Below are 144,179 nucleotides of genomic sequence, written 5' to 3' on the forward strand. Positions count from 1 at the left end.
CTGCTCCCACACAAAGTATGATCATTGCAGTCCAACCCACATGGAAACAGACAAGGGTAAGCTAGTGAAAAGGAATCAACATATAGTTATATTATAAGCTGCTTTCAACTTAACAGCAACATCATCATTCTCAACAGATTTAACATACAACACATGACCACATACAACTCAACACAACTTCACAACACATTGCACACATACAACTCACATCAACATCAAATCAACATAACACAGCTTATGCGTCGTCACGCATTTCAACTCGGAGATCTCCTACAACATAGGTGAGCAGTTTAAGTGGCTAGGTCCTACCGAACCGACAACAAAGAAGCTTTTTGGGCTTGCTAGGTAAATAGAAAATTTTGGATGCTAATCCACAGCATGATAACGATTTCTCAGACTTTGCCACTTAAACAAGGAAGTATAGTACTATGTCAAGATAGAACAGCTAGGTTTTAGGCCTACCACAATATTAGCTAGCTTAACTAAGCCACCTATGGAATTAGTCTACCGAATATCTCCAAATACTACAACCCTCTGATACTCAGTTAGGAACTAAGTTCCCGACTTCGTACTTTACTCAATTGGCTGCTTGTAATCGGTATAGCTCGACCTGGCCCCTATACCATGGTCGCTTTGTACACCTGTGCCTTGACCTTACCCACACAGGGGACCAACTAAGTCCTAGAGGAGAACAACACAATGTCCACTCCAAGGGACAACTTCCTAAGGAGGGTTTTTAGCAAATTGGGCTCTCGGAGCACCACAGCTTTCTCAATCCACACAATGGGATGAGCAACTTCGAAAACATCTCCTCTAGTCCTAGTGATCAACAGTTCATCATCATAGCATAATCAACATACAACATAGCTCAACTTAACATCTTTAATAGCATAATCAATATACAACACAATTCAACTTAACATCCTTAACGGCATAATCAACATTTAACATTTTATGAGTCATAGAGTAAAACACTTCCACGCCCGACTCAATCAAACTCGCGCTCGGCATGAACCCAACCCGAGAGCTCTAAAGTTTTTACATGTTTGGCGTATCATCATTATGCCTAGTGCAATAAGAGGCAGAGACTTCCAGGAGTCTCCCAAGCCCGACATACCAAACTCGCGCTCGGCGCAAATAAGGTAGAGACCTCAACAAGGTCTCACGCCCGACGCGCTCATTCTGTGCTTGGCGCCACCCCAGGCAGAGACCCCCACGAAGTCTCGACGCCAAGCGAGATAAAATCTCGCTTGGCGCCCATAGCTGTAACTCAAATTTTTGAGCCACTATCTGATATCACTCCCAGCGCAGTTTTCCCCACGCCCGACGTGATTCATCCAGGGACTTCTATTCCCATCCTTGCCCGACGCAATCAACCTAGCGCCCGGCTTGCTTGGACAATGGAGTTTCCTAATGGACACACGCCTGACACCAAGAACTGTAACGACCCGGCTGGTCACTACACACGGTATAGCACACTAAAACACCAGACAGATAGAACAAGTATATAAATATAGGATCTAGAATATATAAATATACAAGATTCCAGTCTGACTAGAGTTAAGGTGTACCAAGGAAAATTACAACCAAATGCTACTATCCCAAGTAGCTACAAGCAAAATATCCACACAAGCAAATTAACTCCAAAGTCCGCCGGAGACTCATCCCAAGAAGCCCACCTATTCCTGCTCTGCTCCCATACATAGTATGATCATCGCAGTTCCAACCACATGGAAAACATGCAAGGGTAAGCTAGTATTCTTTAAAAAAAATCAAAACATACTAGCAAAGGATTAGCAATGTAAATAAATTCATCGTTATAATTATCAACACATCTGCACAGCTTATATTGCTCAACAACATCAGCACCGTAATGCGGTTATATCAACACTGCTTAGTAGCAGCAACAGCACCACTCTAGTGGCTATAACAGCACCGACTTAGCGGCAACAACAGCACCACTCTAGTGGCTATAACAACACCGACTTAGCGGCAACAACAGCACCACTCTAGTGGCTATAACAACACCGACTTAGCGGCAACAACAGCACCACTCTAGTGGCTAACAGCACCGACATAGCGGCTATAACAGCACCACAATAGTGGCTAACAGCACCGACATAGCGGCTATAACAGCAGCAACAACACCACCTCAAGTGGGTATAATCAGCATACAGCTCAGCATTATATAGTACAGCAAATCAGCATACAACACAGCTAAGTAGTATTCAACACAACTTACTACTCATAACTCAGTTCAACATCCTTATAGTACAATACTGTTAAAAATCAACATATAATTCAGCTCGACTCAACAACAAAATTTGACACAGTTCAAAAATATTCATTTATTATTAATCATCAAACAATTAATAATTTCAAAAACTAACTTCCCTTACTTGGATAATCCTGAACCAAAACTCGGGCAGAACCTCCTCCTCTCTCTTCCTTAGATAGGAACCGAAATTTGAGCAGAACCTCTTCCTCTTTCTCCTCTTTTCTTTATTCTGACAGAATCACCTCTACCGGATTCCTCTTCCTCTTTCTCCTCCTTTCCTTTCCTCCCTCTTTCTCTAAGGATTTTCTCTTCTCAAGGTATGAATTTTCGTAACTCCCCAAGCCCCTATTTATAGCAATTCTGGCTCACCTACCCGGTACGGCCGTTCCAAAAAGCGGAACGCCCGTTCTGGGCTCGAAAAAGCTACGCAAATTTTTGAACTGGAACGGCCCGTTCCAAATCCGGAACAGCCCGTTCCCAATTTCCAGCAGAACGGCCCGTACTCCTTTTGAAACGGCCTGTTCTCCCTTTAGAACGGCCCGTTTCACAATCAGAACGGCCCATTCTCCTTGTCGGAACGGCCGTTCTGAGCCCGTTCTCACTCAAGATTTTTAGTTAAATTTTAAAGCTTGGAACGGCCCGTTTTGCTTTTGGAACGGGCCGTTCCAAGTTACCAAAACACCCTTCAAACTTTTTGAAAATTGCGAAAATGCCATCAATAATTACAATAATACCCCTATACTTTTATAAAATTCACGAAAATGTCATTTTAACTACTTAACTTTTAATTACAATGTTTATTTATGTTATTATTATATTTATTCAGTGAGGTGTTCCTAACCTCATCTAACTACTTAACTTTTAATTATTATGTTTATTTATTTACGTTATTATTTAGTGGGGTGTTTCTAACCTCATATATTTGTTTAACCTTTAATTACTATTACTTATTCTATAATTATTCTTATCTATAATAATTATTAATATATTCACATTTTATATTGTTTAATTATTTTATAATAATTGTCATTGTCATTTAATTAATTAGTGCTCTTAATATATTTTATTTAAATTTGTGTTATTTAATTAAAGCTTAAATAATGATAAATTGTTAAATCTATTTTGAGTAATTTTTTATGATTAATATAATTTGTTAAAATGTCTTTTACTCATTTTAAAGATAATTAATACTCTATGGTCATAGATGATAAAGTTTGAATTATTTGTAGCTGGAGGTTTAACCTTGGGGATTTAAATGAGTAAGAAATGGAGGTGGAATATCTTTTGGTTGGTGTTATAATGATGCTCATTTATCCTGACTAGTCACTACAAGTATAATTCAAATTTTATTGTATCAAGAAAATCTAATATTTAATTTGTATATATATTTATATATATATATATGTTAAATTTTTGTTTATAAATAATTCTGTTCATTCTTTTGAATTATTGTATTTATTGGATATTGTTCTTACTCCTTCCTTTCTTTGTTTTTAAATTAAATATATTATAAATAGACGGACCAACTTGAGGTTCCAGATCATTTTGCTGTCCTACATGGAAGGAAATTGGAATATGGAGGCTATTTGATGGATTTATTATAACTTTACTTGTCAATCATATTATTTTAATTGTAATTTTCTTTCTGTTATGAATATATATATTGTATTAAAAGAGTAAGGAAAAAGGAATAATGTGTAAAAGAATACGTTATTCTAAATATTTTAGAACGATATATTATATATTAAATTCACAAGATATTCTTTTCTTTACTTTTATTAAATAAATATATAGATATTATTAGTGATATAATTGCGAAAACATTATAAAAAAAAAATTTATAATTTTTATTGTATAAATTGGGTATTAGAATTTGGGCGTTACATTAATGGTATCAGAGCGGTCGATCCAATCGGCCGTGAGTTATGAGTTTACTATGCTTGTTTGGTAGATGAAGTCTATAGTTACAGTAATTAAATCCAAAGAGGATGTATGTTGCGAATTGGAGTTTTAAATATTTTTGATAAAAACCAAAGTGTGAATCTTTGTTATTTTTATTATATGATTTAGAATTTATAAATTATTCCTAACTAGGAGGCACTGCCACCTTTACTGGAATTAATTTATATTTCTTTTATTATTTTTAAACCTTATTAAATAATTTATTAAATTTGATATTTACATATTGATTTTTTTATGGGTTAAATTGTAAGAGGATTTTATTTTAGTTTCTAAGTTCTTTGTGCTAAATATGAAAGTTATTTTGGTTCAAGATTGTAGGAAGAAATTTAAATAATGATTTGGAAGTATCTTAAGGTATTTTTGGGGCTTTAGACTTTGGTGCACTCTTTTGCTGATCAATGCAGGGAATGTTTTAGCTGCAGTTTTGTGATGCCAGTACAAGTATTATATTGACAGAGTTGGATTTTATGAATTTCATAAAAGTTGTAAGTTGGATGTTTACTTGTCAAGGGCACCAAAATCAGGTACAATGGAGATCTAGAACTTTCGTTATGAATATTTTAGTGATCAAAAGTCTAGCTGTTAAGCGCTGATTTAATCTACTACAATTTTTGAAATTTTTAGTTAAGTATATGATCATTTTAGAATTTCAAGTCTTTATAAGAATGATAACTTATCCTGTTAGCTTTCTTTTGGTGATAAGTTTGGGATTATTTGGTGATTGGTTTGAGATTATTTGGTGATAGCCTATATAATTTTCTATGTATCATTTTCTTTGATAGTTGTTAAAGAGATATATATGTTGTCATGATATTTGTGAGTTATTAGGAAATCGATTTTATTCTAATATATTGAGGTGTTATCTTGTGGATCAAAAGTTTCTTTAAGGTTGTATGATGTTATGTGGTAAAGGTTGTTCATGTACAGGCTATACGGAGTAAACAGTAATTGATTCATACATGCTTAAGAATGGTATATATGAAGATTTATAGTAGGTATTCTAATATGATTTGATATGCATGTATGCTGATATGAGGATGGACGACCTTAGGAGTGAATTAATGAAGGTTGTGAGATTGACTTTAGGATGTGATATCATCGTATTATAATTGAGGATGAAAATATATTCAAGACAGCTTATGCCAAGTTATCTAAGTATGAATTTTTATGAGGTGAATTTTCTAGGTTGTGTAATTTCTAGTGGAGATATAACGTAGATCTATTTATGATAGAAGTTGTGGGAGATACCTAGGTCAATTAGTTAGGTTAAGAGCTTTGTTGCATTAATTAATATAGGAGATTTATTGAGATAATTTCTAAGATAGTATTACCTGTGTCTGGATTAACCAAGGAGAGAGAGTTGCCTTTATGGAATAGTAAGTGTGATAGTAGTTTTGAAACTCTTAAGGAAAGATTGACTAGTGTTAAGATTATCAAACTTTACTAAGTGTTATGTGGTATATAGTAATGCTTTGAAGACAGGTTTGGGTGGATTATTTCCATGACCTTGAATTAGAAGTCGTAATAGTTACGCTTGAAATTTTGGAAACATTATTGGTATGATTCTAAGTTTGAGATATTTAGTGATCATAAGAATTTTACATAATTGTTTGATCCAAAGGAGTTGAATATGAGACAAAAGAGATAATTGGAAACTGTGAAGGATTAAGATTTTAATCTCAGTTGTTATTCAGAAAGAGTCAATGTGGTGGTCGATACTTTGAGTAAAAAAAAAAAAAAAAAAAACTCTATATATCTCTTCTTATGGTTAAGGGATATCTTTTAGCTCACATTAAGAATTTAAGTTTGATTTGTGAAATTACTTCTAGTAGTGTGAAACTAGGTATGACTCGAGTAAAGAATGGACTATTGAAGGAAATTAGAGAAACATAATTAGTTGATTCATTTTGATGGCAAGACATGAAAGTATAAGACAAGATAGTAGATATGAGGTTATGGTGGTAAGACTTAGAGATTGATTATACGTATCTAGTAAACTTACGTTTAAGTACTTTATCCTTGGAGAGGGTCTTAAAAATTTAAGTAATATGGTGACAAATGCCTTAAATAGGATGATCATTGATCTATCATTTTGATGATTTAAGGGTTGGATTTGATTGAAGAATTTAGAGACTTAAGCTTGGTAAGTGAGCTTACCTTAGGAGCATTAAATTGAGTATGTTGAAAGGACTAATAGATTAATAGATGTGATTAGAGGACCTAAGAGTTAAATCTTTTCTTAATAAGCCAAGTAGAAAAGATTGGTAGAGGTATAAATAACCCTTATGCTTGGAAGTGGATGGTGTTTTAAGATAGAATCTATGTGCCTAATAATCTCGAATTAAGGAAGATGATCTTAGATAAATGACATAAGAGTACTCTTAACATTCAGTTAGGAGTTACTAAAATGTATCAGAGTAGCGCAGCGAAAACATGGCTTAGGAAGCAAACTGCGAGGAGCTATTCCTATTTTCAAGAAAATTTCGGGGACGAAATTTTTAAAAGGAGAGGAGAATTGTAACATCCCAAATTTTATACAATATTAATAAAAGGGTTATTTTTATGTATTTTAAATATTTATGAAATTATTAAAGGGTTTAAAAATGTAATATCCCAAATTTTAATAAATAAAACAAGTTATTTTGATTTTAAATATTTATTGAGATTATTAGAAGGTTTGTCATATTTTTATTTAAGTATTTTACTATTTACGTATTTTACTATTCATGTATTTTACTATTCACGTATACATTTTTCACTATTCATAAATACGTATTTACGTATTTGTAAATAGTATTTTACTGTGCATGTGCACAGTAACTGGCGGCTACAGAGGGGGCTGCGGATCTGAAGTTTATAAATTTTAATAAATTTTATTATTTTAATGAATAGTGCATAGTGCATAGTAATTTATAATATTATTTTAATGAATAGTGCATAGTGCATAGTAATTTCAAAATTTCTATAAATAGGGGCCTAAGGTTTTGAAAATTTAGAATTCTAGAGAGAAGAAAATTCTGGAGAAATAGAGAGAGGAAAGAGAGAGGGAATCCAAAAGAGGAGGTTCTGCTCAAGTGGTAGCTCTTGTTTATCTAGGTAAGGGGGAGGAGAACCTTATCTCTTTAAAATCTTATATACTATTATGTATATTTATTTATGTCACTATATTTATTTATTTATTTATTTAGTGGGGTATCCCTAACCTCATCTATTTGCTTATATTTATTTAGTGAGGTGCCCCTAACCTCATTATTGTTATATTTATTCAGTGAGGTGTTACTAACCTCATCTAACTCCTTAACTTTTAATTACTATATTTATATATTTATTCAGTGAGGTGTTCCTAACCTCATCTAACTACTTAACTTTTAATTACTATGTTATTGTTATAATTATTCAGTGAGGTGTTCTTAACCTCATTTAACTACTTAACTTTTAATTACAATGTTTATTTATGTTATTATTATATTTATTCAGTGAGGTGTTCCTAACCTCATCTAACTACTTAACTTTTAATTATTATGTTTATTTATTTACGTTATTATTTAGTGGGGTGTTTCTAACCTCATATATTTGTTTAACCTTTAATTACTATTACTTATTCTATAATTATTCTTATCTATAATAATTATTAATATATTCACATTTTATATTGTTTAATTATTTTATAATAATTGTCATTGTCATTTAATTAATTAGTGCTCTTAATATATTTTATTTAAATTTGTGTTATTTAATTAAAGCTTAAATAATGATAAATTGTTAAATCTATTTTGAGTAATTTTTTATGATTAATATAATTTGTTAAAATGTCTTTTACTCTTTTTAAAGATAATTAATACTCTATGACCATAGATGATAAAGTTTGAATTATTTGTAGCTGGAGGTTTAACCTTGGGGATTTAAATGAGTAAGAAATGGAGGTGGAATATCTTTTGGTTGGTGTTATAATGATGCTCATTTATCCTGACTAGTCACTACAAGTATAATTCAAATTTTATTGTATCAAGAAAATCTAATATTTAATTTGTATATATATTTATATATATATATATGTTAAATTTTTGTTTATAAATAATTCTGTTCATTCTTTTGAATTATTGTATTTATTGGATATTGTTCTTACTCCTTCCTTTCTTTGTTTTTAAATTAAATATATTATAAATAGACGGACCAACTTGAGGTTCCAGATCATTTTGCTGTCCTACATGGAAGGAAATTGGAATATGGAGGCTATTTGATGGATTTATTATAACTTTACTTGTCAATCATATTATTTTAATTGTAATTTTCTTTCTGTTATGAATATATATATTGTATTAAAAGAGTAAGGAAAAAGGAATAATGTGTAAAAGAATACGTTATTCTAAATATTTTAGAACGATATATTATATATTAAATTCACAAGATATTCTTTTCTTTACTTTTATTAAATAAATATATAGATATTATTAGTGATATAATTGCGAAAACATTATAAAAAAAAAATTTATAATTTTTATTGTATAAATTGGGTATTAGAATTTGGGCGTTACAGAAACCCCGAAAATGAACAACTCTCCGATCTAACCATTAATCTTCTGAATTCACGCATCACTTAAGTTCCTAAACGCAATTATACAACCAATCTGCACGCAATCTAACTTCCCTTACCTCAGAGAAGAAGAATCCGAGCTCCCGAAGAAGAAAAGGAGAAGAAGAAAAATGGAATTGCTTCTAGGAGGAAGACTAGCCTTACAACTTTCCTTGGTTCTCAACAGCTTCACCTTCTAGAATCAAGCACCAACACCTAGGTTTCAGTCAAGGAAAGGAATGGGATTGAGTAAAGTGAAGGAAGAGATGACAATGAGAAAGAAAGGATTTTGACTCCTGGAAATATGAAAAATATTTTATAAAATTTAATAAATTGATTATCATATTAAGGGTTGATTTAATCCAAATATAATTGTAGTATTATTATTAATTATTTTATGAATTAAAAATTTAAGTACAAAATTCAACGACATTTTTTGGACAGAAAAATAATCATATCCTCTTTGTTCTCTCTTCATTAAAATCTAGATGTTTATTTTCCTCACAGTGGAGAGGTTTGTCATCAGTAAAAACCCACACACTCGTGGGATCTTTTCACATTTATAATATTCACCATGCATATAATAATACAATAATGTTCATTTATAATGTTGATCATGCATGGAATTGTGGGCATGCAGAACCTTTGGTCATTTACAATGATAATCATGCCATTCCACGCTCCTATCTTTCTTCGTGGTTGAAAATGTATAAATAATTTGCATTATCTAGCACTCATCACTCGCATAGTATTCAAAGCAATGTGGACAAAGAAGTCACTCTCCATGTCCATCATCATTTTCTACATTATGATTGTGTTCTCAACAACAGCGATGGCAGGGAGCAACCACAACCCTCGCAGACTTCTTCAAGTTTCCAATGCAGAGGCACCAGGAAATCAGGATTGGTTTTTTGATACTCAAATGAAAGAAATTACATTAGAATTTTTATAGATTAACTTTTATCAAAATAATATTTTTGTCATAAATTATTCAATAAGAGTTTTATTACTCATTTGAAAAGTTACTATGAGCAAAATGATGTTACATCTGCTATGAACTCAAATGAAAGAAATTACATTAGAATTTTTATAGATTCTTTTATCAAAATAATATTTTTGTCATAAATTATTCAATAAGAGTTTTATTACTCATTTGAAAAGTTACTATGAGCAAAATGATGTTACATCTGCTATGAACTCAAATGAAAGAAATTACGTTAGAATTTTTATAGATTAACTTTTATCAAAATAATATTTTTCAGAAAAATTACTTTGACGAGAATATATACTAATGATGAGAACACATATTCAATTGAATTAATATTAATTCTCTTGACTTTTTGTAAAAAAAAAAAAAAGAACAAATATATTTCGTTGCTTTGAATATTGTGTATACGCATATTAGAAGTTTAGAACAATTTCTCTTTTAAGTATAAAAGCACATTTAAAAGTATCATTTCATCCTTAAAATAGAAATAATTAATTATTTATTTTCTTCATAACTTATTAGAGAAAAATTAAAATATGAAATCAATTTCTATTTTAAAATCAGTTGCCGAAAATTTTAAAAGTGCTTGAACGAAAAAAAAAACAAAAAAATAAGAGAGAGAGTATATTACTCATAAAATATTTAAGTTTTAATTTGATATCAGTAGTTTTGACCTATAATTTTCCCTAAATTAAAGATACGAAAATAAATACTTAAAAAACCTATATATATAAATAAAATAATGATAATAAGTGCTTTATTTTATATGTTTACATTATAAATAAATAAAAATAATTGGTACCAAAAAAAAAATCCTTACAATATATTACCATGCAACATCCGAAAAATAACGTAACAAAAATCAAGTAATAGAAAAAGTGCTTCATTTGATGATTGAGGAAACATGTATTTTTTTTAAGGGGGAAACATGTATGTTTTAAAACCTTCAAATAAATTAATTTTATCATTGTCAAATTAATTAAGAGAAAAAATCACCACTTCTTTTAAGGCATGCTCATCACATAAATTTTTTTCAGACCCCTCAATCTTGATGGACTTTGACTCATTTTGAATGAGAATTGAACATTTTATTTGCAAGCATGTCGGACCACACAACTTAATTGTTTTGAACTTATTAATCTTGGGAAAAGAAGCAGCCTTCAAACAGCCACAGCGGAAGCACACACACAAAATTAGAGAAACAAAAACAAACTCATTTTATTTCTCTCTACTTACAATTTTTACAAGGACAAAATTGTAAACCCTCTCATCACAAGTTTTCTGGCATAACTTGGAAACCTTCATACACAAGTTTTCTGGCATAACTTGAAAATCCTCTCATGACACACAACTACCCAAGTCCCCAATACACCCATTGGAACCTATGTTGTTGTGGTGAGTAGACACTAACTATCACCTCTTATTTATAGTAGTAGTCTACCACTCCCTTCTTCAAACTACATGATGTGGGACTTTGGAGGATACCCACACACTTTGGGCACAACATTCCTCCCTTCAAAACTACTCAATGTGGGACTTTGGAGGATACCCACACACTTTGGGCACAACAATTAAAACAAAATGAAGCTTAAAAATGTTAAAATACATGCTTTCAGGAAGGGAGAAATTTATTTTGATATGAATAGCAATAAAATTAAGAAGAAAAAAATCATCTTTGATTTCAGTTTTTTTTTTTCCTCATTCGCATATATTTTAGAATTTTTTTTCAAAGTTATTCATTCATAAAACTAAATTGCTTTAAGTAAAATATATTTAACTTTAAAATTTTTAAATAAAGAGTTATTGAAAAGTATATACAACTTGTTAATATAAATAGTCTTAATTAAATTTTTTAATCTATCTCTAACTATACAATCTATATTTGTATATTTTTTTGCGCCTTTTTTATTTGATGTGCTTGATAAGAATGACAAAATGAACCAACTTTACCTGTTTTGACTTATTCCTACATCCACTCTCCAAAAACAAGGTAGGGTGCGCAGACCTATATGATGAAAGCATACTAGAAATCTTGGTCCGTCCCACTTAGAGACGAGCTAGCCTGCTAAATAATTTTTTTTATTTATTTTTATCATTAACTCAAATTTTATTTTATTTTTTTATAATAATTGACAAATTTAATGATATTAATTTGTCTTTCAACTACAAAATTATAAACGAAAAATTACTAAAAGTCTTTTTTTATATATCAAAATTACTACTAATAATGTTTTAACAACAAAAAATTATAACAGTCCTTGATAATTACTATACAAGTATTAATAATTTTTCAATAATTAGACTATATCACAATGGAAAGTGACACATTAATTATATTTGAATTATAAAATAAATAAAAATAATATTTAATTAAACAAACGGATGGGTTGATGAGACGGTCCAATTAACTAAAATGTCTAATCTAACCACTAATTTTTAACAAGTTAACAAGTCGTGATCTTTATCACTCTTGTGTTTGAAATGTTATAAAGAATGGAATGAAAACAAAGAATAAGAATGAAACATTTTTTATAATATATGTAAAAATAATTATTTAAATTTAAAAATTAGTATCAAATATACATTAAAAAGTATTAAAAACTCATTAATACATTTTATTTAACATATTTAAAAGCACATGTGCACATACATACATATTTATATTTGAATTTAAAAATCAAATTTAAATTATACCAAATAATAAAAATAGTAATTTTTAAAATCATTATTACTTATTACTTAAATTATTTAATAAATAAATAATATTCATTAATATCTAATTAAAAATAAAGATAAAAATATTAAAATTGACTTAATGATAAGGAATTAGGATAGTATAAAAAGTAAGTTCAAATTATTATTATTCTGAAATATCAATCATCAGTTTTTCATTTCTCTTTGCAAATACAAATGACACATAATACAATAAAAGATTTCTTTTTTCTATGTAGGTGTTTGGTAGACTACAGTTGACACGTTGTTGGCTTTACTATGAAAGAGAAGGAAATTGCAATTTTGTCATGTCGTGGACAAATCCTTTAAGATGGTTTAAATGACATTAACATAAATCATATACTAATTAAAAAAATGAAATTAACTAAAACCACGAGATAATAAAAAAAAAAAAAAAGATATCGTAGATACTTAAGTAACGGTGAAACTCAAATGGATCCTAATATTACCAAATCTTCCAACTTTAATTTCTTTCACATATTTAAAGAATGTGATTTGGAATGCTGTGAACTTGATATGTAATATTCTAATATATTCAACTGAAATCTGTTCTCTTTGATTAATTATATGGCTTAACTGAAACAAATATAACAACAAAAAATAAGAAATTATTTTAGATTTCATAGAGTATAGATCAAAACTCTTTTAACAATATATTCTTACAGAAATAAAATAAACCACGCAATCCAAACCCATTAGATCATAAGCTATAATTTCTTTGGTGGTATAATGCATGTGACTGTCACTGATCTGAAAAGCTTTTGCATACTAAAATAATTTATCTTATATAAAATTTGTTGCTAAATAATCGTCCCTTCAATGTATAAGGGTAAAGTATTTATCTATTATGCCAACCCATTAAATTTTTTGTTATTCTATTAGTTATAGTTAATTACCTTTATAAAAATTAAATTCTTAAGTGAAGTAATGAATAAATGTTAAAATTCAAGTAGACATTAAATGGAAACATTATGGATTATATGACAAATTACAATACATATAAGATTATTTGATAACCTTTGGTGGTATCTTCTTTAATCAAGTTTTTTTTTTTCCATAACTATCGAATTGAGACATTGTTTAAAGGTTTTCAAGAGTTTTTACATAAAGAAGTACTTTGTACAATAGATAACGAGTAAATCATATAAGTTTGACAACATAACATAAAACTTTAAGATATTAGGTAGATAATTTTTTTTTTACTTATATATTATTTAACATGTTCAACTCTAATCAATGTGAGACTTCACTTTACACCTAAGTCTATCTACTAGCAATTATATTGGTCAATACTCGTCTAAGTCAGTCGAACCATTGGCTCTAATATCACTTTTGGAGAGTTTTTACACTAAGAAGCACTCCATACAATGGATAATGAGTAAGTTACATAAGAGAGTTTAACACCACAACTTAACCTAAAACCTTAAGGCATTAAGTAGGTGAGTCTTTTTCACTTATATACTACTTAACATGTCCAATTCTAACTAATATGAAACTTTAATTCACACTTTAATTCAAACAAAACGATCTAGGTATCCCAACTCAACTTAGACCAATAATAATTAACTTGTTGGTATAAATGATAATATATTGATATAATTAATACTTTATCATGTTTTCATATATTATAAAACATAATTGAAAAGAAAATTGTAGTCCTTTTTTACTAACTTGTTTATAATTTTTATATAATATTAATTTTATTTTTCTTCCTTTGTTCTAAAGATTGTGAAGATATATATGTCATTCTTATTATTGTATAATGAGAATAAAATTTGATAAATAAATATATTTTTCTCATTTTTAAAAAATTTTCAATTGTCATTTACTAATTTTATTGATATTAATGCATAACTTTTGATATTTTGATATGAAATAATATTTTTATTTTGTAAAAATTTAATGATAAATAAGAAGGATATAATTTGTACATCCTGATTTTTTTATAAATTCAATAAAATTAACTAATATAATTATTTATATTAGTTTGTATGATTTGATTAAAAATATTTTATAATAAGAAATGGAAGGAGTAGTAATTGATTAATTAAGAATTAAAAATGATATTTATAAAAAATGTAACATTATTAATATACTCTAACCATAATAATTTCTAACATATTTTTATCTCAACTTAAAGAAAAAAGTTAAAAACATGAACTATTGTATCTCAATTGGAAATTTTTATATGAATTACCTCATGTTCTCTCTGTGAATAAAGGATTTGATTGAATAATTTCCAAACTTACTAAACATGTGTACATGGTATGTATTTATAACCTACACCATAAAGCTAAATTATAGGGATTGTTACAACAATAGTAAATGACAAATAAATGAATATTTTGAATTTGAAATTAAGGAGCAATTTTAGGAAAGGGAATATTATGACTTAATGACTCCAATACTCTCTTTTATTAAAAATATTCTCATGAACTATTTTTTATGAATTACTCGTATATATAAAGCATCCTATACATATTTTTTCTTGGCTTTAAAGCATTACACGAGGGGTTTGAACCAAGGTTGGGCCCTAGAAAGTCGTCATTCTGGTATGAAGACCGGTTTGGTATAAAAAATATGGGATTGATTCTTTGCTGAGAACGTGGATATATATAAAATTTAATTAAAATATGATACAGGACTGCCTTAGTGCAGTGAAGGCCGTTTTAGAAGAAACGCCTGTTTGGCACTCATCAATAAATTTTAGTTCATAATTTAAGTTTCCTTTATTAAATATTTATTCATTCATCATTAAAATTATAATCTTATATACGATTTGACATTCACTATATAACATCACAATTGATATTTAAATTAAATATCACTATTAATTTTTAATTTTATCTTATAAAAATAGTAAGATATAATAAAAATAAATAATAAAAATATAAATTAATTTAAATATTAATTATTGTGTTATCTTTTAATATTATATCATAATTAATATTATATTTTTAATAATCAATGGATGAATATTTACTAAAAAACTTTAAAATTATAAATTTTTATAAAATTAAGAGATTAAAATTATAGAATTAAAAATAGAGCGATGAAAATTGTAGATTTAATATTATAATAGAATAAGCATATTTTATCCTAATTAATATTTATCATGCATACAATAATGTTCATTTATAATTTTCTATAATGCATGCAATTGCTTCATTTACAATGATCATGCATGCAATGACTGAGATGCGTTGTTCCTTCTCTCTCACAAGCGATAAAAAAATACATAAATTAGGCACTTTGAACTATCTAATAATTGTTCTCTACCAATTAACACAATGTCGACAAAGCCACTCTTGATGTCCATAATCGCATGCATTCTGATTTTGTTCTCAACAGCAGCACTGGTCGCGACCAACCGCAACCCTTCAATTCATAGACATAGTAATGTTGATGGCCAGCATCATCAACTGTTTTTGCACCATTCTCGCCAACTTTTTCAGGTTTCCAATGCAGAGTTAGACGAAGATCACAGTAGTTTTATTCATAGTCAAGCTTTTACATTGCCACTAATAGGCCTCGGAATTTTCTTCGGGTCACTGTTGCTGGGGATTTTGTTCTATTGGTGCGTATACTTCAAGCTACTAAAAACTATGAGACAACTATGTCAACCTATCGTCCTTTAGTCAATTATTAATTTTTATATTTTAAAGATTAATTTGATATTTTAATATGTGTAATATATGTTAAATATTATATAACGTAAATTTATAATAAATTATAAATAAATACTATATTTAAATATATAAATTATATTTACAATTTATTTAAATATATATTTTTAAAAATATATTATTATATTATAGATTTATGATAAATATTTTTATATTGTTACATGAGATTATTTTTAATTATTAATAATATATTTAAAAAATATTAAAATTTAAATATGATAAAAAAAATTAAATTAGATGAAAAGTTAAAAGAACTCTTAAAAATCTCATCATTGACAAAAAAATGCTTAAAAATGCTGTTATAAAATATATTCTAAAATTCTTTCTGACGAGAGGTTGTCGAAGCCTCTATCAAACACAAAATAAAATGAGTTTAAACTTGTAGCACAGTAGTGCCCTAAAGTCGTCTCTCGAGGATCAAAGGAAATTCTTTTTATTATATTAGCAATATTAACAAAATTTTGGAAAAGGGGGGGTTTGGAGTTTGATATAATTTTTAGAACAAGAAGTTGAATAATAAACTTAGATGATAAAAACTTCAACTTGTGGATTTTCGTTCTTTGGATTTATCCTTGGTTCAAAATCTCAATCTCAAATAATAATTAATTTCTTACATTTAAGTTCAATTAGTTAAGCACCAACAAAACTTAAATAGATTCTTTCCAAAGTTCAAGCGAACATCATTTGAGTCCATTAGGTTAGGATCAAGCGTCCAAATTTAATCCCTATTTGGTCTCTAAGTCCAAGAATCCAACAAGCCATCCATTGGAGAATTTAATTAATCAATTCTTGCTTGTCCCAAAGTTAATCAATCAAGCGTCAATTAATTTAGGAGATTCTTCAAATGTTTAAGCAAACATGATTTGAGTTAACAAGGTTAGAATTATTCATTCACATTTAATCCCTAGTTAAACTCTAAGTCCTTGAATCGGCAAACAATTAATGAGTCAATCAATTAAGTCCATGAATGTTCCTTTGTCTTTCTCAAAATTAATGTAAACAAGTGTCACATAATTCTTGGTCTTGCATTCCTTCTTAAGTCCAATGTAAGTAAGCATCACATAGGTCTTAGTTCAAGGAGTTAATGAGAACATCTTATGTAATGAATTTAAGTGATCAATTCAAATTCAATTATATAAGCATAAACAAGATAGAAAGATAAAGGTAAATTCAATTATTAAGAGTTGAGGATACACAAAATTTTCTTCAAACCTCAAAATCCATTAGAACTTATTACCACAAGCTGAATTAGAAACTTAGCTATCCATAAAATTAAAAGACATTATAACATTAAATAACAAGAAAGACTAAGAAGAAATTGAGAAGAAGAAGAAGAAAGGGAGGTAGAAGAACACCCAAGAGTAACTTATTTGAAAGTGTTTTGGGACATCTTGCAATGGAGAAGTGAAGGCCTATTTATAGCCTTCATACAACACAAAAAAATTGTAAAATAATGGGGAAAAGAGTAGACAAAACGAAATGGGAGAGTTGGTGGGATGAGTTGGTGTTGTTGGTGGGATGAGTTGGATTCCATTTCCGCACCGATTTTTGACCACCGAATTGGACCTTCTAGATGGACGAATTTGCCAACGGCTCCTTCTGTAAATATTTAGGTCTTTGTATTAGCTTTCCATGGCCACCGAGTTTGCTCCATTTGGATCACCACAGCCCAAGTTATGGCCTGAAAACCGAGACATGTTCATCAGCCCAAAAACAGCGAAAATTTTGAATAATAATTCCCAACTATCCAATTAGGCCTAACAACACACATATCTATCTAAATCCTATAATTAGCCATGACTGGAATGTAAAATAGCTAAATTAAAGGAAAAGATACATATCAAATTATGATTTATCAAATACCCCCACACTTAGCTTTTTGCACTCCTGGGCAAAATCATGAAAGCAAAGCAAAGAACAATATCAAAGAAAATGACGAAACAGGAAGAAACAGAGAAAACAATACACACAAGAAAACAAATAGATTTGCACAATCCTAAATGAATCCTAGAAAAAAAAAAAAGGAGTAGACAACGTTCAACACAAAAAGAGTCAGAGAAACTAGACACTTATGGAAATTATCCAAGCATTTCAAGGCATGGCAAGATAATTAATCAGCTCAAGAGGTGAATCAAAAGTAACAGAACCTCACAAGATGCACTGTATCACTGTATCTCTCAAGTGTCTAGGCAACTGTATACTCTCAAAGCACTCATGAAAAAACAAGCAACAGATAGACTTGGCAAGCCTCTAAAATCAATGCCCAATAAACATGCACAAAAGGATCATAAGGTCTTTTCAGGGTTGTAATGTGGTCAAGGACAAGGTGGGATAAAATTTAGGATAAGTAGCTATAAATCAGAGGAACTATAAGAGCAATGGGGAATAAGTATGAAATAAGCATAAGAGCAAACCCAAAAATTGCTAATACACCTCCAACACCAATTATTTTCCTTTTCCTCAAAACAACTAAATTTTTTTTTTGTGTGTTTTGTTTTTTTTGTTTTTTTTTTTGTTTTTTTTGTTTTTTTTTGTTTTTGTTTTTTTGTTTTTTTTTTGTCACACATCATGAAACACTAAGACATATACAACAGGAAGAATTAACTAGCCAAAATTTAATAACCAATGATACATCCCTTACTTATTCAAGAATTTATTCCCAAAACTATTCCAAAGCTCCAAAATTCCCTAAGGTTAAGGTGATCTTGGTTTTTCACTTAAGGCTTGTAATGAGCTTCAAATAAAGAAGGGTAAATAGGCTTAGCAGGGGTTATCAAAGGAGTTAATTCAAGGTAGGCTTATTTGGCTAGAGGCTTATAGGAACAAAAATGCCTTAATCATATCCAAACATGCATGTGAATCAAGAAGTATCAAATAGAGTCAAGACAAGGCAACTGTGCAAGCAATCAAGAGGCATATCACACAAGAAAGAATAGAGAATAGCTTAATTCCTCACACAGGGTATATCTGTCACCTTCAATTCAACCTCTCAAACCTCATAATCAACTTTACAAGCAGAGAAAGACAGGGATTTCAATCCATGTAACATCAAGTAACTCATATCTTAGAGTGAAGCAAGTGCCTAAAAACTATCAAAACCCATAAATCAAAGAGAAACATGCAAAATTTTACATAACAACCAAACATAAAACCCAAAATAACAAAAACATCTAACGAATAATCCCCCCCACACTTAAATCTCACATTGTCCTCAATGTTATGCAATGTAAATTACGACAAGTGAAATAAAAGGAGAGGATAAAGAAACTCCCTCATTTATGGAGGTTGGAATGGATCATGCAAGCTGAGTTCCTTAATAGTTTGCTCTTGGTATCCTTCACTTGCATGAAAAATTTTTAGTCTGTGGCCATTGACCTTAAATTTATTTTGTGATGATTCACTCTTGATCTCTACTGCTCCATGAGGGAACACATCAGTAACTACAAAAGGTCCTATCCATCTGGAACGAAGCTTTCCGGGCATGAGCTTGAGGCGAGAATTGTAAAGAAGAACTTTTTGTCCAACAGAGAATTCCTTTCTTGATATCATTTTGTCATGGATAATTTTGGTCTTCTCTTTGTACATTTTTGAGTTCTCATAAGCCTCTAAGCGAATCTCTTCAAGTTCTTGTAATTGCAACTTTCTTTCCATGCCAGCTTTGTCATAAGCTAAGTTGCATTGTTTTACTGCCCAATATGACTTATGCTCAATTTCCACTGGAAGGTGACATGCTTTACCAAAGACCAATCGAAAAGGTGACATCCCAATTGGTGTTTTGTATGCAGTTCTATAAGCCCACAGAGCATCTTCAAGTCTCTTACTCCAATCCTTTCTGTTTGGTTGGACTGTTTTCTCCAAAATTTGTTTTATCTCTCGATTTGACACCTCAGCTTGTCCATTTGATTGAGGATGATACGGTGTAGCAGTTTTATGTACAACACCATATTTTCTCAAGAGGCTTTCCAAATTGCGGTTGCAAAAATGCGTCCCTTGATCACTGATGATGGCTCTTGGAATGCCAAATCTGCAGAAAATGTTAGACCTAACAAAATCCACAACAACTTTTGAATCATCAGTTCGAGTGGCTTTAGCTTCCACCCACTTGGATACATAATCAACAGCAAGTAAAATGTAAACAAAACCAAAGGATGTGGGAAATGGACCCATGAAATCTATACCCCAAACATAAAAAATTTCACAAAATAACATAGGTTGTTGGGGCATCTCATTCCTTCGAGTTATATTACCAGTCCTTTGACATTGTTCACAAGTTTTACAAAATTGATATGCATCATGGAAAATAGTAGGCCAATAAAATCCTGATTCCAAAATTTTCCTAGCTGTTCGTTGGGGACCAAAATGACCACCACATGCATGATTATGACAAAAGCTAAGAATAGAGTGAATTTCATGATCAGGTATGCATCTCCTAATTATTTGGTCACTACCATATTTCCAAAGATAAGGATCATCCCATACAAAATATTTTTCATCACTCTTTAATTTAGCAATGTAAGATTTAGATGCTTTTTTAGGCAGAACATTAGCAACAAGAAAGTTTACCAAATCGGCGAACCATGGAATGACTGTCTGAACTTTCAACAATTGCTCATCAGGAAAAGTATCATGTATGGGTATCGGATCAAGTGGTTGTTCAATTCTGCTCAAGTGATCAGCAACCAAGTTTTTAGCTCCACTTTTATCCCTTATTTCCAAATCAAATTCTTGGAGTAAAAGCATCCACCGTAGTAACCTAGGTTTTGCATCTGGTTTTTTTAGTAGGAACTTCAAAGCAGCATGATCAGAGAACACTATCACCTTGGAACCTAGCAAATAAGATCGAAATTTGTCTAATGCAAAAACAATAGCCAAGAGTTCCTTTTCTGTGGTAGTGTAATTGGCTTGTGCAGCATCCAAAGTTCTAGAAGCATAATATATGACATGAGGTGCCTTGCCCATTCTTTGGGCCAAAACTGCTCCCAGAGCATAGTTGGATGCATCACACATCAGTTCAAAAGGGAGTGTCCAGTATGGTGGTTGTATTACAGGCGTGCTTGTCAAAGCTTTCTTCAGTGTATGGAATGCCTCCTTGCACTTTTGGTCAAAATTGAATTCAACATCCTTTTGTAGCAAGCGAGACAGTGGCAATGCTATCTTGCTGAAGCCTTTGATAAAACGGCTATAAAATCCTGCATGACCAAGAAAGGAACGCACTTCCCGCACACATGCAGGGTAAGATAAACCAGAAATGACGTCTACTTTAGCAGGATCTACCTCAATACCTCTTTCAGAAATGACATGACCTAAGACTATGCCTTGTTTTACCATGAAATGACATTTTTCAAAATTCAAGACAAGATTAGAGTCAATGCATTTGTGTAGCACCTTGGATAAATTATCTAGACATGTTTTAAAACAAGACCCATAGACAGTAAAATCATCCATAAAAACTTCCATACAATCTTCTAGAAATTCAGAGAAAATACTTACCATACATCTCTGAAATGTACCAGGAGCATTGCATAGGCCGAATGGCATCCTTCTGTATGCAAAAGTTCCAAAAGGACAAGTGAATGTGGTCTTATGTTGGTCTTCAGGTGCTATGTGGATTTGGAAGTATCCTGAGTATCCATCCAAAAAGCAGTAATGGGACTTGCCAGCCAATCGTTCAAGCATTTGATCAATGAATGGCAGTGGAAAGTGATCTTTTCTTGTGGCTTGGTTCAATTTTCTATAGTCAATGCAAACTCTCCAACTATTTTGTACTCTAGTTGGAATTAGTTCATTGTCCTTGTTTGCCACTACAGTCACTCCAGATTTTTTTGGAACAACTTGAACAGGGCTTACCCATTTGCTATCAGAGATATGATATATGATACCTGCTTGGAGCAACTTAGATATCTCTTTCTTTACTACTTCCAAAATTTGAGGATTGAGTCTCCTTTGAGGTTGCCTTACTGGTTTAGCATCTTCTTCAAGGAGAATTCGATGCATACAGGTGGAAGGACTGATTCCAGGGAGATCTGCAAGTGTCCACCCTATTGCCTTTTTGTTGTCCTTCAAAACTTGTAACAACATCCTTTCTTGTTCAGCATCTAAGTCTTTTGCAACAATGACCGGAAGTTTACAACCTTCTTCAAGGTAAGCATACTTCAAATGATCCGGAAGCGGTTTTAGCTCTAATGCTGGTGGTTGCACAATGGAGGGCAACATTCTGTTTGTTGTTATCAATTCTGCAGCTAAAATTTCTGCATATTTTTCTTTTTCATATTCCTCAGCAAAATTGTTAGTGCTTAAAAATTTTCTATTTCAGTACAAGCAGCACATTCTGATTTATTGTTTATGCATGAATGACAATTTATGGTATCATCAAGATCATGTATGTCAGGAAATTCAATGCATAAATGGTCATGTGCATAACAATCAACCAAGTCATCCAACAAATCAATGTGAAATACAGAGTGTTCTTCCCTAGGGTGTTTCATGGCATCTAGAATGTTGAACTTGACTATATTATCACCAAACTCTAAGGAAAGAGTTCCAGCATGCACATCTATTTTTGTTTTTGCAGTTTTAAGAAAAGGTCTACCTAAAATGATTGGTACCTTAGTTGTAGTTTCACCCTCCATCTCTAGGATATAAAAGTCAGCAGGAAAAATTAGTTCTCCTACTCTAACTAAGACATCTTCAATTAATCCTGAAGGGTAAGTACTACTTCTATTTGCAAGTTGAATCACCACACCAGTTGGAATTAAAGGACCAAGCCCCAAAGATTTAAAGATAGACATAGGCATGACATTGATAGATGCACCTAAGTCTAACATGGCATTTTCAAATATGCAATTACCTATTGTACAAGGGATAGTGAACATACCTGGATCCTTGCATTTCTGAGGCATTGGTTGAATGATAGCAGAAACATTCTCTCCCAGACTTATTTTTTCATTCCCTTTCAGCCTTCTTTTATGGGTGCACATTTCCTTCAAGAATTTGGCATATCTAGGGATTTGTTTGATTGCATCTAGCAGAGGAATGTTTACTTCTACCTTTCTGAAAGTCTCAAGCAATTCTTTATCTTTTTCAGCTTCAGCTTTCCTAGTTTGTAAAACTCTTTGTGGAAAGGGTAGTGGAATGCTTGGATTTTCATCCTTTGACTGGAAAGATTGCTTCTCCTTGTTTTCAGATTTCTCAGATGTAGTGGCAGGTTTCACATCATTTTTAACTTCCACAATCTTTCCAGATCTAAGCGTGATGGCACTAACATTTCCTGTAGGATTAGGAATAGTTTGAGAAGGCAACTTACTTGATCCTTGTGCTTGAAGTTGGCTTATGGAAGATGCCATTTGTCCCACTTGATTTTCCAAGTTTTGAATGCTAGCATCAGTTCTTTGTTGGAATTGCAGGTTTTGCATTGCCATTTGTTTTACAAGGTCCTCCAAGGAAGGGTTATTTTGTTGTTGTTGTGGTTGTTGCATTGACTGCCTTGGAGCTTGTTGGAAAGGTTGCCTATTTGGAAATGGTTGTTGTTGTGATGTGTTGTTGTTGCTCCATCTGAAACCAGGATGATCATTGTATCTGGGATTGAAGTTATTTCTGGCTTGGTCATTTCTTGGTTGTGAGGAATTTGGGAAGTTATTTACAGCAGCTACTTCTTCGGGATTATCTTCTTGTAGCTGAGGGCATGCATCAGTTGGATGAGAGGGACAAGCACAAATGCCACAGAGTTTAGCAGGCGCTTGTTTCATCATGGCCAATCCTCGCACCAAAGAGGTCAATTCATCTAATCTATTCTCTAGTCTTTGATGTTCAGTACTAGATAATTGTACCTCATTTACTGACCTTGAACTAGTTCCTCTTGTTGCACCAAATTGTTGTGTGTTGGCTGCCATATTTGCAATCAAGTCTTTGGCAGCAGCAGGAGTTTTATCCATTAGAGCACCACCACTAGCAGCATCGATCATGCTTCTATCCATTGGTAAGAGACCTTCATAGAAGTATTGAATTAGAAGTTGCTCACTGATTTGATGTTGTGGACAGCTTGCACACAGCCTCTTGAATCTCTCCCAATAGTCATGCAGTGTTTCATCATTCATTTGCTTGATGCCACATATGTTCTTTCTTATGGCTGCAGTTCTAGAAGCAGGAAAGTATTTTTCTAGAAACAGCCTCTTCATTTCATCCCATGTGACTCTTTTAGGAGGGAGATAATACAACCACTCCTTGGCTGCATCAACTAGTGAAAACTGGAATGCTTTCAACTTTATGCTTTCTTCATTGCTACCAGCAGGTTTCATGGTTGAACATACAACATGAAACTCTTTCAAGTGCTTGTGGGGATCTTCACCTGAAAGTCCATGAAATTTGGGTAACAAATGAACTAAACTTGATTTTAGTTCACAGTCATCCTCGTTAGCAGAAAATTGAATGCATAAAGGTGGATTTGAAACATCGGGTGCAACCAATTGTTTTAGTGTTCTATTATCAGCCATGTTATTGTTTTGATTACTCAAAGTGTTTCTAAAAAGTCTTCTTCTAGTTATCCTTAGTGTTCTTTCAATTTCAGGATCCAAATCAAGTAAAGGACTAGTAGAAGATCTTGTCATACACTACACAAAAATACAAAGAGAAAATGAAAATAAAATAAAATGAAAGATATCTAATATAACAAAATGACACCTTTAATCCCCGGCTACGGCGCCAATTTGACGAGAGGTTGTCGAAGCCTCTATCAAACACAAAATAAAATGAGTTTAAACTTGTAGCACAGTAGTGCCCTAAAGTCGTCTCTCGAGGATCAAAGGAAATTCTTTTTATTATATTAGCAATATTAACAAAATTTTGGAAAAGGGGGGGTTTGGAGTTTGATATAATTTTTAGAACAAGAAGTTGAATAATAAACTTAGATGATAAAAACTTCAACTTGTGGATTTTCGTTCTTTGGATTTATCCTTGGTTCAAAATCTCAATCTCAAATAATAATTAATTTCTTGCATTTAAGTTCAATTAGTTAAGCACCAACAAAACTTAAATAGATTCTTTCCAAAGTTCAAGCGAACATCATTTGAGTCCATTAGGTTAGGATCAAGCGTCCAAATTTAATCCCTATTTGGTCTCTAAGTCCAAGAATCCAACAAGCCATCCATTGGAGAATTTAATTAATCAATTCTTGCTTGTCCCAAAGTTAATCAATCAAGCGTCAATTAATTTAGGAGATTCTTCAAATGTTTAAGCAAACATGATTTGAGTTAACAAGGTTATAATTATTCATTCACATTTAATCCCTAGTTAAACTCTAAGTCCTTGAATCGGCAAACAATTAATGAGTCAATCAATTAAGTCCATGAATGTTCCTTTGTCTTTCTCAAAATTAATGTAAACAAGTGTCACATAATTCTTGGTCTTGCATTCCTTCTTAAGTCCAATGTAAGTAAGCATCACATAGGTCTTAGTTCAAGGAGTTAATGAGAACATCTTATGTAATGAATTTAAGTGATCAATTCAAATTCAATTATATAAGCATAAACAAGATAGAAAGATAAAGGTAAATTCAATTATTAAGAGTTGAGGATACACAAAATTTTCTTCAAACCTCAAAATCCATTAGAACTTATTACCACAAGCTGAATTAGAAACTTAGCTATCCATAAAATTAAAAGACATTATAACATTAAATAACAAGAAAGACTAAGAAGAAATTGAGAAGAAGAAGAAGAAAGGGAGGTAGAAGAACACCCAAGAGTAACTTATTTGAAGGTGTTTTGGGACATCTTGCAATGGAGAAGTGAAGGCCTATTTATAGCCTTCATACAACACAAAAAAATTGTAAAATAATGGGGAAAAGAGTAGACAAAACGAAATGGGAGAGTTGGTGGGATGAGTTGGTGTTGTTGGTGGGATGAGTTGGATTCCATTTCCGCACCGATTTTTGACCACCGAATTGGACCTTCTAGATGGACGAATTTGCCAACCGCTCCTTCTGCAAATATTTAGGTCTTTGTCGTAGCTTTCCAGGGCCACCGAGTTTGCTCGATTTGGATCACCACAGCCCAAGTTATGGCCTGAAAACAGAGACATGTTCATCAGCCCAAAAACAGCGAAAATTTTGAATAATAATTCCCAACTATCCAATTAGGCCCAACAACACACATATCTATCTAAATCCTATAATTAGCCATGAATTGAATGTAAAATAGCTAAATTAAAGGAAAAGATACATATCAAATTATGATTTATCACTTTCATTAAAGAGAATTTCCTCTCTATATATAGTCATATTATTAGTAAAATTATGCGATCTAAAAATACGAATAAGCAATGGGAGATCCATTTTCAACGGGTAGTGAAATATTTGGAGAAGGTAGATTTTGGAGTTTAGAAATAAATCCATATGGTGGTGAAATCTTGAAATCCATGCATGTTGAATGGGGGTAGTGATCTAAGATAATATGTGCAGTTTAGAGATAAATAGTCAATTCTTAGGAGAGTTGAAGAGAATAAATAATATTTGAAGCTTGGAGATAAAATATATATTTGAAGAGATCGTTCGTTATGACATTCTATCAGGAATAGGTACGAAGGTTTCATTGCCATCTGGGATGGTATGCACTCGCGCGTTAGCCATTAATAAAGAACTTGGTTGAGTGGAAGTGGCAGTAGCCATGGTAGTCGCCGTGGCGGTAGCCATAGTCGTGGACAAAACTGGAGATGAAGCGGCCCCAGTAGTAGTGGCAGGAGATACTATTGAAGCAACAGGAGCAGGAGTTGAAGCAACAGAAGAGGCCATGATAGCGGAGGAAAAGCAGTAAGGAGCAAAGGAGAAATATCACCGGAGAAGAAGAAGAAAACTTGAATGTGAAGGAAGGAAGTAAAACGGTAAAGGTGATTTTAACCCTAAGGTAACAAGTTAATGGGCCTCAAGTAAAATGGGCTTTTTGAGTAAATTCAAATTTAATGATTATAACGGCCGCCAAAATACTTTGGTAACAGTAAAAAAACAGAAACATGCGCCGTATATGCCATCAACACAACCTCAACGGTCAGGTGCATTAAATGAGTTGAGAAGCTAATTTTCAGGTGAGGGAAGCTAGATTGTAGATTTGTTGGTTGTATATGAGTTGAGAACTCATTTGGTGCATGAATGTTGACAAATCAGTGGTTGGATTGATCAACATCTCACTTTTTCGGAGTTTTGGAAAAAATGGGGTTTTTGATGATTTTGATGCCTTGAGAAGTTGCATGTTGAATCTGAAGTTGTTTTTGAGTTGTATGAAGTCTATACATTTCATTTCATGGATTGCATGTGGTTGAAGTTGTTGATTTTCAAGTTTTGAAGGAATTTTTGAGGTTTTTGGAGGTTTCTGGTTGAAAATGTGCCAGGCCCAGTTCTTGCATCGAGCGTGCATTCATTTGAGGCCACCATTATCAAATCATGTCGGGCATGAAGCTGGTCGCGCTGGGTGTGGAGACTCTTGTGAGTCTCTATTTAAGTTTGCGTCGGGCGTGATTTGAATGCGCCGGGTGTAAGTATGTTTGGTCTTTAAGTCTTCATGAAAGTTGTAGCCTTGGATGTTAGCTTTCCAATGGTGCTGGAAACACCCAAAAAGAAGGTCTAGAACTCCAGATATAGTTGTTTTAGTGAACAAGGGTCAAGTTGCCAACATTGTTTATAGCTGTTGCAGTTTTTAGAATTTTTAACAAGGTAAATGATGGAATTAGGAATTGGTGTCTTCATGAAAGTTGTAGGAAATCTTCTTATCCTTCATATCAGATAAGAATGAGCTTGATAGGAGTAGTATACCTTCATATATGATGTTTTATGTGAAGGTTTCCATTTCACAATAAGTGATTTGGTTAAGTTGAAAGTTGTTTTGGGTGCTTAGGTTGATTGATGTTGTTTGGGTGTGTAAGTTGGCATGATAGATGGGTTGTAAACATGTAGTATGAGTTGTATTATGTGATATGTTGTTAAAGTTGCTATATGTTGCATATTTGGTGAAACTAAGTTGTTTTCATGTTGTTTATTGTTGAATTATTAATAAGTTGAGATGTATAATTTGATGTGGTTTATTGTTGTAAAGTTGTTTAAAGTTGTTAAGTTGCATTGAGTTGATTTAAAGTTATCGGATGACTATTGTTATAAAGATGAATGAAAGGTGTCTACAGTTGTGAAGTTGTAAAGTTGATCTCGTGTTGACTATAGTTGCTCAAGTTGTTTATTTAAGTAGTATAAAGATGCCTATTGTTGTAAAGTTGAAAGTTGCCTTAAAGTTGTTGAAGTTGAGACTTGATGACTATAACTGCTTATTGTTGTAAAGATGGTTATTGCTGTAAAGTTGTTATGATGCCTATAGTTGTAAAGTTGTAAAGTTGGGGACATATGGTAAAGATATATGTCCTATGTTGAGATACATAGTACTAATGTGATAAGTTGAAAGTTGTTTTAAAGTTGAATCCCTTAGTACTGTGTGGGCGATATGGAAGTAGTTGATCTATGTCATGGTTGAATGACTAATTTGAGTAAGGTATATAGTTAGAGATGTAGTCTTTAATTAGGTATTAGAGGGTGCGTGGTACTTGGAGGGCAGTGGGTGGGCTAATTCCATACGTGGATTGGTTATGCAAGCCAAGGCCGTGGTAGGCCCATACCCAAATCCTTCTACCCTAACAATAGTACTGGACCTCCGAGTCTAAAAGACGCACTTGAGAAATTGCCTATTTTTGTCTATACCTGGTTCTCTTCAGAGTTCCTAATCATGTCTTATACTTGACCTGGTTGACATAGATCAAACGTTGGATTCGGTAGGATTTATGCCACTTAGACTGCTCAACCTCAGTTGTTGAAGATCTCCTAGTTGTATATGCGTGACGACGCATTAGTTGATGTTGCATTCAAGTTGTATATAATGTATATGAATGAGTTGATAGTCGTTGAATTATTGTGTTAAAAACTATGTGATTGTGTTGTGATGATGAATTGTTGATCACTAGGACTAGAGGAGAAGTTTTTGAAGTTGCTCATCTCATTGTGTGGATTGAGATAGTTGTGGTGTTTTGATAATTTGTTGAAAAACCCTCCTAGGAAGTTGTCCCTTGGAGTGGTGGATGATGTGTTGTTCTCCTCTATGACTTAGTCGGTCCCGTGTGTGGGCAAGGTCGAGGCACACGTGTATGAAGCGACCACGGTATAGGGGCTAGGCCGAACTATATCGATTACAAGTGGCCAGTGTGAGTAAAGTATGATGTGTTGAAAATATTGTTACTATTAGATGATCATATTGTATATCTATTGTGAAGGTGTTGTTGAGATATGTGTTGTTAAAGTGTTGAGTGTTGTATGTTGAACAAGTTAATGATAATGCTAGCGTCGCTAGATTACCTGTGTTATAAATTACTTTTAAACATGTGTTGTTGAGAGGTGTGTAATACATGTGTTGGTTGTTGTTATGATGAATATGGTAACTATTCCAATAGTTTGTATAATAGTTGTGTTGAAGTGTTGATACTGTGTTGATCAGTGTCGATATATTGAATCAAGTTGAAATGATGTTAAGATGTATAGTATATGTGTTGTTTGTCTTCTGTGTTGGATGTGAAGATGATTATATAGTTGTTGTGTTGCATATTTAACTATTATGAGTTTTTTATTGTCTCTAGCTTACCCTTGCATGTTTCCATGTGGTTTGGACTACGATGATCATCTGATGTATGGGATCAAGGTAGGGATAGACTGGGAGATAGCTGCTAGAGGCTATAGGAGGTGCCTAGAGTTGGATTTTTTTTTGTAGGCTACCTTATAGTAACATATTTTGTTGTATATAGCTAGTTGTTGTTGATTGCTTGATTAACAACTTGTGCTGTAAATGTTTGATTATACTATTTTAATATTATATTCCAGTAGTGTGTAGTGTTATTCTGTAGTGTAACGACCATGGTGGGTCATTACATGAATTATTGAAAAGTAAATATATCTTGTTATCATAGATAGTACAAATTAATTATTTTAAATCATGGTCAATTTCATAGTCTCATACCTATACAAATCTCTGAATCCCTCTCATTTAGTCATTTTGGTGTTCAGGTTTTTACAAGCTCATCATCTTCCAGTTGGTTCGTCCTTGAAGCACACCATACTAGGAGAGAGGATTTGCATTTGTAACGATCTGTCGTGGCCGTCACACTATGCAACAACACAACACAGTACTGGAAAATATATACTAAAATAGTATAATAAAATATTTACTACACAAGTTGCTAATCAAGCAACCAACAACAACCAGTTATATACAACAAATATGCTACTATAAGGTAGCCTACAAAAAAAATATCCATCTCCAGGAACCTCCTGTGACCTCTAGTAGCTATCTCCCCAGCCTATCCCTACCCTGCTCCCATACCAACGTATGATCATCGCAGTCCAAACCACATGGAAACACACAAGGATAAGCTAGAGACAATAAACAACTCATAAATATCAAATATGAAACACAACTACATAATCATCTTCACATCCAACACAAAAGATAAACAACACATATATTATATAGCTTAACATCATTTCAACTTGATTCCACATATGAACGCTGTATCAACACCTTTAACAACACATGTTTAAAATAACTTATAACACAGGTAATCTAGCGACACTAGCATCATCATTAACTTGTATACAATTAAGCAACTTACAACATAACAACACTATCATCATCCTGAACAAGAACAATATACAACACAATCACAACTTAACAACATAACAACATAGATACAACTTTTATCAAAAACAAATCAACTCATCAACAACTTATGCGTCATCACGCATTTCAACTCGGAGATCTCCAATAACTGAGGTTGAGCAGTCTAGGTGGCATAAACCCTACCGAATCCAGCGTTTGACCTATCTCCACCAGGTTAGGTATAGAACAACGTTAGGAACTCCGAAGAGAACCAGGTATAGATAGCAATAGGCGATCGCTCAGGTGTGCCACTTAGACTCGGAGGTCCAATACTACTGTCAGGATAAAAAGGTTTGGATATGAGCCTACCATGGCCTTGGCTAGCATCATGATGAGAGGTTGTCGAAGCCTCTATCAAACACAAATGTAAAATGAGTTTAAACTTGTAGCACAGTAGTGCCCCAAAGTCGTCTCTCGAGGATCAAAGGAAATTCTTTTTATTATATTAGCAGTTTTTGGAAAAAAAGGGGGGGGGGGTTTGGAGTTTGATATAATTTTTAGAACAAGAAGTTGAATGATAAACTTAGATGATAAAAACTTCAACTTGTGGATTTTCGTTCTTTGGATTTATCCTTGGTTCAAAATCTCAATCTCAAATAATAATTAAATTCTTGCATTTAAGTTCAATTAGTTAAGCACCAACAAAACTTAAATAGATTCTTTCCAAAGTTCAAGCGAACATTATTTGAGTCCATTAGGTTAGGATCAAGCGTCCAATTTTAATCCCTATTTGGTCTCTAAGTCCAAGAATCCAACAAGCCATCCATTGGAGAACTTAATTAATCAATTCTTGCTTGTCCCAAAGTTAACCAATCAAGCGTCAATTAATTTAGGAGATTCTTCAAATGTTTAAGCAAACATGATTCGAGTTAACAAGGTTAGAATTATTCATTCACATTTAATCCCTAGTTAAACTCTAAGTCCTTGAATCGGCAAACAATTAATGAGTCAATCAATTAAGTCCATGAATATTCCTTTGTCTTTCTCAAAATTAATGTAAACAAGCGTCACATAATTCTTGGTCTTGCATTCCTTCTTAAGTCCAATGTAAGTAAGCATCACATAGGTCTTAGTTCAAGGAGTTAATGAGAACGTCTTATGTAATGAATTTAAGTGATCAATTCAAATTCAATTATATAAGCATAAACAAGATAGAAAGATAAAGATAAATTCAATTATTAAGAGTTGAGGATACACAAAATTTTCTTCAAACCTCAAAATCCATTAGAACTTATTACCACAAGCTGAATTAGAAACTTAGCTATCCATAAAATTAAAAGACATTATAACATTAAATAACAAGAAAGACTTAGAAGAAATTGAGAAGAAGAAGAAGAAAGGGAGGTAGAAGAACACCCAAGAGTAACTTATTTGAAGGTGTTTGGGACATCTTGCAATGGAGAAATGAAGACCTATTTATAGCCTTCATACAACACATAAAAACTGTAAAATAATGGGAAAAAGTGTAGACAAAACGAAATGGGATGAGTTGTGTAGGTGGTGGGATGATTTGGTGTTGTTGGTGGGATGAGTTGGATTCCATATTCTTTTCCGCACCGATTATTGATCACCGACGTTGGCCTTCTAGATGATCGAAGTTGCCAACGGCGCCTTCTGCAAAGTTTTAGGTCTTTGTCTCAGCTTTCCAGGGCCACCAAGTTTGCTCCATTTGGATCACCACAGCCCAAGTTATGGCCTGAAAACCGAGACATGTTCATCAGCCCAAAAACAGCAAAATTTAGAATAATAATTCCCAACTATCCAATTAGGCCCAACAACACACATATTTATCTAAATCCTATAATTAGCCATGGATGGAATGTAAAATAGCTAAATTAAAGGAAAAGATACATATCAAATCATGATTTATCAAATACCCCCACACTTAGCTTTTTGCACTCCTGGGCAAAATCATGAAAGCAAAGTAGAGAACAATTCCAAAGATAGAAAGAAATATAGACATCAATACACACAAGAAAACAAACAGATTTACGCAATCCTCAATGAATCCTGGGAAAAGAAAAGGAGTAGACAATATCCAACACAAAAAGAGTCAGAGAAACTAGACACTTATGGAAATTATCCAAGCATTTCAAGGCATGGCAAGATAATTAATCAGCTCAAGAGGTGAATCAAAAGCAATAGAACCTCACAAGATGCACTATATTACTGTATCTCTCAAATGTCCAGGCAACTGTATACTCTCAAAGCACTCATGAAAAACAAGCAACAGATAGATTTGGCAAGCCTCTAAAATCAATGCCCAATAAACATGCACAAAAGGATCATAAGGTCTTTTCAGGGTTGTAATAAGGACAAGGTGGGATAAAATTTAGGATAAGTAGCTATAAACCAGAGGAACTATAGGAGCAATGGGGAATAAGTATGAAATAAGCATAAGAGCAAACCCAAAAATTGCTAATACACCTCCAACACCAATTATTTTCCTTTTCCTAAAACAAATTTTTTTTTTTTGTTTTTTTTTTGTTTTTTGTTTTTTTTTTTTTTCACACATTATGAAACACTAAGACATATACAACAGGAAGAATTAACTAGCCAAAATTTAATAACCAATGATACATCCCTTACTTATTCAAGAATTTATTCCCAAAACTATTCCAAAGCTCCAAAATTCCCTAAGGTTAAGGTGATCTTGGTTTTTCACTTAAGGCTTGTAATGAGCTTCAAACAAAGAAGGGTAAATAGGCTTAGCAGGGGTTATCAAAGGAGTTAATTCAAGGTAGGCTTATTTGGCTAGAGGCTTATAGGAACAAAAATGCCTTAATCATATCCATACATGCATGTGAATCAAGAAGTATCAAATAGAGTCAAGACAAGGCAACTGTGCAAGTAATCAAGAGGCATATCACACAAGAAAGAATAGAGAATGGCTTAATTCCTCACACAGGGTATATCTGTCACCTTCAATTCAACCTCTCAAACCTCATAATCAACTTTACAAGCATAGAAAGACAGGGATTTCAATCCATGTAACATCAAGTAACTCATATCTTAGAGTGAAGCAAGTGCCTAAAAACCCAGAAATCAAAGAGAAACATGCAAAACTTTACATAACAACCAAACATAAAACCCAAAATAACAAAAACATATAACGAATAATCCCCCCCACACTTAAATCTCACATTGTCCTCAATGTTATGCAATGTAAATTATGACAAGTGAAATAAAAGGAGAGGATAAAGAAACTCCCTCATTTTATGGAGGTTGGAATGGATCATGCAAGCTGAGTTCCTCAACAGTTTGCTCTTGGTATCCTTCACTTGTATGAAAAATTTTTAGTCTGTGGCCATTGACCTTAAATTTATTTTGTGATAATTCACTCTTGATCTCTACTGCTCCATGAGGGAACACATCAGTAACTACAAAAGGTCCTATCCATCTGGAACGAAGCTTTCCGGGCATGAGCTTGAGGCGAGAATTGTAAAGAAGAACTTTTTGTCCAACAGAGAATTCCTTTCTTGATATCATTTTGTCATGGATAATTTTGGTCTTCTCTTTGTACATTTTTGAGTTCTCATAAGCCTCTAAGCGAATCTCTTCAAGTTCTTGTAATTGCAACTTTCTTTCCATGCCAGCTTTGTCATAAGCTAAGTTGCATTGTTTTACTGCCCAATATGACTTATGCTCAATTTCCACTGGAAGGTGACATGCTTTACCAAAGACCAATCGAAAAGGTGACATCCCAATTGGTGTTTTGTATGCAGTTCTATAAGCCCACAGAGCATCTTCAAGTCTCTTGCTCCAATCCTTTCTGTTTGGTTGGACTGTTTTCTCCAAAATTTGTTTTATCTCTCGATTTGACACCTCAGCTTGTCCATTTGATTGAGGATGATACGGTGTAGCAGTTTTAAGTACAACACCATATTTTCTCAAGAGGCTTTCCAAATTGCGGTTGCAAAAATGCGTCCCTTGATCACTGATGATGGCTCTTGGAATGCCAAATCTGCAGAAAATGTTAGACCTAACAAAATCCACAACAACTTTTGAATCATCAGTTCGAGTGGCTTTAGCTTCCACCCACTTGGATACATAATCAACAGCAAGTAAAATGTAAACAAAACCAAAGGATGTGGGAAATGGACCCATGAAGTCTATACCCCAAACATCAAAAATTTCACAAAATAACATAGGTTGTTGGGGCATCTCATTCCTTCGAGTTATATTACCAGTCCTTTGACATTGTTCACAAGTTTTACAAAATTGATATGCATCATGGAAAATAGTAGGCCAATAAAATCCTGATTCCAAAATTTTCCTAGCTGTTCGTTGGGGACCAAAATGACCACCACATGCATGATTATGACAAAAGCTAAGAATAGAGTGAATTTCATGATCAGGTATGCATCTCCTAATTATTTGGTCACTACCATATTTCCAAAGATAAGGATCATCCCATACAAAATATTTTGCATCACTCTTTAATTTAGCAATGTAAGATTTAGATGCTTTTTTAGGCAGAACATTAGCAACAAGAAAGTTTACCAAATCGGCGAACCATGGAATGATTGTCTGAACTTTCAACAATTGCTCATCAGGAAAAGTATCATGTATGGGTATCGGATCAAGTGGTTGTTCAATTCTGCTCAAGTGATCAGCAACCAAGTTTTCAGCTCCACTTTTATCTCTTTTTTCCAAATCAAATTCTTGGAGTAAAAGCATCCACCGTAGTAACCTAGGTTTTGCATCTGGTTTTTTTAGTAGGAACTTCAAAGCAGCATGATCAGAGAACACTATCACCTTGGAACCTAGCAAATAAGATCGAAATTTGTCTAATGCAAAAACAATAGCCAAAAGTTCCTTTTCTGTGGTAGTGTAATTGGCTTGTGCAGCATCCAAAGTTCTAGAAGCATAATATATGACATGAGGTGCCTTGCCCATTCTTTGGGCCAAAACTGCTCCTAGAGCATAGTTGGATGCATCACACATCAGTTCAAAAGGGAGTGTCCAGTATGGTGGTTGTATTATAGGCGTGCTTGTCAAAGCTTTCTTCAGTGTATGGAATGCCTCCTTGCATTTTTGGTCAAAATTGAATTCAACATCCTTTTGTAGCAAGCGAGACAGTGGCAATGCTATCTTGCTGAAGTCTTTGATAAAGCGCCTATAAAATCCTGCATGACCAAGAAAGGAACGCACTTCCCGCACGCATGCGGGGTAAGATAAACTAGAAATAACTTCTACTTTAGCAGGATCTACCTCAATACCTCTTTCAGAAATGACATGACCTAGAACTATGCCTTGTTTTACCATGAAATGACATTTTTCAAAATTCAAGACAAGATTAGAGTCAATGCATTTGTGTAGCACCTTGGATAAATTATCTAGACATGTTTTAAAACAAGACCCATAGACAGTGAAATCATCCATAAAAACTTCCATACAATCTTCTAGAAATTCAGAGAAAATACTTACCATACATCTCTGAAAAGTACCAGGAGCATTGCATAGGCCGAATGACATCCTTCTGTATGCAAAAGTTCCAAAAGGACAAGTGAATGTGGTCTTATGTTGGTCGTCAGGTGCTATGTGGATTTGGAAGTATCCTGAGTATCCATCCAAGAAGCAGTAATGGGATTTCCCAGCCAATCGTTCAAGCATTTGATCAATGAATGGCAACGGAAAGTGATCTTTTCTTGTGGCTTGGTTCAATTTTCTATAGTCAATGCAAACTCTCCAACTATTTTGCACTCTCGTTGGAATTAGTTCATTGTCTTTGTTTGCTACTACAGTCACTCCAGATTTTTTTGGAACAACTTGAACAGGACTTACCCATTTGCTATCAGAGATAGGATATATGATACCTGCTTGGAGCAACTTAGATATCTCTTTCTTTACTACTTCCAAAATTTGAGGATTAAGTCTCCTTTGAGGTTGCCTTACTGGTTTAGCATCTTCTTCAAGGAGAATCCGATGCATACAGGTAGAAGGACTGATTCCAGGGAGATCTGCAAGTGTCCACCCTATTGCCTTTTTGTTGTCCTTCAAAACTTGTAACAACATCCTTTCTTGTTCAGCATCTAAGTCTTTTGCAACAATGACCGGAAGTTTACAACCTTCTTCAAGGTAAGCATACTTCAAATGATCAGGAAGCGGTTTTAGCTCTAATGCTGGTGGTTGCACAATGGAGGGCAACATTCTGTTTGTTGTTATCAATTCTGCAGCTAAAATTTCTGCATATTTTTCTTTTTTATATTCCTCAGCAAAATTGTTAGTGCTTAAAAATTCTTCTATTTCAGTACAAGCAGCACATTCTGATTTATTGTTTATGCATGAATGACAATTTATGGTATCATCAAGATCATGTATGTTAGGAAATTCAATGCATAAATGGTCATGTGCATAACAATCAACCAAGTCATCCAACAAATCAATGTGAAATACAGAGTGTTCTTCCCTAGGGTGTTTCATGGCATCTAGAATGTTGAACTTGACTATATTATCACCAAACTCTAAGGAAAGAGTTCCAGCATGCACATCTATTTTTGTTTTTGCAGTTTTAAGAAAAGGTCTACCTAAAATGATTGGTACCTTAGTTGTAGTTTCACCCTCCATCTCTAGGATATAAAAGTCAGCAGGAAAAATTAGTTCTCCTACTCTAACTAAGACATCTTCAATTAATCCTGAAGGGTAAGTACTACTTCTATTTGCAAGTTGAATCACCACACCAGTTGGAATTAAAGGACCAAGCCCCAAAGATTTAAAGATAGACATAGGCATGACATTGATAGATGCACCTAAGTCTAACATGGCATTTTCAAATATGCAATTACCTATTGTACAAGGGATAGTGAACGTACCTGGATCCTTGCATTTCTGAGGCATTGGTTGAATGATAGCAGAAACATTCTCTCCCAGACTTATTTTTTCATTCCCTTTCAGCCTTCTTTTATGGGTGCACATTTCCTTCAAGAATTTGGCATATCTAGGGATTTGTTTGATTGCATCTAGCAGAGGAATGTTTACTTCTACCTTTCTGAAAGTCTCAAGCAATTCTTTATCTTTTTCAGATTCAGCTTTCCTAGTTTGTAAAACTCTTTGTGGAAAGGGTAGTGGAATGCTTGGCTCTTCATCCTTTGACTGGAAAGATTGCTTCTCCTTGTTTTCAGATTTCTCAGATGCAGTGGCAGGTTTCACATCATTTTTAACTTCCACAGTCTTTCCAGATCTAAGTGTGATGGCACTAACATTTCCTGTAGGATTAGGAATAGTTTGAGAAGGCAACTTACTTGATCCTTGTGCTTGAAGTTGGCTTATGGAAGATGCCATTTGTCCTACTTGCTTTTCCAAGTTTTGAATGCTAGCATCAGTTCTTTGTTGGAATTGCAAGTTTTGCATAGCCATTTGTTTTACAAGGTCCTCCAAGGAAGGGTTATTTTGTTGTTGTTGTGGTTGTTGCATTGACTGCCTTGGAGCTTGTTGGAAAGGTTGCCTATTTGGAAATGGTTGTTGTTGTGATGTGTTGTTGTTGCTCCATCTGAAACCAGGATGATCATTGTATCTGGGATTGAAGTTATTTCTGGCTTGGTCATTTCTTGGTTGTGAGGAATTTGGGAAGTTATTTACAGCAGCTACTTCTTCAGGATTATCTTCTTGTAGCTGAGGGCATGCATCAGTTGGATGAGAGGGACAAGCACAAATGCCACAGAGTTTAGCAGGCGCTTGTTTCATCATGGCCAATCCTCGCACCAAAGAGGTCAATTCATCTAATCTATTCTCTAGTCTTTGATGTTCAGTACTAGATAATTGTACCTCATTTACTGACCTTGAACTAGTTCCTCTTGTTGCACCAAATTGTTGTGTGTTGGCTGCCATATTTGCAATCAAGTCTTTGGCAGCAGCAGGAGTTTTATCCATTAGAGCACCACCACTAGCAGCATCGATCATGCTTCTATCCATTGGTAGGAGACCTTCATAAAAGTATTGAATTAGAAGTTGCTCACTGATTTGATGTTGTGGACAACTTGCACATAGCCTCTTGAATCTCTCCCAATAGTCATGTAGTGTTTCATCATTCATTTGCTTGATGCCTCATATGCTCTTTCTTATGGCTGCAGTTCTAGAAGCAGGAAAGTATTTTTCTAGAAACAATCTCTTCATTTCATCCCATGTGACTCTTTTAGGAGGGAGATAATACAACCACTCCTTGGCTGCATCAACTAGTGAAAACTGGAATGCTTTCAACTTTATGCTTTCTTCATTGCTACCAGTGGGTTTCATGGTTGAACATACAACATGAAACTCTTTCAAGTGCTTGTGGGGATCTTCACCTGAAAGTCCATGAAATTTGGGTAACAAATGAACTAAACTTGATTTTAGTTCACAGTCATCCTCATCAGCAGAAAATTGAATGCATAAAGGTGGATTTGAAACATCAGGTGCAGCCAATTGTTTTAGTGTCCTATTATCAGCCATGTTATTGTTTTGATTATTAGAAGTATTTCTAAAAAGTCTTCTTCTAGTTATCCTTAGTGTTCTTTCAATTTCAGGATCCAAATCAAGTAAAGGACTAGTAGAAGATCTTGTCATACACTATACAAAAATACAAAGAGAAAATGAAAATAAAATAAAATGAAAGATATCTAATATAACAAAATGACACCTTTAATCCCCGGCAACGGCGCCAATTTGACGAGAGGTTGTCGAAGCCTCTATCAAACACAAATGTAAAATGAGTTTAAACTTGTAGCACAGTAGTGCCCCAAAGTCGTCTCTCGAGGATCAAAGGAAATTCTTTTTATTATATTAGCAGTTTTTGGAAAAAAAGGGGGGGGGGGGTTTGGAGTTTGATATAATTTTTAGAACAAGAAGTTGAATGATAAACTTAGATGATAAAAACTTCAACTTGTGGATTTTCGTTCTTTGGATTTATCCTTGGTTCAAAATCTCAATCTCAAATAATAATTAAATTCTTGCATTTAAGTTCAATTAGTTAAGCACCAACAAAACTTAAATAGATTCTTTCCAAAGTTCAAGCGAACATTATTTGAGTCCATTAGGTTAGGATCAAGCGTCCAATTTTAATCCCTATTTGGTCTCTAAGTCCAAGAATCCAACAAGCCATCCATTGGAGAACTTAATTAATCAATTCTTACTTGTCCCAAAGTTAACCAATCAAGCGTCAATTAATTTAGGAGATTCTTCAAATGTTTAAGCAAACATGATTCGAGTTAACAAGGTTAGAATTATTCATTCACATTTAATCCCTAGTTAAACTCTAAGTCCTTGAATCGGCAAACAATTAATGAGTCAATCAATTAAGTCCATGAATATTCCTTTGTCTTTCTCAAAATTAATGTAAACAAGCATCACATAATTCTTGGTCTTGCATTCCTTCTTAAGTCCAATGTAAGTAAGCATCACATAGGTCTTAGTTCAAGGAGTTAATGAGAACGTCTTATGTAATGAATTTAAGTGATCAATTCAAATTCAATTATATAAGCATAAACAAGATAGAAAGATAAAGATAAATTCAATTATTAAGAGTTGAGGATACACAAAATTTTCTTCAAACCTCAAAATCCATTAGAACTTATTACCACAAGCTGAATTAGAAACTTAGCTATCCATAAAATTAAAAGACATTATAACATTAAATAACAAGAAAGACTAAGAAGAAATTGAGAAGAAGAAGAAGAAAGGGAGGTAGAAGAACACCCAAGAGTAACTTATTTGAAGGTGTTTGGGACATCTTGCAATAGAGAAATGAAGGCCTATTTATAGCCTTCATACAACACATAAAAACTGTAAAATAATGGGAAAAAGTGTAGACAAAACGAAATGGGATGAGTTGTGTAGGTGGTGGGATGATTTGGTGTTGTTGGTGGGATGAGTTGGATTCCATATTCTTTTCCGCACCGATTATTGATCACCGACTTTGGCCTTCTATATGATCGAAGTTGCCAACGGCACCTTCTGCAAAGTTTTAGGTCTTTGTCTCAGCTTTCCAGGACCACCAAGTGTGCTCCATTTGGATCACCACAGCCCAAGTTATGGCCTGAAAACCGAGACATGTTCATCAGCCCAAAAACAGCAAAATTTAGAATAATAATTCCCAACTATCCAATTAGGCCCAACAACACACATATTTATCTAAATCCTATAATTAGCCATGGATGGAATGTAAAATAGCTAAATTAAAGGAAAAGATACATATCAAATCATGATTTATCACATCACCAATCCACATATGGAGTTAGCCCACCCACTGTCCTCCTAGTACCACGCACCCTCCAATACCTAGTCAAAGACTACATCTCCAATACCTTACTCAAATTGGTCAATCAACCATGACATGGATCGACTACTTCCATGTCGCCCACAAAGTACTAAGGGATTTAACTTTAAAACAACATTCAACTTATCTCCTTAGTACTATGTATCTCAACATAGGACATATATCTTCACCATATGTCCCCAACTTTTCAACTTTACAATAATAGACACCATAACAACTTTACAACAATAAAAATTTGGCCGCTTGTAATCAGTATAGCTCGGCCTGGCCCCTATATCGTGCTCACTTTGTATACGTGTGCCTCGACCTTGTTCACACATGAGATCAACTAAGTCCTAGAGGAGAACAACACAACGTCCACTCCAAGGGACAACTTCCCAAGGAGGGTTTTTCAACAAATTGGGCTCTTAGAGCACCACAACTATCTCAATCCACACAATGGGATGAACAACTTCGAAAACATCTCCCATAGTCTTAGTGATCAACAACTCATCATCACAGTTTTACAACAATAGGCATCTTAACAACTTCACAGCAATAGAAATCTTAACAACTTTACAGCAATAGGCATCTTAACAACTTTACAGCAATAGGCATCTTAACAACTTTATAGCAATAGACATCTTAACAACTTTACAACAATAGGAAAATTATACAACTTTACAACAATAAACAACTATAGTCATCAATCTCAACTTTAACAACTTTAAACAACATAACTTTTCCACATACATCCTAATACAACTTTACAACTTATAAACCACTTCAACTTATACCTATCGACTTATTAATAATTTAACAATAAACAACATGTAAACAACTTCACAACTTAACTACAACATACATCTCATTTACATCTCATCTTCATCACAAAAGCATCACCAAAAAACTCTACAATCTAGCTTCCCTTATCTTAAGATTGGCTTGAAAAGCCAAGAATCTGAGAAGAAGAAGAAGAAGAAGAAGAAATATCCTCCAAAGCTTGACTCTTGAACTTCAACCCTCCAAAAGTAAGTTTTTTAGTCCAAAGTCTTTCTCTCTATAACTTCTTTCTAAAACCTCCATTTCTCCTCAACTGCCCACAAGTCCTATTTATAGAAATATGGAATGGCCAGAATGACTTGTTTCGAATCTGGAACGGCTCGTTCTGGGCTCCTGCATCATGTGTAAAATTCACATGCAGAACGACCCGTTCTGAAACCAAAACGACCCGTTCTGGCACGTTTAGAACGACCCGTTCTAAAATCGGAATGGTCCGTTCTGGAGTTAAATTTAACTCACAATGACCACTTTGGAACAACCCGTGCTAGTCTAAGATTCACAGGCCTATTTAGTAGTTTGGAATAACCTGTTCCAGTTTGGGAACGACCCATTCTAGGCTAATAAAACACTGTTATTTTAGTAGTTTGGAATGGCTCGTTCTAATCTGGGAACGTCCTGTTCCAGTCTACTAACTACATTACAACATTAATATCATTTATAACACCACTTTGATTTGACGTCTCAACAACTCCACTTTATGACACTTCATATAGTGACAATCTTATTTCATTGAAATTTCAAGATCAAATTATTAATCTATACTTCTCTTTCACGAGCTTATTTATAATGCATCACTATTATTAATCCATTTTTTGATGCATGCTGGTATTTGAGAATAACTCAATTTCCAATGACTGTATTGTACATTTAATATTTGTTTTTAACAATTATGTGTTTAATTATCTTTATATTTTACACTTTTAAGATCGAATCTTGTGATCATAAATAATATTTAAATACTTATAAACATATTATTTTTTTACTTCACTTATGAAAAAAAAAAAGAAGTTAAAGTTCAGCTGTCCTTTATTCACACTCATCTATAATCTAGGTATACTTAGAAAATGGATGATTGAATCCTTAAAATTCTTCTAACAGTTCTTAGATGCCCAATAAATATACTGATGATGTTAATGACAATGAGGATTCTAATCACGAAAAGGACTCTTATTAATTTATGAAGATTTCTATCATAAGATGTAACATCCCAGTTTTTATTATTATTATTATTATATGGTATTTGGTCATAATTTTGTGTATCTTTTACTTCAATTGTAGCTAATTCACACTTCATTTATGCTTAATTGTAGGCTTTAGAAATATATGTGTGTTGTTGGGTTTAATTAGATAGTTGTGTATTTTTTCGTTTCTCGCTAGGCTGACTGGCAAGCCTCGGTTTTTGGGGCAGAACCTGGGCTCTAGTTGTCCAAATGATGCAAACTTTGTGGCAATAAAAAGCTAAGAGAAAACCCTACAACTTTCATGAAGAATCCATTTTCAAATTCGGTCGTCTAGAAGGTCAAAATCGGAAATTTATTTGTTAAAATCGTTTTCCACTGGGCTGTTTGACAAGTCTCGGGTTTTGGGGCATAACTTAGGCTGTGATTGTCCACATGATGCAAACTTGGTGGCTATGGAAATATAAGAGAAAACTATAAAACTTTCATGAAGTAGCTATTTGCAAATTCGGCCGTCTAGAAGGTCAAATTCGGTGGTCAAAAATTGGTGCGGAAAAGAATATGGCATCCAACTCATCCCATTTCGTTTTGTCTAAGATTTTTTCATTATTTTCCATTTTTTTAATGTGCTATGGAGGCTATAAATAGCCCTTCACTTCTCCATTGCAAACCATCCCTCAATTCTCATTCTCTCTGCTCTTATACTCTCATCTTTCCCTCTTCTTCTCTTTGAAGACCAAGGGAAATCCAGAGGAGGAGGTTCTGTCCTTGTTTTAGCTCCGGTCCCTGTTTAGATGGAAGGAGCCTTTGGGAGGCAGCTGTGATATAGCCTCAGTTTTTGCTTATCCAGGTACGGGGGAAAAGGGAATTATTTATATGTAGAGTACATGAGGGAATTGGGTAGAGGAAGAATTTCTTAGGATTATGATTTTATAATTATTTTATTTGAAGAATCATTAGTTCTATTGAAATTATGTGTTGAGGTTTATAGATATGCCAAATTGTAGGAATAATGATCTGGGAAGAAAGAAGAAATCATAAATGCTGTGAACTAGAATTTGGAATAATTATGAGTTTAACTGTTATATTAAATTGATTATCTTATTGATTATTATAATTTATGAATATTATTGCTATATTACTCGTTAAGAATGGATGATCTTGATGTGAATTGCTTGAGGGGTGTGTAAACCCTCATTTTGTTGGGCTTATCTATTGTGTATGTGATGTGTGTGTGATGTGGAATTATGTACGTGATGTGAATTTGAGTTATGAAATGAGAAGTGTGGAATGTGATTGAGATGTGAATGAGATGTGATTATGGTACTGATGACCAGGGGTGAGCACGACCCTAAGCTGATGGGTAGCGTGACCTTGGCACAGTATTATGTCAGGGGTGAGCACGGCCCTAGGCTACTAAAAAGGGTAGCGTGACCTTGGCACAGTGTTATGTCAGGGGTGAGCACGGCCCTAGGTTGGAAAAAGGGTAGCGTGACCTTGACATAGTGAAATTTGTGTGGATTATGAATGAATTGTAATGTTCAAGTGGATTGTGATGGATTGATGTAATTGTGAATTGAGATGTGAATATGATGAATGGTTGATAAATTATGACACACACACACACACACACACACACACACACACACATATATATATATATATATAGATAAATGCTTATGAATATTTTATTAAATAATGAGTTATTATGAGATTATATTGTTATGTGTTTGTATGTACTTTGCATATAGATATTTTCTTTTCTCACCGTATAAACTGTGGATATTTTAGGTGAAGAAGATCCAGCTACGATTGGCATCTAGGATGCCAACAGTTAAAATTCTGGGAATGCTCTGATAGTGTGACATCGGGGCAGAGGATTTCTAGGATGAAATATTTATGTGTATTTGGCACTGTAATATTGTTTTGAAAACAATTTGTAAAACTCTTGTGTTTTATGTTTTATATCTCTATTAATGTGATTGTCGAATTTTTTTATGTGAACCCTTTTACTAACTTAGAAAATTTAACCTTCTTAAATGTATTATAATTTTTTAATATATGTGTTGGGGTAGTAAGGGTGTCACATTTAGTGGTATCAGAGCAGGCTGATCCAATCGGCCGTGAGTAATAAGTCTACTATGCTTGTTTGGTAGATTAATAATGTGATGAGTTGATTGATGTGCTAATGAGATGATTAATTATGTTCTTATTTGTTTATTTGTGTGCATTGTATTCTCAAGATTTGTCTGATAGACATGATATAATTTGATGATGCTATTTTTGATTGATCTTTTCATAATTTCTTATTTGTTTGATACTTTTTTACGTAAAAAGACCTTAGATTTGGATGATTTAAGAGTTTACGGTTAATGAAATTTAGGAATCTATAGTAGTAAGCAATTGAATCAAAGGTGGTTGTATTTGAGAATTGGAGTTTTGATATTTTGATGAGAGATTGGAATGTTCCTTGAGTATTGGTGCTTGCATGTTAACTTTATGGTTTAGGTAGTATGTAAATTTTATTCTCTAAGTCCTTTGTGAGCTGTTTTGGTCTAAGATTGTAATGGAAAGCTTGAATATGAGTTTAAGGTGGAAAAAAGTGAGTTTGGAATGGTTAAGGTATTTTGTGAAATGTTAGTACACTAATGCTAGTATGATGATTCCTTATTTCTGTTGTTTATTTGATTGTGTACTATTTTCTTAGATTATGGCTGGTAGGAATGATCGTCCAATTGCTGATGCTCTTCAAGCATTAGCACAAGCTGTAAGTAACAACTATAGGACTGAAATCGCTCCTAATTGGTTAGAGCGATTTCAACGAAATAATCCACCTACTTTCCAAGGAGGATATGACCCAGATGTTGCGATGAACTGGCTAATGGAAATCGAAAAGATTTTCAATGCCATGGAGTGTCCTTTCACTCAGAAAGTGAGGTTGGCTACCTTCATGTTGATTGCTGATACCCATTTTTGGTGGGAAGGAGCACTTCAAAGGATGATTGCTGGAGAAATGCAATTGAATTGGGACAACTTCAAGAGGGTTTTTCTTGAGAAGTATTTCCCGGATGATGTAAGAAGCCAGAAGGAAGTTGAATTTCTTGAACTAAAGCAAGGGAATGACACAGTGGCAGAGTATGCTGCAAAATTTGATGCCTTGGTTCGCTACTGTACTCATTACCATGGTGAGGATGGCGAAAGGGCTAAGTGTATTAAGTTCGTGAATGGCCTTCGCCTCGAGATAAAAACAGCAATCAATTATCAAGAAATTTATCACTACCCGACTCTTGTCAACAAGAGTAGAATTTACGACCGTGACAATCGTGCACATGCTGACTATTACAAGGGAGCTGGAGGTCCTATACGTACCACAAATCCTAGTGCTTTAGGTAAAAGTAAACCTTACACCAAGTCTACTGGGAATTCAAGTTCTAAGGTGAATAATCAAGATTCGATGCAACGAAAGAGTCAATCTCCAATGGTTGGACAAACATCAAAAGGGGGGAGTGAGGGTTCTGTTCCACGCGATAATTGCTTCAACTGTGGGAAGCCAGGTCATAAGGCATATGAGTGTTGGGTACCAAGAGTGATAACATGTTACAACTGTTACGAGAAGGGACACAAAGCTCGGGAGTGCCCCAAGAATAAGAAAGAAACAACAGAGGTTGAAGGGAGCGCTAGCAAGCCTAGAGCCACAGGAAGAGTATTTGCCTTGAGTGGTGTTGAAGCTACTTAATCCAAAGATTTCATCCACGGTATGTGTTTCATCAATGGAACCTCTCTAATCATTTTATATGTCCGGTGCGACTCACTCATTTATATCACGTGTGTGTCTAAATTACCTGTTTCTCCCTTATCTTTTAAACTGCTAGCAGAGACACCCACTAGTGGTTCAGTGATCACTTCTAATATCTGTCCAAAGTGTCCCTTGGCTATTGATGATAGAGAATTCATAGTTGACTAAATTTGTTTGCCTCTAAGTCAGCTAGTGAGATTAGGAGCTTCCTTGGATTGGCTGGATACTGAGAAAGTTCATAGAGGGATTTTCCAAGTTAACATTACCCTTGACAAGTTTGGCTAGGAAAAGAGTTGTGTTTGTATGGGATAGTAAGATAGTTTTTCGGGAAAAGTTGACTAGTACACCTGTTTTAGTATTTCCTGATCTTAGTAAGATTTTTGTGGTCCATTGTGATGCTTCTAAAATAGGTTTGAGTAGAGTGTTGATGCAGGAACGAAAGATAGTGGCTTGAGATTCTAGACAATTAAAAACTCATCATGGAGATTACCTTATGACTTAAGTTTACAGGTGTAAAATTTAGAGACATTGCCTATATAATTCTAAGCTTGAGGTATTTATTGATCGATAGGGCCTTAATTATTTGTTGACTGAAGAAGTTAAAATATGAGACAAAAAGAGATAGCTTAAATTTTTAGAGGATAAATATTTCAAACTTAGTTGTTAATTAAGTAAAGCTATTGTGGTAACCGATGTTTTGAGTAGGAAACCTTTATATTTTTCCTTATGATTAGAGAGATGGATCATTTTAGGGATTTAAGTCTGACTTGTGAGATTACTCCTAGTGGTGAAAAACTAGGTATGACTCAAGTAACAAGTGGATCATTGAGAGAAGTTGGAGAAATACAATTAGTTGATTCATATTGGTGACAAGATATGAGAATAAGGTGATGGATAGGGGTTTGAATTGGCTGTAGAGGGAGTGATTTGATATGTGTTTTAGTTAATATACTTAGGTGCTTGATCTTTATAGATGATTATAGAAGTAATATCAATATTGTGACAGATGCCTTGATTACGATGATCACTAATATATTATTATTTAAGGGTTGGATTTGATTAAAAGAACTTAAAGACTTAAGCATGATGTGTGAGCTCACCCTTAGGAGCATTGAATTTAGTATGTTGAAAGTGACTAATGAATTAATGGACGAGATTAGAGAAGCCTAGGAGTTAGATCCTTGCTTAGTGAACCAAGTGGAGAGGATTGGTATGGGTATAAATAGCCCTTTACGAGTCGAAGTTGATGGTGTTCTGGGGATCCATGATAGGATCTATGGCCAAGTAATATTGAATTTTGGAAGATGATCTTAAAGGGAGGACATAAGAGTACTCTTAGCATCCATTTAGGAGCTACTAAGGTGTATCAGAGTGACACAGTAGAAGCGTGGTAGCATTAAGTGAAGAGAGGAGTAGAGGATGTTGTGTTTAATATAGTATAAGTCTGAGACAGAACATCAAAAGCTTTTTAGGACTTTTGAAGCCTTTAGATCTCCCTGTTTGAAAATGAGATAATGTGTCTATACTTTTGTGGGTTTTCCTAGGAAGTTTAGGAAGAATCTTGAACAAGTCATAGTCAAACCTCTTCGTTTCGGAAATTCGAGGACGAATTTCTTAAAAGGGGGGAAGAATTGTAACATCCCAGTTTTTATTATTATTATTATATGGTATTTGGTCATAATTTTGTGTATCTTTTACTTCAATTGTAGCTAATTCACACTTCATTTATGCTTAATTGTAGGCTTTAGAAATATATGTGTGTTGTTGGGTTTAATTAGATAGTTGTGTATTTTTTCGTTTCTCGCTAGGCTGACTGGCAAGCCTCGGTTTTTGGGACAGAACCTGGGCTCTAGTTTTCCAAATGATGCAAACTTTGTGGCAATGAAAAGCTAAGAGAAAACCCTACAACTTTCATGAAGAATCCATTTTCAAATTCTGTCGTCTAGAAGGTCAAAATCGGAATTTTATTTGTTAAAATCGTTTTCCGCTGGGCTGTTTGACAAGTCTCGGTTTTTGGGGCATAACTTGGGCTGTGATTGTCCAAATGATGTAAACTTGGTGGCTATGGAAAGATAAGAGCAAACTCTAAAACTTTCATGAAGTAGCTATGCGCAAATTCGGCCGTCTAGAAGGTCAACTTCGGTGGTCAAAAATCGGTGCGGAAAAGAATATGGCATCCAACTCATCCCATTTCGTTTTGTCTAAGATTTTTTCATTATTTTCCATTTTTTTAATGTGCTATGGAGGCTATAAATAGCCCTTCACTTCTCCATTGCAAACCATCCCTCAATTCTCATTCTCTCTTCTCTTATACTCTCTTCTTTCCCTCTTCTTCTCTTTGAAGACCAAGGGAAATCCAGAGGAGGAGGTTCTGTCCTTGTTTTAGCTCCGGTCCCTGTTTAGACGGAAGGAGCCTTGGGGAGGTAGCTGTGATATAGCCTCAGTTTTTGCTTATCCAGGTACGGGGGAAAAGGGAATTATTTATATGTAGAGTACATGAGGGAATTGGGTAGAGGAAGAATTTCTTAGGATTATGATTTTATAATTATTTTATTTGAAGAATCATTAGTTCTATTGAAATTATGTGTTGAGGTTTATAGATATGCCAAATTGTAGGAATAATGATCTGGGAAGAAAGAAGAAATCATAAATGCTGTGAACTAGAATTTGGAATAATTATGAGTTTAACTGTTATATTAAATTGATTATCTTATTGATTATTATAATTTATGAATATTATTGCTATATTACTCGTTAAGAATGGATGATCTTGATGTGAATTGCTTGAGGGGTGTGTAAACCCTCATTTTGTTGGGCTTATCTATTGTGTATGTGATGTGTGTGTGATGTGGAATTATGTACGTGATGTGAATTTGAGTTATGAAATGAGAAGTGTGGAATGTGATTGAGATGTGAATGAGATGTGATTATGGTACTGATGACCAGGGGTGAGCACGACCCTAAGCTGATGGGTAGCGTGACCTTGGCACAGTATTATGTCAGGGGTGAGCACGGCCCTAGGCTACTAAAAAGGGTAGCGTGACCTTGGCACAGTGTTATGTCAGGGGTGAGCACGGCCCTAGGTTGGAAAAAGGGTAGCGTGACCTTGACATAGTGAAATTTGTGTGGATTATGAATGAATTGTAATGTTCAAGTGGATTGTGATGGATTGATGTAATTGTGAATTGAGATGTGAATATGATGAATGGTTGATAAATTATGACACACACACACACACACACACACACACACATATATATATATATATAGATAAATGCTTATGAATATTTTATTAAATAATGAGTTATTATGAGATTATATTGTTATGTGTTTGTATGTACTTTGCATATAGATATTTTCTTTTCTCACCGTATAAACTGTGGATATTTTAGGTGAAGAAGATCCAGCTACGATTGGCATCTAGGATGCCAATAGTTAAAATTCTGGGAATGCTCTGATAGTGTGACATCGGGGCAGAGGATTTCTAGGATGAAATATTTATGTGTATTTGGCACTGTAATATTGTTTTGAAAACAATTTGTAAAACTCTTGTGTTTTATGTTTTATATCTCTATTAATGTGATTGTCGAATTTTTTTATGTGAACCCTTTTACTAACTTAGAAAATTTAACCTTCTTAAATGTATTATAATTTTTTAATATATGTGTTGGGGTAGTAAGGGTGTCACATAAGACATCTTTTTGACGAGTTAGAGTGATTTTGGGGCTATTAGTGTAGATATTGTCATGACTTAAACTCTTTCTTTTTTTTTTAAATTTTTTTTTTTTTTACATTTAGAGGGATAGTCAATATCCTTTGGTTTTGTATATATTTCTTTTAATGATGAGGAGTTATTTATAATTATATATATATATATATATTAACAAAATTCTTCATGTTTTAAATTAAGAAAATTTAGTGTAAATAAAATAAATTAATTAAATAAGTTATGTAATTTGGATGACACAATGCATGATGTTGTTATTTTATGTATGTATTGCTCGTGCGGATTTTATTATGTAATGTTTTTAAATACTTTTTTTTTCATTGTAATTTTAGACTCTTCGTTATTCTCTCCACATATTTTTGATGAAATTTTGAGAAAGATGGGACAAAAAATAAAATAAAATGCATGTCTAAAATTAAATGACATTTTTATCTCTTTTCTTTTGAATTATATAACTATGTTACCACTTATCAAGAATAAATATGCTTTTGGATTACATAACTATGTTAACCAGAGATAAATATTTCTTGCATGCTAAATGTGCTGATGCTATGTGCATATTAAAGTTTTGTCGGTTATTTTGTATATATTGATTTTATAAATTTCTGAAATCTGAAATACAATCTGAATTATAATCTGAAATACAATCTGAATTATAATCTTTTATACAATAATTTTTTTTAAATAACCATTAAATTGCATGCATGTAATTTAAATAATATTACTAAAAAATTGTTTATTTATATATCATGTAATAATAATGTACTTATCTTTTTGCTTCTGGTGCAAAACAAAGATTTATGATTTTTTTTTTGTAGTTAAAGTTTTTTTTTTTATCATGTAATAATTAATTGGCATTTTATTTAATTAACCTTGCATTAATTAATTAATTATATATATATATATCCTCTCAAAAAAATTATATATATATATATATATTTATATATATATATATTAAAATATGAAAATTATTTTTATACATATTTAATTTACATTTAACTTAATTTTTCTCCAATATTAATGTTAACTTTTGTTGATTCTTCAACTCCTACACACAAAAAATAGATATTTATAACTTTTTTTTATCAATAAATAAATATTTATAATATGAGATTATATTAAATAATATATTCATATTAAGTCTTTACAATTTGAAACGTAAATTATAATAAATAAATGCTCTTATTATAATTCAGGGGTATATAAGACAAATTAAAAAAGAAAATGCAGTAATTAAAAAAATATGAAAATGACTAAATTATTCTGTTATAACACCTTTATATTCAATGAAGTTTGAATGTATTAAATAATAAATATAAATATTTATAATTTTTGACATCAAAATTATTATTACTGAGAAAATAAAATATTTATAATATTATTTTGTAATATAATTTTATAATTTAATAGTTTTTTCATCAGTTGTATTTAAGTTCTATATTTAGATTGTAATTAATAATTAATTTAATATATTAAATTATATTCTTATTTTAAAATATAATAATATGCTATATATTTATACAATTTTATTTTAACAATATATACATAATATATTTTATATATTATAATATAAATAAAATAAATATAATTATATTTAAAATCTATATATATCCTTCCAACATTGCATTGACCACTATATTAATAAATGTATATTTTACCTTTTACAATTATATACATTGTAACGTCTAATCGTGTTAATAATAATTTTAATAAAATAATAATATATTTTATATAATTAATATCATTATACATAAACCAAAATTTTATTTTTCATACCCTCGCTTACATATAACTTTTTATATTTGTATCTTATCTTAAACCAAAAAAAATTACAATAATGTACATCCTTATAATCTACTTATTTCCTACACTGATGTTTGCATATCAGGTTGATATAAGTTCACTATTGGGTTAACATGATTGGTTGGAGGGAGATAAAAAGTGACTACTATTTGACCATCTATGACAACGGGATGTTGCTGGGTTGGTGAAAAGTAAAAAGATGACAATCTTATTCCTTGAAATGTAACGGTGTTGGCAGATGCGTTCATGGTCCAACTGGTACCCGGAAAGATTGCAGTGATAACGGAAGTGAAAGGACTAGGTAGGATTGGTAGATCCATCTATTTCATGATATGTTAATTTTTTTAAACAAGAATTAAGGAATGAGAACACTTATTAAATACATATAACTAATTAAATAAGGAACAAGATTATCTATATAAAAAATTAAATAATAAAATTTGAATCATCTTAATAGTGACTAGTCAGAATAAATGAGCATTATTGTAATATCAATCAAATATCAACAGAATATTTTTCCATGAATGCTTACTCATTTAATTTCCCAAGGTCAAACCTCCAACTATAAATAATTCAAACTTTATCTTCTATGGCCATAGAACAATATTTATGAAGATAAATACATGAAGAAATAAGTCCAAAATATCACAACTATATTATTATTGATTATAAAATATATTCATAATAAATATATTTATGTAAAAAAAATATATTAAGAGTACCAATAATATAAATAAAAATGACAATCATTATAAAATAATTAAACAATATAAAATATGAACACCTTAATAGTTGATATGGATAAAAATAATCATAAGTTAAGCAAATAAATGAGGTTAGCGACACCTAGCTAGATAAATGTACAAGGAAAATAACACAAATAAATACACATAATTACGTAAGAGAGTACGTAATTTATGGCCTGATGCTGACAATCCATCCTGTGTTTCATTTACGCTTATATGCATCCTTATTTATATTGAGAAAGTTATTATTATTATTTTTTTTCTATGGTAGGATTTGAACCCAAGACCCAGCACATGTTGTACTTAAGCTTAAATAATTAAACCACTAAACCATTTTATTTAATATGTCTATAACATCATGTAAATTTATAATAAGTTATTTTTCGTAAGTAATATTTATAATATAATTAGTTAGCGCGCGCGCGCACACACACACACACACACACACATATATATATATATATATATATATTTATTTATTTATTTTATTGAACATAAAATTTTATAAAATAAAACACTATTTTTTTTATTAACTAAAATGTAAAAATTTGATTTATAATAAAATTATAAATATTAGGTGATTCTGTTTTATCATAATAATTATATAATTAGGAATAAATATTTTTTAATTTTATTTCACTAAAAATGTTATAATAAAATTTATATATATATATATAGTGAAAATATTATACTTATTCTCTTTTATATATATATATATCCATATATATAATTATCATAACTAAAAATTCTAATACACTTAATAATAATGTTGAGAATATTGTTATCTAAAAACATTAGAATATTACATACATTCAATGTTTTAAAAGTCAAGATATTGAGTCAATGGATTAATAGTCAAATTAGTCAATCACTAATTGAATTGTATGACTTGATTTTTATTAATTTTTTTTAAATTATTCATGTAATATATATTACATACTTACAAATTTCAATAAAATTTAGACCATATCTTAAAAAACATTAAAAAAATTATAATTAGTATAATTTTGATAGAGTAAACAAATTATAAATTAATTGAAGTAAAAAATTAATATATAATTAAATATATAATTTTATATTTAAAAATATATTATAAAAATTATTTAAATTAATTGTATAATAATAAATTATGTTAATTTAATAGTTACTGAGATATTAAATAATGGCATTTTTTCAGGTAGGTGTTATGTGACACCCTCTACCCTAACATAATTACAATAGATATAAACCATCTATATATAAATTCTTTCTTATTCTAATATAAAATAATTATCGCAAGTATCATTGGGTAAAAGATGCACATTCATAATTTTCAACTGTAAGTATCAAATTGTCAAGAAATAATAAAATAAAGATTATAGATTAATCCCAATAAAGGTGGCAGGGCCTCCTAGTTAGGAATTAACTTATAATCTTTTAGTAAAATTATAATATGACAAAAATACACACTTTCAACATAAATAACATAAAAATTACAAAAGAAAAATAATAATAATTTAACAATAAGTCTAGCTAATCCCGAGGTCACATCCTATCAGAGCGAAACCCAAACAGAAGCCTAAGCTTCACCACCAACATCCTCAGCCTCATGCTAATTATCTGCATTATAATTTAAATATACACAAAAATGACAAGGGAGTGAGAAACTTCTCACTCAGTTGCAGATATAGAAATAAAAGTTAAATAGCGCACACACACAATATATTACACATATATAATCAATATCACATATATGCTATGTATAATGATTTTCTTGACTTGACTCACTAATGTATGCATGTGGCGCCATACGGAAGTTTCAGAATTCATCACTGGTGACCCGAAGGTACACCTATCATGTTACATCACTGGTGTCCCGAAGGCACACCTATCACTGGTGTTCATACACCTCGTTAGCATATCGTGGGTGACACAAAGGTACACCTTGTTAGTCGTGGGTATGCGGCCTCAGCGGCACACCTGGAGTATATATGCACATGATGCATGTCATACATTCACAGACTCAACCTTTAGCATATTACACATATCATATTCACATTTCATAATTAAGAATTATTTCAATAATCCAATTTAATAGTCCAATAGTCCAACAGTCCAACAATTCAATAGTCCAACAGTCCAACAGTCCAACAGTCCAACAGTCCAGAGGTTGCTTAAGTATCATATTTTTCAATAATAATATATTAAGATCTTTTAAGTAAAGTAGGAAGCTTAAAAGGTAATATAAAATAATAAAGAGGCTCAGCCTTCCATTTAAATAACATATTACAAATTTATAAATACTTAGGAGGCTTAGCCTTCCATTCAAATAACAGATTCTAATATGTAAATAAATAAGATATAAAACAAAACACATCAATAATACATATTCAAAGAAATAAATAACAGGCAAGGGATCGGGAGCCAATCCAACAAACAAACTATTTAACAATTATTCCCACACCCCCAAGCGAGGTTTCCCACTCCCCCCTTACCTGGGTTTACAGAAATTTGGGCAGAATCTCCTCCTCTCTATCTTTAAAAAAAAAAATCGGAATTAGGGAAGAATATCTTCCTCTTTCTCCTTAAACAAGGCTCTAGAGCAGAACCTCCTTTTCTTTCTTCTTCTCTCTCTCTTACTTTCTCTCTCTATTTCTCCAGAATTTTCTTCTCTCTAGAATTCTAAATTTTCAAAACCTTAGGCCCCTATTTATAGAAATTTTGAAGTTACTATGCACTATGCACTATTCATTAAAATAATATTATAAATTACTATGCACTATGCACTATTCATTAAAATAATATTATAAGTTACTATGCACTATTTATTATTATATTCAAAATAATTAAAAATTTGAAACCCGAGGGACTTGTGCAATATTAATTATTATATTCAAAATTATAAATAGTAAAATACGTATACGTAAATAGTAAAATACATAAATAAAATACTTATTCACATAAAAAAAATATTTCTTTTCATTGAATAAAATTTGAGATGTTACATGTTAAGAGAAATATTAATTAAAAGCGTTAACTCAAGCATTTTCCCCTCATATGAATTTTGTAATACCCATTTTATTATTATTAATTATCAATGGCATTTTCGTAAATTTTCAAAGGTATAGGGGTATTTTTGTAATCTTATTATTGATGGCATTTTAGTAATTATCGGTGACATTTTCGTAATTTTATTAAAATTTTTGGGGTATTTTCGGATTTTGGAACGGGCTGTTCCAAAAGCGGAACGGGCCGTTCCAAAAGATAAAAATATGTGTTCTGGGTTTGTGCAGAACAGGACTGGAACGGGCCGTTCTCCAAAGGAGAACGGGCCGTTCTGCTTGGAGAACGGGGCGTTCCCCTTGCAGAACGGGCCGTTCTGCTTGGAGAACGGGGCGTTCTCCTTGCAGAACGGGCCGTTCCGAAAGGAGAACGGGCCGTTCTGCTGGGTTTCGAAACGGGCCGTTCCGGGGCCGTTCCAGTCGAAAATTTTACGTTGTTCTAAAGGGTTTAGAACGGCCGTTCCATTTTCGGAACGGGCCGTTCTGGGTTAGGTGGCAAAAATTTCTATAAATAGGGGCTAGGGGTTGAAGGAAATTCATAACTTGAAGAGTGAAGTTTTAGAGAGAAAGAAGAGAGAGAAAGGGAGAAAAGAGAGAGGAAAGAGGAGAGAGAGAAAGAAGAATCCAGTAGAGGAGATTCTGCCCGAGTTTCGGTTCTTGTTTAAGGAGAGAGGTGGAGGTTCTGCCCGAGTTTCAGTTCAGGTTTATACAAGTAAGGGTAGTGCTTATAAAATTAATCTAGTATATATGAGCATGATAGGAATAGTATAATTTTAATATGCTATTTTATGTGGAGATTTTCATTTCATATAGTATAATTTGGATCAATTGATGGTTGTTTTGGATATTTATATTATTATTATATTGACAAATTGGCATGGTTATGGTTATGTTTAATTATGGAATATGCTATGTATGTGGTTTGGAAAAGTAAATAGGACTTAAAGGAGTAAGGTTATGGTATGGATTAGATCTCTTGGTGAGATCAGGATATAATCTTTGGAAAAATATGAAATTTGGGAATCCCATGGTGAGGATTCCAATGTGGAACTTTTCCAAAGGTTATATGATAAACCACTTCAGATGTTAGGTGGATTCTGAAGTACTCCTCTAAGTATTCTATTTGCTACCGGTATGGGGGCAAGGCCGAGTCATACCGATGGATGAAGTGGCCATGATCACCAGGGTTACGTGACGACGTAATCCAACTGTATATTTTCCATGAGAGGTTAGGTGTGGGACATGGGTTGCTGACATGTTTCACCGTATCAACACTTGGTTTGGATGGTGTTGAGGCCAACATTTGGTTTGGATGTGTTGGTTACATCATGGATTATACAGTGGTGTGACTTTGTTTTGGATATGGAATCTGTATACATATGGTATGGATTGTATACATTGGTTATGGATTATTTTATTATCATAAAATATGTATACATTGGCATGGATGTGTATACAATATATTGGTTTAAATTTAGAATGGAAATGACTTGTTGGTCTGGATAAATACTGTGGATAAATATTTGTTTAATGATATTTTATCATGATGTACTATGATTGGTTTTATATGTGCTAACCCTTGCATGTTTCCATGTGGTTTGGACTGTGATGAACTCACTATGTGGGGGAGCAGATCAGGTATGAGGCTTTGGGTTAGCAAGGAGTCTTTTGGATAGCTACTTTGAGAAGTGGCTAGGTTTAGAGCTTGACCAGCACCTAGGGTGTCTTATTTTAATGTTTTCATGACATTGTAATTATATTATCTTTTGGATTACTGTATAACTTTACTAAGGATGGTGACTCTGCCATAGCAGATTATATTATATATTTTGGAAACAATTTATATGTTATTGTATAATTACACTCTAGCATAGCTGGCTTTTGCTCTATTTTCTTTATTTTATAATATTTTATTTTGGTTGGTTATTGATGTGACGGCCTAGGGTGGGTCGTTACAATTTTGGTATCAGAGCTGGTCGAGCCTCTTTAGGGTTTGTGGGAAATGGTCTTATTATGTTCCTGTTGTGAGGAAATAGATTTTGGAAAGAAATTTCTTATGTGTTTTAGTGTAAACTCATGGGTTCCTTGATCTTTTATCTTTATTAGGATGGTTGGTAGGGGAAACCATTCTCATCCTTCTTCAGGTGTAGATGAGCAGCAGATTGCTCAGGCTATGGAGCTAATTGCTGCTGCTATTGGACAACAGAATACCTTGTTGGCTCAGATGGAGACTAACCGGGCTGCAGCTGAAGCAGCTAGGACTGAAGTACCTGATGAATATAGGGGCTTGTCAGAATTCAGAAAAGGTAATCCTCCTCAATTTACAGGTGTTAATGGACCTGAAGTTGCTGATCAATGGATTGAGGAGATGGAGAAAATTTTCATGGTGATGCAATGCCCCGAGGAGAGGAAGCTAGTTTATGCTGTTTATATGTTGGTGGGTGAGGCTAGTTTCTGGTGGAAAGATGCTCAAACTATGATGGAAGCTAGAGGGGAGGTGATAAATTGGAAAAATTTCAAAAAGGTATTTCTAGAGAAATATTTTCCAGATAGCGCCAGATATGCTAAGGAAGCTGAATTTTTGAGATTGCAACAAGGAAATATGTCAGTACAAGAGTATGTGGTCAAGTTTGAACACTTGGCTAGGTATTATTCTCAAGCTATCACTGAAGCCTGGAGATGCAGGAAGTTTAGTGAGGGTTTAAGATTTGAGCTGAAAAAGACTATTGTCCCTATGGAAATTATGGAGTTCCCAGTTCTAGTTGAAAAGGCAAAAACAGTTGAGAGATTTGAAGGAGGAAATAAAATGGCAAAGGGTTCAGAGGGATCATCTGGATCTGGAAGGGGGAAACAATCTCAAAAGAGACCATCCCAATTTCAGATTGGGAATGCTAATAAGAAACCCATGGGGACTACTACTACAGGAGCTGTTAGATGCTATACGTGTGGAGGCCCACATATGATGAGGGACTGTCCTACAAAGAATTATGCGTGTTTTAAATGTGGCAAGGTGGGTCACATGGCTAAAGATTGCAATATCAGAAATGCTCCAGCTAGAGAGAACCAAAAGGTGGATCGACCTACTGCAGCAGGACGTGTTTTTGCCTTAACAAGTGTTGAAGCTGAAACATCATCTGAGCTAGTAAAAGGGAAAGGGCAAAATTGATGGTAATGATATTTCTATTTTATTTGATTCTGGTGCTTCACATTCTTTTATTTCTTATGAATGCGTGGCAAGGTTAAATTTAGTTGTGAGTTCCTTGTGTGTGGATCTAGTTGTTTCTACCCCAGCTTCAGGGTCTATTTTGACTTCTGAGGTTTGTTTGAGATGTCCAGTGGAGGTGGAAGGGCGTTGTTATAAAGTGAATTTGTTTTGTTTACCTCTATCCGATTTGGATGTGATTTTAGGGATGGATTGGCTTTCTGCCAATAGGATTTTGATAGATTGTTCAGAGAAGAAATTAATCTTTCCTACTGATGAACAGGAGAGATTTATTTCTAATAGACAGGTGGATGGGTTGTTGAAGAATGGAGCTCTTGGGTTTATGATCTTATCTTTTATTAGTATAGAGAATGAAAAGTTGTTGAATAGTATTGATGTTGTTAGAGAATTTCCAGAGGTTTTTCCGGATGATGTTCCGGGATTACCACCAAAGCGAGAGTTAGAGTTTAGTATTGATCTTATACCAGGGGCGGGACCAGTGTCCATTTCTCCTTATAGAATGGCACCAGCGGAGTTGTTTGAATTGAAAAAGCAGGTTGAGGAGCTTTTGGAGAAGCAGATGATCAGACCAAGTGTCTCTCCGTGGGGAGCACCAGTGTTATTGGTAAAGAAGAAGGATGGTGGTGTAAGGTTATGTGTGGATTACAGGCAGTTAAATAAATTGACAATCAAGAATAAGTATCCTTTGCCAAGGATAGATGATTTGATGGACCAATTGAGGGGAGCTTCTGTTTTCTCCAAGATTGATTTGAGATCTGGGTATCACCAGATTCTGGTAAAGGAAGAGGACATACCAAAGACTGCTTTCAGGACTCGATATGGCCATTATGAGTATGTTGTCATGCCTTTTGGAGTGACGAATGCTCCAGCTATTTTCATGGATTATATGAACAGGATTTTCAGACCCTTTCTGGATAAGTTTGTTGTGGTGTTCATTGATGACATTTTGATTTATTCTAGATCTATGGAAGAACATAGAGAACATTTGAGGGTAGTTTTGCAGGTATTGGAGGAGAAACATTTATTTGCAAAGTTGTCAAAATGTGAGTTTTGGTTATCTGAAGTTAAGTTCTTGGGTCATGTGATTTCTGCACAAGGAATTGCAGTTGATCCTACTAAGGTGGAAGCGATTTTGAGGTGGGAGCGTCCAAAATCAGTTACTGAAATTAGAGGTTTTGTGGGATTGGCTGGCTATTATAGAAGATTTATAGAAGGATTTTCTAAAATAGTTATGCCTTTGACACAGCTGACCAGGAAGGATCATCCTTTTATATGGACGGAGGAGTGTGAAAGGAGTTTTCAAGAGTTAAAGGAAAAGCTGACGTCGTCTCCAGTGTTGATTTTGCCAGATCCTAATAAATCTTTTGAGGTTTATTGTGATGCATCTCTGTCGCCACCGGCCCAAACGGGCCTCGGCGGTCGCGAAGACGGTCGAGCTCTCTTTTTATTTTTTGTTTGAAAATGTATTGGATTGTTAGAACGACTTGTTCTCAAACTGAGACCTCGTCGATCTTATCCAATTTATTATTGAAAGAGTCTCACCAATCCAATTTAATCCCAAGCGGGACCCTCCATGGATTAGTGGTTTTTGTAAAAAGGGAGGGTTCGTGGAGTCGCCACCAATGTTTTACTCAAAACATTGGAAAAAGAAGTTAAGGCAATCGATTTCAAAAATCGACTTCGGCCATTATAACCAGAGTCGGGTAAGGGAGTCGGTTACGCGTGAGGAAGGTGTTAGCACCCCACAGCGCCCCTAACGGGTTCCCTATGACGGATTATTTTACAAATAATAGCACAAAATTACTAAATTACCCCTTTTATTTATGAACGATTATTATCTTAAATATCTACATGATGCTTAAATTAAACACACAGAAAGCAGTAAAAGGAGGGAATTAAAGAAAACCTCTTGGAGCGTGCTTTTATAAATCTCAATAAATGCTAGGAGGCTTTGCGGCGCTCCTTCCCTCTACAAGCTCGCTCGACACTCTCCTCGAAGAAAATTTTTGACTAAGGGAATCAAAAAGATTTCCCCTTCGGTTAAATCCGAGACTCAAGCAAAGCGCTCAGAACTCGAGGATTTAACCGGTCCTGACTCCCAGAGAGGTTCCTAAGGCAGAGCACTGCTCAAAAACCCCAGAACACTCAATAAGAGAGTCAAGAAATGGTTGAAAAGTGTGTATTGACGTCAAATGACGCCATATTTATAGGAAATAGGAGCAATACGGGCGCTGGGGTCAATACGGCCCGTATTGAGAATTTGTTCTTCAATACGGCCGTATTGAACTCAATACGGCCGTATTGAAGTTCACAAATCTTCAATACGGCCGTATTGAGTCCAGTACGGCCGTATTGAAGTTCAAAACTTCAATACAGGCCGTACTGGTCCCCAAGCAGCCCGTATTGGTCCCAATTCCTCCTATTTTCTATTTTTAGCTATCCTAAGACCTCTTAGACCTATAGAGAACCCTCCTTGGGCCTTCTGGAAGTCCTTCTGGCTGATCCTTCTTCAGTCTTCGAGAGTCTTCAAGCTTTATTTCCGACCCGGACAATTTTAGGGGTCTACAGCTGCCCCCTCCTTTACTTGGTCAAACGGCCTTTTAGTTTACCGGTTGACAAGTAAAGGAGTTGACCCAATTGTCCGGGTGATGTGCCAACCTTCTGACTTGTAGCGTCTTCCGGTGGAAAATTGGTTGAGTAGCCTCTCCAGGTTAGCCTCGCTAGACGCCCTAGCTGGAAGCTGTGAGTACAACTTCACTCGCTGCCCGAGTCGGAAGTTGCGTACCTCCGTGCTTTCTGAACACTTTGGTACTGAGTTTGCCCTCTCCAGGGTGAGTACCGTCTCTCCAGATACAACTTTACTCGCCGCCCGAGCCGAAAGTTGCATACCTCCGTGCTTTCTGAACACTTCGGTACTGAGTTTGCCCTCTCCAGGGTAGCTTCACTAGACGCCCTAGCCGGAAGCTGTGAGTACTGTCTCTCCAGATACAACTTTACTCGCCGCCCGAGCCGAAAGTTGCATACCTCCGTGCTTTCTGAACACTTTGGTACTGAGTTTGCCCTCTCCAGGGTAGCTTCACTAGACGCCCTAGCCGGAAGCTGTGAGTACTGTCTCTCCAGATACAACTTTACTCGCCGCCCGAGCCGAAAGTTGCATACCTCCGTGCTTTCTGAACACTTCGGTACTGAGTTTGCCCTCTCCAGGGTCTGCCTCCGTGTTTCTGATCACTTTGGCAAAGTGAGTTTGCCCTCTCCAGGGTCTGCCTCCGTGTTTCTGTTCACTTCGGCATGGCGAGTTTGCCCTCTCCAGGGATCTGTGATTGATTTGTCTCCACAGTCCACGATGCTGTTTCGACGGTTTGATTTTGATTTTGATGCCGCTGAGGGCTGGATAACGCAGGGATCCGTCTCGGGGATGTGCAGTTACTCATAGGTTCTTGTGTCCCAACTTTGCATTGTATGGTTGGTGCCCATTGAGGAATTTCTGTTTCCTTGGGGTGTAGACACAAAGATGCTCTTTTTGAAATGAGCGATGCCTTATGTTTGGCTGACGTCCTGTCGACATTGGTGGAGTATCCCGGTTATCCTTATTCGGGTGACTCTTTTTGACTTTTCTGGTTTTGTAGCCTCTGTGTAGGCTGTTATCCGCTAGGGATGTTGACATGTTGATTTTTTGACTGGCCTCTTCTGTTAGGCAGATAGTCTTGATGTTCGATGTTTTGGCGGGATGCCAAATTCCGCTTGGGGAATTTTATTAATCTTTTTGATTTTCTTCCCCTTTTGTGGGGATGCCTCTTGGATAGGCGATCATCCACTGGGGATTGATGTTGATTGGCCTCTTTTGTTAGGCAGATCATCTTGACGTTCATTTGTTAGGCTGAGAGCCAAATTCCACTTGGGGAATAGTTTATTGGTCTTCCTTTTGAAGAGATGCCTCTTTAGTAGGCGATTGGGGATTTGAAGTTTTTATTCATCCCAGAGTATTATTTAGAAAGCCTCTTCAGGCTTAGCTTCACTCATCGCTTTTGAGTTGGAAAGCTATCCTCCATTGGGGAAGTTTAAAGTCCTTAGACATTTTTCTTGGATGATCAGGCCTCCTTTGGGGATTTCGCTGATCGCATTCTGATAGCTTTCACTGGGGAATTTGGCCCGTGAGTGTAAGCTTGAGATATCTCTGGGGAATCGAGCCTTTCTAGGCTCAACTATTCTGAAGGAAGAGTATTGTTTCTGCGAGCCTCTCTAGGCTCAATTATTCTGAGGGAGTATTCTTTCTGCGAGCCTCTCCAGGCTCAGTTATTCTGAAGGGAGTATTCTTTCTACGAGCCTCTCCAGGCTCGATTATTCTGAAGGAGTATTATTTCTGCGAGCCTCTCCAGGCTCAATTATTCTGAAGGGAGTATTCTTTCTGCGAGCCTCTCCAGGCTCAGTTATTCTGAAGGGAGTATTCTTTCTGCGAGCCTCTCCAGGCTCGATTATTCTGAAGGAGTATTATTTCTGCGAGCCTCTCCAGGCTCAATTATTCTGTCTGATCGGGAGAGTATTATTTAGGAAGCCTCTACAGGCTTAGCCTCACTCAATGCCTGAGTCGGAGAGCTACTTTCCACTGAGGAAGTCTGAAGTCCTTTGACTTGGAGATATTACTTGGATGATCGTACTTCCTTTGGGAGATTTTGACGATCTTGCTTTGAAAGCTCTTGTTGGATATTGGCTTCATGAGCTGAGGTTCCCTTTGGGGAGTATTATTTCTGCGAGCCTCTCCAGGCTCGATTATTCTGAAGGAGTATTATTTCTGCGAGCCTCTCCAGGCTCAATTATTCTGAGAGAGTATTATTTCGGCGAGCCTCTCCAGGCTCAATTATTCTGTACGAGTATTTTTTTCGGCAAGCCTCTCCAGGCTCAGTTATTCTGTATGATTTGTTGGATTTTCTGTATTTTGCCCTTTTTTCGATTTTGGCTTTTTCTGTGTTTTTGCCTTTTTTGTTGATTTTGGCTTTTTCTGTGGTTTTGCCTTTTTTGTTGAGTTCGGCTTTTTCTGTATTTTTGTTGATTTCTGTATTTTTACCTTTTTTGTTGGTTTTGGCTTTTTCTGTATAGAAATGTCTCAGTTATTCTGAGAGAGTATTATTTCGGCGAGCCTCTCCAGGCTCAATTATTCTGAGAGAGTATTATTTCGGCGAGCCTCTCCAGGCTCAGTTATTTTAAGAGTATTCTTTCGGCAAGCCTCTCCAGGCTCAGTTATTTTAAGAGTATTCTTTCGGCAAGCCTCTCCAGGCTCAGTTATTTTGTATGACGCTGTTGATTTTCTGAATCTTTGCATTTTGTTTGCTGCTGTCATACACAAGCAATTTTTCCTATTTTTTCTAATTTATGTAGTTGCCTCATGACGAGGTCTTTGAAAATTTCTTTATGGCCAATACGGCTGCATCCATTTCAGTACGCCCATGTTTGAGTTAAAAATTTGTTCATAACCCCAATTTTGGTACGGGTGTACTGAACATGGTACGGGCGCATTGTTTTTTCTGAAGTTTATATATTTTATTTTTTTTGTTTTTTCAATAAACAGAGAATAAGTGATCTTCCAGTACACCTATCATCTGTATGCATGTATGCAGTATGATGCACCTAATTCTATTTGATTCTTTTTTTCAAAAGAATTAACCGATGCGTTTTTCGTTTGGATTTTGCCATTCCTCAAGACGGACTGTGCGCTGCCGACTTTTATGACCGAGGAATGATGCATATTGAGTTTGAATTTGGCGCCATCAACCAAATGATACTTCCCTTCTTTTAGAAGATACGTCAACCCTCCTATTGACTACTATATCTCCATGTTTCCACTAAATTATTCTAAAATCGCGTGGGTCAAGAGAGAAGAGAAGGAAAGAATATATTTTTCCTGTAAGTTTGTGTTTTAGAGGGATTCAATTTTATTTTTGAAAAATTGATTTTGAAAGAATGGCTGGCCAATGGTAGGCTTAAGTGTTTAGGTTAGTTTGATTAAACACTTATGAAGTTAAGCACATCTTTGTTATTAATGATTGTGCTTTTGACAATTTGGATAGCTTTTCTTGAGCCCCTTGTTGAATTCTGTTGGCGGTACCATCATGGATTTATTTTTGTTTTTCCTTTTTGATGGCCCTATCTTTTGCCTAAAACACCCCTTTGTGGTGTCTTTGCGGGCTTCTGTTTTTGTTTATTTTTTGTAACCCTAATTTTTGCCTAGGTAACCCATTTGTGGGATTCCTAGCGGGTCTTTTGCTCTTATTTTTGTGCAGCCCCCTTTTTTGGGTTTCCTGCTGAGCCTCTCTTGTTTTTTAGGATTTCTTTTATCCATGATGGCATTTATTGAGGCCAAGAAAAGGTGCTCCAAGTTGTCGTGCACACTTCCACATAAAAATGATGCGGGTTTATTGATTATTAAGATGATTTTAACCTCATTCATGTTTATTCAAACAGGGTTAAATAACGTGGTTTAGAATTTTATTGCAAGCAAGAAGAGAAGCAATAATAATGAATGATTTTATTATAATCACAGTGGAAACATGTGCCCTATCGAGGCTCGGGGGTCGGGCTGTCCCCGAGGAGTAATCTCTAATAGTCATCAGGTTTACATATCCCTATCAGAAGGAGAAGAACACTTGATGACGACGACCGGCCTTGATACTTGTGAACCGGCCTTCCTAAAGATCTGGCTTAAAGAACGTCGAGATGGATCTTTGTTTCTCTTCGTTCTTTGATCTTTACTAGGGTCATATCCTAACCCTTGTTTCCCCGGATTATCCTTGATAATGGGTAGCTCCGGGATTCCTTGGGAGTCCTTGCCTAATCCTTGTCCTGGCAAGTATCCATTCTTTGTGAGCATGGAGGCTACCTTCTTCATTTCTCGGGGAAACGTTTCAACACTGGCGATCTCCAATGCTTGGAAGGCGGTTTCTAAAGCTTCCTCTGCTGCATCCACATATGGTATATTGGATGGCTTGCTGATGAGTATGTCATCTTCAGCTTGTACAGTCACCAGTTTGTCACCCACTATGAACTTGACTTTCTGGTGAAGCGTAGAGGGTACAGCTTTTGCATCATGAATCCAAGGTCGGCCGAGGAGACAGCTGTATGCGGGAGTGATATCCATCACTTGAAATTCGACGTTGAAGATAGTGGGTCCAACTTGGATTGGAAGATTGATTTCTCCCACTACTTCTCTTTTAGATCCGTCAAAAGCTCGAACGATCATGTTGCTCGGGCGCATTTGGACTCCCTTGATTGCCACTTGCTCGAGAGTTCTTTTTGGCATCACGTTCAAGGAAGATCCATTATCTACCAAGACTTTTGCGATGTGATATTCTTTGCACTTTACAGAGATGTGCAAGGGCTTGTTATGATTAGGTCCCTCGGTGGGGATCTCTTCATCGGTGAAAGTGAGGTGATCATTAGCCGTAATGTGACTAACAATCCCCTCAAATTTGTCTTGGGAGATAGAGTGCGTCACATACGCCTCGTTCAAGACTTTCAACAGAGCTTGCCGATGCGGTTCGGAGCTTAGGATCAACGACAACAAAGTGATCTTTGCTGGTGTCTTGTGAAGTTGATCCACGATGGAATACTCGCTCTGTCTGATGAATTTTAACAGCTCATCAGTCTCCTCCTCGGATTCCTTATTTTCCTCGGTTCTTTCTTTTTCTTTTCCTTTATTCTTGGGAGCTTTGTCATGAAGATCTTCGGGAGTGTAGATCCTGCCACTCCTGGTCATGCCCCCAAGTCCAGCGATGTTTGCTATATCGCTGTCGGCAGAAGTGTGGATGTCGTATATCCACGGCACAGCCTTATTCGATTCGTAGGGAAAAGGCCTTGGAGCGTTAATCCTTAAAGGCGTCGGACCTTCCCCTTTATTTGTCTTGATTACCAACAACGGAGCTGTCGTGTGCTTGCTTTGCGTAGTTGTTGGTTTGCATTTTATTACCAATGGTGTGCGATCCATTCTGAATATACGCATCGATTAATTCTTTCTTTTTATTAATCTTTATTATTTAATTACCGGGAGAGATAAATGCAAATGAATGACTAATGAGATGCAAAGGCAATAAATCTCAAAAATATGATTTTTATTCATTGAAGAAAGTGTACAACTTTTATACAATGCTTTGAAGCAATTTTTTACAAAAAGAGAAAAGCCGGTAGAAACCCACAGGCGGGTTCATACGTCTTTGCCATTCTTCTTCGGCTTCCTCGACATGGCGTGTCATTGCTTCAATCTGCGTATGGACCGCTTGGCTCATATCTTCACTGATTTTCTGAGCCTCTTTCGCTTTTTGAATATGGTAGTTGATCATGGCCTGCAACTCATTAAGCTCGTCTTCGGCTCGATCCTTCTCTTCTTGGAGTTTGGCCATCTGTGCCAATCCTTCCCTTTCCTTTTTGCGGAAGTCGGAAAGGTTTGCAGCTTGTCGTTGAGCGACTTCCCGCCATTGTTGTGCGTCGGATCGAGTCGAGAGTAAATCGTCTTGCATGTCCTTGATCAACTGTGCCTGCTTTGCATGCTCGGCTTCAAGGCGTGCTATATTAGCGTTGACTTCTTGGAGTTGACTACCCGATTCAATCTTTGGCATTTTGAATGTCCGAGTAGTCTCCTTGTTGAGGTTAGCACACTCATCCTTGAGCCGCTCTATCTCGTGGTTTTTCTTCTTGCATTGCCTTTGAAGACCATCAATGAGGAAACTGGATGCTTCGTTTTTCTCCTCAAGAACTCTCATTTGAGCTCCTTGGATTTCCAGTTTCTTGGTCAAGGCGTCGACTTGTTCTTGCAACACCTTCCTTGTTGCTGTAGTTGCACAAGAAGTGGATGGCTGAGACACCCCCCTCTCGCTCCTCCATTTCTCATAGTCGGTGGAGGCGGATACCCGAGGCTTCCCAAGCTCGAGATCTCCCTCATAGGTTGGTTTCTCCCACGCTCTTATGATAGCGTGCATGTCCCTCTGATGTTCGGAATCAAAGGAGAAACACAACCCTCCAAGCTCCTCTTTAGTAGGAACAATTTGAGTCCTCATTAGTTGTCTCATAACCAATTTAGGTGAGTAGGCTATGCAACCTCTGAGGCCCATCAATGGTATGCTTGGATAATTGCCGCATCTTATCAATACATTGCTTGGACGGAACCATGGACAAACCCATGTGAAGTGGTCAATGCTCCACTGTTCCATCTCTTCCTTCCATTCGGAAGCATATCGGCGGCGCATGGGGATCTTGGAGAAACTCCTCAATGGATCGGGCAAGGTCCCCATATGACTAGAGGCATAGAAGTGTGTAATGCCCCATACATACAGCAAGGAGGTGCAGCATCGAATGGTTTTCCCTTGCTTCTGTTGAGACAAATGAACAGAGAGCAAGGTGTCGGCAAGAATGGCAGGCACGGGACTCTTCATGTGTACGTCCCAAGCGAAGAAAGCGTCCATTGCAGCATGGTCCACTGTGTTAGCGTAGAAGGGGAAAAGGATCATCCCAAATACAGCTAATGCTAGAGTCTTGTTGAAAGCTAACCAATCTCCCTCACCAGCCAAGGAAGAAAGGTGGTCTTCAATCATAGCAAGCTTCCAACCCTTGATACTGCCGTTCCCCACTAAGGCAGCTGATCGTGATGGTAGTTTGACCTGAGTGGCAACTCTCTCCACAGCCACATGATTTCCATGAAAAATATAGACCCCGGCTGATTTGGGCCATCGAAGCATGAGTTCGTACTCCTCGAGAGTAGGAATTAGGTCAAACTGGGGAAACTCGAAGCAGTGCAAATCGAGACTCCAAAAATGGACCAAGGTTCTCAGAAAGGCTGGATCCACACAGATCTTCATCAAGTCGAGAACTCGTCCATAGGATTTCTCAAATTCCAAACGAGCCTCTCGTGGCATCAAGGTACAGAGGTGATCCAACCTCTCGGCACGGTACAACAAGAAGTCCACTTTCTTCAACTGCCCATGCACCTCCCTAGATCTCTCCATAATCTACAATACAATGCATGATATGAGATGATGAAGATGAATATGCATGCATAGTGTTTATTTAAACTAAGCATTATCATGTTTTCGGGATTTTCCTAATGTGATGCATGATACTGCTTGGTTTGGATAAATATGTATTTTTTCTTTTGGATTTTTGTATATATTTTTTTTGTTGTTTGTTTTTTTTGGGTGAAAAGGGAAACTACCTATATGAATGTAATGAAGGTAGATGTTAACACCATGTACTAGAAGATCCTTATTTCTATTTATTCTTATTTTAATAGAATAGGAATGTTGTTTGTTTAAAGAATGCAAATGTATGCTCATACAATGTCACATAGTTAATGCACAAACAATTCACTCATCCACGAACAGTCACGAGCGAATCACGAGGTAGGGGTATCCTGCAGAAAAGTGCATATTCAAGGTGGTTCTAACTGTTCTCACCGGTCTGAGGCCCCCAAGGTGCCCCCATTATAGGGACCCAATTCCTCTCGTCGTAAGCCGATGGAAAGTTCCAACGCACTGTCGGACTTGAGTTCATGGTTATCACCTTGAGTGATGTTTTTCCGACAACGGTCTCATAGGCTCCTATAAACCCATCAACCGGCCGTACTAACATCCACTCCCTATGGATTATCACTCATGCCCCCGGGTATAGAGGGAACTGTTGTGTGCAAAGGTTTGTGTACAGTTTGTATTTCAAACAATTGCGGAAATTAAACAAACAACAGTTATTAAAGCCATATAATAAATCATGTTATCATACAAGTGAGGGGTAGTGAAGTAATTTTAGACTATTATTTTGAAAATAATCCATCACTAAATGGGACTGACTCTCAAGGCTTCCCCAGTGGAGTCGCCATCTGTCGCCACCCGGCCCAAACGGGCCTCGGCGGTCGCGAAGACGGTCGAGCTCTCTTTTTATTTTTTGTTTGAAAATGTATTGGATTGTTAGAACGACTTGTTCTCAAACTGAGACCTCGTCGATCTTATCCAATTTATTATTGAAAGAGTCTCACCAATCCAATTTAATCCCAAGCGGGACCCTCCATGGATTAGTGGTTTTTGTAAAAAGGGAGGGTTCGTGGAGTCGCCACCAATGTTTTACTCAAAACATTGGAAAAAGAAGTTAAGGCAATCGATTTCAAAAATCGACTTCGGCCATTATAACCAGAGTCGGGTAAGGGAGTCGGTTACGCGTGAGGAAGGTGTTAGCACCCCACAGCGCCCCTAACGGGTTCCCTATGACGGATTATTTTACAAATAATAGCACAAAATTACTAAATTACCCCTTTTATTTATGAACGATTATTATCTTAAATATCTACATGATGCTTAAATTAAACACACAGAAAGCAGTAAAAGGAGGGAATTAAAGAAAACCTCTTGGAGCGTGCTTTTATAAATCTCAATAAATGCTAGGAGGCTTTGCGGCGCTCCTTCCCTCTACAAGCTCGCTCGACACTCTCCTCGAAGAAAATTTTTGACTAAGGGAATCAAAAAGATTTCCCCTTCGGTTAAATCCGAGACTCAAGCAAAGCGCTCAGAACTCGAGGATTTAACCGGTCCTGACTCCCAGAGAGGTTCCTAAGGCAGAGCACTGCTCAAAAACCCCAGAACACTCAATAAGAGAGTCAAGAAATGGTTGAAAAGTGTGTATTGACGTCAAATGACGCCATATTTATAGGAAATAGGAGCAATACGGGCGCTGGGGTCAATACGGCCCGTATTGAGAATTTGTTCTTCAATACGGCCGTATTGAACTCAATACGGCCGTATTGAAGTTCACAAATCTTCAATACGGCCGTATTGAGTCCAGTACGGCCGTATTGAAGTTCAAAACTTCAATACAGGCCGTACTGGTCCCCAAGCAGCCCGTATTGGTCCCAATTCCTCCTATTTTCTATTTTTAGCTATCCTAAGACCTCTTAGACCTATAGAGAACCCTCCTTGGGCCTTCTGGAAGTCCTTCTGGCTGATCCTTCTTCAGTCTTCGAGAGTCTTCAAGCTTTATTTCCGACCCGGACAATTTTAGGGGTCTACAATCTCATCAAGGTTTAGGATGTGTTCTTATGCAAGATAGGCAGGTTGTGGCCTATGCATCTAGGCAGTTAAAGACTCATGAACGGAATTATCCTACGCATGATCTAGAGTTGGCGGCGGTAGTTTTTGCTTTGAAGATTTGGAGGCATTATCTCTATGGGGCAAAGTTTGATGTGTTTAGTGATCATAAGAGTCTGAAATATTTGTTTGATCAGAAAGAGTTAAATATGAGGCAAAGGAGGTGGATTGAATTTTTGAAAGATTATGATTTTCAGTTAATGTACCATCCAGGTAAAGCAAATGTGGTGGCAGATGCTTTGAGTAGAAAATCTCTTCATATGTCTTACATGATGGTTAAAGAGATGGAGTTAGTAGAGAAATTCAGGGATATGAATCTTAATGTTGTGATTGCCTCAGATTTTATTAGTTGTGGTATGACTACCATTACTAGTGATTTCTTAGAGATGGTGAAACAAAAACAAGTTCAGGATGCGAGTTTGAACAAGGTTAAGGAGTTGATGAGTTCTGGGAAAGCTGAAGGATTTGAACAAGGTACAGATGGAATTTTGAGGTACAAGAGTAGAATTTGTATTCCACAGGATGAGGAGTTGAAGAAATTGATATTTGAGGAAGCTCATAAAAGCAAATTGAGTGTACATCCAGGTATGACAAAAATGTATCAAGATTTGAAGAAAATGTTTTGGTGGAATGGGATGAAAAGGGAGATAGCTGAGTATGTTGCATCTTGCATTGTGTGTCAAAAAGCTAAAGTGGAACATCAAAAACCAGGAGGTTTGTTACAAATGATGGAAGTGCCAGAATGGAAATGGGATAGTATAGCCATGGATTTTGTTGTTGGATTACCAAGGTCTGCTAAGAATTGTAATTCTATTTGGGTGATCGTGGATAGATTAACTAAGTGTGCTCATTTTCTTCCGGTGAATATAAAGTGGTCCTTAGAAAGGTTAACTCAATTGTATATTAAGGAGATTGTTAGATTACATGGTGTGCCCTCTAGTATCATCTCTGATAGGGATCCTCGTTTTACATCCCGATTTTGGCAGAGTTTGCATCAGACGTTAGGAACTAAGTTAAGACTCAGTTCTGCTTATCACCCACAAACTGATGGGCAGTCTGAGAGGACTATCCAATCTTTGGAGGACTTGTTGAGGGCTTGTATTTTGGATCATCTAGGGAATTGGGAAGAGATGTTGCCTTTGGTCGAGTTCACTTATAATAACAGTTTTCATGCAAGTATAGGAATGGCACCGTTTGAGGCTCTGTATGGGAGGAAATGTCGAACACCTTTGTGTTGGTTTAAAGAGGGAGAATCAGTGATGGTGGGGCCAGAGATCATCTTACAGACTACTGAAAAGGTAAAACAAATTCAGGAAAGAATGAGAGCTGCTCAGAGTCGGCAAAAGTCTTATGCAGACAAAAGGAGGAAACCTTTGGAGTTTTCAGAAGGAGAACATGTGTTTTTGAAAGTAACTCCTACCACAGGTGTGGGAAGAGCTATCAAAGCTAAGAAGTTGAATCCTAAGTTTATTGGACCGTATCAAATTCTCAAGAGGATTGGACCAGTGGCATATCAGATTGCATTACCTCCATTCCTTTCTAATCTGCATGATGTGTTCCATGTTTCACAACTGAGGAAATATATTCACGATCCAAGTCATGTCTTGGAATCAGAGGCAGTATAAGTTAAGGAAAATTTAACTTTTGAGAAACAGCCAGTTTCAGTGGCAGATAAGAAAGTTAAACAGTTGCGAGGTAAATCTATCAATTTGGTGAAAGTTATTTGGGATGAGATTACTAATGAAGCTACTTGGGAGTTGGAGGAAAGGATGAAGGATCAATACCCATATCTCTTTTAGAGTAAGTGAATTTTCGAGGACGAAAATTTTTGTTGTTGGAGAGAATTGTAATACCCATTTTATTATTATTAATTATCAATGGCATTTTCGTAAATTTTCAAAGGTATAGGGGTATTTTTGTAATCTTATTATTGATGGCATTTTAGTAATTATCGGTGACATTTTCGTAATTTTATTAAAATTTTTGGGGTATTTTCGGATTTTGGAACGGGCTGTTCCAAAAGCGGAACGAGCCGTTCCAAAAGATAAAAATATGTGTTCTGGGTTTGTGCAGAACAGGACTGGAACGGGCCGTTCTCCAAAGGAGAACGGGCCGTTCTGCTTGGAGAACGGGGCGTTCCCCTTGCAGAACGGGCCGTTCTGCTTGGAGAACGGGGCGTTCTCCTTGCAGAACGGGCCGTTCCGAAAGGAGAACGGGCCGTTCTGCTGGGTTTCGAAACGGGCCGTTCCGGGGCCGTTCCAGTCGAAAATTTTACGTTGTTCTAAAGGGTTTAGAACGGCCGTTCCATTTTCGGAACGGGCCGTTCTGGGTTAGGTGGCGAAAATTTCTATAAATAGGGGCTAGGGGTTGAAGGAAATTCATAACTTGAAGAGTGAAGTTTTAGAGAGAAAGAAGAGAGAGAAAGGGAGAAAAGATAGAGGAAAGAGGAGAGAGAGAAAGAAGAATCCAGTAGAGGAGATTCTGCCCGAGTTTCGGTTCTTGTTTAAGGAGAGAGGTGGAGGTTCTGCCCGAGTTTCAGTTCAGGTTTATACAAGTAAGGGTAGTGCTTATAAAATTAATCTAGTATATATGAGCATGATAGGAATAGTATAATTTTAATATGCTATTTTATGTGGAGATTTTCATTTCATATAGTATAATTTGGATCAATTGATGGTTGTTTTGGATATTTATATTATTATTATATTGACAAATTGGCATGGTTATGGTTATGTTTAATTATGGAATATGCTATGTATGTGGTTTGGAAAAGTAAATAGGACTTAAAGGAGTAAGGTTATGGTATGGATTAGATCTCTTGGTGAGATCAGGATATAATCTTTGGAAAAATATGAAATTTGGGAATCCCATGGTGAGGATTCCAATGTGGAACTTTTCCAAAGGTTATATGATAAACCACTTCAGATGTTAGGTGGATTCTGAAGTACTCCTCTAAGTATTCTATTTGCTACCGGTATGGGGGCAAGGCCGAGTCATACCGATGGATGAAGTGGCCATGATCACCAGGGTTACGTGACGACGTAATCCAACTGTATATTTTCCATGAGAGGTTAGGTGTGGGACATGGGTTGCTGACATGTTTCACCGTATCAACACTTGGTTTGGATGGTGTTGAGGCCAACATTTGGTTTGGATGTGTTGGTTACATCATGGATTATACAGTGGTGTGACTTTGTTTTGGATATGGAATCTGTATACATATGGTATGGATTGTATACATTGGTTATGGATTATTTTATTATCATAAAATATGTATACATTGGCATGGATGTGTATACAATATATTGGTTTAAATTTAGAATGGAAATGACTTGTTGGTCTGGATAAATACTGTGGATAAATATTTGTTTAATGATATTTTATCATGATGTACTATGATTGGTTTTATATGTGCTAACCCTTGCATGTTTCCATGTGGTTTGGACTGTGATGATCTCACTATGTGGGGGAGCAGATCAGGTATGAGGCTTTGGGTTAGCAAGGAGTCTTTTGGATAGCTACTTTGAGAAGTGGCTAGGTTTAGAGCTTGACCAGCACCTAGGGTGTCTTATTTTAATGTTTTCATGACATTGTAATTATATTATCTTTTGGATTACTGTATAACTTTACTAAGGATGATGACTCTGCCATAGCAGATTATATTATATATTTTGGAAACAATTTATATGTTATTGTATAATTACACTCTAGCGTAGCTGGCTTTTGCTCTATTTTCTTTATTTTATAATATTTTATTTTGGTTGGTTATTGATGTGACGGCCTAGGGTGGGTCGTTACAAATTTGGTGAAGTGATTTGTCAAGATTCATTTTAACAAAAAAAAAAATGGAATCGAGGCCAATCTCTTACTTTGTTTTGATTAGGTATGACAATGAGGTTTCATAATGTAACATCCCAAAAATTTTATTCTTATGTATTGGGATTATTAGAAGGATTATCATATTTTTATACGTATTTTACTATTTATGTATACGTATTTTTACTATTTACGTATACGTATTTTACTATTTATGTATACGTATTTTTACTATTTACGTATACGTATTTTACTATTCACGTATACGTATACGTGAATAGTAAATGGCTGCTAAGGAAACCACGAGGGAAGCAAGTTTCAATTTTTTAATTAATTTTAATATTTTAATGAATAGTGCATAGTAACTTATAATATTATTTTAATGAATAGTGCATAGTGCATAGTAACTTCAAAATTTCTATAAATAGGGCCCTAGGGTATTTGGAAATTCATAACTTGGAGAAGAGGTCCTAGAGAGAGAAAGAAGAGAGAGAAAGGGAGAAAGAGAGAGAGGAGGGGAAGGAAAAGGGGAGAGAGAAGAAGAAGAATCCAGTAGAGGAGGTTCTGCCTAAGGAGAGAAAGGAGGAGGAAGATAGAGGAGGTTCTACTCTAGTTACGGTCCGGTTTAAGAAAAAGAGGAGGAGGTTCTGCCTGAGTTCCTATTTATCCAGGTACGGGGGAAAAGGGGATTATTTATATGTATAGTACATGAGGGAATTGGGTAGAGGAAGAATTCCTTAGGATTATGATTGATTTTACAATTATTTGATTTGGAGAATTATTGGTTCTATTAAAATTATCTGTGTTGAGGTTTATAAATATGCCTAAGTGTAGGAATGATGATCTGTGAAGAAGAATGAATTGTAAGGAAAATGCGGTGAGCTAGATTTTGGAATAATGAGGGGTTTTACTGTTTATATTAATTATTCTATTGATTATTATATTAATGAAAGTTATTGTTATATTACTTGTTAAGAATTAATGATATTGATGTGAATTGCTTGAGGGGTATGTAAACCCTATTATATTGAGCTTATCTGTTATCTATGTGATATGGAATTGCGTACGTGATATGAATTTGAGTTATAAGATGAAAGGATGTATGAATGTGATTTTGATTGTGATTGTGGTGTCTCACATCGATGACTAGGGACGGCACGACCCCTGGGTAAGTGGTGCTACAGGGAGGGCGTGACCCTAGCATGGTGTGGGATGAGTAAGACAGTTAACACCACCATTTATGTCGTTTATGGCAGCCCTGGCATAGGGTTAATTGCAAGAGATTGTATTGATTGTAATGTGATTGTGTTTCCTCACACCAAATGATTAGGGATGGCATGGCCCCTGGGTAAGTGATGCTACAGGGAGGGCATGACCCTGGTCTGGTGTGGGTTGAGTGAGGCAATTAACCCGTATCACTTGTGTCAGATGTGGCGAGGTCTTGACATAGTGTTAATTGTTGAGATTGGCATGAATTATTGATGATGTTGAGATTGACATGAGTTATGAATAGTGAAATAATTGTTTTAATGATGTGAATGAGAAAAGGTATAAATGATTTTGTTAATTATAAAATCTAAGTGGATTATGATGAATTGATAAACTATGATACATGATCGTAAATAATTTATTAAATAAAGAAATATGATGAGATTTTAACATGGTGTGTTTGGATGTACTTTGCATATAGATATCTTCTTTTCTCACCGTATAAATTGTGGATATTTTAGGTGGAGAAGATCCGGCTACGAGTGGCATCTAGAATGCCAACTGTTTTATTTTGGGAAATACTCTGATATTGTGACATCGGGGCAAAGGATTTTTAGGATGAAATATTTATGTGAATTTGGTACTGTAATATTATTTTGAAAACAATTTGTAAAGAATCTTGTGTTTTATGTTTGATATTTCAATTAGTGTAGTTGTTGAAGTTTCTTATGTGAACCCTTTTACTGTAACTGAAAAGATTTATTACAATATACATGTTGGGGTAGAGGGTGTCACATTTAGTGGTATCAGAGCAGGCCGATCCAATCGGCCGTGAGTTATGAGTCTACTATGCTTGTTTGGTAGATTAATAATGTGATGAGTTGATTGATGTGCTAATGTGATGATTGATTATGTTGTTATTTGTGTGCAATGTGTTCTCAGGATTTGTATGATAGATTTTGATGAATGCTATTTTTGATTGCTTCTTTGATAATCGCTTATTTGTTGATATTTCTTGCTTACATAAGAGGTAGTGGTTTAGTGATATCGCTTGTGTTGAAAGCATATGTGTGAATAATAGACGAGATACTGTGCTAATATTATAGGAATTATTGAGGCCTTAGATTTGAATAAGACATGGATTTATTTTAAGTGTACTAAGAGTTTACGATTAGTGAAATTTTTGAAAGCTATAGTTGTAGCGATTGAATTCAAGGATGACATATGTCGAGAAATGGGGTTTTGGTATTTTTTTTTTTAAGGAGAAATTGAAGAATTGATGATTTCTAGAATTTGATAGCCGCATATTTTCTAAGTCTTTTTTATACGAATATGTGAATCGTTTGGTTTAAATTTGTGGTGAGAAAATTTGATTTAAATTTGAGGTGGTAAGAAGTAAGTTTGGAAGGATTGAGGTATTTTGTGGCTTAGATGTTGATGCATTAGTGTGTAGGGGATGTTTGCACTCCCGTTATAGTTACTTTGATGAGCAAAGGTCTAGTTGTAAGCATTGAATATATCTGTGGTGATTTTTGAATTTTTAGCTAAGAAGATGATCCTTTTAAATTCTGATGTCTTCATAAGAGTTGTAGTTTAATCACTTAGCTTTCTTTGGTGATAGGTTGAGATCACGTGGGATGTGTTGTTTTCTTTGGTAGTTGTTTAAAAGAGAAGTTAGGATGTATAATAATGTTTTTGGGTTAGTAGGCAATGCAAGGATAAGAATTGACTTTGTTAAAATATTTCGGTGCGTTATCATATGGATTAAGAGGTTGTTTAAGGTTGTATGATGCTATGTGGTAAAGGTTGTTCATATGGATGATATATATGAAGGTTTAAAGTAGGTATTCGAATATGATTTAATATGCAGGTAGGTTGATATGTGGATAGATGACCTTAGGGATCAATTGGTGAGTGTAGTGTGGTTAGTAAAAGTGATCTTAGGGTATGATATGATCATATTGTAGTTAAGGGTGGAGATATATTCAAGACGGATGTATGTTGAGTTATCAAAGTATTATTATTTTATTTTATCTTATTTTTATTGATTGAGTGATTGCTTGTTTAATTGATTAATTTATTTTTATTGTATGAGATAAGTTTTCTTGTCCCTATAAATTCCAGTTGAGGTAAACATGGATATGACTCTTGTAGAAGTTGTGTTTAAGTGGGGAGATATCTAATCCAGTTAGTGAAGATAAGAGTTTTATGATATTAGTTTATTATTATTGGAGATTTATTAAAGGAATTTTTAAGATAGCATTGCCCTTAACTATATTCACTAGGAGGGGTATTGTCTTTATGTGGGATAGTAGGTATGAGAGTAGTTCCAACTCTTAAGGCAAGATTGACTAATGTTAATACTACTAGATTTTAGAAAGTCTTTTGTGGTATATATTTATGTTCCTAAGGTAGGTTTGGATAGAATGTGAATGCAAAATGGATCAAATAATAGCTTATACTTCTAGAAAATTGAGAATTCATGAGAGGAATTACCTTACCCATGACCTTGAATTGGAGACATTACCTATATGATTCTAAGCTTGAGGTATTCAGTTTTAAATATCTATTGACCAAAAGAGATAGTTAGAAACTTCTTAAGAAATAAGATTTTGATCTTATTAGTTATTTGGCCAAAGCCATTGTGGTAATTGATGTTTTGATTAGAAAACCTTTATATTTTCCTTATGATTAGAAAGATGGATCTTTTTAAGAATTTAAGTCTGACTTGTGAGATTACTCCTAGTGGTGAAAAATTAGGTATGACTCGAATAACAAGTGGATCATTGAGAGAAATTGGAGAAATACAATTAGTTGATTCATATTGGTAACAAGATATGAGGATATAGAATAAGGTGATGGATAGAGGTTTGACTTGGTTGTAGATGGAATAGTAAAATTAGTGATTTGATATGTGTATCTAGTTAACATGCTTAGGTGTTTGATCTTTATAGATGATTATAGAAGTAATATCAATATTGTGACAGATGCTTTGATTATGATGATCACTGATATAATATTTTTTTGATTATTTAAGGATTGGATTTGATTGAAGAATTTAGAGACTTATGCTTGATGTGTGAGATTATCCTTAGGGGCATTGAATTGATTATGTTGAAAGTGATTAGTGAATTAATGGGTGAGATCAGAGAAGCCTAGGAGTCAGATCTTTTATTAGGGAATCTAATGGAGAAGATTGGTAGAAGTATAGATAACCATTTTTAAATAGAAATCGACATTGTTTTGAAGTGCAAAGAGTAAATTTGGGTGCTTAGTAACCTTGAATTAAGAAAGATGATCTTAGAAAAAGGACGTAATAGTACTCTTAGCATTCATTTAAGAACTACTACGATGTATCAGAGTAGCGCAGCGGAAGTATTATGACCTATGATGAAGAGAGGAGTGAAGCAATTGTATACTTGTGATTAGCATACTATAAGTCTTTAAGAATTTTGTAGCACTTGGACGCTCCATGTTGGAAGTAAAATGGTGAATGGATAAGACTTTAGTGATAGATTTGTCTGAGACACTTAAGAGATTGATTTTGTTTATATGGATAGGCTTGTCAAGGTTATTTGTCTTACCCTTAGAAATCATTTGATGAAATTGATAGAGTTGTATAAGTAAGGTAATGAGGTTGCATAAGAATTAGAAGTAAGAAGCGAAGAGTTTATCATTGCAAAAATTTCGAGGACGAAATTTCTAAAAGGAGGGGAGTAATGTAACATCCCAAAAATTTTATTCTTATGTATTGGGATTATTAGAAGGATTATCATATTTTTATACGTATTTTACTATTTATGTATACGTATTTTTACTATTTACGTATACGTATTTTACTATTTATGTATACGTATTTTTACTATTTACGTATACGTATTTTACTATTCACGTATACGTATACGTGAATAGTAAATGGCTGCTAAGGAAACCACGAGGGAAGCAAGTTTCAATTTTTTAATTAATTTTAATATTTTAATGAATAGTGCATAGTAACTTATAATATTATTTTAATGAATAGTGCATAGTGCATAGTAACTTCAAAATTTCTATAAATAGGGCCCTAGGGTATTTGGAAATTCATAACTTGGAGAAGAGGTCCTAGAGAGAGAAAGAAGAGAGAGAAAGGGAGAAAGAGAGAGAGGAGGGGAAGGAAAAGGGGAGAGAGAAGAAGAAGAATCCAGTAGAGGAGGTTCTGCCTAAGGAGAGAAAGGAGGAGGAAGATAGAGGAGGTTCTACTCTAGTTACGGTCCGGTTTAAGAAAAAGAGGAGGAGGTTCTGCCTGAGTTCCTATTTATCCAGGTATGGGGGAAAAGGGGATTATTTATATGTATAGTACATGAGGGAATTGGGTAGAGGAAGAATTCCTTAGGATTATGATTGATTTTACAATTATTTGATTTGGAGAATTATTGGTTCTATTAAAATTATCTGTGTTGAGGTTTATAAATATGCCTAAGTGTAGGAATGATGATCTGTGAAGAAGAATGAATTGTAAGGAAAATGCGGTGAGCTAGATTTTGGAATAATGAGGGGTTTTACTGTTTATATTAATTATTCTATTGATTATTATATTAATGAAAGTTATTGTTATATTACTTGTTAAGAATTAATGATATTGATGTGAATTGCTTGAGGGGTATGTAAACCCTATTATATTGAGCTTATCTGTTATCTATGTGATATGGAATTGCGTACGTGATATGAATTTGAGTTATAAGATGAAAGGATGTATGAATGTGATTTTGATTGTGATTGTGGTGTCTCACATCGATGACTAGGGACGGCACGGCCCCTGGGTAAGTGGTGCTACAGGGAGGGCGTGACCCTAGCATGGTGTGGGATGAGTAAGACAGTTAACACCACCATTTATGTCGTTTATGGCAGCCCTGGCATAGGGTTAATTGCAAGAGATTGTATTGATTGTAATGTGATTGTGTTTCCTCACACCAAATGATTAGGGATGGCATGGCCCCTGGGTAAGTGATGCTACAGGGAGGGCATGACCCTGGTCTGGTGTGGGTTGAGTGAGGCAATTAACCCGTATCACTTGTGTCAGATGTGGCGAGGTCTTGACATAGTGTTAATTGTTGAGATTGGCATGAATTATTGATGATGTTGAGATTGACATGAGTTATGAATAGTGAAATAATTGTTTTAATGATGTGAATGAGAAAAGGTATAAATGATTTTGTTAATTATAAAATCTAAGTGGATTATGATGAATTGATAAACTATGATACATGATCGTAAATAATTTATTAAATAAAGAAATATGATGAGATTTTAACATGGTGTGTTTGGATGTACTTTGCATATAGATATCTTCTTTTCTCACCGTATAAATTGTGGATATTTTAGGTGGAGAAGATCCGGCTACGAGTGGCATCTAGAATGCCAACTGTTTTATTTTGGGAAATACTCTGATATTGTGACATCGGGGCAAAGGATTTTTAGGATGAAATATTTATGTGAATTTGGTACTGTAATATTATTTTGAAAACAATTTGTAAAGAATCTTGTGTTTTATGTTTGATATTTCAATTAGTGTAGTTGTTGAAGTTTCTTATGTGAACCCTTTTACTGTAACTGAAAAGATTTATTACAATATACATGTTGGGGTAGAGGGTGTCACACATAAGGGCGGGTAATAGTAAACCCGTCCCCACCCCGCTAGATGAAAATTAGCTCTATATCCATGAATTTCTTGAATATTTGTGGATATTCATAGATATCCATGAATATTTATAAATTTTTTAAGAAATTAAAAAGTTATATTACAAATATTTTTAAGTTTATATTTAATGTCATTGAAATATTAAAAATAAAAATTTAATGTTAATTTTGAACTTGTAATTAATATTAATTTTGTTGAAATAATAATAAAAAAGTAAGATAATTAATAACTTAAAATACATCAATCTCACAAGTAAGAGAAAGTCTCATATCACAAAGTTACAATAATTCAATCTCGTAATGTGTGATGACTAATGTGTGGGCTGTGCAACTATGAAAAAAAAAGATAAGAGAGTATAATTTTAGGGTTATGTGGTATAAAGATAATTAGGATATTTAAGAAATGTTATTAAACGGGTACCCGTGAGTATGAATATCATCATATCCGCCCCCGCACTATTTATAAACGGGTGAAAAATTATCCATTCCCATTATCCGCGGGTATCCAATTAGCTTACCCATTTATTATCTGTAATAAATTTTATCTACAGATACCAACGGGTGCAGATATTTTTGTCGTCCCTAATTTTGATGCATTTTCTTAATATTTCAAATTATGGAAAAATATGAAGAAAAAGAAAAAAGATTGTGAGTGTGTCTTTCAATTGGGGACATGACGTGGATTGGGATGGATTTTAAATAAATTTAAGGAAGATTCTACGGTACCCACTGGGTACCGGTACAGCCGTTTAAATTTTTTTTATTGTAATTACTTATTTTATTTTAATTTTAATTTAATATTTTTAATAATTTATCTTTATAAATTAATTTTATATTTTTATATTATTTTTATATTTTAAGATTTTATCTTAATATAGTATTTATTATAATTAAATAGTTTAATATTAATATTATTTTATTAAAACGTTTTAGTTTTTTTTTGTTAATTTTTTGAATTTATAGTATAAATTAATTTTTCAGTTGTATTATTTATTATTTATCTTTCTTATTTTAATATTTTTATAATTTTATTATACTTTTTGTTTTTAATTTTTTTAATTATACTACATATAAATAAAATTTGTTATAAAAATTAACCTTTTAATTATTTTTTTAATTAGTCTTTGTAATAAATTCATCTTCTACAACATAATCATACAGTAGTGAATTTATCTGACAAATAATAGCAATTTCATTCACGATGTGTTTCCACATTCTAAACAAACAAAAAACTGAATATTTTTAATATCATACACTGGTGACAGTCTGCTCTTCTGAAAGACATAAACCCCTTGTTTCTGGTAAGTGGTGAAAATCCTGGCAGAAACAAGTAAGAGTGAGAAAAAGTTGGGCGGATTATTATTTCACTAAAATAAAGAAGGGAGTTTTCCATACATTCTTTTCCCCTTCAATAGCTTCATTAAGTGCTTCTCTTTCAACGAGAAGCATGGGAATTTGCTGATCTATTCTCATCTGCATTCCTTCATAGTAATCTCTGATGGAATGGTAAAGGGGCTGGCAATCACCAGTATCTGTTATAGCAGATTCCATGCACTCTAAACACAAACACCGTCCATCTTCTAGTCTATAGTATTTTATGTTCCGTGGCTTCAAAGGAAATATAACAGTAGAAAATAAAAGAAATTCTTTATCTGTTCTGAAAATAGGAATTATTAAACAGTCTTAACTAGAGTGCATAAATCAGTACCTCCAGTCTTTCACAACTACAGCAACGAGCTGTGTTATCATATTCATGAGATGGACAATACTTTTGGGACCAAAATGGGTGGCACCTATACTCAATCAAACCAGCAGCATTTATAGGAATCTGAAATTAAAATGAAAATTTCATTACTTTTAATAGGATAGCTCCTTATTATCAAGTGTCCTGTTATATTATAAAACTATATTATTATTTGGTTCCTCCATCATTAACAATCTAATGCCTTAATCCTATTTAAAGTATATAACAAACTGAAATTTAATAATATTAACAAAGAAAACTAATAAGTAGTGACAAAGAACAGTTTGAATAAGGAGAGGCAAAACTAATCTTACAAATTGGAAGCAAACTTCACATTTTGGGTGAGTCAACTCTTTAAAACAGGACTTGTGATATGGATGCTTCCCTGACAATGAAAACTTGGATCAACAGAAAAAAGAAAACAGTAAGAGATGGATCAAAAAGAACAATTATGATCTCAACATCCGCTAAAAACATCAAAGAGGATCAAACTACCTCCCGCTCTGTAATGGGGTAACGACAAGAGTGGCAGCGAAAGCAATTTGGATGAAAATAAGTATCCATGCAGCCCAAACAATTTCCATAGATTATCTCTTGGTTGCAGCCACCACATATTCTTCTGTTTAATGGCAAAATACACATTATTAGTTGTAAATGCTACCAAAATATCCTGCTTTTCCTTTTGCTTAGACATTTACATAGAACTCTACCCCCCAAGCACATGCTGCAAGTTTCTTTTCCCCTTTTAAAGATTTTAGAAGAAACAGATTCTGATTCCTTTTGCAACTTGATTCATTGAAACAAGCCAGAAATGATGCTGCAGACCATCAATTATTCATCCATTGATGTGAAGTAAACTTGATTACTTGAAAGTATTTAGTGAACAACAATAATGCAATTAATTACATAATATAGAGAGATATTTATGTACACATAATGTCAAAATATCTCGACTTCTGAGCATGAGGAAAAAAAGTGATTGGCCAATATAAGAAAGCTCGACAACCTTACTGTGGACCAAATTGAAAACACTTGTTTGGCATTTACCTAATGAATACAAGATTTAGGACAGATTTTACCTATATTCGTGGGGATAAAATGGTGTAGGGGCTACATATGGAGGGTGTGCAGAAGAGTTAAGGGTATCCTGAAGTGCCTTTGAGTAATCATCACCGGTGTCTTCTCCCCAACTATATCCTTGATGGGCTAATGAAAACAAAAGTTTAATCTTTGATAAGAAAGATCAAGATATATAACAAGTAAGAAGCACCTTTTTGAAATTCAAGTACCAACCGTTTGGTCTCTTTAAATCTTCAGCTGAAGAAAGTGCCATTGCATGGCCCAGATCCTCTTTCTCCTTCTGAGCTCTACCACGGTCATCCTAATTATTACATTTTTTAATTGCATTACAGATAAAAATTGAGTATCTAATTGCATTTTTTAATTTAAGCAAAGCAATAAATTAGACTTTAAATGTGATTTTTTCTTTACATTTTCTATCAATCAACACACTTGTCATACATGATAATATGCTATTTAACACAAGTTTTACTCTAATTAAATTCATAATAATAATAATATCTATAACAAGGCCAATAACAGTAGACATGATTGAAGAAAACTAAAATTCAGTGCTTCAACTTACCAACGCTCTAGATGGAGCACCCCAGACCATGCTTTCCTCTGCTGGCTCATGCAGATGACGTCCACCCCTTCCTCTATTGGACCCACCTCTGAAAAGCTTAGAAAGCCATTTCATGAAACCAGACTTTCTCTCTGAGCGTGGAGAAATATAATCCCCTGTTCGCCACCAAAATTTTCACGATTTAACTAGTTAGATTAAAACCTCTAGAAGCTCAAACTCAAATACATAACTTCTGTGGAAACTGTGACACCCTCTACCCCAACATAATTACAATAGATATAAACCATCTATATATAAATTCTTTCTTAGTCTAATATAAAATAATTATCTCAAGTATCATTGGGTAAAAGATGCACATTCATAATTTTCAACTGTAAGTATCAAATTGTCAAGAAATAATAAAATAAAGATTATAGATTAATCCCAGTAAAGGTGGCAGGGCCTCCTAGTTAGGAATTAACTTATAATCTTTTAGTAAAATTATAATATGACAAAAATACACACTTTCAACATAAATAACATAAAAATTACAAAAGAAAAATAATAATAATTTAACAATAAGTCTAGCTAATCCCGATGTCACATCTTATCAGAGCGAAACCCAAACAGAAGCCTAAGCTTCACCACCAACATCCTTAGCCTCATGCTAATTATCTGCATCATAATTTAAATATACACAAAAATGACAAGGGAGTGAGAAACTTCTCACTCAGTTGCAGATATAGAAATAAAAGTTAAATAGCACACACACACGCAATATAATTCACATATATAATCAATCTCACATATATGCTTATGTATAATGATTTCCTTGACTTGACTCACTAATGTATGCATGTGGCGCCATACAGAAGTTGCAGAATTTATCACTGGTGACCCAAAGGTACACCTATCACTGGTGTTCATACACCTCGTTAGCATGTTACATCACTGGTGTCCCGAAGGCACACCTATCACTGGTGTTCATACACCTCGTTAGCATATCGTGGGTGACTCAAAGGTACACCTTGTTAGTCGTGGGTATGCGGCCTCAGCGGCACACCTGGAGTAATATGTGCATATGATGCATGTCATACATTCATATACTCAACCTTTAGCATGTTACACATATCATATTCATATTTCATAATTAAGAATTATTTCAATAATCCAATTTAATAGTCCAATAGTCCAACAGTCCAAACAGTCCAACAGTCCAAACAGTCCAACAGTCCAACAGTCCAACAATCCAACAGTCCAGAGGTTGCTTAGGTATCATATTTTTCAATAATAATATATTAAGATCTTTTAAGTAAAGTAGGAAGCTTAAAAGGTAATATAAGATAATAAGGAGGCTCAGCCTTCCATTTAAATAATAGATTACAAATTTATAAATACTTAGGAGGCTTAGCCTTCCATTCAAATAACAGATTCTAATATGTAAATAAATAAGATATAAAACAAAACACATCAATAATACATATTCAAAGAAATAAACAACAGGTAAGGGATCGGGAGTCAATCCAACAAACAAACTATTTAACAATTATTCCCACACCCCCAAGCGAGGTTTCCCACTCCCCCCTTACCTGGGTTTACAGAAATTTGGGCAGAATCTCCTCTCTTCTTTCTTTAAAAGGAATCAGAATTAGGGCAGAATCTCTTCCTCTTTCTCCTTAAACAAGGCACTAGAGCAGAACCTCCTTTTCTTTCTCCTTCTCTCTCTCTTACTTTCTCTCTCTATTTCTCCAGAATTTCCTTCTCTCTAGAATTCTAAATTTTCAAAACCTTAGGCCCCTATTTATAGAATTTTTGAAGTTACTATGCACTATGTACTATTCATTAAAATAATATTATAAATTACTATGCACTATGCACTATTCATTATTATATTCAAATTAATTAAAATTTTGAAACGGAAAGAATCCGCAGCCCACGTTTCAGCCGCCCCTTCACTGTACAATTGCATAGTAAAAAACTATTCATACATACGTATTCGTAAATAGTAAGATACGTATACATAAATAGTAAAAATATGTATATATTGTTGAAGATTGAAGAATCTACATCTGGAAGATGTTCCCTAGAAGTTTTAGTTTTGTTGTTTTGTTCATGTTGCTTTTTATTTTAAGCCTATGTCAAAAGGATAATGTATTGATTGTTTAAAAGATTAGGCTTGTATGTGTTTGTTTGTTATGTGTTAAAAATTAGTAATTAACATGAAGGTGAAAATATCATAATACTCATTTTTCTTATTTCATTCATTGTTGAGAACATGAAGTATTAATTTACTGAGTGTTTGAGACTTTAAATGAAAACTTGAAAACATCAGAAATTTTCTGAGTTAAGGAATAGATTACCTGAACTGGTAATAGATTACCTGACTCATGTTGAAAAACTGATTGATACTGGAATAATCGATTACCATGTGTGGTAATAGATTACCAAACTGATTCTGATGATTTCAAGAGGAAAAAGGATCGTGTTAATCGATTATCTCTTTAAAGTAATCGATTACCTCTGTTCCAAATGTGAGTTTTGTGTTATTTTGGCATCGTGTTAATCGATTACCATGTTAGGTAATAGATTAAAACAGGAGCTGAAACAATTAGTTCAGTTATTCTAACTCGTGGTAATAGATTACCATCACAGGTAATAGATTATCTCTGTTATGAATATAACTGAAATAACTGTTTCCTTGCACATGAAAATTGTCTTTAAATAAGATTAAAACTGAAGTTTTTTTAACAAGAAAAAAGAAGAGAAAAGAGAGAATTTTCACACACGGAAAGAAGTTTTTTTTTGAATACACATTACTGCAAAAGAGAAAAAGATTTTCTGAAAAAGAAAGAAAGATCATATCTGCTGAAAATCAACTTTTGGAAAAAGAAGTGTGCAAGATCAATTCAAGAAGATGAAGTTCATATAGAAAATTCATTCTAAACTGGTTTACGTTGTTGAAGATCATATCTACACGAACAGGTGTACTCGTTTCTGATCTTTTATTGTTTGGATGGTTTTAACTCTTGAGATTAGAGAATCTCTGGAAGAGTTGTGTAAAGAGAAATCTTGAGATAGGTTTTTCTCAAGTAGGATATTGTGGGATCAATATTCTTGGGTTATATGTTTCTTGTGGAGTCAAGAAATGGTTTGTTAATCTTGTGGGTGTCAAGATTTGCTTGTTAAATTCATTGATTGGATATTGCTTGTGCAGGGTGCTTGTAAAGAATATCAATAGTGGATTTGACTGGATTTAGAGGTGTATCTAAATCTGAAACTGGATGTAGGCCTTTGGATGGCTGAACCAGTATATATCTTGGTGCATGATTTTCTTAACCCTTACACTCTTTACATTCTGTATAAGTTTCTTGATTAATGTTGATGAAGAAAAACATTATCTGCAGAAACTGAACTTTAAAGATTCTTGGTAATTGATAAATTCAATCTTTACATATCTTGTTATTCAAATCTTGTTGGATAAGCTGTGCATTTATAACTCTGAATTACCTTTTATGTTTAAAGGTTTGTTTTAAATCAAGATTTGTTTGGTAAAGATTTAGAAAGCAAAGAAGAAAAGGAAAAATAACATAGAATCTATTCAACCCCCCCTTCTAGATTCTAACCGTAGGGACCAACAATTGGTACCAGAGCTGTATCTTGTAAAACATTCAAGACTAGATCTTTAGAAAGGTTAGATGGCTGGTAATCAATTACCGTTTGCTGAAGGTGCTTCTATAAACAGACCCCCATTGTTTTGTGGAGATAACTATCCCTTTTGGAAAGTTAGAATGAAAATTTTCATGGAATCTGTTCATAGAAATATTTGGCAGGCTGTAATCACAGATTACAAAATACCCACTAAGATAGAGGGAGGAAAAGAAATTGAGAAACCATATGATAGCTGGGATCAAAGTGAAATTAGAAGAGCAGAGAATGATGCAAAAGCTTTAAATATCATACATTCTGCACTAAATTCTGATGAATTTTTTAGAATTTCAGCTTGTTCTACAGCAAAGGAAGCTTGGGATTTAATCCAAGTAACACATGAAGGAACTCCAGAAGTGAGAAGAGCTAGAAAGAACACACTCATTCAGGAATATGAAACCTTCAGAATGAATCAAGGTGAAACTGTCATGGATATGCAAAAGAGGTTCATTCACATAATAAATCACCTAAAAGGATTAGGGAAAGACTTCGTGGAAGAAGAAGTAAATGTCAAAATCCTGAAGTCACTAAACAGAAGATGGCAACCAACTGTCACAGCAATTACAGAGTCAAAGAACTTAGCTCAGATGACAAGTGCTGAGTTATTTGGAAAGCTAAGAGAATATGAGATGGATCTGTCAAGGATTGCTGATGAAGAACAAAAAGATAAAAAGGCAAAAGGTCTGGCCTTAAAGGTAAAAGAATCCTCAAGTGATGAAGAGGATAGCAGCAATGAAAGTTCTGAACAAGAAGAATTAAATCTAATGGTGAAGAATTTCAGAAAATTCATGAGAAGGAAGAACAACAATAAGAGATTCTCCAGTCAGAAGAAATCCTTCAAGAAGAATGAAAACTCATCTCCAAAGTTCAAATGTTTTGAATGTGGAAAAGCTGGACACATGAGAGCTGACTGTCCAAGCCTGAAAAAGAATGAGGAGACGAAACAAAAGTTCAGATCAAAGAAAAAGAAAGCATACATAGCATGGGAAGAGAATGCCTCAACAACTTCAAGTGATAGTGATGAGGATCAGGAAGCAAATCTCTGTCTCATGACCAAACATAATTCAGATTATGAGGTATATGATTCTGACTCATCTATTGACTCGTATGATGAATTGCAAAATGCATTTGCTGAACTGTATGCTGAAGCAAAGAAATTAGAAAAATCAAATAATGTTTACAAAAAGAAAATGACACACATGAGAGATAAAATTTCTGATTTAGAGAATGATAACAGGAAACTACTTTCAGATATCTCTAAACTAAAGTCACCATGTGAGAACTGTGAAACATTGTATGCTGCATTAAAAGCAAAGGATAAAGAAAAACAGAATATTAATGTTATGAAATCCATTAATTCCCACTCATGTAACTATTGTATGAAATCTGGTCATAACTACTACAGATGCATGATAAGGAAATTTGGCATTCCTAGTGGAAAATATAAATGGATTAAGAAATTAGATTATGTACTCACTGATTCTCCAGGACCCAAGATCCATTGGGTACCAAAATCAAATTGAATAACTTGTGTTGCAGGTGTGCTTGAGAGCAAAGCAATCAATGTGGTACTTAGACAGCGGCTGCTCAAGACACATGACAGGAGATAAAAGCAAATTTATCTCATTACAGGAAAAAGAAGGAGGATCTGTAACATATGGAGATAACAACAAAGGCAGAATACTAGGCTCAGGCAGTGTTGGTAATAATTCCAATACTCTCATTGAAAATGTCCTGTATGTAGAAGGTCTCAAATATAACCTGCTTAGTATTAGCCAGCTTTGTGACAAAAATTACAATATCTCTTTTAATAATCAATGCTGTATGGTTTGTGATAAGGAATCAAATGAAGTCCTGCTTATAGGAAAAAGAGTCAATAACATATACATCTTAGACTTAGAGCATTCATCATCCAATTCTTGTCTCACATCACATGATAATGTAACATGGTTATGGCATAGACGCATTGCACATATAAATGCAGATCAGTTAAATAGACTTGCATCTAAAGATCTTGTTAGTGGTCTTCCAAAGATCAAGTTCTCTAAACAAGGACTTTGTGATGCATGTCAAAAGGGAAAGCAGACTAGAGCTTCTTTTAAATCAAAGAAAGTTATGTCAACCTCTAGACCGCTGGAACTTTTGCACATGGATCTCTTTGGACCATCAAGAACCAAAAGTCTAGGTGGAAACACTTATGCTTTAGTTCTCATTGATGACTACTCCAGATTCACATGGGTTGCATTTATATCCCATAAAGACAATGCTTTTAAAGCCTTTAGAATCATTTCAAAAAGAATTCAGAATGAAAAGGACTTGAAAATTAAATCTTTGCGAAGTGATCATGGTGGTGAATTTCAAAATGAAACTTTTCAAACTTTTTGTGAAGAAAATGGTATTAATCACAATTTTTCTGTCCCTAGAACTCCTCAACAAAATGGAGTTGTAGAGAGGAAAAATAGATCTCTAATAGAGCTAGCAAGAGCCATGTTAAATGAAAATGGTTTACCAAAATACTTTTGGGCTGATGCAGTAAACACTGCATGCTATGTTCTAAATAGAATCTTGATTAGACCTATTTTAAAGAAAACACCATATGAGCTTTACAAAGGAAGAAAGCCTGACATTTCACATTTTAAAGTGTTTGGCTGTAAGTGTTTTGTTCTGAATAATGGAAAAGACACTCTTGGAAAATTTGATGCTAAGGCTGATGAAGGAGTTTTTATTGGATATTCTGCAATTAGCAAAGCATATAGAGTCTTTAACAAAAGTACCTTATCTGTTGAAGAATCTATACATGTTACCTTTGATGAAACTAACATCCTTGAAAAAGGAAAATCTCTTAATGATGAAGATGAGACAGGTGACAGTATTACACAAGAAGAAGAAAAACTGGAACTACAGCAGAAAACACCATCTGAAGACACATCACTACCCAAAGAATGGAGGAAACCCAAAGATCTATCTCTGGATAACATTCTTGGAGATATAAATAAGGGAGTTTCTACTAGACACTCTTTCAATCTTCTAAGTGATGATATGGCATTTGTTTCTCAAATTGAACCATTATGTGTGGAACATGCATTAAAAGATGAATTCTGGATAATGGCCATGCATGATGAACTGAATCAATTCAAAAGAAATGATGTTTGGATTTTAGTTCCTTTCAATAAGAATATGAATGTCATTGGTACAAAATGGGTTTTCAGAAACAAACTAAATGAAGAAGGTGTTATAGTTAAAAATAAAGCTAGATTAGTAGCCAAAGGATACAATCAACAGGAAGGTATAGACTTTGGTGAAACATATGCTCCAGTTGCTAGATTAGAAGCTGTTAGGCTTTTACTTGCATTTGCTTGTGTGTTTGATTTCAAACTATATCAAATGGATGTGAAAAGTGCATTTTTAAATGGTCTAATTGATGAAGAAGTTTATGTAGCTCAACCACCTGGTTTTGTTGACTGCAAATTACCTAAGCATGTTTACAAGCTCAAGAAAGCTTTGTATGGACTGAAACAAGCTCCAAGGAAATGGTATGAAAGGCTGAGTAAGTTTCTACTAACTCATGACTTTCAAAGAGGTAATGTTGATAAAACTCTTTTCATAAAGAGAAAATCAAAAGATATTCTGCTGATTCAGATTTATGTTGATGATATAATATTTGGATCAACTAACCAATCTCTTTGTGGAGAATTTGTTTCCAATATGCAGAAGGAGTTTGATATGTCTATGATGGGAGAATTAAGCTTCTTCCTAGGACTACAAGTCAAACAAATGGAAAATGGAATTTTTCTACATCAAACTAAATATAGCAAAGAACTGTTAAAGAAATTTGATATGGAGAATTGTAAGATATCAAATACTCCTATGTCTACTAATTGTTATCTAGATAGTGATATTGCAGGAAAAGATGTTGAAGAATCAATGTATAGAGGGATCATTGGATCTCTTCTGTATCTAACAGCTAGCAGACCTGACATCATGTACAGTGTATGTGTATGTGCTAGATTCCAATCAAAACCAAAGGAATCACATCTGAAGGCTGTAAAGAAAATACTGAAGTATTTGAAAGGCACAATCAATGTTGGATTGTGGTATCCTAAAGGTACTTCTCCATCTTTAACTGGTTACTCTGACTCCGATTTTGCTGGTTGTAAATTGGATAGGAAAAGTACAAGTGGAACGTGCCACACGTTTGGAGAATGTCTCATATCGTGGCAGAGCAAGAAACAAGCTTGTGTAGCACTCTCAACTGCTGAAGCTGAGTATATAGCTGCTGGAAGCTGCTGTGCTCAGTCAATTTGGTTTAAACATCAACTTCAAGACTTTGGTTTGAAGATTGATCACATACCACTGAAGTGTGACAACACAAGTGCAATTAACATTTCAAGGAATCCTATTCTACACTCAAGAACTAAGCACATTGAAGTTAGACATCACTTTATCAGAGATCATGTAGAGAAAGGAGACTGTGACATCAAATTCATAATGTCAGAAGATCAACTTGCTGACATCTTTACAAAGCCTCTACCAAAGGAAAGATTTTTCAAGCTAAGAACCAATCTTGGTATCATTAGTGAGTCCAATCTATCCTAAATCTCATAATTAAAGTATGATTGTGTGAATATGCATGAAATTGCTAAGCACTTATAGGTTTAAACTTGATGTATGTGCACTCATAATAGGAAATCACACAAAACACAGTATGCCCTGTATCTGCACACATTTCTCTGTGATAATCGATTACCTATCGGGTTAATCGATTACCATTGGAAGAAATGAAGAAATTGCTGAAAAATCAACAGCAGTAATCGATTATCAATTTTCAGTAATCGACTACCTCTGCTACTTTGATGCAATTTCTGATGCATACCCACTGTGATAATCGATTACCATGCGGGTTAATCGATTACCACTCACTTACTTGCATAATTACCCTGTTTCAGTTGCGAGATAATCGATTACCAACTGGGTTAATCGATTACCTGACGCGAACCCCTGTTTTTTTTGTACTCAAAAACCCTCTTTAAATCTGTTTCGAATTCAAATTAATTCAAAACTCTCTCCATTTTTACTTCAAACTAAAACGAACGAAACCCCTGGTTCCCTTTTCTATCTCAAAATCTATTTCAAAACCTAACCCTAAGCCCCATTCATGGAAAGTCTTGGCAAAGGAAAGCGTGTAAAGCACATAGCCAACAGAGATTACCCTCGTCCTACTACTCAAGGTCAAGGTACATCTAAAAAGAAGAAACAAGAGTCCTCTCGTCCAGAACCTGAAGAAGAATATTCTCATTCGTGGTTCACAAGGAAGTCTCAAGAGGAAACTTTCAATGAGTCTTTTGCTTGCAAAGACATTGTGGCTCCAAAGGTACTCTACTCGTCTTGGCTTATAGAGCAAGGTTTTACATTTCCTACTCTGTTATCTAGTCAAGGAGTTAGCAAATTTGTTGGGTTAAGTGGACTGTACTACCCTGATCTTGTTAGGGTCTTTTACTCAAATTTGGGAAAAGATGAAAATGGTGCTTTGGTTTCAGAAGTTAAAGGAATAAAAGTTACTCTATCTGCTGATGTATTTTTGAAGATTGGTGGATTAACCAGAAATGGTATTAAACCTACCTTCAATGAATTAAAGATGAAAAATTTCTTAATAGATAAAGATACGTTTTTTATGAGTATGCTGAGGGATGTTTCAGCCTGGGAGGCTAATAAAGAATACAAAAGAAAAGAAAAGAGGAAAATTACATATAATGCTGGAGGTCTACGAATGGAAGATAGACTCCTACATTATGTAATTGTCTGGATTCTGGCAGCAAGGGGGAGCAATCACGCACAAATCAGTGAAGAAGATATGGCACTGCTCGCAGCTTTTAAGAACAACATTCAAGTTGATTGGGTATATGTGGTAGAAGACATAATGCTAAAGACAAGGAGGTTAATGGACTGCAAGTGTCCATATGCTGTGTTCATAAGCAAGGTATTGGTGTTCTATAAAGTTCCCTTAACTGGTGAAGCAAAAGAGGTCACCAGAGATGTTCATGATATCAAGGATAGAGCTCTGAAAATGATGAAGCTAGTGAAAACAGATGCTGGTTGGATAGCAAAGGAAGATGTTCCTACTGCTGAGACTACAGAGCCGTCTCAACCTGAAGTTCAAATTGAAGAAGAGGAAGGTGCTGAAGAGCCCAAGCCTCTTTCTACTTTTGAGCTATCTGTTCTGGCAAAGCTAGATGACATCAGAGAAACTCAGAGAAGAGATTATCAAGAGCTGAAGGCTTGTTTTGAATCTATATCTGAACGACTGGATGCGATGAACATACCCTACCCTGAAGAACTTTAGTTATGCATTACATTTTAGGCACTGCATTTTAATTTGTTCTGCATAAATACTTTGATTTATATTTCAGACTTAAAGTTTGTAATAGTTGTAGTATTTGTATGCTTCTGAACATTTTTAATGCTTATATGATGAAAGTCTTATTAAGTGCTTGTTGTTTTTGTTGCATAAGTATCATGTTATTTCTCTGTTTACTCTGTTTTTTTTGGTTTGGTTAAGCCAAACAGGGGGAGAAATTCATGAGAAACTGATTAAATGTTTATATGGTTGTTTATGTATTGTATAAGAAAGAAATGGAAATAGAACTGCATAATGCTTTGTATGGAAGTTTTTGTTCTAGACATATGCAGGTTCAAATTCAAGTTCAAATTTCAAACAAACAAGTGAAACAAAACAACATGATGATTGTGAAAGTCAACATGAAGAGTTTGGCTCATCAAAACCAAAAAGGGGGAGATTGTTGAAGATTGAAGAATCTACATCTGGAAGATGTTCCCTAGAAGTTTTAGTTTTGTTGTTTTGTTCATGTTGCTTTTTATTTTAAGCCTATGTCAAAAGGATAATGTATTGATTGTTTAAAAGATTAGGCTTGTATGTGTTTGTTTGTTATGTGTTAAAAATTAGTAATTAACATGAAGGTGAAAATATCATAATACTCATTTTTCTTATTTCATTCATTGTTGAGAACATGAAGTATTAATTTACTGAGTGTTTGAGACTTTAAATGAAAACTTGAAAACATCAGAAATTTTCTGAGTTAAGGAATAGATTACCTGAACTGGTAATAGATTACCTGACTCATGTTGAAAAACTGATTGATACTGGAATAATCGATTACCATGTGTGGTAATAGATTACCAAACTGATTCTGATGATTTCAAGAGGAAAAAGGATCGTGTTAATCGATTATCTCTTTAAAGTAATCGATTACCTCTGTTCCAAATGTGAGTTTTGTGTTATTTTGGCATCGTGTTAATCGATTACCATGTTAGGTAATAGATTAAAACAGGAGCTGAAACAATTAGTTCAGTTATTCTAACTCGTGGTAATAGATTACCATCACAGGTAATAGATTATCTCTGTTATGAATATAACTGAAATAACTGTTTCCTTGCACATGAAAATTGTCTTTAAATAAGATTAAAACTGAAGTTTTTTTAACAAGAAAAAAGAAGAGAAAAGAGAGAATTTTCACACACGGAAAGAAGTTTTTTTTTGAATACACATTACTGCAAAAGAGAAAAAGATTTTCTGAAAAAGAAAGAAAGATCATATCTGCTGAAAATCAACTTTTGGAAAAAGAAGTGTGCAAGATCAATTCAAGAAGATGAAGTTCATATAGAAAATTCATTCTAAACTGGTTTACGTTGTTGAAGATCATATCTACACGAACAGGTGTACTCGTTTCTGATCTTTTATTGTTTGGATGGTTTTAACTCTTGAGATTAGAGAATCTCTGGAAGAGTTGTGTAAAGAGAAATCTTGAGATAGGTTTTTCTCAAGTAGGATATTGTGGGATCAATATTCTTGGGTTATATGTTTCTTGTGGAGTCAAGAAATGGTTTGTTAATCTTGTGGGTGTCAAGATTTGCTTGTTAAATTCATTGATTGGATATTGCTTGTGCAGGGTGCTTGTAAAGAATATCAATAGTGGATTTGACTGGATTTAGAGGTGTATCTAAATCTGAAACTGGATGTAGGCCTTTGGATGGCTGAACCAGTATATATCTTGGTGCATGATTTTCTTAACCCTTACACTCTTTACATTCTGTATAAGTTTCTTGATTAATGTTGATGAAGAAAAACATTATCTGCAGAAACTGAACTTTAAAGATTCTTGGTAATTGATAAATTCAATCTTTACATATCTTGTTATTCAAATCTTGTTGGATAAGCTGTGCATTTATAACTCTGAATTACCTTTTATGTTTAAAGGTTTGTTTTAAATCAAGATTTGTTTGGTAAAGATTTAGAAAGCAAAGAAGAAAAGGAAAAATAACATAGAATCTATTCAACCCCCCCTTCTAGATTCTAACCGTAGGGACCAACATATATAAATAATAAAATACGAATACGTAAATAGTAAAATACATAAATAAAATACTTATTCACATAAAAAAAATATTTCTTTTCATTGAATAAAATTTGGGATGTTACAATTCTCCCCTCCTTTTAGAAATTTCGTCCTCGAAATTTTTGCAATGGTAAACTCTTCGCATTCTTACTTCTAATTCTTATGCAACATCACTACCTTGTTGATGTACAACTTTATCAATTTCCTCAAAGGATTTGCTTAGGGAAAGATCTTGACGGATTTATCCACTTAAACACAAACAAAATCAATTTCTTAAGCGTCTTAGACAAATCTTCCACTAGGGTCTATCTATTCACCATCTTACTTCCAAAATGGAGCATCTAAGTGCTACAAGATTCTTAAAAACTTTTAGTATGCTAACCATAAATATACAATTGCTTTACTCCTCTCTTCATCTTAGGTCACAAAATATCTTCTTAAGATTTTGGTACATCTTAGTAGTTTCTGAATGGATACTAAAGATACTCTTATGACCTTCTTCTAGGATTGCTTTATTAAATTCTAGCACACTAGGAATGCCCAACTTATCCTTAAATCTCAAAACTCCATCCACTCTAAATTTAAACTCACTCTCCATACCTTGATTCAAGTTCTCTACTTCTCTTTCCATATTAGACCATCACGCTTCCCCTGCGCCACTCTGATACATTTTAGTAACTCCTAAATAAATGTTAAGAGTACTCTTATGTCCTTTCAAGTTTTATAACTAAACATTCAACTGTGTCCTTTCTAATCTCTTGCTTACTTGGGTCACTAATAAATGATCTAACTCCTAGTTCCTCTAATCTCATCTATTAATCCGATAGTTACTTCCAACATAAATAATTCAATGCTACTAGGGTAATCTTACACATCAAGCATAAGTTTCTAAATTCTGCAATCAAATTCAATCCTTAAATCATCAAAATAATAATTTGGTTATCATTGTAATCCAGATATTTGCCACAACATCAACACCTAAGCATTAGATACACATATCAGATCACTAATTTTACTACTCTATCTACAACCAATTCAAACTCTTCTATGATCAATTCTAAAGATCAGGTACCTAAGCATAATGTACACTCGGTATCCATATTAGTTCTCTAGTTTCACCATTTCATCTTCACCCAAGTCATAATCATATCCATCACCTTAACCTATAGCCTTATAACTTGTTACCAAAATAAATCAACTAATTATGCTCCTATAATTTTCTTCAACAATCCATTCATTATTCATAATTAATCTCACAATACTAGAAGTAACCTTATAATCCAAACTTAAATTTCTAATTTGAGCCAAAAAGATTCATCTCTCTAATCATAATGAAAGATAAAGATTTCCTCAAAACATCAATCACCACAATGGCTTTAGCCAAATAATAAGATCAAAATTTTACTCCTTAAGAAATTTCAACTATTTCTTTTATCTCGTATTCAACCCCTTTGGTCAAAAGATATTTAAGGTTCTTATGATCACTAAATACCTCAACCATAGAATCATATAGTTAGTGTCTCCAAATCTTAGTATAAATGACAAAGTCGCTAACAAGGTTATGGGTAAGATAATTTCTCTCATGAATTTTCAATTTCTTAGAAACATAAGCTACTATCTTTTCTTCTTGCCACAATATTCTTCCTAAACCTATTTTCAGAGACATATTTATATATCACAATAATCTTACTAAAATCTAGTAATATTAACACTAGTCAATCTTTCCTTAAGAGTTTGAAAACTACTTTCTCAATTGTTATCCTATACTAATGTAACTCCTTTCTAGTCAATTCAGTCAAAGATAATAGTAAGTAATTCAAAGAAGTAAGCAACGAAATGATTTGGGTAGTTAAAAATATACATAGGTTCAAGAATTCCTGATATAGATTATCCTTACGGTTGATTCCAAGGGTAGGCAAGAAACAACCTAGTGAACTGAAACATCTTAATAACCAAAGAAACGAAGGCAAAAGCAATTTTTATAGTGAGAGCAGTTTAAACCATGAACAGTTGTTAAAAAAAATTACTCACTGAATTTTCATATAAACTATCAAACAAGACTCCTGATTTTATTAATTGACTCAAGTATCTCTCACTTAAGCACAACTTAGGTAAATCTTCCTCCGCAAGAAATTTCATGGTCTAAAATACTCACCTCATACAATCCAAATTCATACTTAGACAATCTAGTTTAAATATATACTCTAATATGATCATCTCACATCCTAAGGTCAAAAACATTTTATTATCACAACCCTCCACTGATTGATCCATAAAGTCATCTATTCTTATTTCTACATACATGTATATCAAATCATATTAGAATACCTTTTTCATAAATATCATTCCTAAGCATGTATGAATTGATCATTGCTTACATCCTATAGCATGTACAAGAACCAACTTTTACTACTTTGCATTATATCATTTTAATCGACCTATCAAATACAAAACCTTAAAATATCATATTTAAATCTATTTTTATGCCTAACAACTCAAAATATCATGATAGCATATATCTGCCTGACACACAGAGTTGTATTCATCCAAGTGATTTCAAACCTATCTCAAACGAAAGTTAAGTGAATAAGCTACAACTCTTTATGAAGACATAAGATTTCCAAGAGATCATCTCTTTAGCTAAAGATTCAAATATCACCACTAATAAATTCAGTGCTTACTAAATTTTTAATCACTAAGGCATTCATAACTTGAAGTTCTAGATTTTTGTTTCATCTTATCCTAGTTCTATCGAAAAGATAATATCTAAAACCATATTCTTCATAAAGACCTCAAAATATAAATTTTGTCGATATAATACTCATACTATCACAACAAACTATAGTGAAAATATTTTCGACACCAAATAGAAATAATGTATCAATATATCTAATGCCACAAAATACCTCAACTCTTTCCAAATTCACTCCTTAATTTCTCATTCAAGTCTCTCCTTACTTTTCTCAAGCAAAACAACTCACATGCTACCTAAACCATAAATAATTAACATACCAATAATAACACTTAAGGGAATTACCATCATTTCGATCTCTCACCAAAGAGACAACCACCTTTAGATTCAACCTGCTACAACTATAGATGTCAGAAACTTCACCAATCATAAACTCTTAGTACACTCAATATATCACCTCCCATCCAAGGTTCTAATAATTCGAGTTGGCTAACACTATCATGATTATCATTCCTCTGATTACAAACTAACTTAACAATCTCAAACTCAATAATATCAACACAAGACGAACATCATCATCATAGTACACAACAAACAAGACATAGTCAGAGTACACAACAGAGTCATGATAAGCACATAACACACACGGTTGATAAAATCGACTTGCTCTGATACCACTAAATGTGACACCCTCTACCCCAACATAATTACAATAGATATAAACCATCTATATATAAATTCTTTCTTAGTCTAATATAAAATAATTATCTCAAGTATCATTGGGTAAAAGATGCACATTCATAATTTTCAACTGTAAGTATCAAATTGTCAAGAAATAATAAAATAAAGATTATAGATTAATCCCAGTAAAGGTGGCAGGGCCTCCTAGTTAGGAATTAACTTATAATCTTTTAGTAAAATTATAATATGACAAAAATACACACTTTCAACATAAATAACATAAAAATTACAAAAGAAAAATAATAATAATTTAACAATAAGTCTAGCTAATCCCGATGTCACATCTTATCAGAGCGAAACCCAAACAGAAGCCTAAGCTTCACCACCAACATCCTTAGCCTCATGCTAATTATCTGCATCATAATTTAAATATACACAAAAATGACAAGGGAGTGAGAAACTTCTCACTCAGTTGCAGATATAGAAATAAAAGTTAAATAGCACACACACACGCAATATAATTCACATATATAATCAATCTCACATATATGCTTATGTATAATGATTTCCTTGACTTGACTCACTAATGTATGCATGTGGCGCCATACAGAAGTTGCAGAATTTATCACTGGTGACCCAAAGGTACACCTATCACTGGTGTTCATACACCTCGTTAGCATATCGTGGGTGACTCAAAGGTACACCTTGTTAGTCGTGGGTATGCGGCCTCAGCGGCACACCTGGAGTAATATGTGCATATGATGCATGTCATACATTCACAGACTCAACCTTTAGCATGTTACACATATCATATTCATATTTCATAATTAAGAATTATTTCAATAATCCAATTTAATAGTCCAATAGTCCAACAGTCCAAACAGTCCAACAGTCCAAACAGTCCAACAGTCCAACAGTCCAACAATCCAACAATCCAACAATCCAGAGGTTGCTTAGGTATCATATTTTTCAATAATAATATATTAAGATCTTTTAAGTAAAGTAGGAAGCTTAAAAGGTAATATTAGATAATAAGGAGGCTCAGCCTTCCATTTAAATAATAGATTACAAATTTATAAATACTTAGGAGGCTTAGCCTTCCATTCAAATAACAGATTCTAATATGTAAATAAATAAGATATAAAACAAAACACATCAATAATACATATTCAAAGAAATAAACAACAGGTAAGGGATCGAGAGCCAATCCAACAAACAAACTATTTAACAATTATTCCCACACCCCCAAGCGAGGTTTCCCACTGCCCCCCTTACCTGGGTTTTCAGAAATTTGGGCAGAATCTCCTCTCTTCTTTCTTTAAAAGGAATCGGAATTAGGGCAGAATCTCTTCCTCTTTCTCCTTAAACAAGGCACTAGAGCAGAACCTCCTTTTCTTTCTCCTCTCTCTCTTACTTTCTCTCTCTATTTCTCCAGAATTTCCTTCTCTCTAGAATTCTAAATTTTCAAAACCTTAGGCCCCTATTTATAGAATTTTTGAAGTTACTATGCACTATACACTATTCATTAAAATAATATTATAAATTACTATGCACTATGCACTATTCATTATTATATTCAAAATTAATTAAAATTTTGAAACGGAAAGAATCGGCAGCCCACGTTTCAGCCGCCCCTTCACTGTGCAATTGCATAGTAAAATACTATTCATACATACGTATTCGTAAATAGTAAGATACGTATACATAAATAGTGAAAATATGTATATATAAATAGTAAAATACGAATACGTAAATAGTAAAATACATAAATAAAATATTTATTCACATAAAAAAAATATTTCTTTTCATTGAATAAAATTTGGGATGTTACATAAACACAAATTAAATTTCGAAACTTTGAGAAAACCCATTCGGTAAAATCATCAGAAAAAACTCAAAGTTCAAAGAACAGCTTCATGGGGTTGGAAAAATCAAAATTTTCTTCCGTGGACTAAAGTAAAAATCTGTAAATGAAACGCCTTTAAATAGGGGTATACGTGAAGCTCAAATTTTAATGACTAGAACAGAGAGAGAAAATAATGATACCGTATATGCAAGGATGAGAAAGATGATTAACATCTGAAGAAGGAGCCATGACAATGAAAAGGCAATGTTGTGAGAGTGAGAGAGAAGGAGAGGAATGAAAATGACAGAGAGAAGGGGCATTGGAGAAGAGTTAATAGTGGTTGAAAAAGAGGGGAAGAGAGGAATCTGAGAGATTCTTGGCTTGGAAAGCAATGAAGGGTTGTGGGGTGGGCGAGGAGGGAATCTGGTGAAGAGGAGAATATTAAGTAAGGGGTGGATTGGAGAGAGAGAATCGAAGAGGATTTAGAGAGAGAAAAGAAAAGAAAAGAAGTGCTGTGTTTGCACGCATGGAGTTGAAGCTTGGCTCAGGTTCTCTTTGGTGCCTTTCTGCTTTGAATTCAGAAGGCAGATACAGTTTCAAGGTTTCCCTAGTACTACTACTTAGTAACTGTCAACTTCTACTGCTATTTATCACTATATTTATTTTCTTAAACATAATTTTGTTCCTCGCAATAAATTTGTTTTTTCCTCTTAAATTTAAATTTTATTTTTTTAATTTCTGTAATTTGAAAAAGACTTTAAATCCTGACTGAGGAAAATCAATAACTTTACTAAGAATGACGAATTGAATTAATCATAAAATACTAATTAGATTTAATGTAACTTTTTATTAATAAGATTACTATTAAGGATATTTTATACGATATATTCAATAATGAGTGATTTTTTTTTTTATAGATTCACCAACAACATTTGAATAACAAGATTAAAATAAAAAATTTTCAAATTTCAAGATCTAAGAAAGTTGATTTTATATTTAAAATAGACAAAAAAATATATTTATTTATTTTTTCTTTATTATTCATGATGCTAAATTTTCATTCAAGATTGTCCTTCAAACTAGTGCGATTGTAATCCAATCATGTTTAACCATATATAGGTTAAGTATTTATTCAGTGACGTACTACAATAGGAGAATTTATTCCATAAATTTGATCATAAAATTTGTTGAAGGAAAATAAGTTTTTAGGACATATTGTATTTACACAAATAGTATTTATTTAGATCTATTAATGCCATTCTTTGGTTAATAAAGCCGTGAATATAATTGGGAAAGATCATGAAGTGACTTATTGTAATGTTTATCAAATAGTAACTAAGCAAGATTGTTCTATGTTAATAGGTGTGCATGTTTTTCAAAAATTTTCTTTGTGGATTCAAATTCTTTTGATTGATAATGTTTTAGTTGTTTGAAGGTTTTTAGTTTGAACATTTAATCTCTCATTGTATAAAAAAAATTATACACAAATTTAAAGATGAAAATTTTGTTGATATGTTTAGGGGAGAAAATTATTTACAATCATACATACCGTTAATATATTATTATCATTGTATCATGTCTTGGTATATATCAAAAGCATCCTTAGTGTAATCGAATAATTCTTGATGTCCTGATTCTTATAAATACAAAACAACTCAAATTATGAAGAAAAAAAAAGTTCAAGTATTTAACTTCTGCTCAAAATATTCAGGGAATAGTAATGAAAAAAAATTGCTTTTTATAATACTAGCTTCGAATCACACCATCTTTTGGGAGGAAGAATTTCAAAGAAAAACCACTCATTAAAAATATCGTGTATTTTAAGATAATAAATATTTACAAAGTTCCTTTATAATACTTTACGAACAATGTATTTATTATATTTCTTTTTTATTAAAATAAGGATTTTCAATTGTCGAAATGCATTAGGTTCGACTTTTCTCCTAGGAAAAAAAAGTCAACTAGCAATTATTAATATTTTATAAAGGTATCTTACAAAATACTTGTGACTCCGTTCCGCATTTAGGAGTGATGTGAGCTTTTTATACACAAATTAGAAAATGCAATATAATTTCTATTTTTTTAAAATAGTTTTTAAGTTTTTGATTATATCATTTTTATTTTTATTTGAAAATAAATAAATATTAATCGTGATATATAAATTAATTAAAGATTAAATAAGAAATAAGAATATAATTTTATCTTGAATTTTAAAAATGAAAAATAAATAAAATCAAAATTCTTCTAAAATTACTTTTACTTGAATTTCAAAATAATACATTATCATCAAAAATAATAACTAATCTTATCAAAGATGATAAACTTATAAGTAGATATTTTATCTCCTAACATAATCTATTATATACCAAAAAAATACAAATCTTACTATTTATGTCCATCATTATTGGTATATTCCCATTAATTTAATTAATTAAATCATAAGACATCCCATTAGTTTAATTAATTAAATTATAAGTAATAAATTAAGATTATGAGTTTGCAAGTTTCACGTTATCTGTTGTCTTATCTCAAATGGTTTTTGGTAGTTCACTTAAATGGCAACTTGACTAACTTTTATCTTCTTTTCTTTTTTTTCCAAATTCCATTCATACGCTGCGAATATAAATCGCTCTCCGTTTATTCCTTCTACCAAAGCAAACACTTTTGTTCTGTTTGTTTTCTTTATGACATGTCATTCAATAAGCCAAAAAAATTAAAGAGTTTCCTTCACTATACACTATTCACACCTAATCAATAACTTAATTACAAGATATAGAAATTCATCCTCTTAGGTGGAAATTTATTTATGGTGCGTTTTGATGAAAAATTTTAAAATTTAAATAATTTTAAATTTTAAAAATTGAATTATTTTAATTTTAATTTTTTTATTTTTTAAATAATTCGTTTGGATAAATTAATTTAAAATTTTAAAATCTTATTTTGAATATAGTAATTTATTTTTTACGATGAATAACATTGATTTTATATTCAACATTAGCTAACACAAGTAATAATGATTTATATTCCTTAATCAAGTTATTTATAGTTCTAACATTGATCTTGAATATGAAATAGATTATGTTGAGAGATGAATATTTATCTTGTATACGTTCACAATTTTCAAAGAAAATTAATCATTATTTTTGATGATAAATACTTCATATTAATATCACAGTGACATATATATATATATATATATATATATAGGTTTTAAGATTAAATTTTAGAAAAATAAATATTTAATAAATTTTGAAATTAGTATTTAATAATTTAAAAAATATTTTAAATATTTAATAATTAAGAGATAGGAGAATAATAATAATATATATATATATAAGTGAAATAAAAAATTTGAAATTCTATTATTTTAAGAAATTTTACAAATACTTAAATTAATTTTTTATTATAAAATTACTCCATTTCATATAACAAGGAGGTTTAAATTGAGATGCTGCAAAGCGTTATATTATTTTGACTTAAAAATGAGAATAATTGTTGCGGGAATAAATTATAGCTGGGAAATTAATGAGCAATGCCAAAGGAAAATGCCCAAGTTGGCCAACCAAAAAAATCATTTTATTCCAAAGTTTGGATGGCCAAGAAATGCATATATGGGTATTCTTCATGCTGTAACTGACTTTTTAGCTTTACATCCAAGCAAACAATGCTAAAAAAAATCATAATAGTCACATGTAGTTTTGTTACAAATTAGTTGCTAATTTTTCAGAAAAGAATCTCTGCATGCTATCAATAAGCATTTGCCTGAAAAGCAAACCGATGTGTTAGCTTCATCTGTTATAGTAACTGCACCACATAAAAAGAATACAAAAGTAGAAAAGGAAAAGGGCTTCTTATTCTGTGTGATCATTGTTGTAAAATTGTAAAAGGGGCACTGAAAATGAGGAACTTCAAAAGCCAGGACTAAAGAAAAAGCATTTTCCAACCATGCCTCCTTCCTTTTTCTGGTTCCATACATATATCATACATGAACTTCGCTTTTGATCACCAACCTAATAATTGGACTGTGGTAACCAACAATCCTGTGACATTTCTCTTAGCCAGCGATATTACCATAAAGTTGGGACCAATTACATTGTGCCCAACACAACATAGAGAATTAATTTCCAGCACAAGGACTAATTGGTGGAATGTCTTGGCACCTAGTCGATTATTTTTATAGACTATAAATATCTTTCATAGGAAATAATTATCAGAGATAATCATTATGAGTCACAAAACACTCCTTTCAAATTGTTAATAGAATTGGATATTTAAAAAATTTAAATCAGTTGATTCACGTGTTTGTCGATCTTTCAATTTTTCTATCTTATTTAAAATTATTTTTATTTTTATTTTATAAAAAAATATATAAAAAATTACATGTTAAACTGTATATTAATACAAATTAAAAATATAAATAATATGTACATATATAATATACTTGCAATTGATATCACAAAATAATATATGTAATATTTACATAAATATTATATTATTAAATATATAATTTAAAATTAATAATATACTATAAAAGTTATTTAAGTTGTATATATTATAAACAAATACATTAAAACAAGTAATCATTGTTATATTTAATAAGAATCTTTGTTCTTCCATTAAGAGATTCAATTTTCATTATTATTTTTGTGGTTTATGATCCCTTAAAAAAACAAAAAAAAAAGTGGTTGAACCGATTTAACCCACCGATTCATTGGTTGAACCGAAAAATTGACCGGTTCAATCCGGTTTGAAACAGGTCCACTGCATAACCGATCCAACTTAAGATTCAGATCGGCCGGTTCGAGCCAGTTTTTTAAACATTGGTCCCACCCCATCCCACTTGATTAGATAACATTTGTTCTTGGTACTCCAGTCCCCAGATGGGATCGGGATATTTTCCTGATGATAACTTTGTTCATGCATGTTATTTTAGGCATGTTACGTTTCAGAATGAAACAAGGCAAAATTATGAACTTGATCAAGAATATAATGTAGCCACATTCACAGATAGATAAATCAGACTGCTTTGGACAAAACCTACCTTACCTTCCGCAATATAATGAGACCTAAACAAAACCTTTACCTATTTATATATAAAAGTAGCTCTTAGTGATACTTTGGAACCAGTTTCCATTCAATGAATGCAAACTATTATATGCATATATAACCGAATTCAGATATAGTAGATTTCATATTAAAAAAGCTATTCCCTACCTTTCCATACTATCAAACAACATCCAGAGCAATGGGGTATTGCAACCATTAGAAACACATTTGATAAAGTAGGTAACAATTTATGCCACTAGCAATAATAATAATAATAAAGTAGGTTACAATTTATGCCAACTTGGAAGAACCCATAATTCTATTATCTGTGGTTGGTCCCACAATCGAAAAAGGAAGATAGGATCAGCATAGATGGGTAATAATTTTGACGTTGATTTTAATGTCATTCGTGGAATTTAACTAGGAATGTCAATTGAAGTGCCCTAATTTACAGTGTTAACTTTCTTTATGGTATTTGTCTTGGTGAACAAATAGAGAAAACGCTCAGTATTTTGTCATGTGATCTTGTGAATGGCAGTACTTGATGACCGTTTTGTGTCTTTGGGAAATGCTCAACCATAATGTTGGTCACGAGAAAGATGGTGCGTGTTTTGTGGTATAAAGTTAGTAAGTGTTGCTTGTGGTGTGTTCAACTTGGCAGTTTCATCACTGTGAGTTTACTTGTTCACTATCACATGGCGTGTTCTAATTTCTGGTGCATAGAATCATTGAGAGCATATGCAAATTTCTGTTTTTATGCATTGTCCATCTACCAACTTTCACTCCCGAGAGAGTAGAGAGAAAATGACCAATACAAATTACGACTAATTCACTAACATGAAATTAGAGGAAGAGGCTACACCATGGTTTTAAATTGCGGTTGCGGTTGCGGTCGCGGTTGCAGTTACTGCGGTTGCGGGTATTGCGGGTATTGCGATGCAGATTGCTGCTATTGCGGTGTGAAATTATTAATTATTTTCACTAAATATAAAAAATTTATAATTATCAATATATATTTTATTTTTAAGGATTTATATATTTTAATTCCTTTTTTTAAAAATATTTTATTATTTTAATGAATAATTTAATTTATTTTAAAATTATAGTATCAATTTATCGTATTGGGGATGTATTGCGGTGCATTGCAGATATGTTGCGGACGCAACACCGTTACGTTGCGAAAAAATGTGTGATTTCCAGTATCATCGCAATTGCGGTCCGATGCCGTTGCGGACAAGGCCGCAACAACAATATTGCGGCCGCAACAGGTGTTGCGGTCCGCAATTTAAAACCATGGGCTACACCGACCCCTCTTTGTGGTACACCACCTGCTCTTGCGGAGACACATGTGGCCGCGGAGGTGGTAGTTGCCTCCGTGCAATTAGAGCCTTGCAAAATGCTCGGATGAGTAGCGCTACCACCATCCCCACAAGCAATAGGATGAGTAGCGCTACCACCATCCCCGAGTACGACGGTGATGAGCAGTGGTGTCAACCAACAAGGGCGCCGGTGACCGTAGTCTGGGTGGAGGAAACCCACCTCGTGGGGTTGCTAAGTGACTGGCAGATGTTGTAGTGACATGCTATGTAGGAGTGGTGGATGTGGGATGTGGGTGTTGTAGCTTCTGTGTTGATGTAATTGCATTATAAAATTATGTGTGACCGTGTTAATGACCCCCAAACAATTTCCTATTTAAAAGAAGTTGATTGAACTTTCTCTTATTATTATTTTTTTTTAATCTCTTTGACTTACTTGTGAGGTGGGTGAGAGCACGTACAAGTTAATATTTTTATTTTTAATGAATACTAAAATAAGAGAAGAAAGTAATGTGATGATATCACACTATCAAAAAATATTTAGTACACCAGCAAGTGTTATAATCACTTTAAAGGAGGAAAATATATTAAAATATTTAACTGTTAAATTGAATATGTAAAATATATGAAAAATTACAATAAAATAAAATAAGTATTAAATTAATTACATCACTTTTATTTAAAAAAATACACAATAATTGTATTGTGTAATAAAAAGTAATGAGAATAATTTATTTTGAAGAAATAAAATTAACTTATAATATATATATGACAATTATCATGATAAGAAAAAATGAAATATTATATCATATGGATTAACAAAATAAAACTGTGTGTATCACGCATATACTTATCTAGTCTTTCACATAAATTGCAACAAATCAGGGTTTAATTTGAATAACAATAAATCAAGGATTCTGTACTTATCATTGCCATATTTTATTTTAATTCGTATTCAATATTAAGATCTTGGAAATCTGTGTTATTTAAAGTATATGCCATAAATGACACAAATCAGGATATAAAAATAGGTAGTAAAACAAAGTTATAGACTAGTTGTTGTTGTCCCACCCCATCCCACTTGATCAGATAATATTTGTTCTTGGTACTCCCAGTCCCCAGATGGGATCGGGATATTTTCCTGATGATAACTTTGTTCATGCATGTTATTTTAGGCATGTTACGTTTCAGAATGAAACAAGGCAAAATTATGGACTTGATCAAGAATATAATGTAGCCACATTCACAGATAAATCAGACTGCTTTGGAGTTGAATACTACGGGAATCAAAAAGGAGAAGTTGGATATTCTCTCCAATTTGGAGGATCCGGTGGCAATTATGGAAATTAATTATTTTTTCAATTAATCTTTGTATGAAATTGTTGAGACTACTCGAAAACCATAAGAGTCGAAAAGTTGTATTGACAGTGATACTCGAGAGAAATATAAACGTCAAATCAATACCTGTTGAGAACACATGAAGTCCTATCTGTTTGTGCTCGATGTATAGTCGAATAAGAATAATAAGGACTACTCGAAAAATAGACGAAGGTTTATGAGGCTATCCCAGAACAATTAGGTAGTTATGTCAGAGTGGTTACCAAAAAATAAATCAAAAAGATAAAAAATACGTATAAAGAACGGTTATGGGAAGTTACGCTTTAAAGTACTTGTAGAGTAGTTATACACCCACAACCCATGCACACGAAAAGAAATTGCTCTCGAGAGCCTCTATAAATAGGTAAAGTTTGGCTTTTGTGGAGGTCGAAAAACTCATACTTAAACTAAACATTCAAGCATTCTCTGCCTGCACACATGACTTCTATGCAAGGAATTATCTTTGGGTATGATCACTTCTCGGCCATGTCGCCACCGGCCGAAACGGACGTTGGAATTCGCGACGATGGTTGGACTCTTTTTAGATTTTGAAAAATGGTGAATTGTTAGAACGATTTATTCTCAAACTGAGACCTTTGTCGAACTAACAATTTTATTAAATGATTCACCAATCCATGTTAATCCCAAGCGGGACCCTCCAAGGATTAGTGGTTTTCGCAAAAAGTAGGGTTCTTGGAGTCGCCACCAATGTTTTACTCAAAACATTGGAAAAAGGGATAAAGCAATTGATTTTCGTAAATCAACTTCGGCCATTACAACCAGAGTTGGGTAAGGGAGTCGGTTACGTGCGAGGAAGGTGTTAGCACCTCACAACGCCCCTTTCGGGTTCCCTATGACAGATTATTTCTTAAATAACAACGCAAAATTACTAAATTACCCCTATTTATTATAAGCGATTATAAATTAAATATCTACATGATGACAAATTTAAATATGCAACAATCAGAAAGCAGTAAAAGAAAGGATTTTAGGAAAAACCTCTTGAAGCGTGTTTTTATATATCTAAACAGATGTTAGGAGGCTTTTTGGCGCTCCCTCCCTCTACAAGCTCGCTCGCTCCTTCCTAAAAAATAATTTTTGACTATGGAAATCCAAAGGATTTCCCTTCGACTAGGTTCAAGACTCAAGCAAATGGCTCATGACTCAAGAACTTTGTCGGATTGACTCTTAGAGCGAATTCTAGGGCAGAACACTGCTCAAAAACCCCAGAACACTCAAGGAGAGAGTCAAAACACTGTGGAAAAGTGTTCAAAAGTGAGGAATGACGTCCAAATGACGTCCTATATATAGGAGTGAGGCGCAGTACGGCCTCTGGGGTCAATACGACCCGTATTGAGTTTTTGAACTGCAATACGACCGTATTGAATTCAGTACGGCCGTATTGAAGTTCAAAAACTTCAATACGGCCGTATTGGTTTCAGTACAGCCGTATTGTAGTTCAAAATGTGCAGTACGGCCGTACTGAACTCCAAGGAGGCCGTATTGAGCTTCAATCCTCCCACTTCCTTATTTTTACCTACTCTAAGACCTCTAATCCTATAGATAGTCATCCTAGGGTCTTCTAGGAGTCCTTCTGGCTGACTTTCCTTCGATCTTTGAGAGTCTTCGAGTCTTATTTCTGACCCGGACAATTTTAGGGGTCTACAGCTGCCCCCCCTTTACTTAGTCAAACGGCCTTGTGGTGTACCGATTGACAAGTAAAGGAGTTGACCCTAATTGTCCGGGGAATAGGCCATCCTTCCGACTTGTAGCGTCTTCCAGTGGAAAATTGTTGAGTAGCCTCTCCAGGTTGAGTACCGCCTCTCCAGGCTTAGCTTCGCTCGACGCCCGAGCTGGAAGCTGCATGCCTCCGTGTTTCTGATCACGGGGTAGTGCGAGTACTGCCTCTCCAGGCTCTGCTTTGGTGTTTCTGACAACCTAGGTAGTTGACTTTGCCCTCTCCAGGGTTAGCTTCACTCGTCGCCCGAGCTGGAAGCTGCATACCTCCGTGTTTCTGATCACTTCGGTAGCGTAAGTACCGCCTCTCCAGGCTCTGCCTCCGTGTTTCTGATCACTTTGGCAATGTGAGTTTGCCCTCTCCAGGGTTAGCTTCACTCGTCGCCCGAGCTGGAAGCTGCATACCTCCGTGTTTCTGATCACTTTGGTAGCGAGAGTACCGCCTCTCCAGGCTCTGCTTCGGTGTTTCTGACAACCTAGGCAGTCGAGTTTGCCCTCTCCAGGGTCTGCGGTTTGCCCTCCCCAGGGTCTGCCTCTGTGTTCTGGACGACGTTGGCAATGTGAGTTTGCCCTCTCCAGGGATTTGTGAGGATTTTGTCTCCACAGTCCATGATGCTATTTCGACGGTTTGTTTTTGATCTTGGTGCCACTGAGGGCTGGATGACGCAGGGATCCGTCTAGGGGATGTGCATTTACTCATAGGTTCTCGTGTCCCAACTTTCCATTGCGTAGTTGGTGCCCATTGGGAAATTTTTGATTCCTTGGGGTGCAGACACAAAGATGCTCTTTCTGAGATGAGCGGTGCCTTATGACTGGCTGACGTCCTTTCGACGTTGGTGGAGTATCCCAGTTATCCTTATTCGGGTGACTCTTTTTAATTTTCTGATTTTGTTGCCTCTGTGTAGGCTGTTATCCACTGAGGGATTCTGTCGTATTGATCTTGATTGACCTCTTCTATTAGGCGGATGATCTTGATGCTCGATGATTGGCTGGTTGCCGAATTCTGCTTGGGGAATGATTATTGATCTTTTTGGTTTTTTGTTTTTTGCAGGAATGCCTCTCAGTAGGCGACTGGGGATTTGAAGATTTTATGTATCCCAGAGTATTATTTAAACAACCTCTGCAGGCTTAGCTTTACTCGTCGCTCGAGTTGGAAAGCTATCTTCCACTGGGGAAAGTCTAAGTCCTTTGACTTGGATATTCTATTTGGATGATCAAGCCTCCCTTGGGGAATCTTGCTGATCTTGCTTTGATAGCTTTCACTAGGGAATTTGGTCAAGGAGTGGAAGCTGAGATATCTCCGGGGAGTATTATTTCGGCAAGCCTCTCCAGGCTCAGTTATTCTGTATGATGAGGGAGTATTATTTCGGCAAGCCTCTCCAGGCTCAGTTATTCTGTATGATGAGGGAGTATTATTTCGGCAAGCCTCTCTAGGCTCAGTTATTCTGTATGATGCTGTTGATTTTCTGAATTTTTGCCTTTTTTGTCATTTTTTGGCTTTTTCTATTGACTGCTGTCATACACAAGCAATTTTTTCTATTTTTCTATTTTATGCGATTGCCTCATGATAAGGTCTTTAAATGTGCAACTAAAGGCCAATACGGCTGTATCCATTTCAGTATGCCTGTATTGAGTTAAAAATTTGTTCATAACCCTGATTTTAGTACGGGCGTACTGAACATGGTACGGGCGCATTGTTTTTTTTTTGAAGTTTGATTTTTTTGATTTTTGGTTTTTTCAATAAATAGAGAATAAGTGATCTTCCAGTACACCTATCATTTGTATGCATGTATGTGGTATGATGCACCTAATTCTATTTGATTCATTTTTCAAAAGAATTAACCGATGCGTTTTTGTTTGGATTCTGCCATTCCTCAAGACGGACTGTGCGCTACCGACTTCTATAACCGAGGAATGTTGCATGTTATATCGAGATTTGGTGTCATCAACCAAGTGATCCTTCCTTTCCTTTAGAAGATATGTCAACCCTCCTATTGACCACTATATCTCCATGTTTCCACTAGATTATCCTAAAATCGTTTGGGACAAGAGAGAAAAGAAAGGAAAGGTATATTTTTTTGAAAGTTTGTGTTTTAGAGGGGATTTATTTTGAAAAATGGTTTTTGTAAGAATGGCTGGCCAAGGTAGGCTTATGCGTTTAGGCTTGTTTGATTAAACACTTATGAAGTTAAGCAAATCTTTTTTATTGACGCTGTGATTTGGCAACTTAGATAGCTTCCCTTGAACCTTTCTTTTTGAATTCGGCTCATGGTACCATCATGGATTTATTTTTTGTTTGTCCTTATTTTTGCCTAAAAACACCCCTTTGTGGCGTCTTAGCGGACTTTTGTTGTTTATTTTTGCAACCCTAATTTTTGCCTAGGTCACCCTTTTGTGGGATTCCTGGCGGGTTCTTTGCTCTTATTTTTTCGCAGTCCCTCTTTTGGGTTTCCTGCCGAGCTTTTTTGTTTTTAGGATTTCTTTTTTATCCATGATGGCATTTGTCGAGGCCAAGGAAAGGTGCTCTAAGTTGTCGCACACTTCCACATAAAATGATGCGGGTTTATTATTATTAAGACAATCTTAACCTCATTTATGCTTATTCAAACAGGGTCAAATAATGCGGCCTAGAAGTTTATTGTAAGCGAGAAAAGAAGCAATAAGAAATGAATAAAGAATGATTTTATTATAATCATAATGGAAACATGTGCCCTATCGAGGCTCGGGGGTCGGGCTGTCCCCGAGGAGTAATCTCTAATAGTCATCAGGCCTATACATCCCTATTGGAAGGAAAAGAGCACTTGATGACGATGACCGGCCTTGACGCTTGTGAACCGGCCTTCCTAAAGATCTGGCTTAAAGAACGTCGAGAAGGATCTTTGTTCCTCTTCGTTCTTTGATCTTTATTAGGGTCATATCCTAACCCGTGTTTCCCCGGATTATCTTTGATAATGGGTAGCTCGGGAATCCCTTGGGAGTCCTTGCCAAGTCCTTGTCCGGGCAAGTATCCGTTCTTGGTAAGCATGTAGGCTACCCTCTTCATTTCTCGGGGAAACGTTTCAACATTGGCGATTTCCAATGCTTGGAAGGCAGTTTCTAGAGCTTCCTCTGCTGCATCCACGTAAGGTATGGTAGATGGTTTGCTGATGAGTATGTCATCTTCAGATTATACAGTCACCAGTTTGTCACCCACTATGAACTTGACTTTCTGGTGGAGCGTAGAAGGAACAGCTCTTGCATCATGAATCCAAGGTCGGCCGAGGAGACAGCTGTATGCGGGAGTAATGTCCATCACCTGGAATTCGACATTAAAGATAGTGGGTCCAATTTGGATTGGAAGATTGATCTCTCCCACCACTTCTCTTTTAGAACCATCGAAGGCTCGAACGATCATGTTGCTCGGGCGCATTTGGACTCCCTTGATTGCCACTTGATCAAGAGTTCTTTTGGGCATCACATTCAAGGAAGATCCATTATCCACCAAGACTTTTGCGATGTGATATTCCTTGCACTTTACAGAGATGTGCAAGGGCTTGTTGTGATTTGGTCCCTCAGCGGGGATCTCTTCATCGGTGAAAGTGAGGTGATCATTAGCCGTGATGTGACTAACAATCCCCTCAAACTTGTCTTGGGAGATGGTATGCGACACATATGCCTCGTTCAAGACTTTCAACAGAGCTTGTCGATGCGGTTCGGAGCTTAGGATCAACGACAACAGAGTGATCTTTGCTGGCGTCCTATGAAGTTGATCCACGATGGAGTACTCGCTCTGTCGTATATACTTTAATAGCTCGTCAGTCTCCTCCTCGGATTCTTTATTTTCCTCGGTTTTCTCCTTTTCTTTTCCTTTATTCTTGGGAGCTTTGTCATGAAGATCTTCGGGAGTGTAGATCCTGCCACTCCTAGTCATGCCCCCAAGTCCAGCGATGTTAGAGATATCGCCGTCGGCGGAAGAATGGATGTCGTATATCCATGGCACAGCCTTATTTGATTCGTAGGGAAAAGGCCTTGGAGCAGTGATCCTTAGCGGTGTTGGACCTTCCCCTTTATTAGTCTTGATTACCAACAACGGAGCTGACGTGTGCTCACTTGGCGTAGTTGTTGGTTTGCACTTGATTACAAATGGCGTGCGATCTATTCTGAACATACGTATCGATTAATTCTGTCTTTTTATTAATGTTTATTAATGAATTACTAGGAGAGATGTATGACTATGAAATGCACCTAGATCCCTCCATGATCTACGATAAAAATGCATGATATGAGATGATGGCGTTGAATATGCATGCATTGTGTTTATTCGACTAAGCATTATCATGTTTTCGGAATTTTTCTAAGATGATGCATGACATTGCTTGGTTTGGATAAATAATTTTCTCTTTATTTTTCTTTGGGTATTTTGTTTTTTGTATTTTTTTGGGTGAAAAGGGAAACTACTTATATGAATGTGATGAAGGTAGATGTTAACACCATGTAATGGAAGATCCTTATTCCTATTTATTCTTATTTTTAAAAGGGAATGTTGTATGTTTAAAAAAAATGCAATGTATGCTCATACAATGTCACATAAGCAATGCACAAACAATTCACTCATCCACGAGCAGCCACGAGCGAATCACGAGGTAGGGGTATCCTGCAAAAAAGTGCATATTCAAGGTGGTTCTAACTGTTCTCACCGGTCCAAGGCCCCCAAGGTGCCCCCATTATAGGGACCCAATTCCTCTCGTCATAAGCTGATGGAAAGCTCCAACGCACTGTCGGACTTGAGTTCATGGTTATCACCTTGAGTGATGCTTTCCGACAACGGTCTACGGGCACCTATAGACCCATTCTACAACCGGCCGTACTAACATCCACTCCCTATGGCTTTCCACTCATGCCCCCGGGTATAGAGGGAACTGTTGTGTGCAAAGGTTCGTGTGCAGTTTGTATTTCAAACAATTGCGGAAATTTAAACATACAACAGTTATTAAAGCCAAATAGATAAAGCATGTTATCATACAAGTGAGGGGTAATAAAGTAATTTTAAACTATTATTTAAAAATAATCCGTCACTAAATGGGACTGACTCTCGAGGCTTCCCTAGTGGAGTCGCCATCTGTCGCCACCCGCCGAAACGGACGTTGGCATTCGCGACGATGGTTGGACTCTTTTTAGATTTTGAAAAATGGTGAATTGTTAGAACGATTTATTCTCAAACTGAGACCTTTGTCGAACTAACAATTTTATTAAATGATTCACCAATCCATGTTAATCCCAAGCGGGACCCTCCAAGGATTAGTGGTTTTCGAAAAAAGTAAGGTTCTTGGAGTCGCCACCAATGTTTTACTCAAAACATTGGAAAAAGGGATAAAGCAATTGATTTTCGTAAATCAACTTCGGCCATTACAACCAGAGTTGGGTAAGGGAGTCGGTTACGTGCGAGGAAGGTGTTAGCACCTCACAACGCCCCTTTCGGGTTCCCTATGACAGATTATTTCTTAAAAAACAGCGCAAAATTACTAAATTACCCCTATTTATTATAAGCGATTATAAATTAAATATCTACATGATGACAAATTTAAATATGCAACAATCAGAAAGCAGTAAAAGAAAGAATTTTAGGAAAAACCTCTTGAAGCGTGTTTTTATATATCTAAACAGATGTTAGGAGGCTTTTTGGCACTCCCTCCCTCTACAAGCTCGCTCGCTCCTTCCTAAAAAATAATTTTTGACTATGGAAATCCAAAGGATTTCCCTTCGACTAGGTTCGAGACTCAAGCAAATGGCTCGTGACTCAAGAACTTTGTCGGATTGACTCTTAGAGCGATTTCTAGGGCAGAACAATGCTCAAAACCCCCAGAACACTCAAGGAGAGAGTCAAAACACTGTGGAAAAGTGTTCAAAAGTGAGGAATGACGTCCAAATGACGTCCTATATATAGGAGTGAGGCGCAGTACGGCCTCTGGGGTCAATACGACCCGTATTGAGTTTTTGAACTGCAATACGACCGTATTGAATTCAGTACGGCCGTATTGAAGTTCAAAAACTTCAATACGGCCGTATTGGTTTCAGTACGACCGTATTGTAGTTCAAAATGTGCAGTACGGCCGTACTGAACTCCAAGGAGGCCGTATTGAGCTTCAATCCTCCCACTTCCTTATTTTTAGCTACTCTAAGACCTCTAATCCTATAGATAGTCATCATAGGGTCTTCTAGGAGTCCTTCTGGCTGACTTTCCTTCGATCTTTGAGAGTCTTCGAGTCTTATTTCTGACCCGGACAATTTTAGGGGTCTACAGGTCACTCTTCTTTTCTCTTTATAGGAGTAGAATTAGCATAGTTCTTTTAGTTTGTTTCCCTTAATCACTTAGATATATCACTTTGCCATTGTAATGCTGCTGAAATGTTATGCAAGTTGAATCATGATTTGTATTGCAAGTGTCTCAATTGTTCATTCTGTTCATCTTAGCGTTTATATGTATGGTGATCGAAGTCGTATCCGGTCAAATAAAAACAATTAAATGTAGTACTAGGAAGTTGTCCTAGGTCGTCTCTCAAGGACCATTTTTCTCTGCCAAAGGCTTAAACACACGAAGTGGGGGGGGTTTGGTTGTTCAGATTTTTAATTTTATAACACAATAAAATGCAGATAACACAATAAGTAAAATAGATTGGCTTCTTGTTTGGATTGTAACTCTCTTATCCTTGGTTCACAATAAGATTGCTCTATTAACCACTTAATCCTTGTTCCATCCGAGTTAACCAACTAAGCGAAGATTAACTCAAGATTTCCCTACACGAATTAAGCAAACGTATACAACATCAACCTCTTCACAGATTAAGCAACTGTATCATTAAGCATAGCCCATTAAGCATGGACATACTGATATAGAGGTTAAATGAAGAAGAACAAAGTAGAACAGAGACATACAAACATACACAACCTCAAACAGAGATTACAATCCATAACAAGAAACCAACCCAAAGGTTTTAGCCTTCCATTAAAATAGAAATGAAATGAAAATGCAAGGAAAATGAAAATGCATTAAATCAAGTTAAAGAGTATTACAACCTAGCCTTCCATGGAGGAGGCAAAGAACAGAACTAAAATGCATACAAAAGGAGAAGACAATAAAACATAAATTGCAACTACAAGAGAGAAAATAAACTTAAAGAAAACAAAGAGAAGGGAGGTAGAAGAACACCCAAGAGTAACTTATTTGAAGGTGTTTTGGGATGTCTTACAATGGGAGAGTGAAGGCCTATTTATAGCCTTCATATAACACACAAGAAATATAAAATAATGGAAAAAGCTTAGACAAAACGAAATGGGAGAGTTGGTGGGATGAGTTGGTGGGATGAGTTGGATTCCATTATTCTTTTCCGCACCGAGTTGTTTTACACCGAATTAGACCTTCTAGATGATCGCATTGGCCGACGGCGCCTTCTGCAAATATTTAGGTCTTTGTCTTAGCTTTCCAGGGCCACCGAGTTTGCACCATTTGGATCACTACAGCCCAAGTTATGCCCTGAAAACCGATACATGTTCATCAGCCCAAAAACAGCGAGAATTTAGAATAATAATTCTCAACTTTCCAATTTAGCCCAACAACACACATATCTATCTAAATCCTATAATTAACCATGAATGGAATGTAAAATAGCTAAATTGAAGGAAAATATACATATCAAATTATGATTTATCAAATACCCCCACACTTAGCTTTTTGCACTCCTGGGCAAAATCAAGAAAGCAAAGCAAAGAACAATTCCAAAGATATCAAAGAAAATGATGAAACAGGAAGAGACAGAGACAACAATACACACAAGAAAACAAACAGATTTACACAATCCTTAATGAATCCTGGGAAAAGAAAAGGAGTAGACAACATCTAACACACAAAGAGTCAGAGAAACCAGATACTTATGGAAATCATCCAAGCATTTCAAAACATGGCAAGACAATTAATCAGCTCAAGAGGTGATTCAAAAGCAACAGAACCTCACAAGATGCACTGTATCACTGTATCTCTCAAGTGTCTAGGCAACTGTATACTCTCAAAGCACTCATGAAAAACAAGCAACAAATAGACTTGGCAAGCCTCTAAAATCAACACCCGACAAACATGCATATAAGGATCAAAAGGTCTTTTTAGGGTTGTAATGAGGCCAAGGACAGGGTAGAGGATAATATATGGGATAAGTAACTACAAACCAAAGGAACCAGAGGAGCAATGGGGAATAAGTCAAGACTACGCATAAGAAACAAACCCAGAAACCTCTAATGACCTTTATAATGATCAATCCTCTTTCTCTTGCCTCAAACAACTTTTTTTTTTTTTCGTTTTTTTTTTTTCAAGGAAAATTTGAACAGTACACCTGAAAATTTAAATGAGATATCATATAAAGAAGTAAAGTGTACAGCATAAGGAATCAACTGGCCAATATACATCATCCAATGAAACATACATACACCCCCACACTTATTCAAGAACTTATTCCCAAAACAATTCCAAAGCTCCAAAACTCCCTAAGGTTAAGGTAATCATGGTTTTTCGCTTAAGGCTTGTAATGAGCTTCAAACAAAGAAGGGGAAGTAGGCTCAGCAGGGGTTATTAGAGGAGATAATTCAGGGTAAGCTTATTTGGCCAGAGATTTATAGGAACATAAATGCCTTAATCATATCCAAACATGCATGTGAATCAAGAGGTATCAAATAGAGTCAAGACAAGGCAACTGTGCAAGCAATCAAGAGGCATAACACACAAGAAAGAATAGAGAGTGGCTCAATTCCTCACACAGGGTATATCTATCACATTCAATTCAACCTCTCAAACCTCAAAATCATCTTTCCAAGCAGAGAAAAATAGGGATTTCAAACCATATAGTATCAAGAAACTCCTATCCAAGAATGAAGTAAGTGCCTAAAAATAATCAAAACCCAGAAATCACAGAGAAACATGCAAAGCTGTACAAAACACATAAACATAAAATAACAAATAAATCCTAAAAACATCAAACCAAAACAGTTCCCCCATACTTAAATCACACATTGTCCCAATGTTATGCAATGTAAATTATGACAAGTGAAATAAAAGGAGAGGATAAAGAAACTCCCTTATTTATGGAGGATGCCAAGACACTGCAGAAATGGCATTGGGAATAGCATCAAGTGAAAGATGGGAATGGGAGTGGAGCGGCGGGTGAGAAATCTCCAACAGCCAATCATCAAAGGGTGGTGGATAATGATCCTTCCTCAGTGGAGGTGGTGGCACAAAATAAGAACCTGGATCTGTGCATTTCTCAGGAATCTGAGGAACAGATTTCCCTATAAGTGCAGATACATTTTTGCCCATGTTCACTCTCTCAGTACCCTTTAGCTTCTTCTTATGGGTGCATAAGTCTTTCAGGAACTTAGCATATCTGGGAATTTGCTTGATGGCATCTAGTAGAGGTATGTTCACCTCTACCTTCCTGAAGGTTTCTAATATTTCCTTGTCCACCTCTTCCATCTTTTTGCTTGGAATTGATTTTGGTGGAAATGGAAGAGGGATAGGAGGCTGATATAGATCATCACCGTGTGTAATGGAAGAAGGTCTACCTGCATGAAGATTTTTGCTACTACCTGTGTGGCCCTCTTTCTCAAGTGTAGGCTCAGGTGGAGGTACAACAGCTGTAGGTGGTGCTGGGATGTCAATTTGTTTTCTAGACCTCAAGGTGATAGCACTCACATTCTTTGGATTTTGCACAGTTTGTGAAGGTAGCTTGTCTAAATTTTGGGACTGTGCCTGATTGAGCTGAGTTGCCATTTGACCCATTTGATTTGTCAAACTTTGAATGGAAGCTCTAGTCTCTTGTTGGAACTGCATGTTTTGAAGATTTATCTGCCTAAGCAACTCCACTAATGATGGTGATGACTGAGAAGGAGGAAGAGTAGCAACTGGTGCATGCAATTCAGCGGAATGTTGTCTAAACTGCTGAATAGGTGGTGGCATCTGATGCTGCGGTGGCTGCAATGAAGGACACGGATCTGAGGAACATTTGCCAAAAACTCTGGCAATTGGGGAGAATTTCTGCTGAACTGCGAGCTGGGTAACCAGATTAACCAAGGCATCAAGCTTCCCCTCTAATTTCTTCGTATTTATTGAGGCTGAAGCACTACTGACACTCATATCAAGCAACTGAAATTAAAATAGAGTGGGGGGGTTTTGAAAGAAACGAATAAATGGTAACCAAACGGTAACAAACAATAAACTAAATAGTTGGATTCCTTAACTAGATAGCTTGACCTCTTATCCTCAATTAATCTAAAGATGCAAGTTACTGAGTTAAATCACATTCGAGCTCCTAATTAACCAACTAAGCGAAGATTAATTAAGAATTAAACAAAGTAAGTTGCAGTTAAGCACTTACACAACCCACTTCAATTCTCTAATTATAAATCTCATCACAATTCACATAATCTTGTTAACTAAGCGAAAACCCAATTATATGACTTGTGAAATTATTAATGGTTCGTCAATTAACTAAGCGAAAATATAAGAACCATTCATTAAGGACTTAATTAGAGATTATGGAACATAATTCAACTAAAAAACAATATTACAATACCATTAACCTCAAAGAGACGTTGCTATCCACATTAAGAAATCCAACCAAAGCTACTTAGCTACTCATAGCACTAGCTAGTAAATTAAACCCTAAGCTAATCAACATAAAACGCAAGACACAAAACACACAACAAAACACAACAAAAACAAATACACATAAACACACAGCCTTTTACAGAAACCGATGGTCCCCGGCAACGGCGCCAAATTTGATCGAAGTCGTATCCGGTCAAATAAAAACAATTAAATGTAGTACTAGGAAGTTGTCCTAGGTCGTCTCTCAAGGACCATTTTTCTCTGCCAAAGGCTTAAACACACGAAGTGGGGGGGGTTTGGTTGTTCAGATTTTTAATTTTATAACACAATAAAATGCAGATAACACAATAAGTAAAATAGATTGGCTTCTTGTTTGGATTGTAACTCTCTTATCCTTGGTTCACAATAAGATTGCTCTATTAACCACTTAATCCTTGTTCCATCCGAGTTAACCAACTAAGCGAAGATTAACTCAAGATTTCCCTACACGAATTAAGCAAACGTATACAACATCAACCTCTTCACAGATTAAGCAACTGTGTCATTAAGCATAGCCCATTAAGCATGAACATACTGATATAGAGGTTAAATGAAGAAGAACAAAGTAGAACAGAGACATACAAACATACACAACCTCAAACAGAGATTACAATCCATAACAAGAAACCAACCCAAAGGTTTTAGCCTTCCATTAAAATAGAAATGAAATGAAAATGCAAGGAAAATGAAAATGCATTAAATCAAGTTAAAGAGTATTACAACCTAGCCTTCCATGGAGGAGGCAAAGAACAGAACTAAAATGCATACAAAAGGAGAAGACAATAAAACATAAATTGCAACTACAAGAGAGAAAATAAACTTAAAGAAAACAAAGAGAAGGGAGGTAGAAGAACACCCAAGAGTAACTTATTTGAAGGTGTTTTGGGATGTCTTACAATGGGAGAGTGAAGGCCTATTTATAGCCTTCATATAACACACAAGAAATATAAAATAATGGAAAAAGCTTAGACAAAACGAAATGGGAGAGTTGGTGGGATGAGTTGGTGGGATGAGTTGGATTCCATTATTCTTTTCCGCACCGAGTTGTTTTCCACCGAATTAGACCTTCTAGATGATCGAATTGGCCGACGGAGCCTTCTACAAATATTTAGGTCTTTGTCTTAGCTTTCCAGGGCCACCGAGTTTGCACCATTTGGATCACTACAGCCCAAGTTATGCCCTGAAAACCGATACATGTTCATCAGCCCAAAAACAGCGAGAATTTAGAATAATAATTCTCAACTTTCCAATTTAGCCCAACAACACACATATCTATCTAAATCCTATAATTAACCATGAATGGAATGTAAAATAGCTAAATTGAAGGAAAATATACATATCAAATTATGATTTATCATATGGAAATTATTGCTTGTTAATCATTGATGAATATTTGGAAACAAGTAGCTTTTAAATCATTCTACTCCATCTCGTTGTACTGTATATGTCTCAAAACGAAACGTACCTAAATTGAAATGCATGTCGTGCTAGTTCGAGTAAAAAGAATCCATACTTCAAGTTCCACCGTAAACAAATTGGCACGCCCAGTGGGACCCATTTAATTTAAACATAATTGAACTAGTTTTAGGTATGCATGTTGCATGAGACTTAGGAGTGGAAGAACCATGTCTACATCTAATAATCAAAGAGAAACAAATACAAACAATAACCATGTGGATGTAGAACAAACAAACCCCAACCCTGATAATGTGACCAATGTGACCAGGGGGGCAGGGTCTTCCCCTGTGCTACTCGAAAATACGCTAGGCAAGAAAATATTACTCAGGAACTAGCAAATGTTACTAGAGAGTATCCTTGGGGTATGCCACAGAATTGGCCGAATCCCCAACCTGTACACGTTGAAATGCCAATACCATTAATAAGACCTAATCCACAAATGCATGTATCCCCACAGGGATATAATCCTGGACCAAATGGCATGGGTTTTGTTATGCATGACCCATATCAATATGTGGGGACAAGCCAAGAAGGATCCTTGATTCGACAAGGTAGTTATGTACCTACGGGTATTAGTAACCAAGCTATGATGGCCCTTCGACAACAAATGGACCATAGTAATCATGACATGGTTAATTTGTTGTCAACTCAAATGCAAAATATTATGACTCCTTTATACGAATTGATAAATAAAATAGGAGATAAATTAGGTGATGGGTCACCTTCAAGAGCCATGAGCTCGAATCTGAATGAGATGGAAAATCTTGGGGGAATGGAAATTTTCATCAGAACGTAGTTCGGCCCAATAGGAATCCATAGGATAACTTAGATCAAATGGTAGAAAGAATACTGAATAGACATGGATTCGATGTATGTCGAAATGAACGCCCTTACTTTGTGTCAACCTTCCCAAATTATATAACTCAAGTGGAACTACCCAGAGGAATAAAAGTACCAAAGTTTTCAAAATTTGCGGGAGAGTTGACCGAGTCAACAATTGAACATATAGCTAGGTATGGGGTCGAATGTGGGGATTTAGCAAATAATGAGTATTTAAAAATGAAATATTTTCCAAGTTCATTGACTAAACACGCTTTTACATGGTTCACAACCCTGCCCCCTAATTCGATACATACTTGGGTTCAGTTAGAAGGGAGTTTCCATGAACATTTCTTCAGAGAAGAAACGAAAGTTAGTATAGTTGATCTAATGAACATTAAGAGGCAAAACCAGGAAACTTTAGATGACTATCTAAATAGATTCAGGCAATTGAAATCTCGATGTTATACTAATATACCTGAACATGAATTAGTTAGGATTGCAGCAACGGGGTTAGATTTCTCGATACGTGACGAGAGGTTGTCGAAGCCTCTATCAAACACAAATGTAAAATGAGTTTAAACTTGTAGCACAGTAGTGCCCCAAAGTCGTCTCTCGAGGATCAAAGAAAATTCTTTTTATTATATTAGCAGTTTTTGGAAAAAAAAGGGGGGGTTTGGAGTTTGATATAATTTTTAGAACAAGAAGTTGAATAATAAACTTAGATGATAAAAACTTCAACTTGTGGATTTTCGTTCTTTGGATTTATCCTTGGTTCAAAATCTCAATCTCAAATAATAATTAAATTCTTGCATTTAAGTTCAATTAGTTAAGCACCAACAAAACTTAAATAGATTCTTTCCAAAGTTCAAGCGAACATTATTTGAGTCCATTAGGTTAGGATCAAGCGTCCAATTTTAATCCCTATTTGGTCTCTAAGTCCAAGAATCCAACAAGCCATCCATTGGAGAACTTAATTAATCAATTCTTGCTTGTCCCAAAGTTAACCAATCAAGCGTCAATTAATTTAGGAGATTCTTCAAATGTTTAAGCAAACATGATTCGAGTTAACAAGGTTAGAATTATTCATTCACATTTAATCCCTAGTTAAACTCTAAGTCCTTGAATCGGCAAACAATTAATGAGTCAATCAATTAAGTCCATGAATATTCCTTTGTCTTTCTCAAAATTAATGTAAACAAGCGTCACATAATTCTTGGTCTTGCATTCCTTCTTAAGTCCAATGTAAGTAAGCATCACATAGGTCTTAGTTCAAGGAGTTAATGAGAACGTCTTATGTAATGAATTTAAGTGATCAATTCAAATTCAATTATATAAGCATAAACAAGATAGAAAGATAAAGATAAATTCAATTATTAAGAGTTGAGGATACACAAAATTTTCTTCAAACCTCAAAATCCATTAGAACTTATTACCACAAGCTGAATTAGAAACTTAGCTATCCATAAAATTAAAAGACATTATAACATTAAATAACAAGAAAGACTAAGAAGAAATTGAGAAGAAGAAGAAGAAAGGGAGGTAGAAGAACACCCAAGAGTAACTTATTTGAAGGTGTTTGGGACATCTTGCAATGGAGAAATGAAGGCCTATTTATAGCCTTCATACAACACATAAAAACTGTAAAATAATGGGAAAAAGTGTAGACAAAACGAAATGGGATGAGTTGTGTAGGTGGTGGGATGATTTTGTGTTGTTGGTGGGATGAGTTGGATTCCATATTCTTTTCCGCACCGATTATTGATCACCGACTTTGGCCTTCTAGATGATCGAAGTTGCCAACGGCGCCTTCTGTAAAGTTTTAGGTCTTTGTCTCAGATTTCCAGGGCCACCAAGTTTGCTCCATTTAGATCACCACAGCCCAAGTTATGGCCTGAAAACCGAGACATGTTCATCAGCCCAAAAACAGCAAAATTTAGAATAATAATTCCCAACTATCCAATTAGGCCCAACAACACACATATTTATCTAAATCCTATAATTAGCCATGGATGGAATGTAAAATAGCTAAATTAAAGGAAAAGATACATATCAAATCATGATTTATCAAATACCCCCACACTTAGCTTTTTGCACTCCTGGGCAAAATCATGAAAGCAAAGTAGAGAACAATTCCAAAGATAGAAAGAAATATAGACATCAATACACACAAGAAAACAAACAGATTTACGCAATCCTCAATGAATCCTGGGAAAAGAAAAGGAGTAGACAATATCCAACACAAAAAGAGTCAGAGAAACTAGACACTTATGGAAATTATCCAAGCATTTCAAGGCATGGCAAGATAATTAATCAGCTCAAGAGGTGAATCAAAAGCAATAGAACCTCACAAGATGCACTATATTACTGTATCTCTCAAATGTCCAGGCAACTGTATACTCTCAAAGCACTCATGAAAAACAAGCAACAGATAGATTTGGCAAGCCTCTAAAATCAATGCCCAATAAACATGCACAAAAGGATCATAAGGTCTTTTCAGGGTTGTAATAAGGACAAGGTGGGATAAAATTTAGGATAAGTAGCTATAAACCAGAGGAACTATAGGAGCAATGGGGAATAAGTATGAAATAAGCATAAGAGCAAACCCAAAAATTGCTAATACACCTCCAACACCAATTATTTTCCTTTTCCTCAAACAAATTTTTTTTTTTTTGTTTTTTTTTTTTGTTTTTTTGTTTTTTGTTTTTTTTTTCACACATCATGAAACACTAAGACATATACAACAGGAAGAATTAACTAGCCAAAATTTAATAACCAATGATACATCCCTTACTTATTCAAGAATTTATTCCCAAAACTATTCCAAAGCTCCAAAATTCCCTAAGGTTAAGGTGATCTTGGTTTTTCACTTAAGGCTTGTAATGAGCTTCAAATAAAGAAGGGTAAATAGGCTTAGCAGGGGTTATCAAAGGAGTTAATTCAAGGTAGGCTTATTTGGCTATAGGCTTATAGGAACAAAAATGCCTTAATCATATCCAAACATGCATGTGAATCAAGAAGTATCAAATAGAGTCAAGACAAGGCAACTGTGCAAGCAATCAAGAGGCATATCACACAAGAAAGAATAGAGAATGGCTTAATTCCTCACACAGGGTATATCTGTCACCTTCAATTCAACCTCTCAAACCTCATAATCAACTTTACAAGCAGAGAAAGACAGGGATTTCAATCCATGTAACATCAAGTAACTCATATCTTAGAGTGAAGCAAGTGCCTAAAAACTATCAAAACCCAGAAATCAAAGAGAAACATGCAAAATTTTACATAACAACCAAACATAAAACCCAAAATAACAAAAACATCTAACGAATAATCCCCCCTACACTTAAATCTCACATTGTCCTCAATGTTATGCAATGTAAATTACGACAAGTGAAATAAAAGGAGAGGATAAAGAAACTCCCTCATTTATGGAGGTTGGAATGGATCATGCAAGCTGAGTTCCTCAACAGTTTGCTCTTGGTATCCTTCACTTGTATGAAAAATTTTTAGTCTGTGGCCATTGACCTTAAATTTATTTTGTGATAATTCACTCTTGATCTCTACTGCTCCATGAGGGAACACATCAGTAACTACAAAAGGTCCTATCCATCTGGAACGAAGCTTTCCGGGCATCAGCTTGAGGCGAGAATTGTAAAGAAGAACTTTTTGTCCAACAGAGAATTCCTTTCTTGATATCATTTTGTCATGGATAATTTTGGTCTTCTCTTTGTACATTTTTGAGTTCTCATAAGCCTCTAAGCGAATCTCTTCAAGTTCTTGTAATTGCAACTTTCTTTCCATGCCAGCTTTGTCATAAGCTAAGTTGCATTGTTTTACTGCCCAATATGACTTATGCTCAATTTCCACTGGAAGGTGACATGCTTTACCAAAGACCAATCGAAAAGGTGACATCCCAATTGGTGTTTTGTATGCAGTTCTATAAGCCCACAGAGCATCTTCAAGTCTCTTGCTCCAATCCTTTCTGTTTGGTTGGACTGTTTTCTCCAAAATTTGTTTTATCTCTCGATTTGACACCTCAGCTTGTCCATTTGATTGAGGATGATACGGTGTAGCAGTTTTATGTACAACACCATATTTTCTCAAGAGGCTTTCCAAATTGCGGTTGCAAAAATGCGTCCCTTGATCACTGATGATGGCTCTTGGAATGCCAAATCTGCAGAAAATGTTAGACCTAACAAAATCCACAACAACTTTTGAATCATCAGTTCGAGTGGCTTTAGCTTCCACCCACTTGGATACATAATCAACAGCAAGTAAAATGTAAACAAAACCAAAGGATGTGGGAAATGGACCCATGAAGTCTATACCCCAAACATCAAAAATTTCACAAAATAACATAGGTTGTTGGGGCATCTCATTCCTTCGAGTTATATTACCAGTCCTTTGACATTGTTCACAAGTTTTACAAAATTGATATGCATCATGGAAAATAGTAGGCCAATAAAATCCTGATTCCAAAATTTTCCTAGCTGTTCGTTGGGGACCAAAATGACCACCACATGCATCATTATGACAAAAGCTAAGAATAGAGTGAATTTCATGATCAGGTATGCATCTCCTAATTATTTGGTCACTACCATATTTCCAAAGATAAGGATCATCCCATACAAAATATTTTGCATCACTCTTTAATTTAGCAATGTAAGATTTAGATGCTTTTTTAGGCAGAACATTAGCAACAAGAAAGTTTACCAAATCGGCGAACCATGGAATGATTGTCTGAACTTTCAACAATTGCTCATCAGGAAAAGTATCATGTATGGGTATCGGATCAAGTGGTTGTTCAATTCTGCTCAAGTGATCAGCAACCAAGTTTTCAGCTCCACTTTTATCTCTTATTTCCAAATCAAATTCTTGGAGTAAAAGCATCCACCGTAGTAACCTAGGTTTTGCATCTGGTTTTTTTAGTAGGAACTTCAAAGCAGCATGATCAGAGAACACTATCACCTTGGAACCTAGCAAATAAGATCGAAATTTGTCTAATGCAAAAACAATAGCCAAAAGTTCCTTTTCTGTAGTAGTGTAATTGGCTTGTGCAGCATCCAAAGTTCTAGAAGCATAATATATGACATGAGGTGCCTTGCCCATTCTTTGGGCCAAAACTGCTCCCAGAGCATAGTTGGATGCATCACACATCAGTTCAAAAGGGAGTGTCCAGTATGGTGGTTGTATTATAGGCGTGCTTGATAAATCATGATTTGATATGTATCTTTTCCTTTAATTTAGCTATTTTACATTCCATCCATGGCTAATTATAGGATTTAGATAGATATGTGTGTTGTTGGGCCTAATTGGATAGTTGGGAATTATTATTCTAAATTTTGCTGTTTTTGGGCTGATGAACATGTCTCGGTTTTCAGGACATAACTTGGGCTGTGGTGATCCAAATGGAGCAAACTTGGTGGCCCTGGAAAGCTGAGACAAAGACCTAAAACTTTGCAGAAGGCGCCGTTGGCAAATTCGTCCATCTAGAAGGTCCAATTCGGTGGTCAAAAATCGGTGCGGAAATGGAATCCAACTCATCCCACCAACAACACCAACTCATCCCACCAACTCTCCCATTTCGTTTTGTCTACTCTTTTCCCCATTATTTTACAATTTTTTTTGTGTTGTATGAAGGCTATAAATAGGCCTTCATTTCTCCATTGCAAGATGTCCCAAACACCTTCAAATAAGTTACTCTTGGGTGTTCTTCTACCTCCCTTTCTTCTTCTTCTTCTCAATTTCTTCTTAGTCTTTCTTGTTATTTAATGTTATAATGTCTTTTAATTTTATGGATAGCTAAGTTTCTAATTCAGCTTGTGGTAATAAGTTCTAATGGATTTTGAGGTTTGAAGAAAATTTTGTGTATCCTCAACTCTTAATAATTGAATTTACCTTTATCTTTCTATCTTGTTTATGCTTATATAATTGAATTTGAATTGATCACTTAAATTCATTACATAAGATGTTCTCATTAACTCCTTGAACTAAGACCTATGTGATGCTTACTTACATTGGACTTAAGAAGGAATGCAAGACCAAGAATTATGTGACACTTGTTTACATTAATTTTGAGAAAGACAAAGGAACATTCATGGACTTAATTGATTGACTCATTAATTGTTTGCCGATTCAAGGACTTAGAGTTTAACTAGGGATTAAATGTGAATGAATAATTCTAACCTTGTTAACTCAAATCATGTTTGCTTAAACATTTGAAGAATCTCCTAAATTAATTGACGCTTGATTGATTAACTTTGGGACAAGCAAGATTTGATTAATTAAATTCTCCAATGGATGGCTTGTTGGATTCTTGGACTTAGAGACCAAATAGGGATTAAATTTGGACGCTTGATCCTAACCTAATGGACTCAAATGATGTTCGCTTGAACTTTGGAAAGAATCTATTTAAGTTTTGTTGGTGCTTAACTAATTGAACTTAAATGCAAGAAATTAATTATTATTTGAGATTGAGATTTTGAACCAAGGATAAATCCAAAGAACGAAAATCCACAAGTTGAAGTTTTTATCATCTAAGTTTATTATTCAACTTCTTGTTCTAAAAATTATATCAAACTCCAAACCCCCCCTTTTCCAAAATTTTGTTAATATTGCTAATATAATAAAAAGAATTTTCTTTGATCCTCGAGAGACGACTTTAGGGCACTACTGTGCTACAAGTTTAAACTCATTTTATTTTGTGTTTGATAGAGGCTTCGACAACCTCTCGTCAAATTGGCGCCGTTGCCGGGGATTAAAGGTGTCATTTTGTTATATTAGATATCTTTCATTTTATTTTATTTTCATTTTCTCTTTGTATTTTTGTGTAGTGTATGACAAGATCTTCTACTAGTCCTTTACTTGATTTGGATCCTGAAATTGAAAGAACACTAAGGATAACTAGAAGAAGACTTTTTAGAAACACTTTGAGTAATCAAAACAATAACATGGCTGATAATAGAACACTAAAACAATTGGCTGCACCCGATGTTTCAAATCCACCTTTATGCATTCAATTTTCTGCTAACGAGGATGACTGTGAACTAAAATCAAGTTTAGTTCATTTGTTACCCAAATTTCATGGACTTTCAGGTGAAGATCCCCACAAGCACTTGAAAGAGTTTCATGTTGTATGTTCAACCATGAAACCTGCTGGTAGCAATGAAGAAAGCATAAAGTTGAAAGCATTCCAGTTTTCACTAGTTGATGCAGCCAAGGAGTGGTTGTATTATCTCCCTCCTAAAAGAGTCACATGGGATGAAATGAAGAGGCTGTTTCTAGAAAAATACTTTCCTGCTTCTAGAACTGCAGCCATAAGAAAGAACATATGTGGCATCAAGCAAATGAATGATGAAACACTGCATGACTATTGGGAGAGATTCAAGAGGCTGTGTGCAAGTTGTCCACAACATCAAATCAGTGAGCAACTTCTAATTCAATACTTCTATGAAGGTCTCTTACCAATGGATAGAAGCATGATCGATGCTGCTAGTGGTGGTGCTCTAATGGATAAAACTCCTGCTGCTGCCAAAGACTTGATTGCAAATATGGCAGCCAACACACAACAATTTGGTGCAACAAGAGGAACTAGTTCAAGGTCAGTAAATGAGGTACAATTATCTAGTACTGAACATCAAAGACTAGAGAATAGATTAGATGAATTGACCTCTTTGGTGCGAGGATTGGCCATGATGAAACAAGCGCCTGCTAAACTCTGTGGCATTTGTGCTTGTCCCTCTCATCCAACTGATGCATGCCCTCAGCTACAAGAAGATAATCCCGAAGAAGTAGCTGCTGTAAATAACTTCCCAAATTCCTCACAACCAAGAAATGACCAAGCCAGAAATAACTTCAATCCCAGATACAATGATCATCCTGGTTTCAGATGGAGCAACAACAACACATCACAACAACAACCATTTCCAAATAGGCAACCTTTCCAACAAGCTCCAAGGCAGTCAATGCAACAACCACAACAACAACAAAATAACCCTTCCTTGGAGGACCTTGTAAAACAAATGGCTATGCAAAACTTGCAATTCCAACAAAGAACTGATGCTAGCATTCAAAACTTGGAAAAGCAAGTAGGACAAATGGCATCTTCCATAAGCCAACTTCAAGCACAAGGATCAAGTAAGTTGCCTTCTCAAACTATTCCTAATCCTACAGGAAATGTTAGTGCCATCACACTTAGATCTGGAAAGACTGTGGAAGTTAAAAATGATGTGAAACCTGCCACTGCATCTGAGAAATCTGAAAACAAGGAGAAGCAATCTTTCCAGTCAAAGGATGAAGAGCCAAGCATTCCACTACCCTTTCCACAAAGAGTTTTACAAACTAGGAAAGCTGAAGCTGAAAAAGATAAAGAATTGCTTGAGACTTTCAGAAAGGTAGAAGTAAACATTCCTCTGCTAGATGCAATCAAACAAATCCCTAGATATGCCAAATTCTTGAAGGAAATGTGCACCCATAAAAGAAGGCTGAAAGGGAATGAAAAAATAAGTCTGGGAGAGAATGTTTCTGCTATCATTCAACCAATGCCTCAGAAATGCAAGGATCCAGGTACGTTCACTATCCCTTGTACAATAGGTAATTGCATATTTGAAAATGCCATGTTAGACTTAGGTGCATCTATCAATGTCATGCCTATGTCTATCTTTAAATCTTTGGGGCTTGGTCCTTTAATTCCAACTGGTGTGGTGATTCAACTTGCAAATAGAAGTAGTACTTACCCTTCAGGATTAATTGAAGATGTCTTAGTTAGAGTAGGAGAACTAATTTTTCCTGCTGACTTTTATATCCTAGAGATGGAGGGTGAAACTACAACTAAGGTACCAATCATTTTAGGTAGACCTTTTCTTAAAACTGCAAAAACAAAAATAGATGTGCATGCTGGAACTCTTTCCTTAGAGTTTGGTGATAATATAGTCAAGTTCAACATTCTAGATGCCATGAAACACCCTAGGGAAGAACACTCTGTATTTCACATTGATTTGTTGGATGACTTGGTTGATTGTTATGCACATGACCATTTATGCATTGAATTTCCTGACATACATGATCTTGATGATACCATAAATTGTCATTCATGCATAAACAATAAATCAGAATGTGCTGCTTGTACTGAAATAGAAGAATTTTTAAGCACTAACAATTTTGCTGAGGAATATAAAAAAGAAAAATATGCAGAAATTTTAGCTGCAGAATTGATAACAACAAACAGAATGTTGCCCTCCATTGTGCAACCACCAGCATTAGAGCTAAAACCGCTTCCTGATCATTTGAAGTATGCTTACCTTGAAGAAGGTTGTAAACTTCCGGTCATTGTTGCAAAAGACTTAGATGCTGAACAAGAAAGGATGTTGTTACAAGTTTTGAAGGACAACAAAAAGGCAATAGGGTGGACACTTGCAGATCTCCCTGGAATCAGTCCTTCTACCTGTATGCATCGGATTCTCCTTGAAGAAGATGCTAAACCAGTAAGGCAACCTCAAAGGAGACTTAATCCTCAAATTTTGGAAGTAGTAAAGAAAGAGATATCTAAGTTGCTCCAAGCAGGTATCATATATCCTATCTCTGATAGCAAATGGGTAAGTCCTGTTCAAGTTGTTCCAAAAAAATCTGGAGTGACTGTAGTAGCAAACAAAGACAATGAACTAATTCCAACGAGAGTGCAAAATAGTTGGAGAGTTTGCATTGACTATAGAAAATTGAACCAAGCCACAAGAAAAGATCACTTTCCGTTGCCATTCATTGATCAAATGCTTGAACGATTGGCTGGGAAATCCCATTACTCCTTCTTGGATGGATACTCAGGATACTTCCAAATCCACATAGCACCTGAAGACCAACATAAGACCACATTCACTTGTCCTTTTGGAACTTTTGCATACAGAAGGATGCCATTCGGCCTATGCAATGCTCCTGGTACTTTTCAGAGATGTATGGTAAGTATTTTCTCTGAATTTCTAGAAGATTGTATGGAAGTTTTTATGGATGATTTCACTGTCTATGGGTCTTGTTTTAAAACATGTCTAGATAATTTATCCAAGGTGCTACACAAATGCATTGACTCTAATCTTGTCTTGAATTTTGAAAAATGTCATTTCATGGTAAAACAAGGCATAGTTCTAGGTCATGTCATTTCTGAAAGAGGTATTGAGGTAGATCCTGCTAAAGTAGAAGTTATTTCTAGTTTATCTTACCCCGCATGCGTGCGGGAAGTGCGTTCCTTTCTTGGTCATGCAGAATTTTATAGGCGCTTTATCAAAGACTTCAGCAAGATAGCATTGCCACTGTCTCGCTTGCTACAAAAGGATGTTGAATTCAATTTTGACCAAAAGTGCAAGGAGGCATTCCATACACTGAAGAAAGCTTTGACAAGCACGCCTATAATACAACCACCATACTGGACACTCCCTTTTGAACTGATGTGTGATGCATCCAACTATGCTCTGGGAGCAGTTTTGGCCCAAAGAATGGGCAAGGCACCTCATGTCATATATTATGCTTCTAGAACTTTGGATGCTGCACAAGCCAATTACACTACCACAGAAAAGGAACTTTTGGCTATTGTTTTTGCATTAGACAAATTTCGATCTTATTTGCTAGGTTCCAAGGTGATAGTGTTCTTTGATCATGCTGCTTTGAAGTTCCTACTAAAAAAACCAGATGCAAAACCTAGGTTACTACGGTGGATGCTTTTACTCCAAGAATTTGATTTGGAAATAAGAGATAAAAGTGGAGCTGAAAACTTGGTTGCTGATCACTTGAGCAGAATTGAACAACCACTTGATCTGATACCCATACATGATACTTTTCCTGATGAGCAATTGTTGAAAGTTCAGACAATCATTCCATGGTTCGCCGATTTGGTAAACTTTCTTGTTGCTAATGTTCTGCCTAAAAAAGCATCTAAATCTTACATTGCTAAATTAAAGAGTGATGCAAAATATTTTGTATGGGATGATCCTTATCTTTGGAAATATGGTAGTGACCAAATAATTAGGAGATGCATACCTGATCATGAAATTCACTCTATTCTTAGCTTTTGTCATAATCATGCATATGGTGGTCATTTTGGTCCCCAACGAACAGCTAGGAAAATTTTGGAATCAGGATTTTATTGGCCTACTATTTTCCATGATGCATATCAATTTTGTAAAACTTGTGAACAATGTCAAAGGACTGGTAATATAACTCGAAGGAATGAGATGCCCCAACAACCTATGTTATTTTGTGAAATTTTTGATGTTTGGGGTATAGACTTCATGGGTCCATTTCCCACATCCTTTGGTTTTGTTTACATTTTACTTGCTGTTGATTATGTATCCAAGTGGGTGGAAGCTAAAGCCACTCGAACTGATGATTCAAAAGTTGTTGTGGATTTTGTTAGGTCTAACATTTTCTGCAGATTTGGCATTCCAAGAGCCATCATCAGTGATCAAGGGACGCATTTTTGCAACCGCAATTTGGAAAGCCTCTTGAGAAAATATGGTGTTGTACATAAAACTGCTACACCGTATCATCCTCAATCAAATGGACAAGCTGAGGTGTCAAATCGAGAGATAAAACAAATTTTGGAGAAAACAGTCCAACCAAACAGAAAGGATTGGAGCAAGAGACTTGAAGATGCTCTGTGGGCTTATAGAACTGCATACAAAACACCAATTGGGATGTCACCTTTTCGATTGGTCTTTGGTAAAGCATGTCACCTTCCAGTGGAAATTGAGCATAAGTCATATTGGGCAGTAAAACAATGCAACTTAGCTTATGACAAAGCTGGCATGGAAAGAAAGTTGCAATTACAAGAACTTGAAGAGATTCGCTTAGAGGCTTATGAGAACTCAAAAATGTACAAAGAGAAGACCAAAATTATCCATGACAAAATGATATCAAGAAAGGAATTCTCTGTTGGACAAAAAGTTCTTCTTTACAATTCTCGCCTCAAGCTGATGCCCGGAAAGCTTCGTTCCAGATGGATAGGACCTTTTGTAGTTACTGATGTGTTCCCTCATGGAGCAGTAGAGATCAAGAGTGAATTATCACAAAATAAATTTAAGGTCAATGGCCACAGACTAAAAATTTTTCATACAAGTGAAGGATACCAAGAGCAAACTGTTGAGGAACTCAGCTTGCATGATCCATTCCAACCTCCATAAATGAGGGAGTTTCTTTATCCTCTCCTTTTATTTCACTTGTCATAATTTACATTGCATAACATTGAGGACAATGTGAGATTTAAGTGTGGGGGGGATTATTCGTTATATGTTTTTGTTATTTTGGGTTTTATGTTTGGTTGTTATGTAAAGTTTTGTATGTTTCTCTTTGATTTCTGGGTTTTGATAGTTTTTAGGCACTTGCTTCACTCTAAGATATGAGTTACTTGATGTTACATGGATTGAAATCCCTGTCTTTCTCTGCTTGTAAAGTTGATTATGAGGTTTGAGAGGTTGAATTGAAGGTGACAGATATACCCTGTGTGAGGAATTAAGCCATTCTCTATTCTTTCTTGTGTGATATGCCTCTTGATTGCTTGCACAGTTGCCTTGTCTTGACTCTATTTGATACTTCTTGATTCACATGCATGTATGGATATGATTAAGGCATTTTTGTTCCTATAAGCCTCTAGCCAAATAAGCCTACCTTGAATTAACTCCTTTGATAACCCCTGCTAAGCCTATTTACCCTTCTTTATTTGAAGCTCATTACAAGCCTTAAGTGAAAAACCAAGATCACCTTAACCTTAGGGAATTTTGGAGCTTTGGAATAGTTTTGGGAATAAATTCTTGAATAAGTAAGGGATGTATCATTGGTTATTAAATTTTGGCTAGTTAATTCTTCCTGTTGTATATGTCTTAATGTTTCATGATGTGTGACAAAAAAAAAAAAAAACAAAAACAAAAACAAAAACAAAAACAAAAACAAAAAAAAAAAAAAAAAAAAAAAATTAGTTGTTTTGAGGAAAAGGAAAATAATTGGTGTTGGAGGTGTATTAGCAATTTTTGGATTTGCTCTTATGCTTATTTCATACTTATTCCCCATTGCTCCTATAGTTCCTCTGGTTTATAGCTACTTATCCTAAATTTTATCCCACCTTGTCCTTGACCACATTACAACCCTGAAAAGACCTTATGATCCTTTTGTGCATGTTTATTGGGCATTGATTTTAGAGGCTTGCCAAGTCTATCTGTTGCTTGTTTTTTTTTCATGAGTGCTTTGAGAGTATACAGTTGCCTAGACACTTGAGAGATACAGTGATACAGTGCATCTTGTGAGGTTCTATTGCTTTTGATTCACCTCTTGAGCTGATTAATTATCTTGCCATGCCTTGAAATGCTTGGATAATTTCCATAAGTGTCTAGTTTCTCTGACTCTTTTTGTGTTGGATATTGTCTACTCCTTTTCTTTTCCCAGGATTCATTGAGGATTGCGTAAATCTGTTTGTTTTCTTGTGTGTATTGATGTCTATATTTCTTTCTATCTTTGGAATTATTCTCTACTTTGCTTTCATGATTTTGCCCAGGAGTGCAAAAAGCTAAGTGTGGGGGTATTTGATAAATCATGATTTGATATGTATCTTTTCCTTTAATTTAGCTATTTTACATTCCATCCATGGCTAATTATAGGATTTAGATAGATATGTGTGTTGTTGGGCCTAATTGGATAGTTGGGAATTATTATTCTAAATTTTGCTGTTTTTGGGCTGATGAACATGTCTCGGTTTTCAGGACATAACTTGGGCTGTGGTGATCCAAATGGAGCAAACTTGGTGGCCCTGGAAAGCTGAGACAAAGACCTAAAACTTTGCAGAAGGCGCCGTTGGCAAATTCGTCCATCTAGAAGGTCCAATTCGGTGGTCAAAAATCGGTGCGGAAATGGAATCCAACTCATCCCACCAACAACACCAACTCATCCCACCAACTCTCCCATTTCGTTTTGTCTACTCTTTTCCCCATTATTTTACAATTTTTTTTGTGTTGTATGAAGGCTATAAATAGGCCTTCATTTCTCCATTGCAAGATGTCCCAAACACCTTCAAATAAGTTACTCTTGGGTGTTCTTCTACCTCCCTTTCTTCTTCTTCTTCTCAATTTCTTCTTAGTCTTTCTTGTTATTTAATGTTATAATGTCTTTTAATTTTATGGATAGCTAAGTTTCTAATTCAGCTTGTGGTAATAAGTTCTAATGGATTTTGAGGTTTGAAGAAAATTTTGTGTATCCTCAACTCTTAATAATTGAATTTACCTTTATCTTTCTATCTTGTTTATGCTTATATAATTGAATTTGAATTGATCACTTAAATTCATTACATAAGATGTTCTCATTAACTCCTTGAACTAAGACCTATGTGATGCTTACTTACATTGGACTTAAGAAGGAATGCAAGACCAAGAATTATGTGACACTTGTTTACATTAATTTTGAGAAAGACAAAGGAACATTCATGGACTTAATTGATTGACTCATTAATTGTTTGCCGATTCAAGGACTTAGAGTTTAACTAGGGATTAAATGTGAATGAATAATTCTAACCTTGTTAACTCAAATCATGTTTGCTTAAACATTTGAAGAATCTCCTAAATTAATTGACGCTTGATTGATTAACTTTGGGACAAGCAAGATTTGATTAATTAAATTCTCCAATGGATGGCTTGTTGGATTCTTGGACTTAGAGACCAAATAGGGATTAAATTTGGACGCTTGATCCTAACCTAATGGACTCAAATGATGTTCGCTTGAACTTTGGAAAGAATCTATTTAAGTTTTGTTGGTGCTTAACTAATTGAACTTAAATGCAAGAAATTAATTATTATTTGAGATTGAGATTTTGAACCAAGGATAAATCCAAAGAACGAAAATCCACAAGTTGAAGTTTTTATCATCTAAGTTTATTATTCAACTTCTTGTTCTAAAAATTATATCAAACTCCAAACCCCCCCTTTTCCAAAATTTTGTTAATATTGCTAATATAATAAAAAGAATTTTCTTTGATCCTCGAGAGACGACTTTAGGGCACTACTGTGCTACAAGTTTAAACTCATTTTATTTTGTGTTTGATAGAGGCTTCGACAACCTCTCGTCGTCAAAGCTTTCTTCAGTGTATGGAATGCCTCCTTGCACTTTTGGTCAAAATTGAATTCAACATCCTTTTGTAGCAAGCGAGACAGTGGCAATGCTATCTTGCTGAAGTTTTTGATAAAGCGCCTATAAAATCCTGCATGACCAAGAAAGGAACGCACTTCCCGCACGCATGCGGGGTAAGATAAACTAGAAATAACTTCTACTTTAGCAGGATCTACCTCAATACCTCTTTCAGAAATGACATGACCTAGAACTATGCCTTGTTTTACCATGAAATGACATTTTTCAAAATTCAAGACAAGATTAGAGTCAATGCATTTGTGTAGCACCTTGGATAAATTATCTAGACATGTTTTAAAACAAGACCCATAGACAGTGAAATCATCCATAAAAACTTCCATACAATCTTCTAGAAATTCAGAGAAAATACTTACCATACATCTCTGAAAAGTACCAGGAGCATTGCATAGGCCGAATGGCATCCTTCTGTATGCAAAAGTTCCAAAAGGACAAGTGAATGTGGTCTTATGTTGGTCTTCAGGTGCTATGTGGATTTGGAAGTATCCTGAGTATCCATCCAAGAAGCAGTAATGGGATTTCCCAGCCAATCGTTCAAGCATTTGATCAATGAATGGCAACGGAAAGTGATCTTTTCTTGTGGCTTGGTTCAATTTTCTATAGTCAATGCAAACTCTCCAACTATTTTGCACTCTCGTTGGAATTAGTTCATTGTCTTTGTTTGCTACTACAGTCACTCCAGATTTTTTTGGAACAACTTGAACAGGACTTACCCATTTGCTATCAGAGATAGGATATATGATACCTGCTTGGAGCAACTTAGATATCTCTTTCTTTACTACTTCCAAAATTTGAGGATTAAGTCTCCTTTGAGGTTGCCTTACTGGTTTAGCATCTTCTTCAAGGAGAATCCGATGCATACAGGTAGAAGGACTGATTCCAGGGAGATCTGCAAGTGTCCACCCTATTGCCTTTTTGTTGTCCTTCAAAACTTGTAACAACATCCTTTCTTGTTCAGCATCTAAGTCTTTTGCAACAATGACCGGAAGTTTACAACCTTCTTCAAGGTAAGCATACTTCAAATGATCAGGAAGCGGTTTTAGCTCTAATGCTGGTGGTTGCACAATGGAGGGCAACATTCTGTTTGTTGTTATCAATTCTGCAGCTAAAATTTCTGCATATTTTTCTTTTTTATATTCCTCAGCAAAATTGTTAGTGCTTAAAAATTCTTCTATTTCAGTACAAGCAGCACATTCTGATTTATTGTTTATGCATGAATGACAATTTATGGTATCATCAAGATCATGTATGTCAGGAAATTCAATGCATAAATGGTCATGTGCATAACAATCAACCAAGTCATCCAACAAATCAATGTGAAATACAGAGTGTTCTTCCCTAGGGTGTTTCATGGCATCTAGAATGTTGAACTTGACTATATTATCACCAAACTCTAAGGAAAGAGTTCCAGCATGCACATCTATTTTTGTTTTTGCAGTTTTAAGAAAAGGTCTACCTAAAATGATTGGTACCTTAGTTGTAGTTTCACCCTCCATCTCTAGGATATAAAAGTCAGCAGGAAAAATTAGTTCTCCTACTCTAACTAAGACATCTTCAATTAATCCTGAAGGGTAAGTACTACTTCTATTTGCAAGTTGAATCACCACACCAGTTGAAATTAAAGGACCAAGCCCCAAAGATTTAAAGATAGACATAGGCATGACATTGATAGATGCACCTAAGTCTAACATGGCATTTTCAAATATGCAATTACCTATTGTACAAGGGATAGTGAACGTACCTGGATCCTTGCATTTCTGAGGCATTGGTTGAATGATAGCAGAAACATTCTCTCCCAGACTTATTTTTTCATTCCCTTTCAGCCTTCTTTTATGGGTGCACATTTCCTTCAAGAATTTGGCATATCTAGGGATTTGTTTGATTGCATCTAGCAGAGGAATGTTTACTTCTACCTTTCTGAAAGTCTCAAGCAATTCTTTATCTTTTTCAGCTTCAGCTTTCCTAGTTTGTAAAACTCTTTGTGGAAAGGGTAGTTGAATGCTTGGCTCTTCATCCTTTGACTGGAAAGATTGCTTCTCCTTGTTTTCAGATTTCTCAGATGCAGTGGCAGGTTTCACATCATTTTTAACTTCCACAGTCTTTCCAGATCTAAGTGTGATGGCACTAACATTTCCTGTAGGATTAGGAATAGTTTGAGAAGGCAACTTACTTGATCCTTGTGCTTGAAGTTGGCTTATGGAAGATGCCATTTGTCCTACTTGCTTTTCCAAGTTTTGAATGCTAGCATCAGTTCTTTGTTGGAATTGCAAGTTTTGCATAGCCATTTGTTTTACAAGGTCCTCCAAGGAAGGGTTATTTTGTTGTTGTTGTGGTTGTTGCATTGACTGCCTTGGAGCTTGTTGGAAAGGTTGCCTATTTGGAAATGGTTGTTGTTGTGATGTGTTGTTGTTGCTCCATCTGAAACCAGGATGATCATTGTATCTGGGATTGAAGTTATTTCTGGCTTGGTCATTTCTTGGTTGTAAGGAATTTGGGAAGTTATTTACAGCAGCTACTTCTTCAGGATTATCTTCTTGTAGCTGAGGGCATGCATCAGTTGGATGAGAGGGACAAGCACAAATGCCACAGAGTTTAGCAGGCGCTTGTTTCATCATGGCCAATCCTCGCACCAAAGAGGTCAATTCATCTAATCTATTCTCTAGTCTTTGATGTTCAGTACTAGATAATTGTACCTCATTTACTGACCTTGAACTAGTTCCTCTTGTTGCACCAAATTGTTGTGTGTTGGCTGCCATATTTGCAATCAAGTCTTTGGCAGCAGCAGGAGTTTTATCCATTAGAGCACCACCACTAGCAGCATCGATCATGCTTCTATCCATTGGTAGGAGACCTTCATAAAAGTATTGAATTAGAAGTTGCTCACTGATTTGATGTTGTGGACAACTTGCACATAGCCTCTTGAATCTCTCCCAATAGTCATGTAGTGTTTCATCATTCATTTGCTTGATGCCACATATGCTCTTTCTTATGGCTGCAGTTCTAGAAGCAGGAAAGTATTTTTCTAGAAACAGTCTCTTCATTTCATCCCATGTGACTCTTTTAGGAGGGAGATAATACAACCACTCCTTGGCTGCATCAACTAGTGAAAACTGGAATGCTTTCAACTTTATGCTTTCTTCATTGCTACCAGCGGGTTTCATGGTTGAACATACAACATGAAACTCTTTCAAGTGCTTGTGGGGATCTTCACCTGAAAGTCCATGAAATTTGGGTAACAAATGAACTAAACTTGATTTTAGTTCACAGTCATCCTCATCAGCAGAAAATTGAATGCATAAAGGTGGATTTGAAACATCAGGTGCAGCCAATTGTTTTAGTGTCCTATTATCAGCCATGTTATTGTTTTGATTATTAGAAGTATTTCTAAAAAGTCTTCTTCTAGTTATCCTTAGTGTTCTTTCAATTTCAGGATCCAAATCAAGTAAAGGACTAGTAGAAGATCTTGTCATACACTATACAAAAATACAAAGAGAAAATGAAAATGAAAGATATCTAATATAACAAAATGACACCTTTAATC

The 144,179-nt window shown here is 34.8% G+C and overlaps 5 protein-coding genes and 3 long non-coding RNA genes across 9 annotated transcripts; 4 read left to right on the forward strand and 4 right to left on the reverse strand.

Annotated features, from left to right (window-relative positions):
* Window positions 1–7,256: 7,256 nt before the first annotated feature.
* LOC145951822 (uncharacterized) lies at window positions 7,257–8,663 on the forward strand. Its single transcript, XR_014429758.1, has 2 exons — window positions 7,257–7,577; window positions 7,645–8,663. It is a non-coding gene; the product is annotated as an uncharacterized LOC145951822 (long non-coding RNA).
* An 8,710-nt stretch (window positions 8,664–17,373) lies between these two features.
* LOC145951672 (uncharacterized) lies at window positions 17,374–26,431 on the reverse strand. Its single transcript, XM_083063408.1, has 2 exons — window positions 23,095–26,431; window positions 17,374–17,901 (listed from the first exon to the last, which is right to left on the reverse strand). The coding sequence occupies exons 1-2, from the start codon at window positions 24,821–24,823 to the stop codon at window positions 17,843–17,845; spliced, it is 1,788 nt and encodes a 595-aa protein (XP_082919534.1). The 5' UTR covers window positions 24,824–26,431; the 3' UTR covers window positions 17,374–17,842.
* A 12,564-nt stretch (window positions 26,432–38,995) lies between these two features.
* LOC145951919 (uncharacterized) lies at window positions 38,996–39,379 on the reverse strand. The gene has a single exon (XM_083064108.1). The coding sequence runs from the start codon at window positions 39,377–39,379 to the stop codon at window positions 38,996–38,998; it is 384 nt and encodes a 127-aa protein (XP_082920234.1).
* A 6,532-nt stretch (window positions 39,380–45,911) lies between these two features.
* LOC145951920 (uncharacterized) lies at window positions 45,912–46,937 on the forward strand. The gene is made up of 2 exons (XM_083064109.1): window positions 45,912–46,133; window positions 46,260–46,937. The coding sequence occupies exons 1-2, from the start codon at window positions 45,912–45,914 to the stop codon at window positions 46,935–46,937; spliced, it is 900 nt and encodes a 299-aa protein (XP_082920235.1).
* A 2,353-nt stretch (window positions 46,938–49,290) lies between these two features.
* On the forward strand, window positions 49,291–50,596 carry LOC145952214 (uncharacterized). Its single transcript, XR_014429890.1, has 2 exons — window positions 49,291–49,456; window positions 50,390–50,596. It is a non-coding gene; the product is annotated as an uncharacterized LOC145952214 (long non-coding RNA).
* Window positions 50,597–65,718: 15,122 nt separating this feature from the next.
* Window positions 65,719–71,538, reverse strand: LOC145951702 (uncharacterized). Its single transcript, XM_083063572.1, has 2 exons — window positions 70,910–71,538; window positions 65,719–69,526 (listed from the first exon to the last, which is right to left on the reverse strand). Exon 2 carries the CDS (start codon window positions 69,521–69,523, stop codon window positions 67,664–67,666), a length of 1,860 nt encoding a protein of 619 aa, XP_082919698.1. The 5' UTR covers window positions 69,524–69,526; window positions 70,910–71,538; the 3' UTR covers window positions 65,719–67,663.
* Window positions 71,539–75,631: 4,093 nt separating this feature from the next.
* LOC145951671 (uncharacterized) lies at window positions 75,632–82,206 on the forward strand. Its single transcript, XR_014429549.1, has 3 exons — window positions 75,632–76,134; window positions 77,194–80,974; window positions 82,034–82,206. It is a non-coding gene; the product is annotated as an uncharacterized LOC145951671 (long non-coding RNA).
* Window positions 82,207–83,461: 1,255 nt separating this feature from the next.
* On the reverse strand, window positions 83,462–103,643 carry LOC109788045 (protein DA1-related 2). 2 transcript variants are annotated; one of them, XM_083063430.1, is made up of 9 exons: window positions 102,481–103,643; window positions 85,738–85,892; window positions 85,386–85,473; window positions 85,172–85,298; window positions 84,588–84,711; window positions 84,407–84,490; window positions 84,057–84,176; window positions 83,744–83,956; window positions 83,462–83,665 (listed from the first exon to the last, which is right to left on the reverse strand). In XM_083063430.1, the coding sequence occupies exons 2-9, from the start codon at window positions 85,849–85,851 to the stop codon at window positions 83,597–83,599; spliced, it is 939 nt and encodes a 312-aa protein (XP_082919556.1). In that variant the 5' UTR covers window positions 85,852–85,892; window positions 102,481–103,643; the 3' UTR covers window positions 83,462–83,596. The 2 variants fall into 2 exon arrangements, with proteins under 2 accessions (XP_082919556.1, XP_082919557.1); XM_083063431.1 differs by lacking the exon at window positions 102,481–103,643 and adding an exon at window positions 87,306–87,688 and having other exon boundaries at window positions 83,463–83,665.
* Between the last annotated feature and the right edge of the window lie 40,536 nt (window positions 103,644–144,179).

The sequence above is a fragment of the Cajanus cajan genome, chromosome 9, assembly GCF_000230855.2.
Source record: "Cajanus cajan strain Asha chromosome 9, NIPB_CcT2T_4, whole genome shotgun sequence".
NCBI classification, from domain to species: Eukaryota; Viridiplantae; Streptophyta; class Magnoliopsida; order Fabales; family Fabaceae; genus Cajanus; species Cajanus cajan.

Coding starts and splice junctions, on each gene's coding strand:
- LOC145951672 (XM_083063408.1), bottom strand. CDS start 24,823: ATGACAAGATCTTCTACTAGTCCTTTACTTGATTTGGATCCTGAAATT. Junction 17,902..23,094: donor TCAGAAATGCAAGGATCCAG/GTATGTTCACTA, acceptor CTCGGTTTTCAG/GCCATAACTTGGGCTGTGGT.
- LOC145951919 (XM_083064108.1), bottom strand. CDS start 39,379: ATGGCTGATAATAGGACACTAAAACAATTGGCTGCACCTGATGTTTCA.
- LOC145951920 (XM_083064109.1), top strand. CDS start 45,912: ATGGCTGGTAGGAATGATCGTCCAATTGCTGATGCTCTTCAAGCATTA. Junction 46,134..46,259: donor AGTGTCCTTTCACTCAGAAA/GTGAGGTTGGCT, acceptor TTTCTTGAGAAG/TATTTCCCGGATGATGTAAG.
- LOC145951702 (XM_083063572.1), bottom strand. CDS start 69,523: ATGGAGAGATCTAGGGAGGTGCATGGGCAGTTGAAGAAAGTGGACTTC.
- LOC109788045 (XM_083063430.1), bottom strand. CDS start 85,851: ATGAAATGGCTTTCTAAGCTTTTCAGAGGTGGGTCCAATAGAGGAAGG. Junction 84,177..84,406: donor GTGAAGTTTGCTTCCAATTT/GTAAGATTAGTT, acceptor TTTTAATTTCAG/ATTCCTATAAATGCTGCTGG. Junction 83,666..83,743: donor CTATTGAAGGGGAAAAGAAT/GTATGGAAAACT, acceptor TGTTTCTGCCAG/GATTTTCACCACTTACCAGA.